We start from the raw sequence: 144179 nt of genomic DNA, 5'->3' as shown, positions 1-144179 counted from the left end.
GAAGTAGGAAATTTTAAAGGTAGCTCCATCTATATTGGCAGTTTGTCATTCACTTTCTTCTGTGTCTTGCAAAATGTCTGAGAGACTCTTTAATGAAGCAGGAACCCTGGAGGGCTGTTTCAACTTCTTTAGGCAACTTCAGCAGTCATTTTTCTGTGGGTCCTGCAAGACAAGTCAAGAAATTCAGGCAAGAGCAGTTTCTTGCTCAAATGGCTAGCAAACTCCACGAGAAGCCTCTTCTATTCCCATCATCCTCTTGAAGTAGATTGATGCTGCCAGGAGCAGACTTGTCTCATTGTCATAAGCTCTTAAAACATCTTTTTTTTTTAAACATTTTTTTTATTATTTCTTATGTATACAACATTCTGCCTCCATGTATGCCCACATACCAGAAGAGGGAGCCAGATCTCATTACAGATGGTTGTGAGCCACCATGTGGTTGCTGGGAATTGAACTCAGGACCTCTGGAAGAGCAGCCAGTGCTCTTAACCACTGAGCCATCTCTCCAGCCCCTAAAACATCTTAAATGACATATTCTAAAGGTCTCTGGAAGATTTGAGGAATACCTATCTAATTGAAATATAGCTCTATATATCTAGAAAACCTAACATGACTACAAACTTAACTACTATAGATGATTATCTATATTTTTAAAATATACATTGCACTTTAAATGTGCTGCACAAACACAATACCTTAATCAAGACCAGAAATATATATAACAAAATTGATCTTAAATTTGTATCAGTAAACCAAGATCCATACCAATGCAAATTTCTATAGCATATCCCCCTTCAAAATGTAAACAAACATTTATAAACAATATTTGGGAATTTGTACATAGTTATCTCCAAATTTCTTTCTACTTTTTGTTGGCGAAGTAATTTTTGGGGGTGTTCATGGCAACCTTTCAGGGGGGTCTTCATCCATCAAACTACTTTAGTCTGGAAAAAAATCCATAGGTTCTCATCCTCTGTAGAAACAAATATAGAATCTCTTTTCCAAGGCAACATATCCTTAGACCCAAATTTTGAAGTCAAGATACCTTTAAAGTATATATGTTAGTTTAACTTAGCAGCCAATACAATGAAATGTCTCTCTGTACTTAGTTCCTTCACAGTCAAAAAATTCAAAGAAAACACAATAATATACATAATCCAGACTCTGTATATATTTCATTTTTACGTGGCTTATTTTTCTCACTCTATTACTTTTTCTACAAGTTTCCTCTGTCTCTTTAAAGACTTTGTTTTATTTTTTAAAAAAACCAAATATACTTCTTTTTATAACTTTCTATACTCTTTTTCTTCTCTCTCCCAAGCCTATGTACATTTTAAAAACACACTGTGACCCATTTAGAGGTCTTTTTCATCTGAATTTGTCTTTATTGTGTATCTGTAATTCTTTTTTGACCAGAACCTCTTCTTAAAATGCTAAGTGGCATGGCTAGGACTACATCTGCTTTGCCTTTTGGCTCTGCCCAGTCTAACACGGCCCAGATGAGGTTCGTTCACTGCTTCTGAGACCACCAGGTGGGATCCATGCTCACCACCTCAACTCTAGTAACCAGTTGTCCCATGCTGCACAAAGTAACTAGTAGCATGCTTCCTACAAACCCCACTCAAGTGATCAACCTCCTGAAAGAGCCAGAGTTTTTGATGGCAGCATGGACCAGGAAGCCACCATTTCAAAACCATGCAGGTTTTCTTTTCTTCTACTACTGAATCAGGAAAATCTCTTTTAAAGGAATTCCGCTTCTGCTTGCTTCTAGCAAACAGAGCCCAATCAAGAAAATGCTGCTACCAAAAAGTCGTACTTAACTCTGTTCTTTTGTGTCTAGGATTCCTTTCCAAGTTTTCTCGGTTTTACATGAATTTAGTCAGTTCCTTGTTGGTGCACCAATTTGTTGAGGGAGACTGCTAGTTCATTTTCTGACCACCCTGACTCGAAATAATCACACAGAAATCATATTATTTGTAATACTGTTTGGCTGGTTGTAAAAGACAGTGTCTGATCTACACTCTATGGTTTGCATGCCAGGAACCAGGCTGGAGATTTAAAAACACATGCACACCAACAGACAGTGACATGGGGACATGGGTCATCCTTGATACAAGAATGCCACTTTTATTATGTTCAGGGGCAGCTTATAAGGGATCCTTAACTGATAGCCATGCCCCAGTTCTTGGGATTTTCAGCTGTTAAAGCCACTAGAATTCACTCCCCTGCCATCAAGGTCCCGTGCTCAGAGCAGCTGCAGGCACAGGTAATCTAGTTGTTTTGCTCAGTTCACTCCGGCAGGCAAAGGGTCTGAGGCAGGCAGAGAAAGTCAAGGGGCCAGGGGTCTGCAGCCCCCAACAGCCAATAACTTAAGCGTATTTCTGGCTAACTCTTATATCTTAAATTAATCCATTTGTATTAAACTATGTATCACCACTTGGCTGTGGCTTAACAGCAAGATTCCAAAGGACTTCCCACACCATTAGTGTCCCCCTCCATTGTGCTCCAACATTTTGGCTAGACTGGGAAGCTCCCATGATTGGCCTGGCAGGCAGCCTCTCAGTGCTGGGGTTCTAAGTGTGTGCCACAACATCTGGCTTTTCATGTGGGTGCTAGGGATTCAAACTCAGGTCCTCATGATAGGAAAGGAGAAATGTGCATGTATTTGTGCAAAGAGGTTTTGTGCATGATTTATACCTTTTTTCTACAGTGTATTACTATTTAGTATCAAAGGTTCTCTTTTATTTATTTGTTTATTGATTGATTAATTTGGTTTTTTGAAGCAGGTTTTCTCTGTGTAACTCTGGCTGTCCTAGAACTAGCTCTGCAGATCAGGTTGGCCTCAAACCCAGAGATCCACCTGCCTCTGCCTCCCAAGTGCTGGGACTAAGGGTGTGTGCCACCAAGTCCAGCTCTCTTTTATTTATTTTTAGTGTGAGGTTGTTTTTCATTTAGTTATAAATGTGTGTGTGTGTTCATGCACACACATGACATGAAACTTGTGTGAAGTTTTCCTCTGACCTCCATATGTGCACCAACATACATGTGCATGTAGGCACAGGTGAGCTTACAAACATATGCACAGCTACACAAATAAATAAAAATAAAACTTATATTGTACCCACACTGTATTATGTTAAAGGTAGGAAATTGGTCAAACTTAAATATTTACCTGTGGGAGAAAGAATTTATTATGGTAATTTGTTATATAGCCATAAGTGAAATATTAAAGGAAAAAATTATGAGAGTCTTTGAATAACATGATGGACTCCATGCCACATTTCCACCAGAGGTGGTCTGAGGAGGTCATGTTTTGTTTTGCTTTGTTTTTCCTGAAAGTTTGAATTGTGGTTGGAAATAAAAAATTCTTTTGTTTGACTTATTTTTATGCATATGATTCGTTTGCCTACTTGTATGTCTGTGTGCTGTGTGCATGCCTGGTGACCTCAGCAGCTAGAAAATCACACCAGGTTCCTTGGAATTGGAGTTATAGACAGTTGAGCTATCATATGGGTGGCGGAAAGAGGACAGCAAGTGCTCATAACTACCTAAGCCATCTCTTTAGCCCTTGGAAGCAAAAATATTTTGAATGTTTTTTAATTGACCCAGTTAAACAAGCTTCTACATATTTATGTGTACCATGCTGCATTTTTAATACCTCTCTGATCTGTATAATATTTAAATAAAATTATAGAGGCAAATTTTTACTGTACCTCACAAAATTGTCACAGCAGTGCAAGACATGGGGCAGGGAGATGATTGAATGCTTAAGAGCACTTGCTGCTCTCTGTAGAGGACCTGGCCTTGGTCGCTGACCGCCATATGGTGGCTCTAGACCATCTGTAAGTCTAGTTCCAGATGTGCGTGTAGGCACATCTAACTAAGACAGAAGTTGGCACCAGGCACTGAGGTATTGCTGTGATAGGCCTGACCACACTTTTGTTTGGAGGAATTTGGATTTGGAGATTTTATTTAAGCAGTGAAATGCTTTAAGCCTGTTTAATGGGCCATACTAGTAGGAGCTTAGAAGACAGTGGTGCTGAAGGTGACTTGAAATGTGGGGCCCTGGCTTAAGAGGCTCCAGAGAAGAATGTTAGCATGTGACTCAGAGACTGGTCTTTTGATATTTTGGTGAAGAATTGCTGCCTTTTGCCCTTGTTCAAAAAGTCTGCCTGAGACTAAGGTGAAGAGTTTTGAATTAATTTCATTGGCAAAGGAAATTTCCAAACAGCCAAATATGGACTCTTTCATGTGGTTATAGTGTTTCCTCTAATGAAGATCTATAAAGAAAAGGAGCAACCTGAGAAAGAAAAAATACAAAATGTACAATTTGGGGGACAGGAGGGGCACCAGGAAGCAGAATGGAACTAAGTCCTATGTTCAAGGAGATAAAAAGAAAAAAGAAAAGCTTGATGTTACGTGGGAAAAGACCCCATCTGGAAAAGTTTCCAACTTGTGAAAAGGAATTAAGGAAAAGCTCAGAGTCAGATGGTGGTGCACACCTGTAACCCCAGCACCGAGAAGGCAGAGGCTGGTGAATCTAAATTCAAGGCTGGCCTGATCTACGGAGCCAAGTTTAGGTAGTGAAGGAAAACATCAAAACAGAAAGCTGATGAAGATGTAATTGAACAAGGGGCTATGTTCTAGCCCAAGCAAGCAGCAGAACTTGGTTTTGGCCTCATGTTTTTGGCTTTAGAGTCAAGGATAGAAGAAAGGTGTTTTGGAATCTCCCTCTGTGACTAAAGAAAGCTACTGAAGCCAGGAATGTGTCAGGGGTGTCCCTGAATAGAGACCTAGAGAGGACATGGTGTGAAGCTGTGAAGGTGAAGCCTGGATTACCTTGGGAACCCCAAGATGTTGGAGATGCCTGAGTCATGTGATCCTGCCGAGTAAAGCTGATAACAGGGAGTGGAATCAGCCCAGGAGAAAGAAGAGTGTTGCAGTCAACAAAGCTGAAAGGATTTGGAGATCTGAAAAAGATGTTGACATCAGACATTGAGATGCAGAGTTTGGAGTTTGCCCATCTTGTTTTTGATCTTGCTTGGGACCAGAATTTCCTCACTAGGCTCCATTTTTGAACAGTACTGCACATCCTGGAAAAAATGCTATTATATGTTGGAAGTATATGATCTAAAATGCTATTATATGTTGGAAGTATATGATCTAAAATGCTATTATATGTTGGAAGTATATGATCTAAAAATGCTATTATATGTTGGAAGTATATGATCTAAAAATGCTATTATATGTTGGAAGTATATGATCTAAAATGCTATTATATGTTGGAAGTATATGATCTAAAAATGCTATTATATGTTGGTAGTATATGATCTAAAAATGCTATTATATGTTGGAAGTATATGATCTAAAATGCTATTATATGTTGGTAGTATATGATCTAAAAATGCTATTATATGTTGGTAGTATATGATCTAAAAATGCTATTAAATGTTGGAAGTATATGATCTAAAATGCTATTATATGTTGGAAGTATATGATCTAAAATGCTATTATATGTTGGAAGTATATGATCTAAAATGCTATTATATGTTGGAAGTATATGATCTGCCTTTTGATGTTACAGGGGATTACAGTTAAGGGATTGTATGAATCTCAGAAGAGACTTTCAACTTTGGATTTTTAAACAAGTTTGAGATTGTTATAGACTATGGGGACTTTTAAAGTTGTACTGAATGTCTCTCTGCATTATGGCTACAAGTCCATGGGGGCCAGGGAGTGGAGTGTGGTGGTTTCAATAGGAACAGCCACCAAACACTCATGTGAGCATCACTATTCGGAGGTGTAGCCTTGGTAGGGGAAGTGTGCCGCTGTACAGACAGGCTGCGAGTTCTTAGACGCTCCAGCTATGCTCAGGGTGGCACAGTCTTTTTCTGTTGCCTGTGGATCAGGATGTAGAGCTCTCGGCTCCTTCTCCAGCACCATGTCTGCCTGCATGCCACCATGCTTCCTGCCATAGTGATAGTGGATTGAACCTCTGAAACTGTAAGCAAGACACCCCAATTAAATGTTTTCCTTTATAAGAATTGCTGTGGCCATGATGTCTCTTTATGGCAATAGAAACCTAATAAAATACCTCCCTTCCCCCTTTTTGAGACAAGAACCTCTGTAGACCTGGCTGGCCTGGAACTTCTATGGAGATCATGCTGGCCCCTAACTCATAGAGACCCATCTGCCTCTGTCTCCCCAGTTATGAGATTAAAGGTTTCCTCCACTGTACCTGCCTACCTTAGATAGGAAACCAGTAACAGATCAAAGTAATATTTTACCAAAGTGGTGCAACCTGGCGAACTAATGAGGTGATTGGGATTATTTCCAGGAGCGTGGGTCACTCACGGGAGCAGGATGACCCGTGGGCGGCTGAATCACTGAAACACCTGCTCAAGTACATGAGCACTTACGACAGCTGCAACATTGGAGCTCTGAGCAAGCCCTGCAGGCAGCTTGGCCAGCATCTCCTCCCCAAGTCCTTGCTGGCTCAGTCTACAGCCTTGGAGAAGGACCTTGTGAATCTTACAAGTTTCTGCTTTCCCAGACAGACGTCTGTTTACCCCGAGTCAACACTGCAGGATGGAATGCTTCAGCTAAGAGGAAATGGACACATAATCCGTCTGGCTCAAACAAAGGCCCCGTGAGCTATTATACGACCTCGCTCTTTTCTGGACGTGTGTGGTGTGTGCGGTTCCCCCACCCTCGTGGTCTTCTAGAGTTCCAGGACTTTATTAAAGCTTTTAAAAACCCTCACTGGCTTGTTCACTCTCCATTTTTTGACAGCCTATAATTAACCCCATCCTTTTACTATGTTACTGTGCCTGCAGGGTGTTTGAGAAATGAATGACCTCAGGGTATGCGCTTGGAAAAAGCAAACACCCAGTCAGGGGAAATGAAGACAGGGGGCAGAGAGGTATTTCGGGAAGGGATGTGGAAGTGCACCCTGGTTTTGCCTCCCTGGCTCCTAAGCCCCTGCTTCGCACACCACTGTGCTGAGATGCTGTGAGTCTCAAGGCCTCTCTGGAGCTCCAAAAGGCTGACCAGAACTGTAAAGTTAAAAATCTCACAAGGCTCATGTTTCCTGCTGAAATAAAATCAGCTTTTGAACAAAAGCAAGTATTTTACAGATTGTTGTAAAATGTTACTTTCCAGGGTTCTGAAAAGTCCTGGTTTGGGCATTTTTCCCCCCTTCTTTTCCTTGTTGCCTGTGTGGAGCCAACTTTTGGACATCCATATTCTTGTTCTCATGAAGACTTTTTTTTTCGTTTTTAAAGCTTTATTTTATTTTTCAATTGCGGTATAAGTGTGGGTACCCATACAGTCCAGGATCCCCTGGATCTGGAGTTACGGGATGTGAGCTACCTGATGTGGGTGCTGGGAACTGAGCTTAGGTCTTCTGCTATACCTGCCCTGTCTCCAGCACCTGGAAAAGCTTTGGATTAATGTTTATTACATTCCCGTTCTTCCCTGCTATTTATTTATTTAAGTAAATGAACTTCATACAATGGCTATGATACAGCTGGGTTTGTGGAAGCAGGAAGGATGCTGCCATAGTGAGCAGGACAGGACCAGGGATATGGCTGGATCAGTAGAATGCTTGTTTATATTAGCATTGAGTCCCCAGCAGTGCACAAACCTGCTGTGGTGGTTCATATCTGTAACCCCAGCACTCAGAAGATGGGGACAGGCTGGGCAGGGGTGGCACGTGCCTTTAACCCCAGCAATCAGGAGGCAGAGACAGGCAGATCTGTAAATTCAAGGCCAGAGCGAGTCCAAGGACAGGCTCCAAAAAGCTACACAGAAACCCTATCTCGAAAAACAAACAAAAAGGCAGAGCCAGAAGGTTCAGGAGTTCAAGGTCACCCTTGGCTCCACTGTGACTTAAGGAGCAGCTGCAGACAAATGGTTTGGGGACTTATGCATTTAAACTGCACAGGCAACCATGGTTCCTGGCATTCTAAGTTTGCAGCTGCTGCCATCTTGCAGGTCTATGGGCACTGCCTATCTACTTGCTTCTATCTGCTGTGCCCTGAGCTCTGTGGGCTACGATGGCTACTTTTCACAGCTATAGGAATGCCACCTGAGAGGTCCCGAGTCAGAGCCAGAAGGCCTGAGCCAACTTAGCACAAGGGCTGTGTTCCTGACACCCTAGAATCTTCCAGCCTGGACAGGCTTCCCTATATCCATTAAAGAGCAAGCTTGGTTCAAAAGAAAGAGGGGGAGGGAAAGGAGGGCGGGAGGAAGGGAGGGAGGGAGAGAATGAGTCATGGCCTATTTTGGAATCTGACTTTCATAAAGGGTTGGAAAACTATACCTGGCCACTCTTGTCAGACACTGTCTCTAGTCCACACAGATGCCTGTCTCCACTGGAGCTGCTCTTGCTACACAAAGATAACACTGCTTTCGATGTTGACACCATCGAGGCTCCGGGGCATCTCCGGCCTCACTATCACTTTACTCAAGGTCTGCTGGTGTCACACATCTGCATTCTGGTGTAAAGAAGTCTGGGAATGTAATTCTTACTTCTCTATATTGTGTGACTCGTGGTTTCTCACTAAAGCCCTGCGGTGGTCTGAAGAAAACTGACCCCCATAGGGCAATAGAGTAGCACTATCAGGAGGTGTGGCGGGGGTGGAGCGGGTGTGATATGGGTGTGGTGGGCGTGATGGGGTGGAGCAGGTGCCATGTGGATGGAGTGGGTGTGACAGGGATGGAGTGGGTGTGGCGGGGGTGGAGCGGGTGTGGTGGGTGTGACACGGGTGTGGTGGGGATGTGTTGGGTGTGGCACGGGCGGAGCGGGTGTGGTGGGTGTGACAGGGGTGGAGTGGGTGTGGCGGGGTGGAGCGGGTGTGGTGGGTGTGACACGGGTGTGGTGGGGATGTGGTGGGTGTGGCACGGGCGGAGCGGGTGTGGTGGGTGTGGCAGGGGTGGAGCGGGTGTGTCACGGGGAGTAGGTATCACACAGGTGGAGTGGGTGTGGCGTGGGTAGGGTGGGTTGGCATAGGTGGAGTAGGTGTGTCACGGGTGGAGCGGGTGTGTCACGGGGAGTAGGTATCACACAGGTGGAGTGGGTGTGGCGTGGGTAGGGTGGGTTGGCATAGGTGGAGTAGGTGTGTCACGGGTGGAGTGGGTGTGGCAGGGGTGGAGAAACTGTCACTATAGGGTAGGCTTTGAGGTCAGTTTTCTTCCTGTTGCCTGTGAATCCAGATGTAAACTCGTAGCTACCTCTCCAGCACCACGTCTGTCTCTATACTGCCATGCTTCCTGTTGGGATGGTAATGGACTACACCTCTGAATTGTAAGTCAGCCCCAGTTAAATTTAATGTTTTCCTTTTTAAGAGTTGTCGTGGTCTCCGGGTGGTGGTGGCGCACGCCTTTAATCCCAGCACTTGGGAGGCAGAGGCAGGCGGATCTCTGTGAGTTCGAGACCAGCCTGGTCTACAAGAGCTAGTTCCAGGACAGGCTCCAAAGCCACAGAGAAACCCTGTCTCGAAAAACCAAAAAAAAAAAAAAAAAAAAAAGAGTTGTCATGGTGTCTCTCACAGCAACAGAAACCCTAAGGCATCCTCCAAAATGAAAACTTCCCCTTTCCCATAAAACACATCACATACAATGTACATACAGTGTCACGAAGAGCTCATGAGAGAGAGATTCAGTGGGTATCAGACCCTTGCAGCCTCTCGAGCCCTCAGCATCGCACACAGAGGGCCAAGTTTCCAACATAGTAATGCTTTCAGAGAACTCAAGCCATATTCAAATTGCAGCCATACTATGGACTAGATGTTTATGTGATGGGTGATCTTGGTTGTCTACTACACCAGATTTAAAATGACCACGGAAACGCACTTCTAGGAAGATGTAAAGGGGGATACCCACCCAGAACATAGGTAGCACCAACCATGGCCTGGAGTCTTGGGCTGAATAAAGAGGAGAAAGGACGCTTTCTCTACAGATGAGTTCATCACCCTGGCAGCAGTGTGGCAAGATGCTTTGTTACCCAGTATGTGACTTCTCTGCCATGATGCACTGTACTTTCAAACCCTAACCTAAACCAAATTCTTCTTTTCAATTGTTTTAATCCCTCTCGTTTTAATTGTTTGTATAGGAAAGTATTATACATTTTTTCCCACTCCCCTTTCCCCTTCCACTCCCTTGCCCCTCATGCTCCCAATTTGCTCAGGAGATCTCATCTTTTTCCCCTTCCTAGGCAGATATTATTATTATTATTAGTGGCACACACCTTTAATCCCAGCACTTGGAAGGCAGATGCAGGTGGATCTCTGTGAGTCTGAGGCAAGACTGGTCTACAGAGCAAGTAGGATAGCTAGGGCCACACAGAGAGATCCTATCGCAAAAAAAAAAAAAAAAGTATTTTTGTGTGTGTGACTGCCTGTCTGGTATGCCTGTGTACCACATGTGTGTGCAGTACTCATGGAGGCCAGAAGGTGGAGTCAGATCCCTTGCAATTGGAATTAGTTGTGAGTCACCGGGTGGGTGCTGGGAACGAAACTCAGGTCCTCTGTAACAGTGGCAAGTGCTCTTAATACTGACCACTTCTTCTTGAAGCTGCTTTCGCCAGGTATTCGGGCACAGAACCGACTGAGAACAGTAACACACAGACAATGGGATGAACAACGGACTAGACCCATAACAAACCTGACCACGTGGGCTGTGGGCCTTTGGAACTGGCCTACAGAAGGAAAGCCGAAGCATTTAGAACTTCGGGCGAGGCAAGCTCTAGAATGGCAGAGAACTTACTGGGTTATTTTGCTGGGAGTTTGGAAGACCAGAACGCCGAGAGAAACACAGTGGAAGTTGGTTTCTGAGAGAACTGGGACTCACTTGGGTACCAAACTCACTATGACGAAGAGTCTGCTGCTTTCTGCGCATGTCCTGGAGTCTGACTGAGTCTGGATTCAAAGGGAACTAACTTCTTCAGTACAGGAAATGTCAAGACATTGCTAGTCCGTTTGCTTGTGAGACAGTCTTCTTAAGTTTCCCATGTTGGCCTGAACTTGAGACATGTGTCAGCCTTCGGCATAGCTGGGATAAGTGGAGTGTGCCCCGTGCCTGCCCCCGGATCTCTCAGGTGAGCCCCAGCGTCTGGTTAATTCTTTAGTGCTCTCACGGTTTTCTGTTATTTTGCTTTTCGATTTTAATATTCTGTTGGCAAAGAGTTGGAATTACCTAGACCACAGCTGTTAGAAGCAGAATCACATATATTCTCTTGAGAAATAATGATCTGAAGCCATTTGTATGTGTATACACCTCACTAAAGCCCTGTGGTGGTCTGAAGAAAACTGCCCCCATAGGGCAATAGAGTAGCACTATCAGGAGGTGTGGTACGGGCGGAGTGGGCAGGGCATACATACTCTTAAAAGAATATATCAGTCAATTCTAATGTATGCGAATGTGAATATGTAGTTCTAAACAAAATATTATCTTACGAGTAAATTCTGGGCTAATTCTGAGGACCTCTGACATTCTGAGAAAAAAGCCAACTTCTGAGAATAAACAGTTAAACTGTGACAGTTGTGCATTATATTATATTATTATTATTTTAGATAGGGTCTCATGTATCTCAAACTCGTGTGGCTGAGGATGACCTTGAACTTCTGATCACCTGCTTCACTTCCGGGAGTACCGAATTACAGCTATGAACCACCTCACCGTTTATGGGATGCTGGGAATCGAAGGAACCGCTCTACCAACTGAGTTACCTCTCCAGCCCAGACCACTGTTCTTTATCAAGTTATATTACCAGCGGGCATACTTTCCGGCAATTCTCAGCAATTCTATCTTCTGCCTGAGTCTCTATTCGCAGTTAGAAGCTTCCTCTTTGATATCCTTAAGGCAGAGAATGCTTTTATCAAGTGGTGAATATTTATTCTCCAGAAAAACTTAGGTGATTTTTTTTAGATATTTATTTAGTATGTATACAATATTCTGTCTGTGTGTATGCCGGCAGGCCAGAAGAGGGCACCAGACCTCATTAGAGATGGTTGTGAGCCACCGTGTGGTTGCTGGGAATTGAATTCAGTACCTTTGGAAGAGCTCTTAACGGCTGGCCATCTCTCCAGCCCTAGGTGATTTTAAAGTAGTAACCTGGAGGCTGTAGAGCTGCCTTTATCAGTCAAGTGCTCACCCCAAAGCATGAGGGCCCAAGTTTGTATCCTCAGTGCCAGTGTAAAAGCTGGGGCAGCAACTTCTGCCTTTCGCATAACACAACCTCAAACACAAAACCAAGCAAGACCCCCGGTGGTGCACGCCTTTCATCCCAGCACTCAGGTGACAGAGGCAAGGGGATCTGTGAGTTTGAGGCCAGCCTGGTCTACAGAGTGAATTCCAGGCTACACTGAGAAACCCTGAGTCAAACAGCACCCTTATACAAAAGTTTAAAAATCCTAGCCTGCTAATACCATGAATGTTGGCTGTGTGTGTCATTGGAAAGAAGATCTTAACCCATTAAAAAAAAAAAAGAGCAACATCACTGGAAATTTTATCATATCATGAAATCCTTCCAGGGACCCAGCACATTAAAACAATAATCTCATCTCCAGCAGAGAATTGGAAGTGGAATGAATCATTTGAATTCAATTTTTTTTTTTTTTTGAGACAGGGTCTCACCGGTGGTGTTGCTCTGCCTAGCCTTGAACTCCCTATAGAGACCAGGTTGGCCTTGCATTCAGAGATCCATCTGCCTTTGCCTCCTAAGTGCTGGGATTTAAGGTGGATGACACCATGCTGGGCTAATTTTAACTTTTAAGCAATATGTGTGTGCGTGTATGTCTGAGTGGAAGGTTTGTGGGTGTGATTGCTGGGTCTGGGGGTATCTGGTCCCCAGGAACTGAAGGTACAGGCAGTTGTGAGCTCCTGATGTGGGTTCTGGGAATCACACTGAGATTTTCTGCAATACAGTACATATTCTTTAAAAAAATGTTTTCGAGATTTATTTACACTTTGTGTATGGGTGATTTGCTTGCATGTATGTCTATGCAACACACACATGCAGTGTCTACAGAGGCACAGATGGTTTTGAGTCACCACATGGGCACTGGGAGTCAAACCCAGGTCCTCTGGATGAGTAGTCAGTCAGTCAGTGCTCTTAACCACAGAGTAGTTATTTGTCAGTACTGAATAAGAGGGTAAATTTAAAAAAAAAATCCTTTTTGCTAATTAATCCCTGTATCTCGGTGCCCCCAAAGAACAGGTCAATAGCAATTAAATAATTTTAATTAACAAAATTTTAAAAACTAACTAAAAAGGGAATAACTAGGTCACAGTGGAGTTACTACTTATGATAGACTCTAAGACTTTTGTGTACATACATTAACTATTGAAAAAAGGAACATGTATTCGACAAAATTGGGGGTGTCTTTATTTCCAAAGCCATTTAAATGCTAACTTAGAAGCTTATAAACACAGACACCCACTACTTGCTAGTGCTTAGTTATTCCTTTCCTAAGCCTTTGTCCTTATCCCGATGATGTGCTAAGTGTGTGTCCAAAGTCTTAGGAAGAATCAAATTTCTTGGCCTAACTTTCAGTATTTTATTAACTATGGCAGAAATGGTCATCAGTAGAACTAAAGATCTTGGCACTCAGGAGGCAGAGGCAGATGGATCTCTGAGTTCAAGGCCAGCTTGGTCTACAAAGGGAGTTCCGGGATGTCACACAGAAACCATCTTGGAAAACCAATCAACCAAACAAAACAATAAAAACCCCAGCATGTCAAAAGCATTGATTTTAATTGGCATGATACCTATCACCTCACAAAGTTCTGAAAGTTACCTATCTTTGGAACTCAAATCCATCACAAACTACTGGGAAATTGGGCTCAAACAAAATCTAATGCATGGGAAAAGAAGAATCAAGTGTTTTGGTGATGAAAAATTTGGAAATCATACCACTCAAACTTCTTTCACCAAGTTTATTTAAAAAACAAAACAAAAACACACAACACAAGCGAGCAAGAACCCTAGAGACAGGTGTGATAGTGCACACCTGTATACCAAGTAGTCAAGAGTCAAGGTCAGTCCGCGTTACACGGGACCAGTCTCAAAAATTTGGGGTTGTTGGAGAGATAGCTGAGTAGTTAAGAGCACTTGCTACAGCCAGGAAATAGTGATGATGGTGGTGACACATGCCTTTAATTCCAGTACTCCGCTGTGAGGCAGAGGTAGGTGGAGTTCTCAGTTCAAGACCAGCCTGGTCCACAAGGCTAGTCCCACAACAGTCATAGCTACGGAGAAACCATCTCAAAGATCAAAAACAACAAAAAGGTGCTGCAGAGAACCTGGGTTCAGTTCCTTGGCCCCAAAAGGTGGTTTACAAATGCTTGTAATTTTCATTCTAGAGGATCAGATGCCCTCTTCTGGCCTCCATGGGCACTACACACAGGTAGCGCAGACAAGCTTGAGGCAACACAACACACACAGAGACATGCACACACACACAACTTAAGTCAATTAGAGCCACTGTCACTATCCAAGGACAGACCTTTCATAGGAGCAAATAGCTGCTTCTATCCTGGGCTTCCATCAGAGAAGTGTCCACTGTAGCCAATTTACTTCTCTCACAGCCAAGGGTATTAAAGAACACTGACCAGTCCCAACGCCCAAGCAGTTCACAATTACTTCATCTGAAAACCCAGGCCAAGATATGCCTAATAGTTAAATAGGAGTTTGATAGGGCTGGTTTATAAATCAGCTAACTGCCCTGACTTGAAAACCATGGAGTTAATGAAGGGTGAGGACCTTTGGCAGGGTGGTCTCCTCTCTAAGCCACACTAACATGTGTTTGCACGCACTTGCACATGTGGTGTAGGAAGGTCTTCTATGTGTTGCTTTCATTGGTTAAATAGACTGCCTTGGCCTTTTCATAGGACAGCAGCTTAGATAGGCAGAGTAGACAGAATGCTGGAGAAAGAAGGCAGAGGCAGAGAGCCACCAGCCATGAAGCTGCCAGGTCAGATATGCGCAATCTTTCCCAGTAAACTACAACTCCCTGGTGACATACAGATTATTAGAAATGGGTTGAATCAAGATGTGAGATAGCCAAGAGGCTAGAACTAATGGGTCAGGCAATAATCTAATAAATACAATTTCCGTGTGGTTATTTTGGGTATAAACTAGCCGGGTGGCGGGGACACAGCCCGCCGCTCCTTTTACTACATGCATGTGTACCCAAGGAGGCCAGAGCCACCGAACAGAGTTACAGGCAAGTGTAAACTGATGTGGGTGCTGAACTCAGGTCCTTTTCAAGAGCAGCACTTGTTCTTAACAATTGAGTCACTGTTCCCATGACTCAAGACTTTTGCCTTTGAGAAACCACAATCTTGTATATATACTTTTTTTTTCCCCCTCTAAGACAGGGTTTCTCTGTAGCAGTCTTTGGACATTGCCCTAGAACTTCCTCTGTAGATCAGGCTGGCCTTGAACTCAGAGACCCACCCATCTCTGCCTTCTGAGCCTGTTGGGATTAAAAGTGTGCACCACCACATTTTTTATGTATTTTTGTGTGTGAGTACTCAATTGGCATGTATGCCTGCGTGCCAGAAGGATCAGATCTCATTATACATATGATACTGAGCTGTCTTATGGTTGCTGGGACTTGAACTCAAGGACCTCTAGAAGAGTCAGTGCTCCCAATAGCTGAGCAGTCTCTCCAGCCCGTCTTAACTTTTATAACAACGTAACCTCTATGTGGCCTTTTCTGTAAGTGTTTGAAAATATATTCCTAGAAAAATATGAATAAACCAGACTGGTCTTCAGAGCAAGTTTAAGGACAGGCTCCAAAACCATAGAGACACCAACTCAAAACATTGGGGAAAAAAAGTTCAGAGTATAGGTGATATTAGGCCAAGTTTGAGAGGAATTTTTCTTCACAATTAACATTTCTAAAGATTGCTCAATACCACAAGGGATCCATGTGTACACACATACACACCTTGTTGGGAAGGCTGCCACTGTTGTTTCCTCCCTTGCTGCACCGAGGGGGCAATTTTGGAGTCAGTTTTTCTCATGTGCTCCAGGTTGTAGGAACTGGTGCCTGTAGGGGCAAGGCCATTTTACCAGCCTGCCCGCTGCTTTCTGAGCTTAACAGTTTGGTTAGGATGGGGGAGAACATTAACGACCAAACACATTCTTACTCCTAAGAGTCTTAATAAACCATCTCAATGATCTTTGTTTTCTTCAAGCCATACATAAAGACTTAACTAAAATTTTATTTTAAAAAGACTTTATTTTGATCAGGGAAAAATGACAATCTCAATGTCAACTTGTCACCTAATTGTAAGTTTGAACTCACAGGTATTTCTTATTCTGGCACTGTACCTATTAACATAATGTGCTCTCCCTTCTATTGTCTTGGTTGCAATGATTCTTTTTAATAGCCCAACACTGGTACTTGGCCATAATAAAACAAGGCCAGTGCATTTTAACTTGATAGCCTAGCAAGTACAAATATCAGAACAAAGTTGTTGTAGGCATTTTAAAAAAGGTCATCAGTATAAAAAGCTTACACTGGTCTTCTAAGACCAAGCACTCTAAACTTGAACAAATCCAAAACCTAGAAGCGTCTGTGGAACCATGGAAACCCCTTTTCTAAGTCCAAGCATTCAATGGAAAACTCAAAGCTTGTATTACCTTAAAATCTTAAGTTTTTAATGCCCCAGAAGATAGACCATGACTCATCATCTTTTCCACTGCCCCTTTCCTCTGCCTCAACACAGAACTGCTTAAATCTACTTAGCTCATGCACTATGGTGGGATGGATACACCAGTGTTAGCTTTCCACTGCATCCAAACCTCAGGACAATCCCATACATCTGACGAGGCCCCTACTACCAGTGTGACAGCATCCTTCTCTTGCATTTCTTTATCTATAGTACTAAAACCCCAAGAACTATGGTGATCAGCTAAAGCTTTTTCTAGTAGAAAAGCCATTAACTCTTAAAGTCAGAGCCAACTATTATCATACACAATTTGTCAGATAAGAACAAAACAAGGATAGCCATTTAACAAGCTTTGTGCTAACAGGCTTTCATGGTGAGAGAAACCAGGGCTGTATGGATGCTCAGCTCAAAACAGCAAGGCCAGAGAGGCAGTCCTAGCCCAGCAAGGTGCTTCCCTTAGAAACAGTCTGAAAGCACAGCTCCCACTAGACAGAGTCAATCCCATAGACTGTAGTGTCAGTCTCCAGATACCCCGGGAAAACATCCAAAGGTATGGAATGAATCTCATTTAACAGAAACGAAGCCTTAGACTATAATCACAGAACACCTCTACAGAAACCAGGAACAAGGGGACACTAGGACCAGTCTCTTCCTGTGGGCCAATACCCCCTATAAAACAAGCTGTGCCTTAATTATTGCTTCTTTATAAATTTACATTTCCACAGAACTATGTAGTACCTGACGCAGAAAAACAATCACATAAGGAAGCATTTATTTGAGGTTTAACATGAATACAAACAAAAATTTGTGTAAACACAAATCCACATTGAGTCATAACACAGATAGCAAAGGACAAAGTAAAAACAAGAAACTAATCGGCAGCTATATACAGTTGGACACAGTCGTGTCATGTACACTAGAAAGTCTTTTACAAAATAATCATCTCAGGTCAACACAAGATCAAGCAATCTTCAATGTCGTCCTGTAAGATGGTTTCTTTACACCTCCTAAAACAAAAACAAAACAACCATTAGCTGTGTGCAACCCTCCCAAGTTTGCAAAGGTCCACTTTCATGAATTAAGTCCTCACTTTATTCTTTTCTTCAACAATTAAAGATCACATGCATGTTTATTGACAAAGTGTAGTTTGGGTGTTTGAAAAACTCACTGTGGAGTTCCCAAATGACATTAGGTGGATTCACTTTAGAACACAGGAATGTAATCTTTCCACAGTTAGAAGCCTAGCAGATGAAGGCCAACTAGAGGCATAGCTCTAGCTAGCCAAGTAGACTGCTATCAACCAATACAAATTTCAGGCAGGTTTAGAGTATTAACATGACAATGAATTGCTTTGTGCATATGATCTTTAACTTATATCCCAGATTTAAAAGTTCTTGTTTTGGTTTGTAGATTTCACTATTAGCTATAAAAAGAAAAAGCAAGCATTAAATCTTAAAGAATGGACACTTAAAATGAGGCTCCACAATTGAAATACAACACTAAACAGAAGACCAAAATGATTAAGCTGTAAAAAGGCATTTATGTACTTTAACTCCTGCAAAAAACCATTTAAGTTAAGTTTAGACACTTAATCTCCAAAAAGATTAAAAAGAAGCAAAGTCTGAAGTTTCCACTTTTAATCTTTACGCTGGTACATGAAGTTGGAAGAGACCATACCACAGGACAGCCTTTTCTGGTGTATGCCTTGCGCTCTGCCCGCAACGTGCGACCCCCAGAGATAGACGTGGTCAGGGTGACACACGGCCTGCAATGAAGTTCCCGCTGGCGGGTACAAACAAGGTATAATGTCAGAGTTAGAAGACAACATTCTTGTTTTCCTTAAGTTGTACCCATTTCAGTACTTTACCTGTTAATAGTTCTAAAAAAAGTTTAAACCTCCTGGTACACAAAGCAAACAGAAAAACTCTTAAGTTTTTCTGTAATTCTAAAAAAGGTGAGGTAAGACTTTAAAGTTAAAGATCTATAGACACTTTAGGCAAAACAGGCTCATAAAGCAATTACAAATTTACAATTTAGTAAAGACTACATATATTGTTTACTCTTTTCCATTTGTCTATTGATCTTTAAATGAAATCAGACATTGCCAATGTTTCCTCGTAAGCTCACACACCTGCTTTCTCCCAGGTCCTCCTCAGTAGGGCTGGTAATTGTTCTGGTGATTGCCACCCCCTCGGGATGCCTTGCCGTAAGTGCTCTGTTGACCTAGTTTGAAAGGATACATGTTTTACTAAGAAAGTTTCCTATAAAACCGCCCCTTAAACTATGCATGCTGAACATTAAAAATATCAAGCCACCTTAACAGCCAATAGAGTTATAATTGCACTTTAAATAGCCATCACTGTCTGTTACTTTCCTATGACTACACAATGTAACAACTTCAATTATCAATAGGAAACTCATACACACAAACAACTTCAGAATGGGAAAGTACTTCAAAACTGAATTTAATGCCACTGGTTTATAAAATTAAGTTAAGTATTCTTACCGCTGTAGTCTGCATATCCCTGTCCATATCCATAGTTCCCATAGTTATACCCAGTATAATCATATCCGCCATAGCCACTATAGTTTTGATCACCACCATAGGCACTATTATAATTTCCATATCCTTGATCATAATAGTTATTAAATCCTTGGTTCCAGTTTTGGCCCTGACCTGAAACAATGCACAATGATGGTTAGGAAACCACTTTGGACCCTCTCAATGCTAACACAACATGATGCATTCTGTCCCCTACACTGTACTTTAAAACAGAACACCCCCCCCACAAAACAGCCTTTACCATGTGGGTTCATCATAAAAGATTCAATCTAGCTGCCTTTTCTTATGGGCCAATTGCACCTAGCAGTTAACTGCCTCAGCTTAAAAATCAGTGTCCCCAAATTAAGTCTCACCTCTTCCACGTCCCCTAGCACCACCTCTTCCACCAGCCGTCCCACCTCGTCCACCTTTTTGTTGTTGCTGTTGCTGCCTGTATACCTCTTTGGGTTGTGCAACTTTGATTTCGCACTAAAAACAAACAGAATTTTTGCTTATGTTCTAAGCTCTGAACACAAAACCACTTTTCAAACAGGCTTTTCACATGCACACTTAATGTAATTCAATCCATTTACCTTCCCAGAACCTATTTGATGGTATCTGCTTTCTAACAATTTCTTTACTGGCTCTTCATCTGTATACGTGATAAAACAGAATCCTCTTCTTTCATTTGTTTTTGTATCCATGGGAAGCTCGATATTTTCTATCTGAAATCAGGTGCACATTCAAAACAAAACCAGCAGTTAAGGGAAGCGAATAGGTACTACAAGCTTCTCACGAACATCACAAGCCCATTCTACTGAGCATCACTTTCTAAAAAGTCGCTACATTCTTTTAAAGCATCCTCTACCCCAGAGTGGCGATAGGTTGGCTACACATCACTTTAAGCCTTGAGCTTTGGCTACACCAGGCTCCTACTACAGCACAGAAAGCAGCCGCTGTTAAGATGCAGTAACTAGAGCATTCAGTCCTATACTGTGAAATATTAATGACAACTACACAAAATTGACCAAGCACGAGTATTTCAAAAATACACCAGATAGATGCATGCAAACAAACAGCCCACCTCTCCAAAGGCTCCAAAATATTCTTTGATTTGTTCTTCTGAAGTATCTGGACTCAATCCACCCACAAAAACCTTTTTAGGGGGTTCTTTTCCCTTTAAAGCTTTGGCCCTTTTGGGGTCTATCAATTTGCCATCCAGTTTGTGTTCTTTCAGTTCCAAAACCTGGAAGACAAGTTAATTTGACAGGAGCTTAGAAGGCCGGAGCAATTTGAAGGAGACACTAAAGACACAGTGCAGACCACATCCCTACCTTATCCACACTAGCAGCATCTTTGAAAAGCACAAATCCAAATCCTCTCGATCTTCCAGTGACTGGATCTGTTTTAATTGTGCAGTCTACAACTTCCCCAAATCGAGACAAATACTCAGTCAGATCTTTCTTGCTTGTGTCCCAGCTCAAGCCTCCAATAAACATTTTACTAGAAATAAAGTTATTAAAAAAAAGACTTAATAGTAACTTCGAGATTACTTCAACCCTGTAATTAAACAGTAAAAAAAAAGTACAGGGTAACTTATTCACTAAGTGCAAGCAGTCTGTTTTGATTACAAACGCTAATAGGCCACAAAAACCTTGAGATCACTTGCTCGGACCAGCAGACAGGTTGCTTTCTACCGTGCAAACACAAAGCGCCAACGAAATTCCGTAGGGGTTCTGCTTCGATGACTTTGGGTTACAAAGTACAACTTCTACAACCGAATCCCCCACAACCTAAAGCGAACTTTTACCCACAGCTCTAGACTCAACTTGCTACCTAAAGAACTCCACGCATCAGTCAGCTACCGGCGCCCAGACCAAGTTGCCAAATCCTCCCCAGGAAAAGCCGCCCCGGCAGCAACACACAATGAAGAGGCGGTGGCAGCTGCGGCGTGCGGCGCACCGAGCCCGGCCCCTCCCCCGCGGCCCCACGCGGCGCCTGCGCACTCGGGACACCGGCGGCGCCGCCCTCCTCCCCCCCAACCCCTCCTCCCTTCCCCCACCCGCGGCGGGCCTCTCGAGTCACCCCGTCTTACTTTCCACTAGTGGGGAAGCTACTGGGGTCCAGCGGGCACGCGGAGAATCGACTCGGGGAAATAGTGGGGGCAGCGCGCGCAGCTCCAGAGGGACGAAGGGCGCGCGCGGGGCCCTGGGGGAGGGGAAGAGCGGAGCGTGCGGTACCCGTCATCCTGCTGATTCTTGCTCGCGTTGATCTTGGATCCCTCTGCGAACTCCTCTATGTTGCTGTACTCGTTCATGTCCTCCATGGTGGCGGAGCCGTCGGCGAGGGGTTGCTGGCGCGCAGTGCGGGTCCCGGCGGCAGCGGCGGCGGCGCGTTGTATGGAGCCGGATTTAAAATGGCGGCGGAAGAGATCCGGCCGCCGCCTGCGCCCTCCCTTTATAGCCGCCCCGCCCGCCAATCGGGAGGGCTGCTGGGCGGTGACGTGGCGCGGGCTCCGGCGCGCCCCCTGCCGGGAGGCGCTAGAAGCGAGCGAAGGGAGGAGCGGGGCGAGCTGCCGGGGCGCCCGCGGCCGCCAATGGGAGAGACTGCGGGAGGCGAGAGTCGCGGGAGCGGAGGGGAACAATGGCGGCGGCACATGGGAGAGCCGGGGCGGGACCTCCATCGCGGTGCTCCGGGTGAGGAGCGAGGTGGCGCTGGGGGTCGGGCTTTGCGGACAGGAGCGATCAGACGAGCGAGCCCGATGCGCAGCAAATCCCGGGCCGCGCCGTCGCAGGGCCACAGTCCCTCTTGCCTGCAGAGCCTTTTGTGTCGCGCGTCAGGTCCGGCCCACTCCCGTCCTGCGCCCTCAGTCCCCCAGTGCGGAGCCGCGGCGACGGCGGCGGCTGGGACCGCCTGGCTGCTCCGGGAAAAAGGCGGCGTGAACCCGAAGCTGCAGCGCGCTCGCCCGCCCTCCCGCCCGGCGCACGCGTGTTCTGTCCTCGCGCCGGACCCGCGACGACCCCCTGGGTGGTGGCGGCTGTTCCGCCGTCGCCGTGGGGCGGTGTCGCCTCTGAGGGGGGGGGGGTCTCGGCTGCAGGGTCGCCGCAGCCCGGGTCCGAGCGGCCTCCCCGGCTGGCTGTGGCCGCGGCGGAGGGCGGGGCCTGCTCGGATGACTGAAGCGGTGCCCAAGCGCACGCGGTGGGCGGGGAAGGGGTCAGGTGCGGGCCAAGGCAAGGGGACACTCACGTCCCCAGCGCGCCACTCCAGGGGCTCCCGTCTGCACGTGCCCCGGCCGTGCCACTCGCGCTGGCTCCACCAGGCTGCGGATGGCTCGCGCCCGCGCTCCGGGCTCCGGGCTCGGGGGTTCGCTTCTTTGTTCCCGCCCACGCGAGGCCCATTTTGACGGATCGCGTTCGCGGCTCGCCGGTGGCCAATCGGCGCACGCGCCCTGTTTTCCACGCCCCCTGGGGACCCCGGAGCACCGCCCCTCAGCCTGCTCACGTGGTCCGGGCCTGCGCTGCTCCTCTGCTCTTTGGGGTGCAGCACCTAGGGCGGCTTGCTCTGCCATCGCGGGTCCCCGGAGCCGGCCTCTGTGCTTTCTCGCTTCTAGTCGCTCGTCGCTGCCAGCGCTCCGACCGTTGCTGGGCGTCCCGGGGCGCAGGCGGCGCTCTCCCGTTTACCAGCGAGGCCGAGCCCGTGGTAGCATCCGGCAGGGAAATGGTTGTGGTTTCGGTGCCCGCCGAAGTCACAGTTATCCTGTTAGATATCGAAGGTACCACAACCCCGATTGCTTTCGTGAAGGTGAGGGGCGGAAGGGAGCGGCGGAGTTATTTGTGCCTAAAAGCGTCTGAAAAAGAAATTTTAAGTGTTGCGGATTTTGCCTGCGGGCTCGAGGAGACGTAATGTGGATTTGCGTCTCTGGAATGGGGAAGAGAGACGCTGCGGGGGTGCTTTTCCTCGCGCCACCATCTTCTGCCTTCCCTGTCCTTGCTTTTGGCTAGGAAGAGAAGGATAGGAAGAAGTGGAGGTGGTCTCAGCAAAGACTTGGGGGAAGGCAGGTTAGCTGGGAGGAGTTGGGATGACGGCAGCGTCCGTGGCCTGGCAGGTAGGTGTGTACCCCGTCGCCTGGTGCCTCAGCGTCCACCACGTGCTGGGTTGCAGCCTGGAGAGATAGTGGCCTTGGTTAGTGGTCTTTGAGGTTTAGGTCTTCCCAGTGCAAAAGATAGAAAGGAAAGTTTTTCCGGTGGCTCTGGTACCTTGGGATCATTGCTTTCCGCACCATGTCTCCTGTGCTGGTAAGTGACTGAGCTGTGTACATGCTTACTTCTCTTGACTTCCAGAACACTAGACTTAAATTCCATTCATTGTCCCTAGAAAACCACGCTTTGCTTTCTTCCACGTACTCAATTTAATCACCCGTATTAACTGCAGATGTTTATGTAGAATAGCTGAGATAGGATAGGGGAAATTTCTATCGTCTAGTAAATTGTGCAGCCTGTTTTAAGTTCTCTTTTGGTTGTTCACGTTTTACAATTACCCAATTTTCTGAGTGTAGATCATAATATTTGTACACAATTTTAGATTTCCAAATGTAACAGCTACCTTGTTTTTGTTTTTATTTTTATTTATTTTTGTAAGGCAGAGTCACTCCCTCAATTTATAACCCAGGTTGACCTCATCCTCCAGGCAATCCTGCCTCATCCTCCAGGGCTGAGATTATAGACAAGTGTCACCAAACCTGGCAGCTGTCTACTCCCTCCACCCCCACCCCCCAGAAGAGTTATGGTGCTTTGGACGCATAATGGAGGTCCAGAAAAAGTCCACTTGGCCGCCATTTCCCCGAGATTTTAATTACAGAAGAGAGCAGTGGGAAATTTCAAGACTGCGTAAATGCTGAAAAGTGCATCCGTTCTCATGTTATAGAACTAGCTGCTTTGTGGGGAGGGGGCGGGGGGGGGGGAGGCAGGCATAGGGGTTATAGGCTGTGTGAGTCCTCAGGAGGGCGGCTAGCACCAGGTAAGAAATGCTTAGAAAGTCTGAGGGACTAAGCTTTGGAACCCTCTGAAGAGAATGACCCAGTCACATCCGTCTCCAGCTTTTCAGCATGGAGCTGGGAGTTTAAAGGTGTTCTGTTAAAACATTGTTAGTCAGGTAGGTCTTGTTTCCTGCTGTTTACATATGAGATTTAAACTTGTCTTCAAAATTATGAAGATGTATGCGCTATCCGAATTTAATAAGGTTCCAAAAGGTTGCCTTGGATTCGAACCCATAAACTGTCATGATTAAAACCTCTTACTCTTGACTGGACGGGCTCATTGGTAGAAGCTTATCCAGCATGGTGTTAAAACAGCCAGACATTAGGTGTCTCAGGGGTTTTTTATTGCTGTGAAGAGACACCATGACTGTGGCAACTCTTACAAAGGAAAACATTTAATTGAGGGGGCTCGCTTGCAGTTTCATAGGTTCGGTTCATTATCATCAGAGCTTGGAGCATGACAGCATGCAGGCAGATGCATGCTGGAGGAATAGCTGAGAATCCGGCTTCTTGTAGGCAAAGGAAGTGGGCTGTCACACTGAGTGAAGCTTGAGCAAAGATACCTCAAAGCCCACCCCCACAGTGACCTACTTCCTCCAACAAGACCATACACACCTACTCCAACAAGGCCACACCTCCTAGTAGTGCTACTCCCATTCGGGGGCCATTTTCTTTCAAACCACCACACTAAGTATTGTGTTGAAGGTCTGTGATCCCATTACTAAGGAGGTAGGCACTGGAGAATTCCAAGGTCATCCTTAGCTAAAGAGCAAATTTGAGGCTAGTCTGGGCTGCATAAGACTCTGTTTTAAAAAAGAGCCACTCAATATTTCTGTTATTGCACCTAAAAATTTATTTCATGTGCAAAGACCACTTTGTCTTTTTTTCCCCCCTGTGGTGAAGTAATGAGCATTTCCTTGAGCCTTCTTTTAGCCTGTGAAGACAAACTAGCACCAGTCAGCAGTTTTCGTGGTTATCTTACTTGGGAAACCAGCTATCGCCGCTGAGCTTGGGGAAAATTCTCATTTGATAAAATGCTTGCTGTTTCATGCCTTTTCTCTCGTTGCATGTAAAAACAGTGTGATAGTATTAATCAGTACTGAATCATTACCTCAGAGGGAACTCCCACAAGGTTCGGTCCTTGTTTTCATGAAATGATGGTCCTGTTTTCATGCCGATCGGTGCACAGCCTTGTTTTATGTGTTTCCGTTTGCTGTAGTGTGTGTGTGTGTGTGTGTGTGTGTGTGTGTGTGTAGGGAGACTCATTAGTACTGCAGTATAGCCATGTGTGTTTTCTCCACACGGTACTTCATGGCTGCCTTGAGCTGGGGAAGCACTAACAGCACATGGACACTCGCTGCCATTTTTAAAGCACAGCCACCAATTACGTGATGAACGGCAAATTGTTTGAATTGTTTGCGTGGGAGCTTAAGTAGGCGTCCTTTGTTTCTCCTCCCGGTCAACTGGGCTGCGGGCATCTTATCCTTGGGAAACCTTAGCGGTCTTTGTTTGCTTTTTGTTTTTTTGTTTTTTTTTTTTGATATGATAACAAGCATGTGGAGAGTCTGAGGCAGGAGGATTGTGAGTTTTAGGGCAGCTTAGGGTGCATAGCGAGACTTTATCTCCAAAGACAAAAATTAAGTATTCCGTCTAATGTATAATTCCAGGAAAGGGCTCATGTAGATCGTGTGATTCAAGATTACAGTTTAGTGGTTCATTTTTTAGAATATTACCTTTTATGATATAGAACATGATCTATAATCTTTTAAAAAGATTTGACACTTGAATTTTTTATATTTGTTTTGTGTATGTGTATGTCTGAAGGTCGGAGGACAGCCTGTGGGAGTATGTTATCTCTTTCCACCATGTGGTTGTTAGGCTTGGGAGCAAGCACCTTTACCTGCTGAGCCATCCTGCTGGCCCAGGCTTTGCTTAGAAAAGATTGCGATGGCGAGGGTTATCAAAGCAGTGCTCAGGGCTGGAATTTGAACTTTGAGAATTAGATACTTGTTGGTTATGAACAAAAGAGGTTATGGTTAACCAAAATTCCCTCAGTTTTCAGTTCAAAATCTCTCAGAGCTGGGGAGATGGTGTAGTTAGCAAAGTATTGATCGCATGAACCTGAGGACCTGAGTTCTGACCTAGAACACATGTAAAAAGTAAAAAAAGCAAAACAATACCGAGCAAACAAAAGCTCACCAAATCTGGATCATTCCTGTAATTCCTGTGGACCCCAGGGCTCTGCTGGCCCGCCAGTCTCATCAACACAGCAAGCTCCAGATGGAGTCAGAGTTGCTGTCCCTAAGGTGAACAAGTGCTTGGCTTTGCTTTCTTGTCTCCAGAGGTACATCCACCCCCTCTTCCAAGCCCCTTGCTATTAATGTTCAGTTGGAATCCAGGGAGTTGGTGCTAGTGAGCTCTGCCACTTGACGGCCTGGATGACCTTACCTTGGTACTCGATTTGAGTAGCTTGTAATTGAGTTCTGGATATACTTTGGGACAACAGTAAACCCTCTTGGAACCTCAGCTTCTTCATCTAAATAGATGGATAGAATAAATGTGAGTTCTCTACACCCCCCTCCCCCTCATTAGAGTCTAGGAATCTGGGCCTGGCTGACACTCAGAAACTCACTGAGGATCTGACATTCTGTCTGCTGAGTTACTTTTAAAAACCTTACTCCACACCCACTGAGACAGTGGGGCTGATCTATTGGGAGCTCACCAAGGCCAGCTGGACTGTGACTGAAAAAGCATGGGATAAAACCGGACTCTCTGAACATGGCGGACAATGAGGGCTGATGAGAAGCCAAGGACAATGGCATGGGGTTTTGATCCTACTTCATGTTCTGGCTTTGTGGGAGCCTAGCCAGTTTGGATGTTCACCTTCCTAGACATGGATGGAGGGGGGAGGACCTTGGACTTTCCACAGGGCAGAGAACCCCGACTGCTCTTTGGACTGGAGAGGGAGGGGGAGAGGGGTGGGGGGAGGGGGAGAAGGGTGGGAGGAGGGGGAGGGAAATGGGAGGCTGGAGGAGGCGGAAACTTTTTTTTTCTTTTTCTCAATAAAAAATTTAAAAAAAAAAAAGATTGCCAGAGACGGCAAACCAAGAAAAAAGAAACCTTACTCCAGTTCTTAGCCGGTTGTAATGATCCCAGTTCCTAGCCGGTTGTAATGACCCCAGTTCCTAGCTGGTTGCAATGACCCCAGTTCCTAGCTGGTTGCAATGACCCCAGTTCCTAGCTGGTTGTAATGACCCCAGTTCCTAGCTGGTTGTAATGACCCCAGTTCCTAGCTGGTTGCAATGACCCCAGTTCCTAGCTGGTTGTAATGACCCCAGTTCCTAGCTGGTTGCAATGATCCCAGTTCCTAGCTGGTTGTAATAATTCTAGTTCCTAGCTGGTTATAATGATCCCAGTTCCTAGCTGGTTGTAATGACCCCAGTTCCTAGCTGGTTGTTATAATAACTTGTTGTGGTGACTCATAACTCATAAGCTAGGGTTTATCTTTTCTTTAGTTACAGTTAACCTCCAGAACAGAATTTATGAGTTGGGCCACTTTTATTTGGAGTGCAGATACCAGTTTTCAAAAGGGAACCCATTGTTTGGGTTCTGCCTCGCTCACCTCCCTGGGACAGGGATAGTTTGTGAGCCCTTCTGGCCCCCAGGGCACCGTGGCAATGTGCATCTCTTAGTTTCTGATCTTGTCCTCGAGAAAGATGTTTAGTCCTCAGTACTGTAACTGCTTGGAGGTTCTGGAGATAGTGTGGCCGTTCTGTGAAGCAATTCCCTTGTTAGAAGTGTCCAAAATAAGCTTGGGAGGCAGTTATTTTAGTCTGGTATGGAGGCACATCCCTGTTATCCTGGAGGCTGTGACAGGAAGATCATGAGTTGGAGAACGGTTTAGGCTCGACATTACTCCATACCTTTAAAAAATTAAAATTAAAAGGAAATTTTTAATTTAATTAATCCTTTCAATTAATCAAATTAAAAGAAAAATCACAGTAAGCGTAGAGCGCGTTTGCCAGTGAGCCCAGCAGAATAGGTGATGGGAGCCTCACTTCTCACCAGTAGAGCATGCCGAGATCATTGCCACAGGCTTGCTGGTTTCACTGGCATGTGTCCATACTGCAGAGACAGTGGTCAGATGATGAAGTTAGTAGATCTTAGGGAGCCATAGAATGTAATGGTATGAATTGTCTAATTCACATCCTCCAGCCACTCTGCGGGTGAATATTATGAATGAATATGCTGAGACTCAGAGGCTTGGGTTGAATCGCCCCTCCCATTCCCCTCCCTCCATCTGCTGGGTATGAAACTGTGTGTGGGCATGACAAATTAGCACGTTCTACCCACCCCCCGAGCTTTATCCTCAGCACACGGTACTATTTTTGAAGGGAGAAAAAGGGCAACATTATAATTTACGTATATGATAAAACTAAGTTGTTCTTGCATGGGTGGGTAGCTTTCTCCGAAGTCACAGGAACTCCTTGTCCTCTGTATGAAGCTGCCTTGAGACGACGCCTCCCATGTTAAAGGCAGCCTCATTCAGAGCGCTTGCCTTTACAGCCAGTGTTGCGCTGTCTCCCAATAAACACTTCTACCTGCTTTGAGCTAAGTGAATGCTTTACTTTTTTCTTTCTTCCTTTTTTCTTTTTTGGGTTTTCAAGACAAAGTTTCTCTGTCTAGCATTGCCTGTTCTGGAACTTGCTCTGTAGACCAGGCTGACCTCATATTTACAGAGATCTACCTGCCTCTACCTCCCAAATACTAAAGGTGTGCACCAACATCTTTACCAAACTCTTTAGCCATAGTTATGTATGACTAGCTACTCTTGGCTATTGCATTTATTTTCTCATAATTTCATTTAGGATAAATGGCTTCTAATTTGTTTTTATGGTGAGTAGCTTTTTAAAATATTACCAATAAGCCCTGTGTGGTTGCATGTGTCTATTATGCTAGCACTCAGGTTCTTGAGTTTCAGACCAACCTGGGCTAAGAGTCTGTCTCACACCTGACCAAAAAATACTTTTTAAATCTAAATTTATTGTTGACACAGGGCCTCACAAAGCTCAGGCTAGCCTCCAGCTTCCTCCATAGCCAAGGATGACCTGAAACTCCTGATTCTTTGGCCTTTACCCGAGCTCTGGGATTATAGGCATGTTGCTGTTACATGGATTGACTTTTTAAAAGTTAAACTTTATCAGTTTTGTGCTCTATTATAATTACATGTTTTGGGCTGGTGATATGCTTCACTGGGTAAAGGCATTTGCCTGCAATCCTCATGACCTGAGTTTATCCCCAGGGCCCATGAAGGAAAGAACAGACTCCTGACTGGTACACACATGTGTTGATGGAGGTTTCTGTTCCACCCAGTTCTACAGCCATTCAGTCCCAAAGAAACACACAGAGGCTTACATTAATCATAAACTAGTTGGCCTATTAGCTCAGGTTTCTTATTAACTCTTACATCCTACATTAACCCATAATTCTTGTCTGTATCAGTGACATGGGTTGTTACCTTTTATCAGCAAGGCATTCTCATCTTGCTTCCTCTGCATCTGGGTTACAACAGCAGACTCAACTTTTCCACTTCCCAGATCTCCTGGTCTGGTTGCTTGCTTCTACTTCCTGCTTAGTCACCCTGCTTATACTTTCTGCCTGGCTACTGGCCAAGCAGTGTTTTATTAAAACAAGTAACAGATCTTTACAAAGTACAGGACCATTGTCCCACAACATCCCCCCCACACACACCTTTTTCTTTTTATTTATTGTTTTGAGTCAGGGTATCTCTGTGTATCTTTGGCTGTCCTGGAACTCACTCTGTAGACCAGTCTGTTTTTGAACTCAGAGAGAGCTGCCTGCCTCTGCCTCCCAAGTGCTGGGATTAAAGGTGTGTACCACCATACTCAACTACTTGCTTTCTCTCTCTTTTTTTTAAAACAGACTTTATTTTTTTTCTTTTCTCTCCCAAGAGAAAATACATATTTTTTAAACACACTGTGACCGTTTAGAGGTTTTCTTCATCTTTTAATCTATCTTTACTGTAAATCTTTTTCTGACCACATGAGTCTTTAACTTGCTAAGCCATGTGGCTAGGATTAAAGCCGTGGCTTTGATGACTGGCTCCACCCCATTCCTTAGTTTTCTCAGAGTCTAGCTTCATGACAGAGGTACTGGTGGGAGCCATGTTTATTGCCAGAACTCTATGGAGTTTCAAGGTCCCTGCCACCACCTAGAAGCATGCTCTCAGCTATTCATAAAACACCATTTAAGTGTTTGCTGGCGGGTCCTCTTAACACAGCTCAAGGTTTTTGCAGTTAAAGCTGAGTCAGGAAGCCTGTCTTAAATGAGACGCACTTGCCTCTAGCAAACAGAGCCCACCCAAGAAAATACTGCTACCAAGAAGCTGTGCTTAACTGTTTTGTGTGTGTGTGTGTGTGTGTGTGTGTGTGTGTGTGTCTAGAATTACTTCCTAAACTCTCAGGTTTTAATGGATTTAGCTGTCCATGTTGGCACCATTTGTTGCCAGAGTTTCTGTCTGCCTGATCCCGCAGCCGTTCAGCCCCAATGAAACACACAGAGGTCTACATTAATTATAAACTGGTTGGCCTATTAGCTAAGACTTCTTATTAGCTAATTCTTTTATTTTTATTTTTTTTTGGATTTTCGAGACAGGGTTTCTCTGTAGCTTTTGGTTCCTGTCCTGGAACTAGCTTTTCTAGACCAGGCTGGCCTCGAACTCACAGAGATCCTCCTGCCTCTGCCTCCCGAGTGCTGGGATTAAAGGTGTGCGCCACCACCGCCCGGCTTATTAGCTAATTCTTACATCTTAAAGTAGCCCATGATTCTTGTCTGTGTTAGCCACATGACTTGGTACCTTTATCAGTGAGGCGTTCTCACCTTCTTCCTCTGTGCCTGGCTTCCTCTGTGATGACTGCTGACTCAGCCTTTCCACTTCCCAGAATTCTACTCTGGGTGCCCCACCTATACTTCCCGCCTGGCTACTGGCCGGTCAGCGTTTTATTAAAACAAGTGACCGATCTTTATAAAGTACAAGACCATTGTCACACAACACACATGCTGTGGAACACAGAATGCAGTATGGACGCTCACTTGTACTCCCAGTACCAGAGACCAGGTTAGGGAGGTGATCAGGAGAGTTGGAGCTCATTTCAGCCTGCACTAGAGTAGACCTTGGCCTAAAAAGAAAGATAGATGAAGTTATATCTTTCCAAAGTTTTTAGTTAGACTATATTAATTATAAAGTATGGGCTCATTATGATAGTTTCATACATGTATGTACTATGACCATACTCTCCATAACCCTTTCTTGCCATCTCCCTACGCTCGCTAAACCCCTGCCTCTTCTGACCAGTCCCCCTTCATTCATGACTTTTTTCTTTTTTTGGTGACCCACTGAGTGAGTTTAGTTGCCACAACACTGAAGAAAACACCCCATCTCCCCACCACCCACTCACTGGTGTAGAGCAGCAGGAGGAGGTGGAGCAAAGGTAGGGAGACCCACCCAGAGGGCACCCTACCAGAGCCGTTCTCCTTCCCTTTGTGTTTTATATTGCCCACAACAGGGTTTTACGTTTGGTATTGCGTTTTATTTCTTGCTTAGAAAATTGATTTGTTTTTAAGAACCACTAAGCCATTTCATTTCCCTTTTCCTTTGATCTTAGGGAGACAGTGGCCTCTCGGTATTGCCCGTGTTATCTTATGTTCTGGGTAAACAATTCTTGAGGTCTCAGCCTCTATCACTCGTCCTCTCTGGTTCCCCTGGAAGACTTTAACGGACTTTCTTTAAGTAGCTGCGCACTGTTCCTAGGAGGAATCTCTCGTCGCCCATCTTCTTCAAAGAGAACTTGAATAAATATTGCAGCCACTGTTTTATTTTTATTGATCCTGTGATGTTTTCATTAAAACAACCACAGCCATAAAGCACATCCATATTTTGACTTCTAAACATTTACGAGGCAGCTTCTACAGTTAGATCGTCAGAAACGTTGTCTTAATGGCTCCATGAGCTGTCATTGAGCTGCGTGGAATAATATAGATTGCTGTTTGCACGGTATCTCCGTCAGCACTTAGTGGAGTTAGTTAATCATAGTTCCCTGAAAAGCAAACACTCTCATAAAGATTTCCAGCCTCCCCTACCCCCAGAGATTAAACCTACCCTTGCACATGCCAGACAAGCACTTTGCCGCTCCGCTGTTGTCCTGCCCCTAACCTTTTGTTCTGTGTGCTGCTAAGACTAAATCCCTTATACGTCTGGTGCACTAAAAACACGTAGGTTTATTTGTAGGCTCCAGGGTTAACAGCATCATGGTTTTCATACTAGAATATTATGAAATTGCCAGCAAATGTGTTATAACTAAAATTAAAAGTTATGATCATTCTGGAATTACTTTTTAGGCCTGAACATTTCATTGGATTGTGTATTAAGCACTAGCTTTTTCAGTTTAATTTTCTTTTGAGATAGGTCTCTCTAAGTAGACCAGCCTGGCCTTGTTCTGGATGTCTGGTCCCCCTCCCCTGTTGGAATTAAAGGCATGTACCACCACACCTGGCTTCCGTTTCCTTCCTAAACTTTTTTTTATTACATATAGGTACTTTGCATGTTTGTATATGATTGAAGATACTTGTGAAGCCAGTTTTCTCCTCCCACCATATGGGTCCCAGGGTACTGGACTTGGTGGCAAGTGCCTTCACCCAGTGAGCCAGCCCCCCTTTTTTTGTTTTTTTTTTTAATGGTGTGTGTGTGTATATATAGGGGTGTGTGAGAGAGGGAGGGAGGGTATATGACTGGTGTGTGTGTGTGAACACGCTTACACATATGTCCATGGAGTCCAGAGGCATCAGATCTCGTGGAGCTGTAGTTATAGGTGGTCCAGCAGTCTAACGTGGATTCTGGGAATTGAACTCTGGACTTCTGGAAAGAATAATGTGTGTTGTTAACCCTGAGCCATTTTCCGGCTCCCATGTGTGCATACATACACATGGATGTATGGAGCACAGGGCCTCTTACACTTCAACTCTGTGTGTCCCCAGCCCCACTGCTAGCTTTAGAAGGCATGTTCTAGAGTGTTATATATGTGTAATGGTATATGGTGTAATTAATTATTGGCCATTTCCGTAAGCACCTTAAAGGCATTTTATGTTACATAGAAACCGAATATGTGTTCAAGAATGGATGAAATCTTCAGAATGCACTGTCTGTTTCTCTGCTGTGCAGTAGTACTTTCTCACCAAGTAGGACAGACAGAGAGCTAACACATGGCCACTAGATGATGCAAACATGCTGGGTGTCTTTCTTTTTACTCTGCCTTCTAGCTTCCTGTTTATCCCACCATGGGGTGGGAGGCTTTATAGGTAAGGATGGGGGCACGATGGATGAGAAGCTGGTTTAAATAGTCTCTAGCGTTTCAGGCTTTCTCCAAAAGTTTACAGTTGTCTCACACTTTGCACCTCTTCTCTGGGAGTTCTCCGAGAAGAGTGGCTGCAAACTTCTGACCCCACTATTTCCCCACTACACGCACACCTGCCCAGATTTCTAATACATACCCAGACCCTTGTTTTGGTTTTAAGGAAAATTATGCACACCAAGAAAACAGTTTTGTTCATATTGATCTATTAACTATTAGATATTCTAACTTTATTCCATGGCTGTTACTGGTAACTTCAGTTTTCTGCAGAGTACCCATGTGTATTTGTATGTGTATGTGAGTGTAGTGTGTGTGGGAGAGAAAGAGAGAGAGCGTAGTGTGTGTGTGGGAAAGTATAGTGTGTGTGTATGTGTATGCGTGTGTGTCCATTCGTTAGTGCAGTGGCTCAGAAGCTTTGGAGGGGCCCCATGAAGTGAGCAGGCAGTGTCACCTGCAGCACACTGGGTGTACTGGTCCTGGAGGTGGGATCGGGAAAGGTGTGCATTTGTTTCCATACATGATGGTAGTATGTGCTCACGCTGTGTGACCTGAAGGACCTGTTTTAATTACATAAGATATAAGAGAACTCATACATTATGGTAGCATGTGCTAATGCCATGTGACCTGGAAGACCCGTTCTAATTACATAAGACATAGAGAACCCATACATGATGGCAGCGTGTGCTGATGCCGTGTGACCTGGAGGACCTGTTCTAATTACATAAGACACAGTGATCCCACTTTGCCAGGAAGAGGATTGTATATTTTCAGGGCCTTCTGTGCACTCTGGTGTGGTATGGATATATTTGAAAACCTGTTATTTTTACACTGAGTAGACCAGGTGACTAGGCCTGAGAGCCTTTTCTGATCGCGGTGTATCTGTGTGGAAATTAGTTTGGATTAACGTCTAACCTCTAGTCCTACATAAGTATTTATCATATTGGAATTAACACTGAGCAGTAGAGGACTTTTCATTGTGTTATAGTTTTGGTTGTGAGCCCAGCCTTTAATGGCCGAGCCGTCTCTCCAGCCTGTTAATTATTACTATTATTATTGCTGTTTTGTTTCTGAGACAAGCTCTCATTGTGTAGCTCTGCCTGGCCTAGAACTCATAGAAGTCCATGCTCTACCACACCTGACGAAGGACTTTTCATTTTAAGGAGGAGCAGTAAACTTCAGTACTTTGTTCATATGAATATCAACATGAAAAATGTTTGTTTAGGGAAACATGTTAGAAGAGTGCATTTTCTTTTCTTTCTTTCTTTTTTTTTTGAGACCGAGTTTCTCTGTAGCTATGCCTGGAACTAGCTCTTGTAGACCAGGCTGGCCTTGAACTCACAGAGATGTGCTGGGATTAAAGGCGGTGCACCACCACTGCCTGGCAGAGGAGTGCATTTTCAAGCAATATTTTATCTATTAATAAACAATTTTAGTTACTTCTTCCCTGCTGGACCAACAGTGACAAAGTCCTGATGGGGAGGTGACAGGGAATGAGAAGATAGAGGGGGGAATATATATGTGTGTGTGTGTGTGTGTCTATAAATGCTGGGTTCTGGCCGTCTTGCACAAACTTTGTTTTATGTCAAGCAAGTTTATTAAAAAGTACAGCATCATATATACTGTTTGCAAGGGAAAAATGGACAAGGTCAGCAGAGAGCCAAATCATACAATGTGTCAGCAGAGAGCACAGGACGCCTCAGACTCAGCTGCCTTAGAACTGATAACCACAGCCAAGGAGGAAGAGGTGGGTCTTCAGAAGCCGCAACCTTGACTCCTCTGAGGCACTGGCTCCAGCCCTCAACCAGTCCTGCCAAGTCCACTCCTGTGTCAGGGCCTGGTATGCCCCAACATAGAAACTATTTTTCCTTAACGAGACACAATTCACACAGCCATCTCGGAAGGGCATCTCAGGCTTTATCCATCCTGAAGATCCACCCGCATTTATTATACCAAACACCTTTTATCCCCCAAGTAAGCCAAGGTGGATACCCATTAATATTCTCTTTCCAGGGGACGTGGGGCTACCGAAACACCTGCAACTTAAGTCACCAGCTTTGGAAACAACACCTCTCCCCAGGCGATCTACATTTTAACAGAGGAGAAGGAGCCATACATCCTGGCCTTTGTCAGGTGGCTAGCTTGTTTGGCAGGATTGCAGCTGCCTTGGAAATTAAGCATGGCCAGAGAGCCCGTCTGTAAACATTTTGTATGAAATATAGGCCCACAGCTCCTCTGAGGCGCTGGCTCCAGCCCTCAACCAGTCCTGCCAAATCCACTCCTGGACAAGGACACTGAGCCCTTTGTCCCTTTGTCTTTTCATTGGGGCCTCTGAAGAAGTCTTAGGTCGGTCCGACTCCCACACCATCTACCATTTCTCCTCTTCAGCTATCCCCCAACATTTGCCCTTCCTGACTATTTATCATCTTTCTCTCCTCTTTTGAAAATAATATCCCACAGGGTCCATGTAGTGCTGCTCATGTGCCCATGTACTGGAGCAGCGTGTCCTCGGTAGCTTTGTCAACTTGACATCACCTAGAGTCATCAGGGAAGAAGCCCTTTATCATTGCTTAGACCAGATTGGCCTGAGGGGGACTATCTTGATTATTGATTGATTGGGGGTGGGGTCCAGCTCTCTGGACAGCACCATCCTTGGCAGTGACCCTGGACTGTATAAGAAGCTAGCAAAGCAGTCTTCTTCCAGAGCTTTGCTTCATGCTCCTGCTTGAGCTCCTGTCCTCACTTCCCCTATGGCTGTCTTAGTTAAGGTTTCCCTTGTATGATGAAACACCATGACCAAAAGCAAGCTGGAGAGGAAAGGGTTTATTTGTCTTCAAAAGGAAGTCACAACAGAAGCTCAAGCAGGGCAGGAACTTGGAGGCAGGAGCTGATGTAGAGGGCGTGGAAAATGCTGCTTACTGGCTTGCTCAACTTGCTTTCTTATAGAACCCACCATCACCAGCGCAGGGATGGCAACACCCATAATGGGCTGGGACCTCCCCCATAAAAATACCCTACAGACTTGCTTGCTGCTGAACCTTATGGAGGGAGGCATTTCTTTAACTGAGGTTCCCTCCTCTTTGATGACTCTAGATTACCTCAAGTTGACATAAAACTAGCCAACACAATGGTGGACTGAGACCTGAACATAAAAGCCAAATAAATCCTTCCTCCCGGGCTGGAGAGATGGCTCAGTGGCTAAGAGCACTGGCTGCTCTTCCAGAGGTCCCGAGTTCAATTCCCATCACCCACATGGTGGCTCACAACTCTCTTTAATGAGATCTGGTGCCCTCTTCTGGTCCTCAGGCATACATGCAGGCAGAACACTATACATAATAAAAAATAAAGTCTTTTAAAAAAAATTCTTCCTCCCTTAAGTTGGTCTTTGTCAAAATGTTTTATCACAGCAACAGAAATTGGAACAGTGGGCAGTTGGGGGAGGCTGCTTTTTCATTTCCCGGCTGCCTAGAGTCCCAAAATAATCACACATAAATCTATATTAATTGTAGTACTGTTTTGGGGGCCAGCCCCAACAAAAATACCTTTCTCCAGAGTGGAGGTATGGAAATTTAGGAATATAGTAAAATGTACAAAGACGCGAACAAAAATAATAAAATACAGAAACCTATAGGACAGGATCAGTAGGGAACTTTTCAGTGGTTGCCAGTGTTTAATTTCCAACTGGTTAATATACCCCAACAGCAAAAGGTAGGAGTAAAACAAAAGACTGCATTGACATACCAATTGAAAGTCACAGAGTACATTCATCACACTCACTCCCTAGACTCACCCTAGACCAAACCACTCCCTGGGTAGAATCCCAAGTGATTTCTTTAAAGGTCTGTCCTATCCCTTTAAGAGACAATATCAACATCTTAGTGTTCTGTGAAGGTACTTTGACTTTTCAGGTTCCGTAGAAGTTCCCAGAACACTCAAGGGTTTTGAGTTAATAGTTTTAGAATTTTTGTTTGGTTCTGTTACCATTTTCCTTCGGTTTCTTTTCTATGCCAAAATGAGAGCATGTGAGCTGGGTGTGGTAGCCTGTGCCTATAGTACCTGTAGTACTATAGTGCCTATAGTACCAGTACTCACTAGGTCAAGGCACATACGGGAGTTCTAGGCTAGCCTGGACAACATAGCAAACTTAGGTAGCAAAATACCGCCCCCCACAAACTCTGTGTATTTCTTATTTTTGTAGAATTTATTAAACTAAAGTACCATTTAGCCAGGCATGGTGTTGTATACCTATAATCTGGGAGGCTGAGGCATAAGGATTGCAAATGTGAGGCCAGTCTAGGCCCAATAGTGAGCCCCATCTCAAGAAGGCGAGTTTTTAATGAACAGAATGAATTTAATCAGGCTTGTTGAATTTAACTCATTATAGAGTCTCACTTAAAATATAAGATCTCTGCAGTATGGATATACCGCACATGGGTTCTGCACTCAAGGTTGGATTTCTTCCGAAGACTGGCTGCACCACCTCATCCTGAACCTGCACGGTGCCCACTGTACTTGGCTGGTTCCCCCACTGCACTGCAGGAAAACCTTTGCACCTGCAGCTCCTTGAGCTCGTTGGCAGTGGGGGCTGGGCCTTCTCTTTGTAACCCACTTCTCCACTCCCTACTGAAGCATTACCATATCTTGATAATAGTAGACGATTGAAAGAAGCTGCTACATGTGCCGTAATATAATTTGAAGAGATACATGTATGTTTAGACATGTTAACTAAAGAGGATCCAAGAGTTATTAGTGTATCAGTAGAGCTTCTGCTTAGCAGGCTAAGGGCTCGGGGTTCAGTCCTCTGCACCAAACAATACTTTAAAAACTAAGTCATTTATGTGGTGTTTTGCTTGCATGCATGTCTGTGCACTACATGCTGGCAAGTTCTCTGGGAGGACAGAAGAGGGTGTGGGGTCCCTCGGGTCTTTGTTACAGTTGGTTGTGAGACCGATGTGGATTCGGGAATCAAATCCGGGTCCTCTGCAAGAGCCAGTTCTTAACTGTGGAGCCATCTCTTTAGCCTAGCCCCCAAATAAATAACATTTTGATCAATGAGAGATTATAGTCTCAGTGCATGAGTTACTGACATATTATTTGTTAATGAATTGCTTTGCATATAATTTTGTCTTCTGTTTGGTTTTTTAGTTTTGTTTTTGTTTTGTTTTGTTTTTTCGAGACAGGGTTTCTCTGTGGTTTTGGAGCCTGTCCTGGAACTAGCTCTTGTAGACCAGGCTGGTCTCGAACTCACAGAGATCCGCCTGCCTCTGCCTCCCGAGTGCTGGGATTAAAGGCGTGCGCCACCACCGCCCGGCTGGTTTTTTAGTTTTTTGAGACAGGGTCTCGCATTGTACACCATACTGGCCTGGAACTCACTCACTGTATGTCTGAGGTTAGCTCACTCTGGGGCCGTTCCTCCTGTCTCAGTCTCCCAAGTGTGTACTCACAAGTGCAGGGCCTCACGCCTGCTGCATGTCCGTAGAGTGCTCTCTAGGAATCCGAACCAAGAAAGCCACCTCCTCTCCTACATTGTCATGTCTTACCGTCCAGCAGATGTCTGAGTCGGCCTCAGGATGGAGAGGGTTATTGGTTAAAGGCACCTGCTGCTCTTGCTAAGGACCCACATTCCGTTCCCAGCATCCACATGGTAGCTCGCAACGTCTTAACTCTAGTTCCAGAGCACCTGGTGTCCTCTGGGCATACGTACAAAGGGCCACACCCATACGCATAAAATAAAAATGAATAATAAAAAACAAAACAAAAATAAAGCAAGCAAACAGAAAGAATTTATGGTCTAACATGTAGTCTGAGAGTTAGCAGATTTGCATAAATAGCTGGGGAACTTGGTCTTTCTGGGCTACATGGTCTCAGCTCTGCCATTGTGGCCCCCAAATAGCCGGAGACTGTAAGTAAATGACTGTGGTTGAATTTCAATAAAACTTGATAAATGGAAGCAGGACCAGCTTGCCAGTTACTGCTCTGGTGTCCTTGTTTTACTCTCCTTGTGTCCCACTGGGAGACCCACAGCAGCGATTTCCGTTCAGATTCCACTGCTGAAGTTGTTAGATGAGATTATAAAACACAGCTTACATGGTACAATTTAAAGAATAACATTCTTTTTCTTCCTGTCGTACCTTTTTCCCCAGGACACCTTATTTCCGTACATCAAAGAGAATGTCAAGGAGTACCTGCAGACACACTGGGACGAGGAGGAGTGTCAGCAGGATGTCAGCCTGCTGAGGAAACAGGTCAGGACCCCTCTTCCACATCCCAGAGTCTCAGAGTGGAGGGAACACGCTGTGAGCGCTGTCAGTCAGCGCCCTGGATGCTGAGGGGTGGAAGCTGCAGGGCCTTGTGGGCCTAGCCATCCACAGCATGTCATAAAGCAAGCGAGTCATAGCAACTCGTCTGCGGAGTTGCTTCTCTCAGAGGCTGTTTATAAACTTGGGCCTTTCTGGTAGAGTCCAAGAGGTTTGGTAGAGTCATCACATCTCATCGATGTCACCAGGTGACAGCACCTTGTCACTTTCTTCTGTCCTACCTCATGGCATGAAACTACCCCCTAACGGGCTCACAGGTCCCCACACCGTGCCTCTCTGCCGGACTTCTCAACCAGACTGCGCTCTGTCGCTCCAGTCAGTCTGTGTACTTTTTCCTTCCACATGGTGTGCTGGCGTCAGTGGCAAAGATCTTCATGGTGTGTGGCCCTCACCAGCCGTTTTCCTACACTGGATTGTGGAATGCTCTCTAAAAAACAGGTCTTTTATTTATGGTGAGAAGTTAGGTTTAGAAATAATTGTAACATCCATTGAATCATGCAGTGTTTGGGTTTGCTGAGTTTTCTGGATAATGTGAGGTCAGTGTGAAATAATCCCCTTCATCTTTTTATTGTCTCAAAAATGTTCCATACATACATATTTCATGTTCAGATAATGCATTACATTGTTACAGAGTCCTTGTATATGCATTTCTTTTAATTATGTGTATGTGTGTGCGTGCGTGCATGCATGCATCTATATACACACATGCCATGGTTCACTTGTGGAGGTCAGAGCACAAATTGAGAGAGTCATTTCTCTCCTTTTGATCATGTGGGTCCCCCAGAGATTGAACTCAGGTCATCAGGCTTAGTGGCAAGTGCTTTTTACCTAGTGATCCATATTTGCCAGATCATTCCTTTAAGAATAATTTTTAACAGTTCTCAGGATAATTGATAGAGAAAACTGATCTGCCTGGTTTTGCTCTATCTTTTTAAATATAACTACGCATGGGTATGTGTGTGTGTGCAAGCATATGTGTGTAAGACTCTTTAAATATATGCATGAACAGAGTTGATTTGTTTCTGATTTAAAGGCTGAAGAAGATGCGCACCTGGATGGCGCTGTTCCGATCCCCGTGGCGTCTGGAAATGCAGTGGATGATCTCCAGCGGATGATCCAGGCCGTGGTGGACAACGTGTACTGGCAGATGTCTCATGACCGGAAGACCACGGCGCTCAAACAGCTGCAGGGTCACATGTGGAAGGCAGCTTTCGCAGCGGGCCGCATGAAGGCAGAGTATGTGCTCTAACGCTAAACCATTTCCCAGGCCTCAGATCCACAGCTCCCCCCTCCCCGCCCCCCCCCTTCCTCTTTCTCCCGCGTAAAGTTGCTAGGTGTGATAATACACCTTTAAATCCTAGCACTTAGGCAGAGGCATGAAGCACAAATTCTAATTGTTCTTAATAAAAATTCAGAGTCAGCTATCAGGGGGTGAAAGCTGAAGGATCAGAGAAGCAGAGTGGCCAGCCACTAGAGTTTTTACAACCCTACCAATGCTCAGACCATAGGGGCGATCCTGTCCTCAGACTGCACTGAGCTCCTGTCTCCTCCCACCTTATATTCTTCTCCACCCGATCATATCACTCCTGTCTCCACCTCCCTACTGCTGGGATTGAAGGTGTGGGATCTCAAGTGCTGGGATCACCTTTGTGTGAGCTCTATTTCTCTTTTAGACAGATTCAATCTTGTGTAGCCCAGGGTGGCCTTGAACTCACAGAGATCCCTCTGCCCCTGTCCCCCAAGTCCTGGGATTAAAGGTGTGTGCCACCGTCCCCTGGCCTCTAGCTCTGCACTCTGATCTTCAGGCAAGCCTGATCGGTTAAAACACAGAGTCAGGCAGGTTCTGGGCATGGCAAACCAAGGCTACATAGAGAGACCCTGTCTCAAGAAAGGTCAGATTGATGTTGCTCTCATTGTAGCTAATGAGTTGTTTTCTTTCCCTCTGGAAGCTGTGTCCCCCAGATCTGTGCTTTTGTGGGAGGTGAAAGACTTTGGTTCTGTTTATTAATTCAGCTGGTGTGGTGTTGGGAGCTGGCCTTCCTGAGCCTTCTGTGGGCTAGCCAGGTCACAGCTACCCTGTGGCAGGCCCATAGCGACACCAGTGACAACACTCGATGACAGCACTGGGGGTCACTTCTCCAGCCGTCATGCTTTTTGCTGCTGAGAGAAGCGAGAGGGCTCAGCAGTCGGCTGGGCAGTTACCAGTCCTGGGAGACCCAGTGCCCACTCTGACTGCCATGGGCACATACATACATTGTGCATGCAAAACAGTCAAACACATAAAATAATAAACATCAGAAAGAGAGAGAAGTAAGCCTGTGAAACCGTGTTACTTTGAGTTAGTCCCTGGCACTGTTACCTCCTCTGCTCTTTGAGCACCTTCATAATCTCAGAGTCTGTTTCTTCTCCTGCCGAGCGTTGTATTGCTGAGACTGAACAACAAATGGTAACAGTTGTAGACCTGTGAGATGGCTTAGTGAGCAAGGGTTCTTGCTGCCAAGGCTGACACCCTGAGTTCAGTCCCTGGAGCCACACTGTGGAAGGAGATGAATGACTTCTGCAGGTTAACCTTTGACCTTGATATGTGTGCTATGGCATGTGCCGGTGTGTGCAGGTATATGTCTGCACTTGCATGTACATGCACACAGAGACACACACAGTTGGTACAAATATTAAAGATAGGGTCTCATCATATGTATATCCTAGGCCTGGACTTGCAGTCTAGCCAGCAGAGCTTCACCCTGGGATTTTCCTGCACCGGCCTTCTCAGGGCTGGAATTTATGGTGTGCTTCCACACCCAGCTGACCCGAGAGGGTCTTTTTAAAGGATTTTAGTCAGTTGCTTTATGTAAATCCTCAGGTTGAAGGCCATTTTCAGCTGCCTGTTTTTTTGTTTGTTTTTTGTATTTTTTATATTTTGTTTTGTTAAATGAGAGGTCTGTGTCTGCGACAAGATCTGCCTATTAAAGGAAGCATTGCTGTCCCAGGGTGTGACCTTACATATGTGCAGGAAGTACTCTTACATATGTGCGGGATGGGGAGGAAAGCATTTTCATGGCTTCTCAAAGAACAGTGAAGGTAAATAAGTCTGTTCTTACAAATTGCATCAATTAAGCAATAATATTGTTCATGGTGTTTATATTTAGCTCCTTGAGAATGAAAACATAGTCACTTTCTTAACTTTATTATTTATTTATGTAAGTTTTTGGCCTTACACACTTACGTCTGTAAGTACATCACACACATGCCTGGTGCCCGTGGAGGTCAGAAGAAGGCATTGGATTCCCTAGAACAGAGTTACAGGCGTTTGCGAGCCTCCATGTGGGTGCTGGGAGAGGAACACTAAGTGCTCGTGCATCTGAGCTGTGTCTGCCCATTTCTTTCTTATTTCATCTCTTCATACTTTTCTATTGTCAAGTGCTATCCTCTCCACGAAACTTGTTGCTTCTACTCTGTGATCCTGGAACTCAGTGACCTGTGTCTTAGGACCACAGGAGTTTCCTGTCTCGTGGAGCGGCTTCTCAGGTTACCCCAGGGCAGAGAGGCATAGCAACTGCGTATCCTCTGATTTTCACCTGGCTCCATGGTGTTTCTGCTTTCTAATTAGCTGCTTTCCCTCCAGGTTCTTCGCAGATGTGGTCCCAGCAGTCAGAAGGTGGAGAGAGGCTGGAATGAAGGTGTACATCTATTCTTCAGGGAGTGTGGAGGCTCAGAAGCTGCTCTTTGGGCATTCCACAGAAGGGGATATCCTTGAGGTCGGTTACTTGGTGTTCCAATTTGTTTGCTGTCGCTGTGTTGAATACCATGACCAAAGCCACCTGGGGAGGGTTTATTTGACTTACACTTTCTCATAAAGTCATTTGGGGAGTTAGGGTAGGAACTCAAGCAGGAAGCTGGAGGTGGGCACTGATGCAGAGACCACAAATGAGGGCTGCTCTATTGGTTTGCTCAGCTTGTTTGTTCACGCATCTGAGGGCCACCTGCGCAAGGGTGGTACCACGCACTAATCAAGAAAATGCTCCTCAGATAAGCCCAGAGGCTAATCTGATGGAGAAAATCCCTTAATTGAGGTTTTGTTTTTTTATTTTCTTCAAAGATGACTCTAGTTGGTATCGAATTGACAAACTAACAAGCACCCTTGGATTTTTTTTGTTTTGCTACTGTCAAAACATGAAATATCGACTAGTGAAAAGCATCTACTGAGTAAGCTCCATCGGCAGCTAGACAGGAAAAAGATGTGGGAAACTGAAGGTACCTTGAGTGGAGGGGTGAATGACCTGGGCCAGCAGGTCATCCATCAGTGACAGGTTCCTTAGAAGTGAGTAGGGGGATGAGAAAATGGGATGCTGGGAAAGTTTGGGGTCAGGAGGTCCTGCACAAGCTGATGGTTCACACGGCAAGCGCATCTTACATATAGCTTGCAAGGGGGAAAATGGGGCAGTGCTGGTTGGACGTTAATCAAGCACACTGTACAAGGGGACACAGGATGTCTTAGATGTGCCAGGGACTGAGCACAGCCGCCTTGGGACTGATAACTCCAGTCTCGTGGGAAAGTCAAGTTTCCAGGAACAGAGACCACAACTCCTCTGAGGCCCTGCTTAGAGCCCCAGATTGGACCTTGCCTATCTGCCCCTGAGGGAAGACCGAACTAGGTTCCTTTTGTTCTTTTACCAGGGCCTCTGAGAGAGCCTGGCTCTGCACGGCTTTCTGCAGGTGAACTGTTTCATGTAGTAGCAGCTTTTGAAATAGAAGCCTCTTAAATTTTTCTTGCGCAAGATCACCAGAAGTTTGTTTAAACGTGGGTTCTGGGGCTGGGGCACCTCAGCTGGTAAGTGCTGCTGTGCACGCCGGAGGACCTGAGTTTCACTCCAGCACCATGTAGACGCCAAGCTTCACGGCACACACTTTTTGTAGTAATAGGAGCGCGGGGCTGCGTCCCCAGCACCCCGGCCGCCTGCTAGCTTATGCCTCCAAATAATTACACGGACACTGTATTCTTTTAAGCACTGCTTGGCCCATTAGCTTTAGCCCTTACTGGCTAATTCTCATATCCCGATCAACCCATCTCTAATAATCTGTGTAGCATCAGTCTTACCGGGAAAGATTCTAGCCTACATCCATCCTGGGTCTGAGCTTCATGCGTCTGCCTCAGAGAGCAGAGCTATGCCTCTGCCCGGGAGAGGGGAGCATGGCGTCTCTGCTCCAAAGAGCAGAGCTGTTGAGTCTGAGCTCACTTCCTCTTCCTCCCAGCATTCTGTTCTGCTTACCCCACCCACCTATGTTTTAACATATGAGGCCAAGCAGTTTCTTTATTATAATTAACCAATGACTTTCTGGAGGGCAGTTGCTGAGGTGTAACCACCAAGGTTTCTAGGGAGGTGCTCTGCCACTCAGCTGTGCCACCATCTCTAAAATTAATATTTTCTGGGCCCATCCTCGGTATATAGGGTACAGGTTTTTTTTTTTTTTTTGGATAATGGCATATTCTAATTTCAGTATATGTTCTTTTTTATAGTAGATATAAAACCAGTAATGAGATCTTTTGATCAGCGGTGGCTATTTTCCAAATACAGACAGAAACTTTCTGTCCAGTGAGATGGGCAGTTAGGTCGGCTTGCGTATGGCACAATAATTACCTACTGATTTCAGTAGTGAAAGTCTCATTCTCCAGTTACCACGTGAGGCAAATAGAGGAAATAAGTATGCAAAATCGGTCTCAACTCTTTTAATAGTCAACAAACCAATCAAGCAACCCTGGGGCCTGTGAGATGGCTCAGCAGGTGGATGTGCTTGCCTGGCAAGCCTGACGATCTGAATTCAATTCCTGGAACCCATTTTAAAAAGCCAGACATGGTAGCAGCCTTTGTTATCCCAGCTTTTACGGTGCGCTCGGAAGGAGACAGGGACCACCCAGAAGCCAGTCTAGACTGTGTAGCATACAGAAGCTACAAGAGAGACCCTGGCCTCTCAAGTCCCGGTCCTCATACCTTAGGATTACCTTTTTGTTTTTGATTGTTAAACCTGTTTTTAGTTGGCAAAAGACATTCAGACAGTTGAAGCTGAACCTATTAAATATAAACTTACTTTAATTACTATTGGTTAAATTAGCAAGCATTTTAGTTATGTTTAAGACCTCAAGGGTAGTGTTCAAAGATGTGTTAACTAAAAATTAGAAATGAAGCTGGGTGTGGCTGTGCTTACTAGTAATCCTAGCACTTGGGAATGTTGAGGTGCTCAGGTTCAAGGCCAGCCTTGGCTTCAGTGATGAAAGTTTCTTGAAAGCAGAGTAATAACTAGGGTTCTGGCTAGAGATATCTTTTCACGCTTTGGTTTTTGAGGCAGGGTCTGGGTGTGAATCCCTGGCTGGCCTGGATTGTGCTGTGTGACTCTGGCTGGCCTTGGTAGTGAACCTCCTGCTGGCCTAGAACCGCTGTGATGACAGGCAGGTACCAAAACACGCGACTAGACATCTTTTCCTTCTAGGATCAGAGGGTACTGTCCACAACCTTCTTTTTGTTGTTGTTATTTTTTGTTTTTGTTTTATGAGACTGGGTTTCTCTGTATAACTGCCCTGGCCGTCTTGGAACTCACTCTGTAGATCATGCTGACCTCGAACTCAGAGATCTACCCACCTCTGCCTCCCGAGTACTGGGATTAAAGGCGTGTGCCATCACCGCCCAGACACAACCTTCTTTTTCATCTGGAGCAAAACCCATTCCAAGAAGTAGTTTGAATAGAAACAGTGTTACAGGGCATGCATATTTAAAGGATTTGGGGCATAAAACAATGCCAATGACAACCAAATGAAGCATAGGTTGAACTAGTAGATTTCTTCCAAGTATTTATTTCCATAAACCTTTATGGAATGACGCCTCCGTGACTGGCATGCAGTTCAGAAGGCAGTGAGTGGGCGTGGTTCGCACGTGTAGTGTTTGTGTACTGAGTAGTCCTCCCGTTCTCTCCAGCTTATTGACGGCCACTTCGATACCAAGATTGGACACAAAGTGGAGAGCGAGAGTTACCGGAAGATTGCAGATAGCATCGGGTGTTTAACCAGCAACATCTTGTTTCTCACAGACGTGACTTTAGGTAAGGAACCGGCTGCTCGGTACGTAGTAGTGAGGGAAGCAGCTTGGCGGGAGCAGAGGTTTGGTTTTCTCATGGTTGCTGTGTCAACTCACACAGTCAAAGATCAGGAAGCACAGGAGACCAAAGCAGGTCTGGACCGAACCCTCTCCTGCCTACGCCACCTTTTTCCTGAAGGTCCCACAACCTCCCCGATCTTAGCAACACCTGATGGAGACCAAGTGATGCCAGAGCTGTGGGGAGCAGATCACCATCCCGGTAGAGCAGCTCTCTCATATGTGGATGTCCGCATCATCCTATGGAAGGGTTCAGAGCTAAGAGTGCTTGCTGTGCAGTCATGAGATCCTGAATTCAGTTCCCCAGGAGCAATATAACCAAGTATGGCATTGAGTCAGGCTGACAGTTGAAAAGTTATGAGCCTACCACTTGCTTAGCTCAGTCTTTATATCTGAAGACTGGGACAGAGGTAATGGTGTAAGTTATTTTGAGTTGTTGGGAACTGTGTGAGAACAGGAGCTGCATGAAGATAGGAATCCTATTTGTTCACACGTCTCTCGTCCAACTGTGGCTCCTAGCACACAGTAGATGCTTTTACAGATGGTAGCTTTTGTCTTTTGCATAAAGATAAAATGGAGAGATGAATGTAAGCCACAGTGTATTAGAGATATCCACTGTAGCACCTAGCCTTCCTGAGCTAATATGACAGGTCTTGTTTTTCCTCCCTGCCGCCCAGCACCACCCTAGTCCCTGATCATAAGGTCCCCGCAGTCTAAGGAGGGTAAACAGTAATAAGCTCAGCCATGTCCCAGTGAGCATAGTGGGTGAGGCACACGCAGCTGCTGTAATACAGGGATGGTGACCCTGGATGTGTCCTGTTGAGTGGAATTTTGAAGAGCAGGAATTTGTCAGGCAGAAAAGATGTGGAATCTAGGCAGGGGCATGACATGCATGCTGGGGCCTGAGGTGAGAGTGTGTTCTTTGGGCCGGTTAGATCATAGGTCGCCTTTGTTCTCTGTCTACTTCATTGGTGTTAGACCCTACAGCTTGCCCTTTGAGAAACAGCTCAGCTGTCTGGGGCTAATATGTAGGACTGGATAGAGAGCGTGGGCCAGAGCAGGCCTGTTACGTTCGTCAGTCATAGTACAGGATGAGCCGTGTTCTCTGTCGTCATGTGCAGTCAGGTGCTTTCTAGCATAGAATTAACATATATGTAAAGAATGATACAAATGCCTCAAGGTGTCCGTCTTTCAGCTGCAAGAAAAGCCAGGGCCCAACTCACTTCTTGATCTCTCTCCAGCGACTTGGCTCGTCTCAGGCGTCAGGTTTGCTGCATCTCACCTGTCACCTGTCCTTTGCTTCTCGCAGAGGCCAGTGCTGCTGAGGAAGCAGATGTGCATGTCGCTGTGGTGGTGAGACCCGGCAACGCGGGACTAACAGATGATGAGAAAACATACTACAACCTCATCACGTCCTTCAGCGAGCTCTACCTGCCGTCAACATAGAGCGGGTTCTGAGGAAGACCAAACTGTCCCCCTAATGTCTAGCTTTATTCTAATTGTAAAAGTAACTTACTTGTGTGTACACACAGACATATGCAAGTGTATATACATGTCTGTGTGCTCAGATCAATTTCCATGGCACATGTGTGAGCAAAGTAGTCAGTTCTGTGAGAACCAAATTCATGTAAAGATGCTTTATGTGTGGACCATAACTCTAACTCTTACCAAGGCCAGAGTGTATTTGATAGAAGAAAATCAAATGTGTGATATTTATCAAATTGTTTATTAAAATGGAAAGCTAGTTTTGAGAAATTATTATCCAGAGACCTTGTTATTTTAAAAACTGGAAGTGCTTCACAGGCATTCGTAAGAGGAATCCCTGACTCTGCCTTGTGAACTTGAATCAGACTGCTGCACTCAGACTCACGAGACAGAGCCATTGGTTCTCAGACTCGTTTCCCCGCGTGCACAAGACAGGGCCATTGGTTCTCAGACTCGCTTCCCGCGTGCACGAGACAGCCATTGGTTCTCAGACTCGCTTCCCGCCTGCACGAGACAGGGCCATTGGTTCTCAGACTCGCTTCCCGCCTGCACGAGACAGGGCCATTGGTTCTGTTCAGACTCGCTTCCCGCGTGCACGAGACAGAGCCATTGGTTCTCAGACTCGCTTCCCGCGTGCACGAGACAGAGCCATTGGTTCTGTTCAGACTCGCTTCCCGCGTGCACGAGACAGGGCCATTGGTGCTGCTCAGACTCGCTTCCCGCGTGCACGAGACAGAGCCATTGGTGCTGCTCAGACTCGCTTCCCACTTGCACGAGACAGGGCCATTGGTTCTGTTCAGACTCGCTTCCCACTTGCACGAGACAGAGCCATTGGTGCTGCTCAGACTCGCTTCCTGCGTACACGAGACAGAGCCATTGGTGCTGCTCAGAGAAGGGAAATTGGTTTTGGTCAGTCAGGTGTCAGATGGTGCTAGGCAGCATGTCCACCTCTAGAGCAGTGTTCGTGGAGCAGCTGAGGTGACGAAGGCTCCGCTCCCCCTGCCAGTGTTAGCACCGTTTTATAGTTGCCTTCTTATGTCTTAGCATAGCTTGAATATATGTTAATGACTATTTTTAAAATGTTTTATTGAAACCAGTGTAACACCACGAAGAACTCTAATGTGTAATATTTCCTCTGAAATGGATGTGCTAGATGTACATTTTATGACAGCATTGTTTATCCCAATGCTCTCCTGACAGGGTTTCATGTCCGTGTCCTGGAATTAATTAATAAAGGCATTTCCCTCTTTCAGTTTCATATGGATTGTGGAGTGTATGTCATGCTGCCAGACGCAGAAAGGAAAGTAAGCCTGGAGCAGCAGAACAGCTGGACTTCTAGTTTCTGCACTCAGTGTGTGATACACGTGTCTCTTTTAACAGGCTATAAATGAAAATCATTACCTAGCTTCAACTTGTATTTAATTCCGGCAGTAAGCATTCATGTATGAGTGGATGTTGTAGCAGGCCGCTTGTTGGTCCCAGCTAGCTTAGACCCACAATAATCACATAGGAACTGTATTAATTAAAACACTGCCTGGCCCATTAACTCTAGCTTCTCATTGGCTAACTCTTACATCTTAATTTAACCCATCTCCGTTAATCTGTGTATCGCCACATGACAGTGGCTTACCGGCAAAGTTTTGGCATGTCTGACTCTGGGGGCAGATCCATGGTGTCTCCCCCCTCTGCCTTCCATCTCCCAGCATTCCTTTTGGTTTTTCCCACCTAGCTCTGTTCCCCTACAGCTCTGCTATAGGCCCAAAGCAGTTCCTTTATTAACCAATGAAAGCAACACATAGACAGAAGGACCTCCTACACCAAGTGAAGGTTCTTGGAACTTTGATAACCGTGTTTTTTTTCTTTTTAATTTTTTTTTTTAACTTTTTTGTGTAAGTTTGTGTGTAGTGTGAATGTGTGTTTGATACGAATGTGAGTATGATGTCAATGTGTGGTGTGAATGTATGTGGTGTGTGTGGTGTGAATGTGTGTGTGGTGTGAAAGTGTATATGAGTTTGTATGTGGTGTGAACTGAGTGTGTGAGGCAGGACAGTGTGATAGTTGGTTCTCTCTTGTCATCTGGGGTCCTGGGTATTGAATTTAGGTCATGAGTCTTGGTGGCAGAAACCTTTACCCACCAAGCCATCTCATTTTTTGTTTTTTTTTTTTTTTTTTGTTTTTTGTTTTTTTCGAGACAGGGTTTCTCTGTGGTTTTGGAGTCTGTCCTGGAACTAGCTTTTGTAGACCAGGCTGGTCTCGAACTCACAGAGATCCGCCTGCCTCTGCCTCCCAAGTGCTGGGATTAAAGGTGTGCGCCACCACCGCCCGGCTCATTTTTTGTTTTTTGAGACAGGATTTTTCTGTGTCGCTTTGGCTGTCTTTGGACCTCTTTTGTAGACCAGGTTGGCTGGACTCAGAGATTTGCCTGCCTCTTCCTCATTATTGCTGGGATTAAAGGCGTGTACCACCACCACTGCCCAGCAGTATCTCATTTTTTTAAGCTATGTAAGAACATGCTTGAAGGAAACAGTTATTTTTCTAATTAATCAAGAAAATCCTGGAAGAATAATTTTGGAGATGCATTGAATAAGGGGGAAAGTCTTGCAAATATGAGGGGGGAAGGGAATAGAAAAAAATGTTATGTTGATGATTCAGATTTTGTGTCAGACTAGAAAATAGAATCAAATTCATGTAAGCCATAGAAATGGGACTAATTTGTAAATGATGATAAAACCATAAACTAATGAAAGGGACGGTTGTGCATATTTGTAGACAAGGTCATGGGCAGAAGGCAGAACGGGTTATTGTTTAATAGCAGTGTCTTAGGGTTTCTGCTGTGAAGAGACACCATGACCACAGCAACTCTTATAAAAGAAATATTTAATTGGGGTGGCTTATAGTTCAGGGGTTCAGTCCATTGTTACCATGGTAGGACATAGTGGTGTGCAGGCATGGTGCTGGAGAGGCAGCTGAGAATTTTACACAGTGCCACCCCTTTGGGGGCCCTTTTCTTTCAAACTACAACATTCCATTCCCCGGCCCCCAAAGGCATGTAGCCACATCATAATGCAAAAATGATTCAGCCTAACTTCGAAAGTCCCCATATAGTCTATAACAGTCCCAAACTTATTAAAAGTCTAAAGTTCAAAATCTCTTCTGAGATTCATGCAATCTCTTAACTCTAATCCCCTATAAAATCAAAATAAAAAAGCAGATCACATACTTCCTACATATAGTGGCACAGGATACGCATTAGCATTCCAGAAGGGAAGGGAGCATGGTGAGGAAATACTGGACCTAATAAGACTGAAAGCCAGCTGGGCAAACTTTAAACTCTGCGTCTCCATGTCTGATGTCAAAACGCTCTTCAGATCTCCAGCTCCTTTCAACTTTGTGGGGTGCAACACACTTCTTTCTCTTCAGCTGGTTCCATTCCTTGTTAGCAGCTCTCCTTGGCAGGATGCCATGGCTCTACCGTCTCCAACATCTTGGGGTCTCTAAGGCAACCCAGGTTTCACCTTCACAGCTTCACACAATGACCGCCTAGGTCTCCATTCAGGGACACCCTGACATGTGCCTGGCCTCAATGGCTTTCTTTAGTTAACTCCTTTCTTCTATTCTTGACTCTAAGGCCAGAACCATGTGGCCAAAGTTCCCAAGTTCTGCTGCTTGCTGGGACTGGAACGTGGCCCCCTTGTTCAGTGACGTCTCCACCAGCTTTCTGTTTTTCTAGTTTCCTTCGCTGTCTAAGCTTGGCCTTTCTGGAACTTGCTCTGTAGACCAGGCTGGCTTCAAACTCAGAGGTTTGCCAGCATCTACCTCCTGAGTGCGGTTAAAGGCATGCAGCACCGCACCTGTCCCTAAGCTTTTCTTTAATTCCTTTTCCAGAGTTGGAAACTTAGTTGTCTTGGAGGTCACCACTAACTCTATTCTACTGTCTCCTTGAACACAGGTCTTAACTCTATTCTGCTTCCTGCTGCTCTTTTTCCTCCTCAAATTGTTCTAACATCTTGTATTTTTTTCTTGCTCAGCTTGCTCCTTTTCTTTATAAATCTTCATTAGAATTACCGCTAGTAACCACACAGCAGAGTCTATACTAGACTGGGCTGTTTTGAAATTTCTTCTGTCAACAGAATTAATCCAAATCTCTTCACTTTAGCCTCAGGCAGAGCCTTCAGACTAGGTCAAAAAGCAGTCACTTCCTTCACCAAATTATCATAAGAATGATCTCCAGACCACATATTATTATTCTCTGAAACCTCTTGAGCAGCCCCCCCCCCCCAGTTCAAGCCATTCCTACTAGTATGTCCCATTAAACAGTGCAAAAACCATTCCACTGCTTTCCTAACCCAAAGTACCAAAGTCCAAATTCCTCCAAACAAAAGTCTTTGGTACCAACTTCTGTTTTAGGGTTTCTATTACTGTGAGGAGACACCATGACCTTGGCAACTCATATAGAGGAAATCATTTAATTGGGTGGCTTAACAGTTCAGAGGTTCCGTCCATTATCGTCATAGCTGGGCATGGCAGCCTTCAGGCAGACGTGGTGCTGAGCATTCTACGTGTTGCTCAGGCAACAGGATGTGAACTGTCTCACTGGGTGTAGCTTGAGCTTATATGAGACATCACAGCCCGCCTCCATAGTGATTCTTCTCCAATAAGGCCACACTTCCTACTAGTGCTACTCCCGTTGGTGGTCATTTTCTTTTAGACCACCACAAGCAGTAATTAGAAAAGTAAGGAATTGAGAGAAAGAGCCCCGTGTAGTGGTATATCGGGAACCAACTCTCAAAGAGAACCTTTAATCCCAGCTGAGGTTGGAGGATCTCTGAGTTCCAGGCCAGCTTGGTCTATATACCCATGAGTTCCAGGACATTCAAGACTGCATAGAGTTTCAAACAAACAAACAAAACCCCAACCAACCAAACAAGAAGCCCCTATCTTTAAGGTGCTGGAGGTTGCCCAGTGGTTAAGATACTGGATGCACCTGCAAAGGACCAGGATTTGGTTCCCAGCACCTACATGGTGACTCACAACCATATAACTTCAGTCCTAGGGGTCTGGTGCCTCTTCATGTACCAAATGCACATGTGGTCCATACATGCAGGCAGGATACTTATACATGTAAAATAAAATAGTTTCCCGCCCTGGTACAAGGGACTCTGGAAACGGTGGGTTTTTATGTCTGCCTGGACAGATATACTTTGTTCTGTGTTTTAGGGAGAGAAGTCTCAAAAGCCGATTATCTAAATCAGAAAATCTGGAGTGGAAAGGTTTGCTATTTATGTTGGCCTTGTTTGCTGAACGTGACTCATGTTTAGGGAAGGCTGACAGCCTTGGCCTTACTGCTAATATGGGTGCAGAACAGGCTCTTCCCAGCAGGTGGTGCTGTTCCCTCACAGACCTGATCAAACGGCTTGCTTCTCATCATCAGTCGGAGCAGGGAGGGAGAGGGGAGATGAATGAACAGTTCATTTCTCTTTAAAAGCCAATATCATGGTTTACAAGAACAGAGTAGTTGGGCAAACTTTTGGCAATAATGCAAACTATAACCCGTCCGCTAATTCCTCTTCCCCCTCTTGTATCTAATACATTTAAAAAAGAACAACTTAATTTTTGAGTAGACAGGTTCTAGCAGCACTGCTTAAAAGGGCTTGCTTTCATATGTCTCTCATTGCTATCAGAGAAAAATATTAAATATAATATGTCCCATAATAATTTGCTATAGTACCACTTGGGCCTTTGTGTCAAAATTATACTATCTTAAGTAATATTCAACAATTATTTGCAGAGCCTAGCCTGGTGGTTTTCATCTATAATCCCTGAAGGTAGAGGCCTGGTGTGGGAGGTCCTTTTGTATATGTGTTGCTTTTATTGGTTAATGAATAAAGAAGCTGCTTGGGCATATAGCAAGGCAGAATAGAGCTAGGTGGGGAAACTAAATGAATGTTGGGAGGAAGAAGGCGGAGTCAGAGAGACACCATGTAGCTGCTGAAGGAGAAATGTTGTATTGTGAGAGACGGGGCTGCTTCCCGCCACCCGGCTAGCTTGACCCGAAATAATTACACGGAAACTGTATTCTTTTAAACATTGCTTGGCCCATTAGTTTTAACCTCTTATTGGCTAGCTCTTACATATTGATCTAACCCATTTTCTAATAATCTGTGTAACACCACGAACTGGCTTACCAGGAAAGATCTTAACCTGCGTCTGTCTGGAGTGGGAGGATCATGGCGACTGCCTGACTTGGCTTCTTTCTCCCAGCATTCTGTCTGTCTCTAATTTTCTGTCCTATCAGAGCCAAGGCAGTCTCTTTATTTAACCAATGAAATTAACACAAAACAGAAGACTCTCCCCCATCAGAGAAAGACGCCCGCTGGAACCTTGCCAGTAGGCCACAGCCTCATGGTAATACACAGAATAATAGAAATGGGTTAGGATGTAAGAGCTAGCTAGAAATACACTTAAGCTATTAGCCTAACAGTATTGTAATTAACATGGTTTGTGTGTGGTTATTTTGGGTCTAGGCTGCCAGGAAACGAACAAGCAGCCTCTTAACAGAAGCCAGCGTGGTTTGTATAGGGAGTTCCAGGCTAGTAGCCAGGGCTACATGGATCCTGTGTCAAAACAACAAAATCTATAGTTCTTGCTAATTGAATAACGAGTAAAAGCTACCCTCAAGTTTCACTCACATTCTGTCAAGATAAGAGTCCTGAGTTTGCTGCCACGGACATTCTCCCTACGGTCGGAACACAGACACTCTTAGAGGTGTGAGAAAACTAAACAAAGTCAACACAGAATAAAGTGGAGGTGGAGCTGGGAATCAAATCAAGAAAGGTTAGATACAGAAGGAGGAAAGAACATTACCTGCAGATTAAATGTAGAGATTTCAACATAGCTCTGCCTGGACCAGGGGATTAGGAGTTCAGTGGCTGGATCCCATTAGGCATGCAGAAACCTGATCATTAGGTCTTAGGAGCCTAGTAAAACATTTAGACCATAATCTAGATGCTGGAGAATTCGGGAACTATTTGATGGAGAATGGATTGGGGTACGGCCTACGAGCAGAGAGTTTGAAGCAGCAAGCACTTAGGTATCTTAAATGATTTAGTATTTGTGTGTGTAAGGGGGGTGGAGGCTGGAAGATGGCATCAGAGCCCCAGAGACTGGAGTGACAGGTAATTGTGGGTCGTCTGATGTCGGCACTGGGATCTACACTTAGGTGCTCTCCAAGAGCAGCAGATGGTCTCTGCTCCATCTCTCCAGCCCCTGCTTAGGTATTGTTGATCACAAAGGAATTTGAAACAAGGTGTAAGGCTTTACACAAACCAATGGAAGGCTTAGAAGAGGGGTAACTGGGGGAACTACCCCAGGAAACTCCACTGTAGTGACATCAGGAGGCTTGCCACGGAGGTCACAGCTGCTCCCCCGTGAAGCTGGCCAGGCGACACTTGTGTTTAAGTGACCTTGCTTGCCCACACCAACAGCGATAGGAAGATTGCACTACCACATTTAATTGAGTAATTCCACCCCAGAGCCACATGTGGGTATGTCTGGGGAATATTTTCAGCTTCTAGCTCCTCTAATCATGTTATTTGCTGATTTCAGTATCAGAGACTGTTGCAATGAAGGGCTAGCTGTGGCTGGCTTCGGAGTGGTAACAGTGGAAATGTGGACACATCAGGGGTGTTGTAGAGGTGTCGATAGCTACGCGTGATTGACAGGACTTGAAAGGGCAACTGCTAGGTTCTTGGCTTGAGTCGCTGGACAGACAGTGACTTACTGTGGAGTGGAAAGCCGATGCAGACAGGGATCACCAAAAGCGGTGAGATACGAACCCAGAGCCCGGCCTGAACACGGAGCAGACCGAGGCTGAGGCCAACTGGCAGGGAAGTGCTGTTAAATCATGTTGTTTGGTTTGGGAAAGACCTCTCTATGGAGAAGAGTCAGAGAACCCTGAAGTTCCAACATTTGAGCTCAAGCCACGGAAGGAAGCAAGCCAAGCAAATAAGGAAGAGGGTACATACAAGGCCCAACAGTGATGCAAGCAAGGGTCTCCCTGCATTTTAATCACACACACACACACACACACACACACACACACACACACACACACACACACACAGAGTGTCCTGTGTCTTCGTGGTAGCACACCAGTCATAGTTGGTTAGGGGGTCTATCTTCATTTTAATTACACACAGAGACACATACTTTCTAAGTAAGCTTGCATTCTGAGTTACTAGGGACAAGACTTTCGGTGTATCTCAGAGAGGCAGGGAAGAGGGACACACAGAAGCCCCTATCAGCCAAGAAAGCACCAGGACTGCTCAAAGCCCTAGTTCACCGAGGCATCTTATTTTCCATCTTTCCTAACAAGCTTTTTGGCTAAGCCTGTTGTTTGCCCAGCTGTTACTTATTTCACATAACCGTGGTTAACCTTTAACTGTTTCAGCTGCCTGGAAACTGGCAGAGTTCCAAGTTAGGGGAGGTTAAAGTCAGTCCCTTTGAGCCATTCTAAGGAATCATCCGACTGGTTGCTACGGTGCCCTGCCAGAATTGTTTTTTTAACTCATATGTTGAGTTCTAATCCAACATGGCCACATTTTGGGGTGGGTATTTAGGAGGTCATTAGATTAGTGGAGCTAAGGATGGTAGCCTGTGTCTGTAATCCCAGGACTCTAGAGATTGAGGCAGGAAGATCTGAACATGAGTTCCAGGCTAGCAGGGATGGATAGTAGGATTCTGTCTCAATAATTGAAGAAAGAAAAGTATACAAATAGATAAATAAATGTCATCAGGATAAGGCCCTAATCCAATAGGGGAGACAGGAGAGTGCTAGGTTTCATCTTAGTCCTGTGTCTACCATGTGAGGACGCAGTGAAAAATTAGAACCTATAAGCAGAAAAGCCTTCACCCAAACCCCTAGCCACTGAGCCAGTGTCCTGCCTCAGGGCTCTACTGTGGAAGTTGTGTTGACTCTAGCTCTTTTGTCAAATGCTGGGGTTGGCACATTTGCTCTGGAGAAGCCAGCTACCATGCTGTGTGGGAACCCAGATTCACACGGCATGCAGAGGAATGCACGTTGAGGAACAGAGGCTCCAAGTAGATAGTCAGCCCTAGCTCCCAGCCATAAGAATAAGTCAGCACTCCACTGCTTCCAGCCTCTGCCTTCCAAGTCATCCAGCTGAGACCCCGGGTACCACGGAGCAGAGATGTCCCAGCTGTGCCCTCAGGTGCGAGTATGGAATCTGGGAGTCGAATACATGGTTCTATGCTGCTGCGTCTTGAGACAGCGTGTCCGACAGTCACAGTAGCTAGAACGGTCATCAAGTGGATCAGTGTTAGTAAGCAGTGGCCCAGGCAGGCCACAGTGTGCACGTAGGAGCATCAGGAATACCCCATCTTCTGCCCCAGCAGTGGCTTTGCTCTTCTGGGATGTTGCAGTTGTTCCTGGCTCTACAGTCATGCAGGCTTGAAACCACGAGGGGTCTGACCTGCCTTCACCCTTCTCGTACAGACAGTCAGACACAGCCAGTGCCCTTTCCACAGCATCTCTTGTTTTTTCCATTCCCATGAACCTTTGCATTCAATCCCCTACGTTATAAATACAACACCCTACAGAAGGACTACCGTTGGCAGGTGTGCATTCAGGTTCCTCATTGATTAAAGGGCAGTGCTTGTTGGACATGGTGGTGCATGCCTATAGTATCAGTACTCAGGAGGAGGAGGAGGCTGCATATCATGGTGGTGCATGCCTATAGTACCAGTACTCAGGAGGAGGAGGCTGCATATCATGGTGGTGCATGCCTATAGTACCAGTACTCAGGAGGAGGAGGAGGCTGCATATCATGGTGGTGCATGCCTATAGTACCAGTACTCAGGAGGAGGAGGCTGCATATCATGGTGGTGCATGCCTATAGTACCAGTACTCAGGAGGAGGAGGCTACATATCAAGCTGGGGGCTATCCTGGGCTGTACAGGACCCCATCTTTAAAAACAAACAGACAACCCCAGAGCAAGGAATGATGATGTTTATAAACAGGAAGCACACTGTATTTTGAGAAAGCCGCTACCAGGGCAACAGAAAAATTGGATTCTTGGCTGCTCTGAAGCACAGTGGTGGCTACAGTGAGTCACTGTATCTGTGTTTAGTCAGAACCCTGCTTTCCAGCTCCTACCTACCTGGGCTAGAAATCTAAGTCTGGCTTACAAAAGTCTAGAGGTGGTAAGTAGTACTCTCTTACTGGAAAATGAGCTCCTCAGCCTTGCTTCCTGCAGAAATACTGGTGGGATAGTGTTTCTTTATTCTTATCCACACACTTGTAAGGACTCTATTTGAGCAGCTAGACCAAGAAAAAAATAATAAAATAAAATAAAAAAGCTGACGCAAAGAGTCAGATTGGCTCTTTGGTTTAAAAACATGGAATACACTGAGTTTTCCTCAGCCAGGAACAGTTATCCTCAGTGTTCCACAGGAAGCCACACGAGAGGACACCAGTCCTATCTAGAGCTTGGGAATGTGGCCTGTAGTCATTGCACACATTATAAAACATAAGACTTTTTATAACAGCATGTGCTGCTGAAGACAGAAAGCTGCCTGCTGGGATGAGCAAGGGGACAACAGCGTCCTCCGAGAGCTCACGACAGTGACATGGCTTCTTATGTGCTTTGAGCACGAAGTGGCTTGTGGCAGACTAAAATCCCAAGAAGACAGGGAGAGGAGAGGAGTTGTGTGTAAGTTGTGGGCTCTCTCTTGTTTTAGGTTATTTTTTATCTCTGTGTGTGTGTGTGCGCGCATGCACATGTGTTCTTGTGGATACAAATGCATGCACATGCAGAAGATGGAAGACAAACCTAGATGCCAGCCCTTGGCTTCCACCTGGCTTCAAATGCGCTCTCATTGTTCACTACTGCATATGCCTTGCTAGTTGACCTGCAGGCTTCCATGGCTCCCCATCTCTGCTTTCCGTCTCCAGATAGCAATAACCTCTATTAGCGGGACATGCTATCCATGCTTGCACATGCTTACTCAGTGGGCCACTTCTCCAGTCTGATTTTTAAGGGGACAGTCTTGCTGTGTAGGTCAGGATCACCTAGAATTTACAATCCTCCTTTCTCAGCTCCTAAGCGCTGGGATCACAGATACAGTTTTATTTTAGATAAATGTATGGATCACTTAACTCTGTGCCAGGAAGTAGTCTAGGTGCTAAGTGCATGGTGGACAAAAATCTTTGCCCTCCTAGAATTTGCAGTTCAGGAGAGAAATGCTAGACAATGACAAACCGTGCCAATGTTATATATTATAATTATTTTTTAAACTTAGGAATGTTTTGCCTGCATGCATGTCTGGACACTGTGTTATGAGCCCACAGAGGTAGAAGATGGCATTGGGTCCCTTGGAAGTGGGGTTACAGACAGTTGTGAGCCACCATGTGGGTGTGGGGAAATAAACCCAGGTCTTCTGAAAGAGCAAACAACGTTCTTAACCACTGGGCCAACTCTCCAGCCCCACAATTTATAATTTATGTGCATTGGTGTGAAGGTGTCAGATCCCCTGGAACTGGATCTTCAGACAGTTGTGAGCTGCCATGTGGGTGCTGGAAATTGAACCCGGGTCCTCTGGAAGAGCAAACAATGTTCTTAACCACTGAGCCAACTCTCCAGCCCCATGAATTATAATTTAAACCAACCACAGGGGTCGTACCTTATTAAATTTTTATTTACCTTGTGCGTGTGTCCTGGCATTTATGTGGAGGTCTGAGAAAAAGAGTTAAAGGTTTAGAACCATGTTTGGGGCCTGCGGGGCTTTGTAGTGGTTTGAGATTTCAGTCTGAGTACACGGGGAACAATGGAATGCTCTCAGGGGAGTGGGGGAAATGAGCAACCTTAGCTTTTAAGAAAGATGACTTCGTTGTATTAAGAGCAGGTTGAAGGGAACATAATGGAAGCAGAGAGACCAGGGCTTTGTTGTTTTGAAACTTCAGGAGGGATGGTTGATAGTGACAGTAGAGATTCATGGTCAACTTTAAAGCTAGGGTCTCATGTAGACCAGGCTGGCCTTGAATTTCTTTTCTTCTATTTTCCCTCCATGATCTCACTATGTAGCCCTGGTCATCCTGGAACTCACTAGGTTGACTTTGAATTCGCAGAGATCTGCCCATCTCTGTCTCCTAAGAGTTGGAATGAAAGGCGTGCTTGGCTTGTAGTCAACTTTGAAGGTAGCACTGCTAGGATTTCCCCACAGTTGTGCAAACAGACATAAGAGAGAAAAGAGATCCCTGTAAACATCTGGAAGACAGACATCTTTAACTTACATGGGACAGCTGTGTGAAGGGTAGGCTTAAAGGCCTACGATCAGGGGTTAAAACTGAGATGCCTTACGGTGGAGATGCCATTAATTAGTAGTTAACAGACAACCAATCAGGGTGGAGATCTGGGCTGGACAACTCGGAAGAGTCAATATGTGGTAATACTTAAATCTTTCTCTTCTCCTTGTTTGAGATAGGGACCTTACAATGCAGTTCAGTCCAGAATGGAACCCAGCCGTCCTGCCTCTGCCTCCTTAGTGCTGGGATTACAGGTGTGGCCCATCACATACTGTTGGCCTTTTCTCCTTCAAAAGGCTCAGTTGAACCATCAAAATCAGTATGTCTGGAACTTAGTTCCCTGACCTCCAGGGCTTCCCATTCTACATGTAGATTCCCCAATTATGGTTTCCTATGTGGGTGCTGTGACTCAAACATTGATCTCCCCTTTTATTTGTGAGATAGCTTTAAAATTTTTTTTTTTTGTTTTTTCGAGACAGGGTTTCTCTGTGGCTTTTGGTTCCTGTCCTGGAACTAGCTCTTGTAGACCAGGCTGGTCTCGAACTCACAGAGATCCGCCTGCCTCTGCCTCCCGAGTGCTGGGATTAAAGGCGTGCGCCACCACCGCCCGGCTAAAAAATTTTTTTAATGAAAAAAGATTTGGAAGATCTCCTCCCAATCCCATGTCCCTTACTAGCTACCTCTGTTGTTTTTGGATGGAAATATATATAGTTTAAAAGCTGATATCCACATGTAAGAGAAAACAGTGTTGATCATTTTGGGTCTAGATTACCTCACTCAGGATGACGATTTCTAGCTCCATCTATTTGCTGCAGATTTTAAAATTTCATTTTTCTTAACAGTTGAAAGGAGGGTGATATGGGGTAGTGTTATAAAGAGATTAAAGGTAATCTAGAATAGGGTTAAATGGGAGAGGAGGGCAGTGTAAAGGAAGGGATATGGGAGGGACAACTACCCTAAAGGCCTTTTGAAAAGTCATATGAAACTTACTATTGTAGAAGCTTCCTAATATGTGTGTGTATGTATGTGTATACGTATATATATATATATATATATAAAACTATATATATAAAACTATCTATATATCTCTCTCTACATATATGGAATTTAATTGGAGTCACCATATAATGGGGTAGCCCTTATGCCACCAGTGAAACATCCAGTGCCGAGAATAGGTTATATCTTGTTGAGTTGTTGACCAAAGGTTTCCCACTGCTCCCCCTACCCCCAACATCAGAGGCTATTGCCAAGGGTATTGGTTACTTTCTAGAACTTGAGGTAAGGCCACATTGCTGAAGACATACATGACTTCTGTCACTGAACATGGAGAAATCCAGCTGATGCCCAACTAGAAGCTTCATTCCTATTGACAAGTGTTCAAGGTGCTAAGAGGTGCTTTGCTCCATACCAGAGAAGAGTAGGCATAAATATCACCTAGCTACAAACTCTGTGACCTAAGACAAAGAAGTACTTCCAGATATACTGGTGCAATAGCGCAGATGTTACGGGAGTCACCAGCCACTTTTGATTGGTTCCAGGACAGGGAACACTGTGAAAGTAGCCAAGAACTGAGGCTAGATAGGTCGTGAGCCTGGGGAAAACCTGCTACTATGATTCTGCTAAAGAAACAGCAATAAAATGAATCCTAATGACATCGCTATGCCCATTACTCATATCCTCAACCCTCATCAGAGCTTCTTGCAGTAGATGGCAATTAACAGAGACCCACAACTGCACAGTGTGCAGAGAAAGAGAGGAGTGTGGAGTGCTTAGGACTACACAGGATTTCTTTATCAAACACCTGCTCCTTAAGGCTCAGAGATCTGTGCAGAAGCGGAGGCAGAAAGACTGCAAGTACCAGAGGTGATGGATGCTACAGGGAAACTGTTTTCTAGGCAGACAGGAACTCAAAGAGACAATGCTAGCACACACAAGGCCCACATGGGTTCAAACCAGACAAAATCCCAGCACTGAGAAGGAAAATGGACACACAATTCCAAACCTTACCAAGAAGTTATTCCTGCTTGGAAACAGGAAACCCGTTTTCTGGAATGGAGTCACTGGGTACATCAGCCACTCTCTAGGGCAGGTCCATGATCAGGAGCAGCTGGCTAACATAATAAAAAAAAAACCCATGTTCTTTTGTGAGCTTTCTGGTTTTTGTTGTATTTTTTTGTGTTATTGCTTGTTTTCTTTTTCGTTTGCTTCGATTTTAGCTTTTTGTTGAGAGAGAGAGAGAGAGAGAGAGAAACTGGATGGGTATGGAGGTTGAGAAAATCTAGGAGAAGTTGGGGAGCGGAAAGAATATAAAATTTTATTGTATGTAAACATTTTCTCAAATAAGATGTTTAGCTTTTGTCTCTATTCCTGGCATGGAATTTCTAACATCCACAGAATATTAACAGCAATGTTTTATTTGTAATGTACCCCTTTTAGCATACCAGAGTTCATGCTGCTGAGGTAACTTCAGGATGAGGGCTGGTTACCTCAACTACCAAGTGCTTAGAACTCTAGCCCACCCACTTCCAGGAGGTGGAAGGGCGGTTGGGGGATAGAGACCTATCAGCCCTCCCTGCTCCTGAACCATGAACTGCAGATGGCTTCCAGGCTGAGGGACACTGTGGGGAGCCAGGAGAGTGGAATGCTCTGAGGGCAGGCAGCCCCTGGCCCTCCTTTCCTCACGCACCTCTTCCGTTTGCCTGATCCCAAATTGTATCCTTCACAGTATAACAGCGGACGTAAAGACAGTGTTCTGCATACTATTACCAGCCAACCTGGCTATGGAGACACACACCCATGAAGAACTGTTAGCGGAACAGACAAGGAAGTCACAATTTTGCAAAAAACAACTTTATTTAGTGGCCAGATCCCAGTGAGTAACGCCAGACTTTGCTAGATTCTGCTAAGATGTGCAGTTACATATACTCCTAAGACATCAGACGAGCGGGTCACCAAAAGCTGTTTAAAATAAAACCGTGTTTGTTCTTTGATAAAAAATCTTTAAAATATAAAAAAGAAAGAAAAAGAAAGCCCAAAGCAGTTTTAAACTGAGACGTCACCCTGTACTATTTACAGTAAGAACACTTACTGCCTTTTCGATGAGAACACTCTGCTGGGGGAGGGGGCTCACATTCACTGCCGAGGGAGTCTCGCCCTGTTTCTCTTCTCCTTCCTCACTTGAGACGGCTTCCGTTCCCAGTCACTCAGCTTCGAATCTCTTTGATACGCCTTACCTCCACTCGGAAACAACCTATTCAGTGGCCGCTTACTCAGACCTACTGTGTGCCAGGCACTGTGCTTTGGGCTGCAGATTTAGGTGAACCAACATTTGAGCCCCTCTGTGGGAAGCTATGCTTTGGATTGAATTTACAAAATTCTTCACATTATATTCCGGGGTATCCCAGGCCCTGTGAATTTTGGGATTTCTGGAGACAGTGCACTTGGTCAGGGTCATGGTGGTGTCTCTTATGCATTTGGCACACTGTTGGCACAGGGATCTAGGATGACCCTGAAGTCTCATCCTAGATCACTTCTGAACTTGTAGGCGAGACACCCGTGTTCAGCATTGTGGTTCTGTTTGTACCAGTGTGGTTTGGGGGAGGACAATGTTTTAATTAGCTTCTATAAATTCCAAATTTGAAAAGGCCTCAGACCCTGAACTATAAAATTTGGGCAACACGTCTATGTGAAAGTCTCCCCACTGGCTGGGATATGCAGCAAGAATTCCAACCTTCTGTCTTTCCTAAAGCTCACAGGCACCCTCATACCTCACCACCCCCATCCCCACCCCTGTGCAGATTTCTTTGTGCTCCTTTGAGAATTCTCCCCCTCTCCCCCTTTTTTGCTTCAAACATAAACTGAAACCAAAACAATGTTCATGATTTTGGTTCACATCTTTGTTCATGAGGCCTACAGACACCATGAGGGTTGTATTTAAAAAAAAGAAAAAAAGAAAAGGCGGGCTACAAACCCAAAATTGTGCAGGACACAGCGTGGAAGCAAAAACTAAACTGTGCCCTCTGGACTGTACCCGTGCCTCGCAGCCTATCCCTGCGAACATTCAGAGTTGGAGATCTTTCTCAGGCAGAGTGAGCCAAGTCCAAATGGCGGGGGTGGGCCCCTCCCGCGCATGTTCTCTGCATCCATGCTCCTTTCACTGGATCCACAAAGCCGAGTGCTGAACGGTGGTGAAGTCAGCCTGGCGGCAAAGCTCTGCCCACGCCTTCCTCAGGCCACAGTCACAGCTTCAGTGGGGTGTGCATCCCTACAGACGCTGCGCGGGTGTCCACAACTCCGGAGCCCAGGCTCACTCCAGGCCCTTCGGACCTGAAGGCGACTTCGGGAGTTGGCATCATTCTTATGGTACATCCGGTCAGCCGTCCTCTGCTGGAGGAAGATGCCAGGTTCGAAACGTGACGAAGATGAGAGGAGCAAGGCATACTGGGAGGGTGGGACGGGAGGCAATCATGCACAAGCTTCCGGCTCGGTCGTGCATATTTTTTTTTTCAGTGTGACAGCGTGTATTTCCACACATCAGGGCTTGTGCTTGTTCACGAAAGAAATAACCCGCCCTGAAAAGCTCTTTCGGCAAATGTGGCCACGAATATGTGTCCGCAGGTGTGAAACGTGTCATGAGGTGATGTGTCAAAGTCTTGGGAGTGTATCCTCCTGGCCCCTCCTCTGTGGTCACACCCACCGCATCCCCCAAGGACAAACTGATGGGTTACACCTGGTCGGTCTGATATTCAGAAGCTTCTGACAGGCTCTCCGAGAAGCTCAGGAAATTCTCCTGGTACTCAGAGCACACGATCTCATACCGGTAGTGTCGGAACTCCACGGCCAGGGTGCCGAAGTACGTCAGGAAGCACATAACGAGGCCCCACTGGACCCGGGCTGCAAACATGTGTATGTCTTGGGCCATGAGGATGAAGTCTGGGGAGCAGCCGTCAAGGAAGGTAACCAGACATCATTCTCCCCATCCCGGGCAAAGCTGGTAGCCAGAGCCACGCTCAAAAGTAACGTGGCAGGTGGAGCTGAGAGCTGGTGTTTGCATGCGTTATTAAATGTTATTGATCTATGCCGTGCTGGGCTTCTTCTTCTTTTTTATTGATATTTATTGAGCTCTACATTTTTCTCTGCTCCCCTCCCTGCCTCTCCCCTCTGCCCTTCAGACCTCCCCCAAGGTCCCCATGTCCCAATTTACTCAGGAGATCTTGCCTTTTTCTCCTTTCTACTTCCCATGTAGATTAGATCTATGTAAGTCTCTCTTAGTGTCTGCATTGTTGTCTAAATTCTCTGGGATTGTGGTTTGTAGACTGGTTTTCTTTGCTTTATGTTTAAAAACCACCTATGCGTGAGTACATGTGATAATTGTCTCTCTGGGTCTGGGTTACCTCACTCAAAATAATGTTTTCTAGCTTCATCCATTTTTCTGAAAAATTCAAGATGTCATTATTTTTTTTCTGCTGTGTAGTACTCCATTGTAAATGTACCACATTAAAATATGGAACGCTTCACGAATTTGCGTGTCATCCTTGCGCAGGGGCCATGCTAATCTCTGTATCGTTCCAATTTTAGTCTGTGTGCTGCCGAAGCTAGCACAGCTGGGCTTATTTCTAGATGCCTTCACAGAAAATCCCTAACCCTCCAGCAATCCTATCATCACTGACAGTTTTAGAGGCTAAGTAGGCAGGTTGCCTGAGGCCATTCTCACTCAGGTATGAATTGGTGGGTTTGCACAAACACCTGGGCCATGCCTCAACCACTCTGCACCCGCCTGATTAAACGTGAGTATAAAACAGACTGCCGCCCTGCTGAGCATTGCAGACCACAGCTATTCCATACAACAGCCTCCGCTTTGCAAGGCTAACAACGTGACCCCCTCGGCTCTTCTTTTAGGCAGTACCGTATAGGCTAGTCTCATTCCTGGTGACACGCTAAAACCTGTGTGACCAGATGAAGAGAAGCAGCTTAAAAAGGCTTAGTGAGTTGTTATGCCTGTAACCCCAGCTCTTGTCACCTCATCTACACCATGAGTGGTGTGTGCCTGTAACCCCAGCTCTTGTCACCTCATCTACACTGTGAGTGGTGTGTGCCTGTAACCCCAGCTCTTGTCACCTCATCTATACAGTGAGTGGTGTGTGCCTGTAACCCCAGCTCTTGTCACCTCATCTACACAATGAGTGGTGTGTGCCTGTAACCCCAGCTCTTGTCACCTCATCTACACTGTGAGTGGTGTGTGCCTGTAACCCCAGTACTTGGTGGGGGGGGTTGGAGGCAGGAGAACCCAAGGTTCATGGATAACATCTATACAGTGAACTTGAGGTCATCCTGTCTCAAAACAAAAAGGTTCACAAAAGCAGGACGGGACAAAAGGACTAGAAAGGGGGTTAATATGACCAAAATACATTATATATACACGAAATGCCATAATGAAGCCTAATTTTTTTAATTTTAAAATTAAATTGATTAATTTTATCTTACACGTGAAGAAGTATGCATCTTACATGGTACATGTGCACCATGTCACGGTCAGAAGAGGGTGATGTAGCCCCAGGAACTGGAATTATGAATGGTTGTGAGCCACCAACATGCATTCTGGGAATTGGACCCAGGTCATCTGCAAGAGCAGCCAGTGCCTTCACCACTGCGTCATCTTTCGGGCTCCACGAAGCTCATTATTATATTCAGCCAGCACCCACATGATGGCTCAGATCCATCCATAATTTTAGTACCAGGGGATGACTCTTCCTGATCTTCGAGGGAACCAGGCACAAACGTGGTACACACAGAAGTTGGCAAAACAGTCACACAATTAAAAAATAAATAGAAAAACTTTTAAAAAGCAAAAGAATGACAAATGCTAATAAAAATCATGGTGGTTCCATTCCTAAAAATATATAAACCTATAGAAAAGAAATATATGTATGCAATACATAAGTGTGCATGCACATACATGTGATTGTGTGTGTGGAAGCCTAGGAGCTGAGAAAAGAGCAGGAAGTCCATAGCATATTCTAGTTAGCTATGAAAAGTCTGAGAACCAAAAACATTTAGAAAAATGAGATACGTCCCTAGACATATCTGAGAACTTATGTCTGTGCTCTATCTTTAAATTACAGACCTATACTCTCCAGGGACTTTAAGAGAGTAAAAGGACAGGTGGAGCTGTGTCAGGCATCTTTGGTCTCTTGACTGAGCCTAGACCCAGGAAACCCAGATAACTAGCTACAACACGATCGGAAACATTAGCTGTCAGCCCGAGAGTCACTGCAAGTCAGGGCACATTCTAACCGAGGGTAGAAAATATTACCAGGGCCGTGATAGCTCGCTGGGGAGATGGTGGCTTTGATTTATTTGATCATATTTTATCAGGTCGCTACAATCTTTGTGATCCTGGACAAATTAACCCACCCCTGAATCTCCACCCATGATTAGAACAATCAATACATTCCAAGTGCTTAGGCTGATGGTTAGACACAGGAAATGCTCAACAAACACTGCTGGCTACTATAACCGAGGTGTGCAAGTGTTAGCTGTGTTTGATCACCTAAGAATCATGACCCCCTCTTCCGGTTTCTGAGGAGAGCCTGTGTGAGTAAACACAGGTGCTACAGGGTGTAGATGAGGCCTGAGCCATTCTTCCCAATTTGCTAGGTATAAATCGGTTGATTTTGCTTTTCATCTGCTGTCTGCACTGGGTGACTGACGTGTGCGGTGGGGTGGGGTGGTGGCTGGAATGAGAAATGCCAACCCTAGGCTCTTGTATTGGAGAACTCCATCCCCAGTTGGTGGCTCTGTTTGGGAAGCTTATGGAGCCCTCAGGAGACGGAGACTTGCTGCAGGAAGTATGTTGCTGAGTGCAGGCTTTGGGGAGCTACAGCATTGCCCGCTTCTGTTCTCTCTTTGTTTCTTGTGTGTGGATGAAGACGTGAGCAGCCAGCTTCCTGCTCCAACCATCATGCTTTTCCTGTCTGTGGCCATGCTTTTCCCGCCATGATGGACCGTAACCCTCAGACTCCGTAAGCTAACAAACCCTGTCATCTTCTAAGCTGCTCCTGGTCAGGGCATTTTATCACAGCAACAGAGAAGTGACCAGCACAGGTGGGAACTGGCAACTTCTCCCGGACCAGGTTCCTGTGGTGTCATTGAGCCCCACGCCAGCTAGCAGGCTCTTTGGGACTTGTCTGGGCTTTAAGGGAGTAAGGCCTTTCCCTTCTGCTTGTTATGAGCAGGTGAGTGGACTATAGGGTGTGGATGGAGTCTGAGCCATTCTTCCCTGGTTTACTAGGAGTAAAAGCTGGTTTTCACCCAGCTCTTCTTTGTCTGTTCTCCATTGGTTCAAACTCCAAGAGAAGAAAAGGAAATGAACATCAGTTCAAAGCCTCACATACTTATTCAAGAAAACCACTCACTGTAGGTGGTCTAGTCCCTGAAACTGTTCTCCAGGAACATTCATAATCCTGAAACATACAGACATGTCTTTTGACATTCATGTTAAGGCTAGTAAATGCCCCAACTCTAATAGGAGTTAAAGTCATAGATGAATTTTTTTTTAAGATGACAAAAAAACCCAGTACACGTTTTTTGGACTTTCTGTGCCATGGTTTCATAAATGGAATATTATATGACTAGAGACAGAATTAAGACACTTTTCCCATAGGCCAAAGTAATCTTCAGACACCAGAATCTGCCTTAGTTTTAGTTCTTTGTCTCTCTTTGGCTTAAAAATCTGATCTTAATGTTTTTTAAAATTAATTTTAACTTACTTTTATTTTTGAGACAGGGTTTGATGTAGTCCAATGTGGTCTTGAACTCACTATGTAGCCAAGGATGATATTTTAACCTCCCAATTCTCTTGCCTTTACCTCCCAGATTCTGGGATTACGTCTATAGTCCACCGTATCTATTCGTTTTTCTTTATTCATCCTTAAAACACTTACAAGTATGTATGTGCACCCCTAGTGTGCCCAGTACCTGAGGAGGCTAGAAAAGAATGTTGGATCCTCTCTACCTGGAGTTACAGATAGTTGTGAGCCACCATGCGGGTGCTGGGAATCAAAGTCCCACTGTCTGCAAGAGCAGCAAGTGTTCTTGACCACTGAGCCACGTCTTTAGCTCCTGGCTATTCATTTTTAAAGTGATGGCTTCATTAGGGCATTTCGGTCTGATTCTCTTTGATCTGACAGTTTTCCCACACCCCAGGAAGGGTCATAATCTCGTCTTCATCATATAAAACTTACCTGAGTCCTACTGTCCCTGGCAATGAGCCCTCAAAGGATACACAGGACTACACAGAGCGTGATCACAGCCGACAGAACAACTCGAGGAATCCCAACTCTCCGGCCTTCATTCTTGATGTTGACCTTGAGTGTCAAGGCGGCCTGGATCCAGCAGGTCAGTGTGCCAAACCCAAAGGTCAGGGACGTCCCCACATTATGGATTTCTTCATCGTTTGTGAGCTAGGGAACAGAGGAGCTATGTGGAGACTCATTCTGAAACTGTGTGGACGGACGAAAAGTATAGCGGAAAGATGAGGGAAGACAGCGAGAAACTACACCTTTTCATCTCCACTGACTCCTTGGGTCTACTCTCAAATGGCGAAAATCTACAGAGGGGGCAAAGAAACAGTTTTCCCGGAACTTAAAAACATTTGTTTAGAAAACCCTGCAAGAGTCAGGGATCTATTTCCTGAATTTGTTTGCCAGAAAAAGATTTTAAGGAAAGGAAATGAAAGAGCAGGAAATTACATGAAAAGGGAAATGTCAAGTTTCTATGGGCACACACCCCAGACGCAGTGTTCCGAGCTGAGGGAAGGAAGCTTGGGATGCTGCTGTGTGCTTACTGAGAATCGCCAGTTCTGGCACGGGAAGATTTGATGGGCACACCGTGATACCCCTGGGGACAACTGGCCTGTCCGTGGAACTCAACCTACTCGCTGTTGATAGGAATTCCCTGGGTCTTGTTTTCCTATAAAGAAAACTGCAAAAGCTCTGAGTGTCAGCCAGAGTCCCAGGCCATGAAGAACTGGGTCTGAAGAGCCACACTCATGGCTTCCGCAGAGTTGGAAGACGGAGGCTCTTGCTATTGCAGTTAGTTGTGAGAACTGTGAATATTCCCCGAGTCATTACCTAGCTGTTTTATAAAAGGCGCCTATCACTAAAAACTCCTTCTGAAATCATCTGCATTTTAACTGCGCACACACAAAAGTGAGACCTGCTGAAGAGACAGGTGGGTGGCCGTGTTGCTGTAGTGCTGTATCAAATCAATACACTTTCCCTTATAACTTTTCTGTTGTTTTTGGTTGCAGCCCCCATCCACTGCTAGGAAGACACTTTCTCATAATTCAAAAGGTATATTTTCAAATTTTATTTAAAACAATGACTTCTTGGGCTGGAGAGATGGCTCAGAGGTTAAGAGCACTGGCTGCTCTTCCCAAGGTCCTGAGTTCAATTCCCAGCAACCACATGGTGGCTCACAACCATCTGTAATGAGATCTGGCACCCTCTTCTGGCCTGCAGGCAGATACACAGACAGAATATTGTATACATAATAAATAAATATTTAAAAAATAAAAATAAATAAATAAAACAATGACTTCTCAAGCTAAATTTCACATCCAGGGACTCAATCTCTCATATCAAATGCAACCCATTTCATTTATCATCAACATTTTACCTGCTTTTAAGATAGGTAATACCGTAGTCATAGGGTTCAAACTTTTATAAATTAATAAAGAGGGGCAGCGATGGAAGCGATTCTCATCCCATCCTCCAGGGGGCTGATTATCGCACTCACGGACAGGACACTCCGGGTCTTCATATCGAGTGTTACCATTTATAGCTTTACATTTGGTCATTCTCCAAAGACCACCCACTTCTGGGATTCTCCTAGGACTTTAGGGGGAAGCATGTACTTCCTATTCCTCAGCGCTCAGAGCCCTGGTGCAGCGGACGGGATTTACTTTCAGCTGTGCCTACATGCGCAGCCCAGGCAGGCAGCGCAGGATGCCCACCACCATGATCTCAGCAGCAATCTCAGTGGACATGCTCTTGCTGAGTCATCATCCTAGGCAGTACGCTCTAAGGACGCAGCTTTCGGGCTATCCAGCTTGATCTGGAATGGAAATGCCAAACAACTCACAATGCAAAACATGTTTGCTACCGTGTGCCAAGGTGAAGTCGTGAGGAATAGACGGTCCTGGTTTCATGAATCAGCAAGAGCGAGGGTTAGAGAGAGACGTAGAAAAGCCACGAGTGTGTTTTGGTAAGAGCACGACTAAGCCTTCACTAGAATGCAGAGGGTCTGGAGTGCCTGTGGCATTTGGGGTTCATTCGGCAGATGGGGGAGGGTCGGACCTATCTCTTTGTTTGCTCATGGGAAGTTTGTAGCAGGGAAGGGTGGACCACAGTGTGCAGTGAACAGAGGCAGGGAAATCATCCAACTATCGAAATAGATGAAGCTGTTCAGAACAAGAGGAAGATGAGGTATTGGCAAAGCAAACCACTCTTCCGGGTGTGCTCCTGGGCTTCTGAGTTCTAGGAGGATGGACCAGGGATTCTGGAGAGGTTCTGGGCTGTCCCTCTCAACTCTCATAGACACTTGTTATTCCGATGTGTGTGCTTTCATCCAAGACGGATAGTCAGTGTTTAATTATCAAGAGGCAGTGATCTTAGTAATTTTCTAGAAGAGCGTACTGGGATACGATTTATGATGAAGAAGAGCGTGAAACACTCTGTAAAGACATCCTTTTAGGAGATTCACGGCTGCTCTAAGATAACTCCCCGGTCGTCATGTCATCTGCATCAGCAGTTAGCACTCACGCGTCTGACGGGAACAGGCGTGGCGACCCTGGGGATAACGGATGTGGAATCAAAGTGCAAAGTGTTTGTTTCTGAGTTCACGCAGAATTCTACGGGTCACACGGAGCCGGTACCCTAGGCTGCAAGAACTTAGAAGTGGAAAATCTTACCAGCATGAGAGGAAGCGAAAAAGCCAAAGGAAGTACCTGGAAGTTACCAAGCAAGGTCATTCCAAAGGAAGCCAGACACAGCGCCACCAATCCACTGATATTCAGCCATGGGTTTAAAACCTTTGGTTTCAGCTGGATGAAGCGCAGAACAGCTACCACGAGGGCTAGGAATAAGACAAATCTTAAAATTAAAGAATGTACTAGATTAAGGCAGAAGTGTAAAACCATAATGTACAAATACATATATATATATAATAAATGAATAAATAAATAAAGACCCATTTAAAATCTTTTCTGAGACAAGGACTTGCTATGTAGCCTAGAAACTCGGTATGTAGTCCAGGCTGGGCAGGAACTCAGTATGTAGTCCAGGTTCAAACTCAGGATCCTCCTCCCTTAGCCTCCTGAATGCTGGGATTACAGACATGAGCCGCCATGTGTGGCTCTCAGAGATCATCTTTAATCTCACCACAGAAAAGTTTTCTTCATTTTTTTGATTTTTTTGAGACTATAATTATATCAATTTCTCTTTCCCTTTCCTCCCCGCAAATCCTCCCATATACACATACATACTATCTCCCAAACTCATGGCTTCCTTTGTTCATTAATTGCTGTCAGACATATAGATGTATGCACATGTACACAATATACCTATAAGGGAATGCAATAATGACTACCTGTGACTATTTTGATACTATATTTCAGCAGGAAAGACAAAATTCCCCTATTCATATAGCAATTATTTTCTTTTTTTTTTTTCTTTTTTTTCTTTTTTTTTTTTTTTAATATTTATTTATTTATTGTGTATACCATATTCTGCCTGCATATATGCTTGCAGGCCAGAAGAGGGCACCAGATCTCATTACAGATGGTTGTGAACCACCATGTGGTTGCTGGGAACCGAACTCAGGACCTCTGGAAGAGCAGTCATCGCCCTTAACCACTGAGCCATCTCTCCAGCTCCTTCATATAGCAATTAAATTGGAAATTATTGCCGGGCGGTGGTGGCGCACGCCTTTAATCCCAGCACTCGGGAGGCAGAGGCAGGTGGATCTCTGTGAGTTCGAGACCAGCCTGGTCTACAAGAGCTAGTTCCAGGACAGGCTCCAAAACTACAGAGAAACCCTGTCTCGAAAAACAAAAAAAAAAAAATTGGAAATTATTTACTAAGGGTTTAACCTTGACGCCAGACCTTTGTCTCTCTAGCCATTAATACAGAAAAGCCATCCACATGATTGCATTACGCTGGTTGCTAGATTTCACTGTGCCAAGCTCTGAGGTCCTCCGACCAATGGGAATAAAACATGATTCACATCTGGATTCTGCAATCAAAATGTGGATAACCCATGATTTACAAAACTGCAAATTATTCATCCTGATATAACTTTTGGTACACGTCCCAGCCAAGGTCTATGGCTGATCAGAGAATAACTGCGTTGACAAGAGTTCTCCAGCCAGTATCCCTGGAGTCACACTGGAGGTCTGTTAACCACAACTGTATCCTGTGGGATAAGGAAGAAGCATGACGCTGTATTTGCTTGTAGGCCGTGAACCGGAGAAGGAAGCTGGGAGAGCACTAACTACAGGGGAGCTAATAAAGAAAGTCTGATATGAGGACCGAGGGGCTCAGCACAGGACCCCATGGGGACACTTGCTAATCAACACCATGTGAAGCCCCCCGCAGGAGGACAGAACACAAACAGCGCATTTGATCTCTTTAAAAGACAACTAGCAGAAAGCAGTTCCCTGGGAACTCTCTGCTGGGCACTTAAATTTGTGGGACATACTGTTCTAGAACTTTAGCCCACACTCAGACCCCAGTATGGCTTCTCCCACGGACCCACCTGACAGTGTCTCTCCCTGGGAGGACTTGAGTTGCTTCGGGCACGATGCATGTCTTGCCACTGGAAGCAGTGTCTTCCTGTTTGGGGTATGGGTGAGAAGCCACTTTCTTACAGACAGAAGCCTACTTGACTGTAATAACTTCACCCAGTTCCGACAGTATATTCCAAACACGAAGCTTTGCCCTTTACACCCGCCAACTCTATATTACTCAGGCGAGACAGACTCTCCCTTTAAAAGAGGCTCATTAGAAACCTGGAACTAACGAGGCTTTGGCTTTATCAGAATTTATGAACTGAATTTGCCTCCAGGCAAATTATCAAATTTTCACCAAATAGTGTTTAAATTATAACTTCATAAAAGTAATTTCTAGGAATATGACCATTTCAGAATCATCTTTATATTGTATATGTTGATGTTTCCTCAGCACAGGACCAATAGATCCACTTAAAACTTTAAAAGATTATTATTTTTATGTGTTTTGCCTGCATATATGTCTGTGTACCACACATTTATAGTACCTGCAGTGGTCAGAAGAGGGAGTCAGACTCCCTAGGACTGGATGGTTGTGAGTCATGTGGTTGCTGGGACTTGAACCCTGGTCCTCAGGAAGAGGAACCAGTGCTCTTAACAGCTGAGCCTTTCTCCAGCCCCTAATAGATTAATAGATACACTTTTAAGTTTCATTAAAGAAAATTTCAATTTGGGGCCAGTGAGATGGCTTGGTAAAGACACTTGCCACCAAGCCTGTCGACCTGAGTTCAATCCCAGGACCCACATCATAGGAGAAAACCAACTTTTAAGTGTTTTCTTCTGGGGCTGGAGGTCCTGAGTTCAATTCCCAGCAACCACATGGTGGGTGGCTCACAACCATCTGTCATGAGATCTGATGCCTTCTTCTGGCCTGCAGGCATACGAGCAGAACACTGTATATGTGATAAACAAATTGTTTTTAAAGAGTTGTCCTCTGACTACCACACACATTGTGACATGTCACCTCCCCTGACACAGACCCCTCAGTAAGATGTAGTAAGTTTAGATTTGTATTAGCAGTTTTAGAAGAAGAACTTTTGTGTTTGGGTTTTTGGGTTTTTTTTTTTTTTTTTTTTTTTTTTTTTTGTTCGTTGGTGTTTTTCAAGACAAGGTTTCTCTCTGTAACAGCTCTGGCTGTCCTGGAACTCACTGACTCACTGTGTAGATCAGGCTGGCCTCAAACTCACAGAGATCCGCCTGCCTCTGCCTCCCGAGTGCTGGAATTAAGGGCGTGCACCACCACCACTGGGTTAGAAAAAAACTTTAAAATCTAGCCCTCTGCTATTTTTGTCTATGTAAGGTTTTTTTTTTTGTTGTTGTTGTTTTTATCTGGGTGTCCCCTGTCTGATCTTCTATATTTTGAAAGGAACACAGATAGAACACTGCTGACTTTTTTTTAAATTAATTATTTATTAAAGATTTCTGCCTCCTCTCTGCCACCGCCTCCCATTTCCCTCCCCCTTCCCTGGTGAAGTCCCCCTCCCCATTCAGACCAAAGAGCAATCAGGGTTCCCTGCCCTGTGGGAAGTCCAAGGACGACCCACCTCCGTCCAGGTCTAGTAAGGTGAGCATCCAAACTGCCTAGGCTCCCACAAAGCCAGTACGTGCAGTAGGATCAGAAACCCATTGCCATTGTTCTTGAGTTGTCAGTAGTCCTCATTGTCCACTATGTTCAGCGAGTCGGGTTTTATCCCATGCTTTTTCAGAACCACTGCTGACTTTTAACAATGAAATGTTTAAGATGTGATTCCAGTTTTCAAGTCAGAAACTGAGCAGCGTCTCCCCATCCCAGTCCTAAGCTGGTACCCGGCCAACTTCTATTTTTTTTTCTAGTTTTACTGTATGTGCATCAATGATTCCTATTTATGGCTGCGGTAAAGCAAGCCAGCCAGGGAGTTTTGGCTGCAGGAGGGAGGCAGCCACGTTAGGTGACTGAAACCACTTAGCTATTAGCTTCGCCCTCACACCCTCTCCAGGGCAGGGGAAAACATTCCTTTCAGCACCTTTGTCTTAGGTCCCTCCCCCCAGAGGAGAGGAAAGCGTGCATTTAGGACGAAGAATGTAGCTAATTCTGTGAAGAAAATAACCGAGCATTTAATCTTTGATTAGTCTGTCAAAAAGATAAAAGATCTTTGCTAACTAATTTTAATAAACGCCACACGAACTCCGTTTTAGATTATAAATTACACTCTATACGACTGTCAAAAACAGGGACTCCTAAGCAGAGAAGGCTATTTTCAGAGGCAGTTGGAGAGCGTGAAGTGATAGCCTGAGGTCTACCAGGGACCGGCCTGGGGAGAAGAAAGCGCCCGCCATATATAGCAATAATCTTTAGTGAGCAATGGATTCTTTGCCACTCCCAGAGTTGATAAATAGGTAATTGCTGCTTTGCTCTCATTGAACACTAATCTTAATCAGTTTTGTGTCTACCAGATGGCATCAAACATGATGAAAGATAATAGAGACTGAGCGCTGGCTGCTGCGGTACCTTCCAGCAAAAGCCGGTAAAAGCTTAATTGCTTCTTGGTGGAGCAGGGAGCGCTAGAGAATGAGACGATGATGAATGTCACCTGGAAGAGGGGCTCCGCTCGCGCTGCCTGTGTCTGCAAGCGCTTTTATAATTAGTTAATCACAGGCTGTGATGATGTAAGTTGGGAAGTGTGCAAACTGGCTGTTTTTAGATGCTAAACCAAAGACTACTGGGAGATAGCAATTTGTCCATAGACTACGAAGGAAACAACGTGGAGCTTCCAATATGCTCGCTGGTTTCCTTAAAGCCCCATGGAGGACAGTCTGCAACGGCGTTCGCGTGAAGGCAGACTCCTGTGTGCTGTGATCAAAAGAGGCAGTGTTTAGAGGGCTCTCTGTCATGGCTCTGGAGTGGAAATCACAGCTGTTAATGTCCGTGTTGGGCCCTAGAGGATTCCCGACGCAGAGTTTGTCAGCCTGTGGGCCCCTGTGCCGGGACTGCAGAGCGTCTGGGAAAGGCCCCAGCCCTGCAATTCAAGTTCGCTCTTGTCTGTTAACTGCAAGGATTTGTTAGTAGCCACTTAGGCATGGTGGCTACTAACAAATGAATGTGCTTACCGGGTCATTTATTTACATGCTTATTTGTAGGCAGAGGATTTCTATGTAGCCCAGGCTGGCCTGGAACTCACTATGTAGCTTAGTTCAGGCTGACCTTGAATTCAGATATCCATCTGCCTCTTCTGATTTCTGGGTTTAAAGGCGCGAGCCACCACGCCTGGCTTGGGGGTTTTTAGAGGAGCAGGTGTTAAAAGAAGGGTAAAGAAGTGTAAAGCTCGTAGTTATAAGACTGGGAAGATGAACGCTAGCCACACACTCTGCTTGCTGCTGAGTGCTGTGTCCTTAGACACTGTGACCACCTGAGACACAAAAACCCTTGTGGTCAAGGGCAGGAAGGAATGCCCTTTGACCTAGAGACCCAGCATCATGACCTTCTGGTGGTTGTGGGGCAGACACTTCCTGGTTAGGAGACACCTCGGCAGGAAAGGCATTGACAAAAACACATTTAGCTCCAGGGCAAAACTTTGTGAACTTCAGGGAAGTCCTCTTCGGAGTCTCCCAGAGTGTTCTTCGTGTTTCTCGTGGTTTGAGATTTTTGGACCAACCAAGACTCTACCCATGTTGCATCCTGGGCTAACAATCTTCCAGTGAGTTTGCTAAGTCTTCCCTTCCCTAAAGTAAACATTTTCTCAAAGTACACATGGGGCTGGGGAGATGGCACAGCAGTTAAGTGCACTTGCTGTTCTCGCAGAAGACCTGATTTGATTCCCAACACCCGTGCTGTGGCTCACTAATGTCCGAAACGCCAGTTCCAGGGCATCTGACGCCTCCTTCTGACATCCATAAGTTCCAGGGCATCTGACACCTCCTTCTGACATCCATAAGTTCCAGGGCATCTGACACCTCCTTCTGACTTCCATAAGTTCCAGGGCATCTGACACCTCCTTCTGACATCCATAAGTTCCAGGGCATCTGACACCTCCTTCTGACATCCATAAGTTCCAGGGCATCTGATACCTCCTTCTGACATCCATAAGTTCCAGGGCATCTGACACCTCCTTCTGACATCCATAAGTTCCAGGGCATCTGACACCTCCTTCTGACATCCATAAGTTCCAGGGCATCTGACACCTCCTTCTGACATCCATAAGTTCCAGGGCATCTGACGCCTCCTTCTGACTTCCATAAGTTCCAGGGCATCTGACACCTCCTTCTGACTTCCATAAGTTCCAGGGCATCTGACACCTCCTTCTGACATCCATAAGTTCCAGGGCATCTGACACCTCCTTCTGACATCCATAAGTTCCAGGGCATCTGACACCTCCTTCTGACATCCATAAGTTCCAGGGCATCTGATACCTCCTTCTGACATCCATAAGTTCCAGGGCATCTGACGCCTCCTTCTGACATCCATAAGTTCCAGGGCATCTGATACCTCCTTCTGACTTCCATAAGTTCCAGGGCATCTGACACCTCCTTCTGACATCCATAAGTTCCAGGGCATCTGACGCCTCCTTCTGACTTCCATAAGTTCCAGGGCATCTGACACCTCCTTCTGACATCCATAAGTTCCAGGGCATCTGACACCTCCTTCTGACATCCATAAGTTCCAAGGCATCTGACACCTCCTTCTGACTTCCATAAGTTCCAGGGCATCTGACGCCTCCTTCTGACTTCCATAAAGTTCCAGGCATGCAAGTGGTACACATACATGCATGTAGGCAAAAGTCATATGCATAAAATACAATAGATAAATATTTTTCTTCTTTTTCTTTTCTTTTCTTTTCTTTCTTTCTTTTCTTTTCTTTTCTTTTTTTTTGAGGCAGGGTTTTTCTGTGTATCCCTGGCTGTTCTGGAACTCACCAGGCTGTCTACAGAACCCCACCTGTCTCTGCCTTCCAAGTGCTGGGATTAAAGGCATGCATCACCATACCTGGCTAAAATAAATAAAAATAAAAAAAATGAATACATGGCTCTAACCCAATGCTTGTGAGATGCAGGCAGGAGGATCAGGAGCTTAAAGCCATCATTACATAGTTAATTCAAGGCTAGCCTGGGCTAAATTAGATCCTATTTCAAGAAGAAGGATGAGGAGAGGGGAGGAATAATAATATAATACACATGAGGCTGGGGATGGGGTTCAATTGGTTGAATGCTTGCCTACCATGCCCAAAGCTCTGGATTTGATCTCCAGAACCATAGAAACTGGGCATGGTGGTGCGGGCCTGCAATTCCAGAACTCGGAAGGTAGAAGCAGGAAGTTGGAAGTTTAAGATCATCCTGGGCTACATAGTAAGCATTAGGCCAATCTGGGTTTCATAAAACTGTATCTCAATGTGTATGTGTGGAGGCAAACAGCAGGTATGAGTAGGAAATTGTTTGGGACGGAGAGGCAAAGCTCTACATGTAAATGAACTATGTGGACACAGGGGATAAGGACGCCCAAAGCCGACACTTTCTTTGCAGTGCCATCTATCTGTATCTTTTGCTAGGAATGAAAGTCTCACTGTGCAAAAAAAAAAAAAAAATCCTTCAAAAAACCGGCATTGTTGTGCTGTTCCTGGTCCTCTCCCGACAGCATGCCAGCAATGACAGACAGCTGACAAGATGCTTAGAAGGCCTGGCTTGGTGGAAAATGGTATACAAAGTAGATTCAGCAAGAGAAAAGAGCATGGCTGGTTCCCACCATCTCCAGAGGACTGGCAGGGCTCAGAAAGTACCTGCAGATCCTGGGGGACAGGACGTTGGGCCTCAAAGAAATGGTACTTTTTCTTAAACCTACTTTTCCACACAGCGGCTTGATATGTATGTGGGCACACAGGAGGACATCATCCTAGGGTCAGTGTTAACAGAGATATGCACCACAGAGCCTACCTACTTTCCCATGACCGTGGAGTATTACTTTAACTAGGCGAAGGTGTGTTTGTTTCGGCTGCATTTGTTTAATGATGTAAAGATGGGCTGCTGTTTTACCTTGCCTGCCTAAGGCACCTGATTGGTCTAGGAAAAAGCTGAATGGCCAATAGCTAGGCAGTAACAGGAAAAGTGGGGCAGGCAGGCAGAGAGAATAAGTAGGAGGACTCTAGGCTCAAGAGAACAAGAGGGAGAGAGGAGAACAAGGGAAAGAGACAGCAGCCACCAGACAGACATGGAGTAAGACATACAGGATGAGAGAAAGGTGAAAAGCCCCAAGGCAAAATGTAGATGAGGAGAAACAGGTTAAATTAAATTATAAGAGCTGGTGGGACAAGCCTAAGATAAGGCTGAGCATTCATAACTAATAGTAAGTCTCCCTGTCATGATTTGGGGGCTGTTTGGCTGCTCAAGAGAAAGCCTGCTACATCCATCTTTGCCAGGGAAGGAATAAATAAGGCGTCCTCTTTATAGAGCATCCTAGTACCATCTCAGCAAGATTTCACATGTAAAATATATTATCTCACACAGCAGAAGAAATAAAGTTCTGAGTATGAAGAACCAGATAAAGATGGCAAAGGGAAGAGGGCTGGGGAGGAGACAGGGGATGCAGAAGGATTTATGGTGGCGAAGTGTCATTACTACAAAAACGTGCCTTCAGCATCCTGACACTACATGATACTCAATGGTCAGCCGGGTCCCCCATCGTTCTGGTGTGGCTTCAGGAGGATTTAACACAGAAATGGAGCAGAGCCCATAAAGCACCGTTCCTGCCCGTCTTACCTAGGAAGGCGGCCATGTTCATTACTTGGCTGAACACACAACTGGCGGGAGGATCATCGCCTGCAAAACTGGAGAAAGACGTAGCCTTAGCGGTTGGCTGTTCAAATCGGTAGCGTCATGCATCTGACATGCACTTTCCTCAAACTCAACAGGTCAGGAAGAATCAGAGTTACCTAATGTACGGAGCATGCTTCACGCCAGATTTCCTAGGTAACAAGAAACACAGAGGCACAGGTTAAGGCAAAGTCACTGCTGACTCTATGACGGAGCAGTGATTTCTCTAGATGTAATCTTTACCTTGAGGCTGAATTTAATGGCAAAATTTTGTCATCTTCCACGGCTATAAAATACCTAGCAAGAAAGAATGACCAGTTTATAAAACAACACAATTTAAAACACCCCCCAAGAATTAATATTTCTCATTTTAATTGAGTTAACTATCTAATTTATTTATATCATGGGTAGATGTCATAGCCATTATTTTCTAAGAAACGCTCATTAGCTAGGCATGTTTGAACACATACAACTGTATTTCCAATATTTGGGATAGGGAAACAGTAGGATCAGGAATTCAATACCATCCTCGGCTACACAAGGAGAGGAAGACCAGCCTGGGCTACGTGAGACTCCCTCTCAAAACACTGAACTAACCAACCAACCAACCAACAAACAGACAGAAAAAGATCTTTAACTACATTTATCTTTCTTTTTGGGACAGGATCCCATTATAGCACTGGTTGGCCTGGAATTTGTTATGTAGCTCAGGCTGGCCTAAAACCTATCATTCTCTTATTTCAGCTTTCCAAGTGCTGGGGTTACAGCTGTGTATCAGCACAACCGTGACAACTGCAATTCTTTACCCATAGATCACTGGTGCTTTAAAGCTCAAATGCCATGGTCATCAGGCCCTGGAGATGTGGCTCAGCAGGGAAGAGCACATGCTGCTCTTCCAGAGGACCTGAGTTCAGTTCTCAGCAGCACCCATGTCAGGTAGCTCACAACTCCTGTGACTTCAGCTCTGGGGGAATCTGATGCCTCTAGGTTGCACACGCATCTACACTTAGCTGCACACACCCACACAGAGACATAAGCATCCTTAAATTCCTTAGAAGAATTCATGTTCAAACAGTGACAATTATAATCTGAAAACTGGGGGCAAGGGATGAACATCACAGCTTTCATAAAATTTCTCAGGCATATATGACTACCATTTTTCCTTTTCTGTCTTCTTCCCCTCTCCTGGCCATCAAGCCTGTGGTGGTTTGAATGAGAACGGATACTTAGTCCCCAGTTGGTGAAACAGCCTGGGAAGGATTAGAAGGTGCGGTGTTGTTGAGGGAGGTGCCTCTGAGATGTGACCTTTGAGGGTCAAAGGACTCAGACGTTCCCAGTTAGCTCTCTCTACTTCCTCCTGACAGATCAAGACGTGAGCTCCCAGCTGCTCCAGCCTCCAGACTCTAACCCTCTGAAGCCAGAAGGCCCCAATAAAATGGTTTCCTGTGTAAGCTGCCTTGGCTATGGTGTTTCATCACTGACCTACACCACAGGCCAGTGAAACCATTCTTCGTGAGTTTTCTTAAGACAGTACGGATTGAAATCAGCAACTATGGGACCTTGCTTTTGGTAGCAAGCCAGGCCTTCCAGTGTAGAGACACCTATTTTATAAACACCTTAGAGTTTGTCACGAGTTGGTTGCAAACAGAGCCCACAGCGCATTGACTGGTGTCAAATGAGAAAAGTTTGTAAATATGAACTCATGCAACCAGCTTTGAAAACATTCGTTACATGGAACAAGCCAGCCATCCTGGAACAGGCTTCACCTGCCTACACAGTGCGACTCTGCCTGAAAACAAAGAACAGCTTCACGAGAAGAACAAATGGCTGTGTAGTGGCACAAGCCTGTAATTTCAGTGTGCAGGGGTGGGAGGATGGTTGCAAGTTCAAGGCCAGCCTACTCTACATAGCAAAACCTTCTGTTAAAGAAGGATGGGGTGGGGATCTTCATTACCTATTTTAAATAATTTATTATTCAACTTTGTTATTTTACTTTAAGTAATAAAGGATGAGAAAAATTGACAACTTTAGTAAGGTTGAATTAATACACACATATTTTTTTACTTTAGAAAAACTATTTGATATATATACATACATACATATATATACATACATATATATGACATTTAGAAATACATCTATACAAATATGTCCTAGTACCCAAACCTGGATTTTCTCGATATCACACGTGACTCTTACATTGCTAACGAAAGCGTACTCACACTATCCACAAGCCAGCTGAAGTAAACACAGTAAACACGAGAGGTAGAAACAGCCACACGCTGCATTTCTTCCCATCCATGCCTGCACCACTGCAATCAAATGAACAGGCATTAATAGTGAAGGCAAGAATCCACAGGACTCTTTCAAGATGGAAAGTCCAACCGAGAACAACAACAGCAAAGAAACCCACGATTTTATAAAACCACGATTCAAGTCTGTTATTACTGTCATCTTCTTAGCAGGAAAATCCCAAGGTTAAAATAGGTCACCATTGTCTGGTACTAGCATAAAGATTCCTAATCGCAGCTATGACCCAATGGGAGGGCTTTCATGAAAATGTTCAGCTTCACACATGCAGTGATATGTTCAAAGTATTTTGAGACAAAGTATTTTGAGATGCGGAGTATAGAAGTCCAGAGCAAGTATTAATATAAACAGCCCGATGGATCTGACATGTAGCTAAGGCTAGAGAAAAGAGTGTTAGAAACAAATAGGTACGAAATAAACTAGCAGTTCACGGGGGAAACGCCAGATGCTTTGCAAATCTGAACTTCACTGGTAGCAAGTTATTGAGCGGTTCCAGTGGGTTCTCAAGATGAACAAGGCTTTCGGTTAGCGCCAACCAGCACAGTGGAGAAATGACAGACATTGTGTTTGGGTGACTTAGCTTCACTTCCCGTGACTGTGACAAACTGCCCTGACAAAAACACTAGGGGACAGAAGGTTTGCTTTAGCTCACGGTTCCAGCTGACTGTTCACCATTATGGAGAAGTCACAGCAGCAAGAGAGAACGGATCACACACATTCCGCTTAGGAGCAGAGAGAACGAACTAGCATGCACACTAATGTCAGCTTGTCCTCCCTCCCTTCCATTCCGTCCAGGGCCCAATCAAATGGTGCTGGCCACATTCAGGGTGGCTCCTCCCACCTCCACGGACCCAGCTAAGAACGGCTCACAGCCTGGTCTCAGGCCAGCATAGTTCAGACGACTCCCCACAGATACCCCATTCCAGGCGATTCTACATTGTGCCCATTTGACAGCAACACACTAGCCACCACAGGGATGCCACATTTTTAAAGGTGGTGCAGGTCTTTATTGATGGTGGGGTGTTAGGATAGGATAATTATTGAAACATTTATTACATGTTTCTTGCTTGATATTGTTTATGCTGGTTGTAATTCTAATTTTTATGCCTGATATTTGTTCTTATTGTATATAACTTTGTATTAGGCTTAGAACTTTCTTTTTTTGTTTGTTTGTTTGTTTTTTTTTTGTTTTTCGAGACAGGGTTTCTCTGTGGCTTTGGAGCCTGTCCTGGAACTAGCTCTGTAGACCAGGCTGGTCTCGAACTCACAGAGATCCGCCTGCCTCTGCCTCCCGAGGGCTGGGATTAAAGGCGTGCGCCACCATCGCCCGGCTAGAACTAGGTGCTGTAGGAATTCCTACTGCCAGTAGCCTTTAAGTTACCCACCCACTTGGGCATGACCTCTTACACTATATTTGCTGATGTAAAGCGCATGTCCAGCCTCTTTTCCGGCTGTGGGATTTGATTGCTGTTCCCCATTCCAGCAGAGGGCTGTGATCTGTGAGCCTACCCCTAAATAAATAACCCTCTATTATACTCAGTTCTGAGCTCATGTGGGATATTTTTTTTAAGCATCCTTCTTCAGTGATGGGGAACCTGGAAGGGGAGGTCTCTGTAAAGTCAGAGCCCCCAAACCTTACAAACTGGGGTAGTTACAGGGTGTGGAGAATGAGGGTGAAAGCCCCGCTCCTTTTGGCTCAAGATTGGCTGTTTCGAGGAGTGACAACAGAATGTGAGTAGTAAATGAAAGATTCCATTGGGCGGTGGTGGCGCACGCCTTTCATCCCAGCACTCTGGAGGCAGAGGCAGGTGGATCTCTAAGTTAGAGCCCAGCCTGGTCTACAGAGTGAGTTCCAGGATATCCAAGGCTACACAGAATCAGGGAAAGAATTCTAGGTGACCAACAAAACCCATCCCTTATGGAGAGCCAACATTAAGGGTCTTCAGGGGTGGTGTGGAGCTTGTGTGACTTGCTTAGGTTTTCCAGTTTCCCTCTATCTTCTGGAAAGCATCTGCCGTCTTAAGCCCCAAGCATAAGTCCATCTTTACTAAAAGCATTTCGATTCCTACATCTTTCCAACATCCCTTTCCCTCCTACTTACTGATTCCCCTTTATTTTTTTCTTAAGACCATGAGACAGTAACAAGTTAATTTATCATATTAAAAGAGAGTTGAATCCCAACTACACATATAGCATAATCCAATAAGTTAATATTACCTGTCTTCATACTGTTACTACGAAACTTTCTAAATTCTCAGAAAGTCCCAGGAAACACAGGACAATGAAAAGCCTTTTATGTTTCTCATAGTCTGAAGACAGGTCTGCCATCACAGTGCTTTTGGTTGGGAAGAGCCCAAGGAGCAGATAGAGAGGTAAGAAGAAGACGCAAACACCTTCCGATGGATGTTTACAACACCCAGCAGAAATTGGCTATGGAAGCCCTGTTAAACGGTGGTGGCAGAGTCAGGAAGATTCTCCTTAGCCATTCTCTACAGGTGTCTTAGGCTATGAGATCCAGCAGCCTTCTAGTTGCTCTCAAAGGCACAATGCTTCCACTTTGCATTTTAAGCGGTTTTGTTCTATTTTCAACCTGTTCCAGAGTCAAGGAGCAGCTTGACCCAAGGCAGGAGAGTCTGAAGGACGCTTTGAGATCAGCCGTCTTGAGTCTGAAGTGAGAGGATTACTCTTAGCTCTCTAGTCAGTTCCTTGGTGAACTCAAACAGCACAGACAATCTACCAAGATGGCACAAAAAACATTCACCATGCTTGCAGGGGATGGCTGATAAAATCAGAATACCAACCTGCAAACACACAGTGAGAAACAGAACAGTCAAAGGAGCCAATGCATTGGCTCCTCTGCTAGGACTATGGGAAATCAGAGGTACACAAAAAGAGTTAAGAAGCCACCTCCAGGAACATGGCAACAAGCTGGCTGGCTGCCATCATTTCCTTGGAAGATGCAGTAGGACAGAAATGCCATGGACAGACCAGGATGTGAACGACGTCGCCAGCCACTAGCAACACGATCTCTGGTGGGCTATCCCACCTCTTACACCTTAGTTTAACTAAGAGCAATTTCTGCTTTATAGGGTCGTGTTGCAGACCATCAATGGTGCAGGCTAAGAGCCTTGTATACAATCCTGTTCTAGAAGTGCTGTAACTGGACTGACTGAGCAGACGAATCCATGTGTTGGGACCGGGCTCCTATCTGCAGAGCACAACTCGGAAAAACAAGACTTTCTTCTCCAAGTAGCACGTATTCTAGAAAGGCACAGATAGCTTTTCTGGTAATGTTTTCCTTCAAATGACTTTCCAAAAAAAAAAAAATCTTAACCACTTAATGTTTAGTCTGCCTTCCTGTGGCTTTATCTGTTTTTAGTGATGGGATATGCTCTTGGTGATTTCTACATGTGGTACAGGGGAGTGCCAACGTGTGCACACACACGCAAAGGCCACAGGCTGACGCCCGTGTCTTCCTGTGTTGCTCTCCACCTTATTTTTGGAGACAGGGCTTCTCCCTGAACCCGAGGTCACTATTTCAGCTGGACTGCTGAAATAGTCTAGTTCTGGATCCGCTGGTCTCTGAGCCCTCACCCCACTTCTGTGCTGGACTGCTGAAATAGTCTAGCTCTGGATCTGCCCGTCTCTGTGCCCTCACCCCACTCCTGTGCTGGGGTCGGGAGAGTTTTCCCAGGCTTGGATTTTCACCCGGGTGTTGGGGATCCAAACCCAGGTCCCTATGTTGTATGGCAAGCACTTTAGCTATGGAGCCGTCTCCTTAGCTCTTTCCATTCTGTTTTTTGTTATTGTTACTGTTATTGTTCGGGTTTTTGTTGGTTTGGTTTGAAGCAGGGTGGCCCTAACACAACCTTCCTGGCTGAACCTCCCAAAGGCTGGGCTCTCAGGTCTCCCTCCCCATGCAGGGCATGTTTTTTTATTTTTTCATTGTGTTAGTTGTTTGTTTTGCTTTAGAAAAACCTAATGTGACCAAGGCTTCTAAACCATTTTTATTTTTTACTGGTTTAACTCTCCTAGGACAACTTATGTCCAAGTTATGGAAAAAGTTCTCTATATTCCGCCTGAGGTTAGGTGAAAATTGCCCTTTCTTAGCATGAAGAGATGCTTTGGGAGATGTCTATGCACGACTGTATTACTAGCTTGCAGCAGAACTACCCTGGTGCATCTTCCAAAGGATTTCACAAAGACTATGCATTCCTTCCCTTTAAAGATGATTGCAAATTCACTTCACTGTAAGGAATGACACAGTGCAACCCTGTCCAGTCATCATGCCTTCTCCCCACCGGCAATCCCCGGCATACCAATGTCTACCATCGTCAACTAGTAACTGATCTTACCATGACCCCTCACCTCTATCCATCATGCTCCAGAAATCCCCATGCCTAGTTCAGGGCTTACAGGTACACATGACCACATCTGGCTTCTCCAGGAGTGCTGGGGACCAAACTCAGGCCCTCACACTTGAGCAGCCAAGCACTCTTCCCCACGGACACATCTTCTGCCTCACCTGTTTGTCTGAGGCAGGCTCACGGATAGCCTAGGCGGGCCTCAAACTCACAAGAGGGCTGAGGATGGCCCTAAACTCCCTTCCCCCTCCTGCCCCTCTCAAGAGCTGGGGCTTAGGAATGTGCCACACATCCCTGTGGCTCACTTAGAACGTTACTTGCAAAGCAAGAAATTCTGCTTTTCACAAAATCTAACCTGCCCAGTTCTCTTTTTATAGGTCCCCCTTTTAAACTGTCAAACCTAGGAACTTCTCAATTATCTCTTGATCTCAGATTCCCCCCCAAGTCCTTTTTACTAAAGGTTTATGGTTTTATACTGAAATCTCTGATCTGTTTTTTTTCTTTTAAAACTGTGAGTCTCAACTGTTTCATTGAATGTTGTTAGATCCTCAACAGTTTATAAATTACTGTGATAAGACTTGAGAAACATGTATGAGCTAAGTCAGATGAAGTCACAGAAAAAGATTCTTACACCGAAGGACATAAATCAGACACACAGTAGAACCCACCATGCTATGTTCTTCTGGTAGCTAACAGGTATGCTTAAGACCAGAGTGGTGTGTGTGTGGTGTGTGTGTGTGTGGTGTGTGTGTGGTATGTGTGTGTGGCATGTGTATGGTATGTGTGTATGTGGGTGTGAGTGGTGTGTGTGGTGTATGTGGTGTGTGTATGTGGTATGTGTGTGTGTATGGTTATGTGGGGGGTGGGGGGTATATGTGTATATGGTATGTGTGTGTGTGGTGCATGTGTGTATGGTGTGTGTGTATTGCATGGAGGGGGAATGTAGTAATATGGGCGGCGGGGCTGCGTCCCCAACACCCCAGCCGCCTGCCCGGCTAGCTTTACCCGAAATAATTACACGGACACTGTATTCTTTTAATCACTGCTTGGCTCATTTCTATCTAGCCTCTTCTAGGCTAACTCTCGCACCTGGACTAGCCCATTTCTTATCATCTGTGTAGCACTGGTCTTACCGGGAAGATTCTTGCCTAAGTCCAGCCTGGGTCGGAGCTTCATCACGTGCGTCTGCCTGGGAGCTGGGAGCATGGCGTCTCTCTGAGGCATCTGCTCTGGAGAGGAGAGCTGTCGAGTCTGAGCTCACTTCCTCTTCCTCCCAGCATTTTGTTCTGTTTACTCCTCCCACCTATCTTCTAACCAATGAAATGGGCCAAGGCAGTTCCTTTATTAGCCAATGACCTTCCTCCATCAGGGGAAAGTCCCCTTACTTACTCCATCTCCCTACTCACCCTTCCTTTGCAAAGACCTTGTTAGTTGTCAGGACCCTCTAGAGACCAGAAGACTACAAGAAAAAGCTCAAGACCAACTTCTGGCTTTACTGACCTGTCAGCATCCCACATGACAAATCATGTTTTCAGTTCTGCCTCCGTGGTACACCTTGTTACACACACACCTCTTTTGTCCCGGAGAATCTACAGGTCCTCTTTTGGTTCACACTCAGCTTATAACGTGACCAGAGAATTTCCATAGATAAACAAGCGGTGTGCTCTGGTCTTGGTGTTGGAGTTCTGTGGGGCCCAGAAGATGATGGGGACCGCCTGTGCTACTTGGGACCAAGGGCCAGTTCAGGAAACAAACTTGACTAAGAACCTCAGAGAGGAAGTGCAGTAACGGACCTGATAAACCAACTCCCGCAGCTTTGCCCCAGTGGTGTCTAAGAATGAAGTCCCTGTTGACCTCAAACATCTGCTTCAGCTCCCCCAGTGCCGAGCTATTGACATGGGCCACTGTGTCTAGCTGTGATTGTGACTTTACAAAGTTCCCCTTGAATTTGAGCGAATTAGTTTGGATAGGGTCTTAGGTAACAAGTGCCTGGGGGCACAGAATACACATTTTGGTAGCATTTAGCTTTCTACACATGGTAGCATCCTCAGAATTGAAATAAAGTCTGAGAGGTGGCTCTCTGCTTTCCATCCTTCCTGAACACAAACTGCTTCATTGCTCCACTAGACGACATCACCAAGGCTGGAGAAATGGCTTAGCTGGAAAAGGCACTTGCTGTGCAAACCCGGAAACCTGAATTGAATCCCTGGAACTCAGAGGCAGAAAGGAGAGAATCAGCTTCACAAAACTGTCCTCTGACCTTCACAAACGTGCCATGCTACAACCTACATATATGTTGCATGCATGTGCACATACACATATTAATAGTAAATAACTATTTTTAAATAAAAAGAAAATTTCACTCGTTTACTGGTAGGATACGCTGGCTGGTTTTGTGTTAACTTGACACAAGCTAGAGCCATCAGAGAGGAAGGAGCCTCAGTTGAAGAAATGCCTCCTTAAGATCCTACTTAAGGCATTTTCTCAGTTAGTGATTAACAGGGAAGGATGCAGCCCATTGTAGGTGGTGCCAGCCCTGGGCTGGTGGTCCTGGGTGCTGTAAGAATTCAGACTGAGCAAGCCATGAGGAGCAAGTCAGTGGACAGTACCCTCCATGACCTCAGCATCAGCTCCTGCCTTCAGGATCCTGCCCTTACTGCTTTTAATGATGAACTGTTATATGGAACGTGTATTATATAACATATATTATATGCAGAATGGACCCTCCCCTCTCAAAGTTACTTTTGGTCATGGTGTTCAATCACAGCAAAAGTAACCCTAACTAAGACATAAGGGTAAGTTTCATTCTTCTCCTGAGCTAAATGAAGAAGCCTCTTCAAGGAAAGAGGAGATATTCCACATTCCTAGGAATTTTATTTAGGGCTGGAGAGAGGGCTCAGTGGCTTAGAGCACTGCTGTTTTTGCAGAGGACCCTAGTTCAATTCCCACCACCAATATGGTGGCTGATAACCATTTGTGACTCCAGCTCCAGGGGATCTCAAGCCTCTGTGGGCACAAGGCACATACATGGTGTGCACACACATGCAGGCAAAGCACTCGTACACAGAAAGTAAAATAATAAGTCTAAAAAAAGAACCTTATCCATGTATAATAAATACACTGTGATTCTTTTCATTCTCTGTGGTATTTACCCCGCTGATACTAATCTTCCATTGGTATTTCACAGTGAAAAACCAGGCATAAACGTTCCCCTGGCCCCAAAGAGCTGAGCATCACGGGAATGTGACCTAACGAGTCTTTGACAAAAGGAGGGTATGAGCCAAAATTGCATAAAAACCTTCTTGAAAGAATTCTGGCCCTCAGCTTTGGTTTGAAACGCTCCTCCAAATGGCATTATTTATCGAAATGACTTGCTAAGCTGTTACCCAGATGGCCACATGGCACAGAGTCAGCACTGCCAGCTCCGCACGTCTTGCCATGTGTTCTCTTCCAATCAACGTCATTCCGCGAGTGTGAGTGATGTACACGCTTACCCAATCTGTGCGCCAGGCAGGCTGCACAGCAAGGGGCGAGGTGGCGAAACCTCTGCTCCCTCTGCTCCTTCTGTGTTTCCAAAACTCTTGCTTTTCCCCAGAGGGAAAAACGAACCACAGATAAAGGATCGGGGGCATCTCCCACCGTCTGCATTTTGATGTGTTAGAAGTCTTCTGGCTTCAACAGACTGAGAGAAAAGTTAAACTCTCTTGAAAGCATGTATTCTACGCCCACATGAGCTTGTCCCCTAAGACCCCATGCACTTTAACTTGTCCAAAAAGGGGCACCTTATAAGTCAAAGTCACAACTAGATTCGGTGGCTCATGTCAATCAGCTCAGTACTTGGGAGGCTGAGGCAGTCTGAGACCAGCAAGGGTTTCATAAAGGGGCCCTATTTGAAAAAGCCAATGATAACAGTAATATTATTCATACTTTGTTATCAAGTGTCATGTAGCTCTTCCAGCACAAAGGAGGCTATCAAAACCTGGGAACATGGCACCCTGTGGTCAGTGCATCCCTTCGGACAAATCTTCCATCGTACCACATGATGGACAGACAAACTCCCACCTACAGATGGAAAGGGAAAGCCCCCTGGATCATCGTTGCTTGAGGCCCTTGAGACCACTCTGACTGGTGACTGACAAGCTGCAGAACTTAAGATAACACTTTCCAGCAGCGGAAAGTGTCTGCCTGTAAGAGAGAAGGTTTGTCTGGCCTGAACCAGCAGGAGGAGGCAGTGTGGCTAATCCGCGAGGTACCGGAGTTCAGAGTTCCAGCTCGGCTACTACTGGTCGTTATGTGACATTGGCTAGGCTTGCTCTGTGCCTCCACCTCTTCATGGAACCGACCTCCCCACATTTCTAAAACAACTGGAAACACAGTGAAAGCACACCTCCTGCCCGGTCACCAGAACTGCTAGCTGTCGTCACGTGCGGTGAATTAGCATTTCTGGTCGGGACAAACCTTGTCCCGTGAGATTATTGCCGTCGACCCCTGAGATTATTCCACCTGGCACCATGTAGTCAGTGTGTGTAAGCATGTTACCATGACGATGAGATCATCAAATGACACCCGTCTCAGGATGTGTCTCTGCGGCTAAGTGACACATGACCGTGAGCTCCGCTGCAAGCACCACTTGAGGTCTTTGCTTATCTTTTTTCACTTGGAAGTTTTTCAGGAGATGAGCCCCTTGCCACGGCGATTTTTCATATACTCGCAGGGCCAGCTGGTGTGGAGCACAAAAGATGAATGAGCCACCCACTAATGGCCAGGACCGTCACTGTGTCTATGAACCAGGAGCCTCCTGGGAGCCTCTGCCAGGCGCGTCATGAGCAAATGTGGAAATCCATTGGCGATCACAGGTGAGAACGACAGGGATTGTTTGTTTTTCTATAATTTTGATAGACTCTGAGATGCAAAGCAGCATGAGGAAAAGGAGCCAACTATTAAGTCACCAGTCCTGACATAAAAGTTGTTTTTACTGCATCCTAAGTTTTGGATACCACAAGAGTTAGGTGACCTGGTGTCGCCTTCAGAGTCTATGATGACTTGTCTTGACCAGCAGCATAAACAGCATCATTAAATCCACAAGGTCAGGCTCCACCACAAAATAATGTTTTTAAGGATGCTGGCAAAAAAAAAAAAAGAAACATGCGCATAGTGAAGGCTTTCTATAAAATGTTGCCTTTCCCCAAATATGATGATCCCTAGACAGAAACAGCAGTGGTTGTTTCTCTCCTCCATTTTCTTGATTTCTAGCTTCACCCAGCAGATGACGACAGGGCCCTCCTAGACTCATGGCCCGGAGGATTATTTTTCTCAGAAATAGATGCAGCTCATTGTGCCAACACCTCCAAAGGAGAACCCCCAACTTCCCTTTCACTAGCACAGGGATTGAATACGACCTCAGAGTCTCCATGCCACAGCCTCTCACAATTCGGTTATATGTTTAAGAATATGTCTCCAAGAATTAAGAAGTTCCTTTGCAACTATAACCATGATTCCAACATTTTCCCACATGTCTATTAAATACCAAATCAATGTTTTCAAAATGTCAGCTGACTTCTGTTTACAGTACATTAAAGTTCTGAATATACATAAAAAAAAAAAAGAATGAGAACAGACACTGCCCATATGTGGAGGATATAACTTCTGATTTTCTTAGTCAAGAGAAGTACCATTTTATTTGGGACAGCAATGTGCTTCGCCCAAGGATACCATATATGTCATGGTTGGTTAGGCCCAATAGCTACCTCGTTTTCCTTTGACGATACCGTTCCAGACTCCCTTGAACCTAGCCACTGACATGCAAAAGGAAGTCTGCTGGGTGGCAGATGGGAAGGGGCTGCATCTCAATAGGGAAAACCCTTTCTACATATGCTCCTTCTTTCTTACTTGGGAGAGTGTAGTAAAAACACAGCAGCTGGAGCCATGGCATCCATCTTGTAACCACGAGACAACATATATGAGGACCCAAGGCACCACATTGAGGACAGCTGAATAGAAGGTGAAAAGAATGTGGCCTTTGTGAAAGCACCGAACTTCCAACTCCACTGCTCTGCAAACATAGTGAAAGTCAACCAGGAGTCCTCATTACAGGTTGGTACAGCACCAAACTCTCTCCACCCATCTCCCGCTGTAATGGGGCAAGTGACCTGTACTAGAAGGAGTTTCTCTTGCCAGTGGGGCTTTGTGAGGAAATTCCCTCTCTCCAAAAAATGCTGAAGCCATCCACGACAGTGGGGCAAGGGTCCTAATTTCTAAAGACAAATACCAAAGTATTTAGACACCAAGTGTCACCCAATAAAATTGACTTAAAATTGTTCAACAGAGAAATAAAAAAGCTAGGAATAGGGTGTGATAGCCGCATGGCTCTGTGACTTAGTAGCCGCCTTTGAACGGTACGCTTCACAACGCTGGACAGATGGCTCAGTGGTTAGGAGCGCTGCGGATGCTCTTCCAGAGAACCCGAGTTTAGTTCCCGGCACCCACATCAGGCAGTTTACAATTCTAGGAGATCTGACTCCCCTGCAGCAGATCATGTACACACCGACATGCACGAACACACTCGTGTTCCTGATCCTGACACAAATCTCTGCCTCTGGACCTGTAAGCCAAAAATAAACACTTCTCTAAATTGTTCCTGGTCATAAAATTTTATCACAGCAGAGACAAGGACACAAACCACAGGAGTAAAACCAGGCACACTATGTGTAATCCAATACTTAAAGCAACAGACATTACATCAGCCAAAGACAGAAACAACCCAAGCGCCAATCAGTGGATGAAAAGAGTGGTACTTTACATACAATGAAACATTGTTTAGCTTTAAAAAGGAAAAACAAGCAAGCAACAACAAAACAAGCATGGTAGCTCACACTACAATCCCAGCACTCAGGAGGGTTGTCACAAGAGCAAGGCCAGTTCAAACAGGAAATTCTGACAAATGCCATACCATGAACAATGTTGTATGATTTCACTTATGAGGTAGCAAGGTGGAACCAACAGAGACAGTGGAGCGGAGAGAAAGCAGGTGCTAGCTGTCAGGCCATGAATACAGTGTTTCCATTCGAAAGTAACAGTTTCTGGGTAACACACTGTCCTTTCCACCCAGGGCAGATGCAATTGTTTTATATATAGTATCGTGTGTATAACGTGTGAGTGCACACATGCACAGACACCATGGCATTTGTGGAGTCTCTCCTGCTGTTATATGAGTTCTGGGGATCCAAGTTAAGCTGACAGGCTGCACAGAAAGCCCTTTTACTCAGCGAGCCTAGAGGTAGTTCTTAGAAGTCTAACAAACTGTAAACTAAATGCCAAGTTACCCACCGTCTACACTCAGGCTTACACCCCAGTTACAATGGTGGAACGGTGTAGGAAGTGGAGATTTGCTGGGAGGCAGGGGAGTTGGCTGTGGCAGAGATTGCCCGCTGTCTATGGATGTCAGCTTCCTGCTTCTTCCGCTCTGTTAGGAGAACAGGTAGGCATACAGCTGCCTCGGCTGTACGTGGTATGGCTACATGATTAATTCCTTACCAATGGGGGACAAACAAGAGGGATTTCTCATGTATCTCCTCTGACCTAAGGCGATGGTCACCAATGCACTGATGCTATGTTGCAGATGGCCGCGCTGTTATCAACCCCTCCTCTCCGACTGATTCGGAACCTCCATCCCCTATACTATATAAAATAAAAAGTCCTCCTGTTTCAAAGCCATCGTGTCATTGGATTATTATTGCAGCTGTAGGATCTTTTATGGTAGCAATACGCTCAGATACACTTGGAGCTGAAGTCCAAACTCTCATCAAATGGCAGAGTCACCTTGTTCATGACCTACCTGGAAAGTTCTATCATTCGTAGGTGATGCTAACATAGCCTTGCCTGGGGATTAGGTGACATCCAAGAGATTGGAGTGACTAGGCAGTTTCCTCATGTCTGTGGTAGAACTGAGGCCAGGGAATGACTCCCTGAGCTAACAATGTCTAATTTTTTTATATACGCACTTTTTTTCAGTTTGTTTTTCCCTAGAGAGAGATGCCCAGGCTAGCCTCAAACTTGCCACATAGTCAAGGTGACCTTGAACCCTGATCATCCTGCCTTCACCTCCCAAGTCCTGAGATTACGGGCACACACCACCACATCTGGTTTATGTGGTGCTGGGGATTAAAGGAAGGTCCATATTAGACAAGCACTCATCGAGAGGAGCCCTCAGTCCTGTTCTCACAAAGATCTCATAAACACACGGATCCTTTCCCTACTGTCAAATATTTTCTGCATCAAGATGCACTCAAGACCCCTCTGAGACAGGGGGAAGACTGAGTTTCATCACTGACGTAATTTGTAGATGGTGAGGTGATGTAATTTGTAGATGGTGGGGTGATGTAATTTGTAGATGGTAAGGTGATGTAATCTGTAGATGGTGGGGTGATGTAATTTGTAGATGGTGAGGTGATGTAATTTGTAGATGGTGAGGTGATGTAATTTGTAGATGGTAAGGTGATGTAATCTGTAGATGGTGGGGTGATGTAATTTGTAGATGGTGGGGTGATGTAATTTGTAGATGGTGGGGTGATGTAATTTGTAGATGGTGGGGTGATGTAATTTGTAGATGGTGGGGTGATGTAATTTGTAGATGGTGGTGATGTAATTTGTAGATGGTGGGGTGATGTAATTTGTAGATGGTGGGTGATGTAATTTGTAGATGGTAAGGTGATGTAATTTGTAGATGGTGGGGTGATGTAATTTGTAGATGGTGAGGTGATGTAATTTGTAGATGGTGGGGTGATGTAATTTGTAGATGTGGGGTGATGTAATTTGTGGATTGGGAGGTGATGTAATTTGTAGATGGTGGGGTGATGTAATTTGTAGATGGTGGGGTGATGTAATTTGTAGATGGTGGGGTGATGTAATTTGTAGATGGTAAGGTGATGTAATTTGTAGATGGTGGGGTGATGTAATTTGTAGATGGTAAGGTGATGTAATCTGTAGATGGTGGGGTAATGTAATTTGTAGATGGTGAGGTGATGTAATTTGTAGATGGTGGGGTGATGTAATTTGTAGATGGTGGGGTGATGTAATTTGTAGATGGTAAGGTGATGTAATCTGTAGATGGTGGGGTGATGATGTAATCTGTAGGTGGTGGGGTGATGTAATTTGTAGATGGTGGGGTGATGTAATTTGTAGATGGTGGGGTGATGTAATTTGTAGATGGTGAGGTGATGTAATTTGTAGATGGTGGGGTGATGTAATTTGTAGATGTGGGGTGATGTAATTTGTGGATTGGGAGGTGATGTAATTTGTAGATGGTGGGGTGATGTAATTTGTGGATTGGGAGGTGATGTAATTTGTAGATGGTGGGGTGATGTAATTTGTAGATGGTGGGGTGATGTAATTTGTAGATGGTGGGGTGATGTAATTTGTAGATGGTAAGGTGATGTAATTTGTAGATGGTGGGGTGATGTAATTTGTAGATGGTAAGGTGATGTAATCTGTAGATGGTGGGGTAATGTAATTTGTAGATGGTGAGGTGATGTAATTTGTAGATGGTGGGGTGATGTAATTTGTAGATGGTGGGGTGATGTAATTTGTAGATGGTAAGGTGATGTAATCTGTAGATGGTGGGGTGATGATGTAATCTGTAGGTGGTGGGGTGATGTAATTTGTAGATGGTGGGGTGATGTAATTTGTAGATGTGGGGTGATGTAATTTGTGGATTGGGAGGTGATGTAATTTGTAGATGGTGGGGTGATGTAATTTGTAGATGGTGGGGTGATGTAATTTGTAGATGGTGGGGTGATGTAATTTGTGGATTGGGAGGTGATATAATTTGTAGATGTGGGGTGATGTAATTTGTGGGTTGGGAGGTGATGTAATTTGTAGATGGTGGGGTGATGTAATTTGTAGATGGTGGGGTGATGTAGTTTGTAGATGGTGGGGTGATGTAATTTGTGGATTGGGAGGTGATATAATTTGTAGATGTGGGGTGATGTAATTTGTGGGTTGGGAGGTGATGTAATTTGTAGATGGTGGGGTGATGTAATCTGTAGATGGTGGGGTGATGTAATTTGTAGATGGTGGGGTGATGTAGTTTGTAGATGGTGAGGCTATGGATCTTGTCATCATAGGTAGGGTTTCTATGGCTGTGAAGAGGCACCATGACCACAGCAACTCTTACAAAGGAAAAACATTTAATTGGGGTGGCTTACAGGTTCAGAGGTTTAGTCCATTATCAACATGATGGGACATGGTGTCGTGCAGACAGACACAGTGCCAGAGAAGTAGCTGAGAGTCCCTACATTTTGAGTCACAGGCAACAGGAAGTGGTCTGACTCACTGGGCATTGCTTGAGCATGTAAGAGACCTCAAAGCTCGCCTCCACAGTGACACACTTCCTCCAACAAGGCCACACCTCTCATTAGTGCCATTACCTTTGGGGGCCATTTTCTTTCAAACCACCACACTCCATTGCCTGGCCTCCAAAGGCTTGAAGCTATATCATAATGCAAAAATGCATTCAATCCAACTTCAAAAGTCCCCATAGTATAACAGACTCAAACTTACTTAAAAGTCTAAAGTTTGAAGTCTCTTCTGAGATTCATGCAGATTTTATACCAAAATAGATTCTTAACTGCAATCTGCTATAAAACCAAAATCAAAAAGCAGATCACATATTTCCAACACATAATGGCACAGGATGTATATTATTATTCCAAAACACAGGGAGGGGAGCATTGTAGCATGAATTCTAATTGTTGTCAATAAATAAATAAAAACCTGGAGTCAGATATTAGGAGGCGAAAGCTGAGAGATCAAAGAAGCAGAGCAGCCAGCCACTAGAGAGACCTTTTCCTCTACCAATGCTCAGACCAAAGGGGCGATCCTGTCCTCAGACTGTGTCCTCAGACTTTATCCTCAGACTGCAACTGCCTCCACCAAACCTCAGACTGCAGTGAGCTCTTGTGTCTTCCCTCCGTATATTCCTCTCCTCATCTAGCCATATCCCTTTCTGTCTACACCTCCCTAGTGCTCCTATTAAAGGCGTGGGACTCCCGAGTACTGGGATTAAAGGTGTGAGACATTACCCCCTGGCCTCTAGTGTCTTAGTTCAGCACTCTGATGTCCAGGCAATCTCTATTTGATAAAACACAAGCGAAATATCACTACAGAGCACAATGGGGAAATACTGGATCAAAGCAAGAGCAAACACTCGCTGGGCAAACTCCAAACTCTGCATCTCCATGTCTGATGACAAAACACTCTTCAGATCTCCAGCTCCACTCAGCTTTGTTGACGGCAGCATGCTTCTTTCTCCTGAGCTGGTTCCACTCCCTGTCAGCAGCTCCACTCGGCAGTCGTCTCTCTGCTGTGGCATCGCCAATATCTTGGGGTCTCCAAGGCAATCCGGGCTTCACATTCACAGCTTCATGCAGTGGCCTCTTTGGGTCTCCATTCAGTGACACCCATGACACATGCCTGGCCTCAGCAGATTTCCTTAGCTGTGGACGCAAATACCATAACTCCCTTCTTCCATCCTTGACTCTAAAGCCAGAACCTTGTGGCCAAAGCTGCCAAGCTCTGCTACTTGCTGGGGCTGGAACATGGCCCTGTTCTTCTTCAATTGCATCTTCACCAGCTTTCTGGTTTCCATGGTTTTCTTCACTGCCTAAGCTTAGCTGTTCTGGAACTTGTTCTGTAGACCAGGCTGGCCTCAAACTCAGGCAACCTCTGCCTCTGGAGCACCGGAATTAAAGGCGTGTGCCATCATGCCCAGCTCTAAGCTTTTCTTTAATCCCTTTTAATAAATTGGAAACTTGACTGGGTGGGATCTTGCCCTGAGGTCACCACTCCCTGAGTTCCATTTCTTAACCCGTTTATCTCCTTGCACACAGGATTAGTTCTATTCTACTTTCTTGTGCCCCTTTCACAATCTGTACATTTTGTGTTTTTATTTGCTCAGCTCCCCCTTTTCATTATAAATCTTCATCAGAGTCAACACTAGCAACCACACAACAGAGTCTGTACTAGGCTGTTTTGAGATTTCCGCTGCCAATGGAACCAGTTTACAGTTTCAGAAGTTTAGTTCATTATCCCTATGGTAGGACATGGCAGCATGCAGGCAGACATGGTGCTGGAGAAGGAGCTGAGAGTCTCTGCATCTTAACTCACAGGCAGCAGGAAGTGGTCTGACTCACTGGGCATGGCTTGAACATACATGAGACCTCAAAGCCTGCTTCCACAGTGACACACTTCCTCCAGCAGGGAAACATCTCCCTTTGGGGACCATTTCCTTTCAAACAAGCACAGATCAAGATTATTTTCTGGGCAGTCATCACCTAGCTGTCCTTTCACGACTCAAGACGTAAGTTCTTTCCAGCACCTTGTCTACTTCTCCAGGAAGGTGGGTCATATATCGACATCCGCCTCCACTCCTAGGCAAAGGCTGGTGGGTGGAGACCATCTCCTGTGGCACACGTGTGGGCAGCAAGCTCCTCCCTTTGCCCCTTATGTGATTTAATTGCCTGGTTTCTCAATGGGGAGTACTCAAGAGCCTCTCTCATCCTGTTGCTTGCCTACGCTGTTTTCCCTCCTCACTAGAGACTGCATAGTTCACCCTTATAGCAGGGCTACAGAATCTGGTAGCATACCAAGAACAGGCTGAGAGACTGAGTATTTCTTAGGAATCCCACACGAGGGACCAGCAACATAGCTCAGTAAGTAAACAGGCTTTGGTACAAGCTTGATGACTAAGCCTACCTCTACAGCGGAAGAACTGGCTCCTCTAAGCTTTCTTCCGACATCTGTACGGTCGCAGGCGTGTACATGCACACGGTGCTAAGTGACATTTAAAACTAACTTAAAAGGACTGCTTATCACGGGCTTGCTCAGTGGTAGCATATGCAAGACCTGGGTCCCAGCACAAGAGTGGGCGTGAAAAAAATCTCATCCAATTATTGGGTAATACATTTTCCTTTCGATAAGAACAATTCGCAGAACATTAACTGTATATTCAAATAAGCTGGGTTCCCCCTAATATTTGCAGTTGTTCCTTGTCTAGGATAAATGAAGGTGAATTCACTGACTATGGGTATGTAACCATTAGAACTCTCAGTGTGTTAGAACAGTGCTGTTGTATAAGGGGAAAGTTGCTTCAGTTCTGAGCAGCTGCCTTAGCTTTCTGGAAAGAAATGGCGGTGAGGAATAGTGACTTGACCTAGTGCCTGGGGGACAAAGTTAAGGGGGATCGCCATGATCGCAGATCCCGGTCAGCTGGGGTGACATAGTGAGATCTTGTCCAAAACAAAAACAAATGGTTACATAGACAGAGCATATCAAACCAAAGAGCTTGCACGCAGCAAAGGAAACAGCCAACAGAGTGAAGACATGATCCCAGAATGGGAGAAAATCTCTGTAAATTACACATCTGAACAAGGGTCAGATCCAGAATAACCTAATATAGCCCAGTCGACTTAATAGACTTAATATCCAGAATAGCAAAGGAGAACCAGTCCCATCAAGACAGGCCATAGATCTAAAGAGATACGCCTCAAAATGATGTAGCAATAGCTACCAGGTGAATGAGAAAGCATTCCAGTAATCATCACAGAAATGCAAATCAGAATTACAGCGGAGTCCCAGCTCCACCTCACTCCAGTGAGGATTCCTGTTGTGCAACAGGCACAAGATAAATGTGGAGAAAGGGGGATCCGTGCACTTGTGAGGATGCTAGTTAGCAGCCATTCTGCAAAAATAGTATGGGAATTTCTTTAAAAATCAAACCACACGACCCAAAGATATTACTCCTTCTAAAGGAAAGGAAGCAAGCATGCCTAGCCGATCCTGCATTCCCATGGCTACTGTAGAACTAGTCACAATATCTAAGACATGGAAACAACCTACCTGTCTATCATCTGATATAAAGATGCAGAAAATGTACATTCGGCAGGGAATACTATTCAGAATTGTAAGTCTGTAATTTGTGAAGACCATCATATTAGATGGAATGCCAGGCTCAGAAAGACAAATACCACATGATCTTATCACACGTGGAATCGAAAACAGCTGATCGCATAGAAATAAGGAGTGGACTGGTGGCTGCCCGAGACCGGGTGGGGGCTAGGAGCAGGCAGGAAGTTACAGTCAGAGAAGCGAGGTTGCAGCGTGGTTCAGACGGGGACATATGGAGCTCGACTGGACCGGAGCTCGATTTTTCCTCCAAACACAATTGGAGGAAAACATGTCAATGTAATGATGTCTAACCATACTCTGCTGTACTCATAGACTGGTGCCCACCTCGATTGTCCTCAGAAAGGCTTCATCCAGCAACTGATGGAAACAGATGCAGAGACTCACAGCCAAACATTAGGTGGGCCGTGGGGAACCCTGTGGAAGAGGGGGAGGAAGGATTGTAGGAGCCAGAGGGGTCAAGAACATTACAAGAATAACCACAGATTAGCTAACCTGGGTTCACAGGGTCTGAACGGACAGCCTGGGAGCCTGCACAGGACTGACCTAGTCCCTCTACATATATGTGACAGTTGGGTAGCTTGGCCTACTTGTGGGACTCTTAGCAGTGGGAGCAGGGGCTTTCTGCAGCACGATTAATAATAATCCAGAGATGGAAATTGGGGTTCAATGTGAAGGTCAGAAAATCAAAACAGCCAGTCACTAGCTCTTACCTCTGCCTCAGTCCGAAATGGCGATCCTGCCTCCAGGAATCTCAGAATGAGACTGTGTGTGAGAGCTGTCTCCTCCCATCTTACAATGTCTCTCTAGTGCTGGGATCAAAGGCATGAACCACTACTGCCCAGTTTTTATGGCAAACTAGTGTGGCTACTGGGATTAAAGGTGTGTGTTACCACTGCCTGGTCTGTAAGGCTGATCAGTGTGGCTGTTTTACTCTCTGATCTTCAGGCAAGCTTTATTTACTAAAATACAAATGAAATACCATTACATCTGCCTCTAATGCTTTAGCTGGTTTGGGGGGACCTATTTCTCATACTGAGTCACCTTGCCCAGCCTTAATACAAGGGGAGGTTCTTGGTCCTACCTCGACTGATATGTCATGTTTTCCTGGGAGGCCTGACTCTTTCTGAACAGAAATGGAGGAGGGGTGAATGGTGGGGGGCGGAAGGGGGGAAGGGAAAGAGAGGGGAGGAAAGAGGGGAAACTGCTGTAGGTATGTAAAATAAATAAATACATTTAATTAATAACAAAAAGCCAGAAGGATTCTGAGTTGTACCATAAATAAGTAACAGCTGTCTGAGACATTCTTAATCTGGTCCAAACATCACGCCACACACACAGGTGGCAAAGCATCTTTCCATGGTTTCATGTAGCAGTTTACATGTTTGTTTGGTTTTTTAGCAGAAAAAAAAAAGCAGCTCATCTACTAGGCCTTACCTGATGAAGGCATCCTCCAGGCTATCATTCTGAGGTTGATTTTAACCCTTCACCTGCTGGCCTAGGTGTGGTTTTCTACACAGAGTTAACGCCCAAGAAAAGAATTCTCACAACAACTAGTCCTGCCTTGTCAACATGCTGCCCGCTTTGCTATTCTGGCCACGGATTCACCAAAGCGTGCAGCTTCTAGAGAGTGAGGGGTTTAGACCTTGGGTGGACTGGGGGACGGGGTGGGGGTCCTGCTGCCGTCAGGAGAGTGAGGGGTTTAGACCTTGGGTGGACTGGGGGATGGGGGTGGGGGTCCTGCTGCCGTCAGCTCTGCCGCTTTGCTTCCTTGTGTGTACACTGAGGACAGGGACCTCACGCCCTCATAATTTTGGTCTTAGCGTCACCTGAACTTGTGGATTACATACACACAGAAGTAAAAACTGGAAAATGAGAAATAAAAATCCCTGATAATTAACTATAAATATTTCCACATGTGCCCTCGTAGACCTTCCCAGGATGTAACTCTATAATGTCCTTTATCTGCATGTGTTAGAGCTGGTGGCCTTGCCCCTCCTCAGTGATAGTGGTTCTCAGCCTCAATGGCTCAGGTCATCCTGGAGACCTCAATCTTTGTGAATCCCTAGATTCGGGAAATCCTAAGGTTCCCGCCTAAACACTGCTCTCCACAGCAGTCGGGAAGATACCTTTAAAACATGCCAGGCTCCACTCCTGCCAGGCATAAGGGTTCAAATCCCCATATCTTTGGTCTTTGCCTACAGCCCCCCATTCCCCACCCTGGGAGGGGGCTTCAGACCCTGGTCTCCTTACACTGGTTGCTTGGTGAGGGTTTGAGAGCCCTGCCTTGTTCCTCTAAGATGTGCTTGCTTCTAATGTGAAACATGGCTGCTCCCTTGCCCTGTCTCAGAGCCCTTTGCCCTGTCCCCGCCCCCTTGCTCTGCCCCCGCCCCCTTTGCCCTGTCCCCGCCCCCTTTGCCCTGTCCCCGCCCCCTTGCCCATCTCAGCTCTCTTCTCTACTCCAACCCCCTTGCCGTGCCCCAAGACTTTGCAAAATGAAGATGCCCTTGGAACGCTTTTCCTGACATTCTACTTAAAAGCACTCCCATTCCTCGACCCCAGAATTTCCTTTGGCAGCCTGATGCCCTCTCCTCCAGAGAATCCTGTCCTATATTTAACCTGTTTATTCTATTCATGAGTTTTCTTTTTATCGCTAAATGGAAGCTCCATCAGGGTGGGAATTAAAAGAATCAGTCTATATTTGAATTCTTTGACTAACGAATTTAGACTCACTCATCCTCTGCCACTTCCCACGCCACCTCTAACTTAAACCTTTTCATTCCCAACCAGTCCAAGGGCAGGAATTTTTGTCTCTTAGTCTATATTTTATTGACAGTTTCAGAAAAAGCCTACACCCATAGACATTTGATGGAGAATACAGGAAAGATGCCGTGCTGGGCATGGGAAACAGGAGATTCTAAAAAGCAAGATGAGGGGCTGGAGGGGTAGCCCAGCAGCTAAGAGCACTGGCTGCTCTTCCAGAGGACCTGGGTTAGTTTAGGCTCAGTAAAGAGGGAGAAATTACCGCGTTGAAAGGATCTGTGGACTGTTGTAAAATATGTGTGTAAATGAGTACAGCCAGGGCTAATCAATACAGAAATGGAGTACTAAGGCCAGAGGGACTGTATTGTTTTTCAAGTCTAGTTCAATCATTTCCACCATTCAAGTGGCCACAAACCAGAAAAATCTAATTAGAGATGGAGAGAGGGGAGGATGAGGATCAAAATCTATAGGAGATAAAGATTTATGAAGCCCTGGAGGTAATCAAGATGAAGAAAGTGATTTAGAACAGCCCCTTAATTAAAGGACAACATTCCTCTCTTTGTTTTTCATTGTTTAACAAACACAGGGAGATGCCCAGCCCATTTTCTCAGGCAGCACTATGTCTAACAGCTTCTGAATACGGTTTTAAAACGGCAACCACAGATGTGGATGATCACAGGCCATCTTTTCCACGGCTAACAACTCAGTGACAAGGTGGCCACCCACTTCCTGAGCAGACAGGGTGGTAGTGGCTCCAGCCACTGAGCTACACGCTCGTCCGAGGGCCTGGCACAGCAGGCACTGAACAAAAATGCAAATGAAAGACTTTTTACAAGAAAACTCAGGGACACTTTTGGGGTTGGACTCTGGAAATTAAATTTGAGTCCAAAGGAACCACAAAAATAAGTAAAGGAGAGTTCTGATAACGGAAAGGCCACCTACCGAAATGGCCTGCCAGCCACACAGTCTTTGCAATCAACCTTCCCGGAAAGCATTTCCTGGGAAAATAATAGCCATAAAAGTAAAAGGCACAGCCACGACGATAACGAATTATTGGCAATGGTTTTGCCAATCGCTTTACATGGAGTCCATTCATCATATTTTAACTGTGATGCACAGACCAGCTTTACGGGAGACCACGATGGCCTGGGCTTTAGGGCTTTGCTCAGGGCTGTGCAGCTTGGAAGTGGTGGAGCTGGTCCAAGCTCCTGGACTCTTACCAGTACACTCTACTAAACTTTATTGCCCTTTGTTATGTGCAACACTCGCCAGAAACTCTCGGTTAACTCTAATGCTTAGATGATGAGCTAATCAGTTAAAATGAGAAACTTCTCTTCCATTCCTCACTGATAACCATTTCACAGCCCATCCTCCTGGTAAGACTGAACACAATTTTGTCTTTCATTGGTTACTAACGTCATCCGGGAGGAGCAGTTTTGGCTCCCAGGGATGTCTTTCCCATGTAGTTCTCACTCACTGCTCACTGCCAGCTAACCCGTGAAGGGTTTCTCTCATTACCTAGTCCATATTGAATCTTGTTTGTTTGCATCGCTTTTGAAAAGGAGAAAATCACTCGAATCTCTGATCTTTTGCTTCAGTGACGAAGCCTCTGGTAGTATGGCATTTCAAAATCAGACATATGGCTTTCGTGGTGGCTCCAGGTCAGTTTGACTTGCCTCATCTGAATTAGGTTCCTCAGAATTCCCTTCTTTATGTTTCTGGTAAAGGTGGAGGTCAAGGAACATCCACACAGGAGATCTGGAGGACAAGATGAAGCAGCGACAGCTGGAACAATATTAAAAAATAACTGTGAAATGATTTCTAAATGCAAACCATTTGGCTTTTATGCTTGGAATGTTGGGCATGTGTTTTGTAGCTAACACATCATTGTGTGTCTGCTGGCATCCCTCTTTTGACACAGAACAGCTGTTGGATCTGCAACTACTCCCCTTCCTCTGGACCTTCTGCAGCTTCTCTAACAGTTACACCAGAAATGAGCTTATCTTTATAGTGGATGGCACCCTAGTCTCTCTAGCTGTTCCCTCACAGCATCGAAGTTGGAGGCAGGAAGGACCAACCCAGTCCCAGCATCCTGTGGTTCCTCCTCACGCCCTTGAGCTCTGGGATGTGCTTGTGGGATTCACTTTTCCTTTGCTATCCCTCTGTGCCTCCTTTACATTCATGTTTCCTTTCTCAAGTGTCTTCCAAGTGGGAGTCAAGCCCCTGCCTCAGAGGAAAAGACAATAGACTTACACACTAGCACAAACATCTCCATGATTCTGTGGGTTCTGACGTCTGTAACCCTAACACACGTGAGTGTAGAGACTCACATAGGCTCTGACATTGTAATCTATCACACGTGTGTGAAGAGACTGTAGGTTCTGACATCTGTAACATACCACACATGTGTGCAGACTCATGTGGTCTGCTTCTTTCTTTGAATCTCGACTGACAACAGACAGACAAGAGGGTTAGAAGCCTGAATTCTATGAAACTTTGCCCTGTGCATGGCAAGATCTTTGTCATATTCATACTCAGAGGACGGCTTCAGGAAACGACGGAAGAGTGTGGAGGGAAAGAAAAGGGATCCTGGGGGCAGAAAGCAGAAAGATAATCTGTGATAATGTGATATTTGTCTGTTTGGTGCCAGGACCATGCCTGGTGCTGGAAATACGAACATCGATAACAAACTTAGATCATATAATCTAAGGGGAAGGAGGACTCCTACAGAGCTAGCTGTAATAGAATAAGTGCTGTATAATTGGTATGGATAAAATGCTGTGGGGACATGGAGAGGAAGTCATCAATTTTGTCTGGAAGAGTCAGTAAGAGCTCTGCAGATAGATAGGGTACTGATGCTTCACCATGGAGAATAGACAGGTACCACTGATGCTTCACCATGGAGAATAGACAGGTACCACTGATGCTTCACCATGGAGAATAGATAGATACCATGGATGCTGCACCATGGAGAATAGATAGGAACCATGGATGCCGCACCATGGAGAATAGATAGGTACCATGGATGCTGCACCATGAAGAATAGATAGGAACCACGGATGCTGCACCATGGAGAATAGATAGATACCATGGATGCGGCATCATGGAGAATAGATAGGAACCACTGATGCTGAACCATGGAGAATAGATAGGTACCATGGATGCTGCACCATGAAGAATAGATAGGAACCACGGATGCTTCACCATGGAGAATAGATAGATACCATGGATGCTGCACCATGGAGAATAGATAGGAACCATGGATGCTGCACCATGGAGAATAGATAGGAACCACGGATGCTTCACCATGGAGAATAGATAGATACCATGGATGCTGCACCATGGAGAATAGATAGGAACCATGGATGCTGCACCATGGAGAATAGATAGGAACCACGGATGCTGCACCATGGAGAATAGATAGATACCATGGATGCTGCACCATGGAGAATAGATAGGAACCATGGATGCTGCACCATGGAGAATAGATAGATACCATGGATGCTGCACCATGGAGAATAGATAGGAACCATGGATGCTGCACCATGGAGAATAGATAGGAACCATGGATGCTGCACCATGGAGAATAGATAGGAACCACGGATGCTGCACCATGGAGAATAGATAGATACCATGGATGCGGCATCATGGAGAATAGATAGGAACCACTGATGCTGAACCATGGAGAATAGATAGGTACCATGGATGCTGCACCATGAAGAATAGATAGGAACCACGGATGCTTCACCATGGAGAATAGATAGATACCATGGATGCTGCACCATGGAGAATAGATAGGAACCATGGATGCTGCACCATGGAGAATAGATAGGAACCACGGATGCTGCACCATGGAGAATAGATAGATACCATGGATGCTGCACCATGGAGAATAGATAGGAACCATGGATGCTGCACCATGGAGAATAGATAGGAACCATGGATGCTGCACCATGGAGAATAGATAGGAACCACGGATGCTGCACCATGGAGAATAGATAGAAACCATGGATGCTGCACCATGGAGAATAGATAGGAACCATGGATGCTGCACCATGGAGAATAGATAGGAACCACGGATGCTGCACCATGGAGAATAGATAGATACCATGGATGCTGCACCATGGAGAATAGATAGGAACCACTGATGCTGCACCATGGAGAATAGATAGGAACCACTGATGCTGAACCATGGAGAATAGATAGGAACCACTGATGCTGAACCATGGAGTAACAGGCTTAGCAGTTAGCAGGCATCTAATAAAAATGAACCTGCAGGTGAGAATGCTTGTAGACTTGCAAATCTTTCTAAATTTGCCAAGCAGGTTGGATGATACAGCCCAGGCTACTTGTAAGATAAATTAGTGGCCACAGTATTTTCTTTACCATAAAGGAAGGGAGAGAAGAACTTAGCATTCTCATTGTTCATCTAGAAAAAGACAGACAAACAAGGAAATGAGGAAGGTGCTAACAATAAAGCTAAAGCAACAAATAATGAATTTTTTAAATGAACAAAAGTGGAGGGGTAGGGTTTCCCCATCTTCCTTAGTCTCGCCTTGGATTCCTGGGTCCAAGAGATTCATCTGCCTTTGATGTATTATTCTCTACAACCATTTATAGAATGGTTGATTTCAATGTAAAAAAATGCCAGAATATGGAAAAATATGGTAAGGTATCCAAAATTTTTTGAAGTAGGACTATTTCTGATGCTCTAAATCAGTAAGTTTATTTCTAAAAACAAAACACTATAGACCGATTTTATTTCCAAATAAAGATGATAAAGTCATGCTCATAGTTTTAAACTGGTGCAGTTTTATATTCCCCTGTCTTGGCCACTTGCAAAACTAATTTCATTAAAGAAAAAAGAAGAATAGAAGGAACATAAGTCAGGCTTTTGGATGTCTGCCTCAAAAGTCTCCAACACAAGATGAAAGTGTACATGGCTATCAGGGTACAGAATAGGTGAGAAGTTGAACCCCTGATGTGTTCATCCTCACATCCCAAGTCTGTGGGCTGTCTTTGTATCAGCAACGAGTGTCTCAGAAGTCTCCACAGGATCGTCAGTGTCTTAGCTTTTACATCTAATCATTCCAGAATCTGAGCAGCTACATTGAGAACTGCACTTTCTGAGCCAAAACCAAAGGTATTTGTCTAAAGCAATAGGCAAGCCCTTTCTGTTTGAATTGTTTTATCAAACTGAATCCTTTAGGCTGCTCTTGAACCAAAATTGCTGTAGGCTTACCAGGCAATTGTGATCTTGAAGAAGAGTGTAGTCAAAGCCAGAAGACCTGCCTTATAATAAAATCCACGTGTGTGCTGTCACTACCCCCCCTCCCTACTTACCATCTATCTATTATTTTGTGGTACTGGAAACTAAATTCTGGTCGTAATCAATGTTCAGCAAGTACTATATCACTGAGTTATGTCCTGAGCTATCCATCTTGAAAGGATAAACATCTGTGAGATATTTTTCAAAGAACTTGGACCAGTCATGGCTGTGGATGTTCTTAAATTATTCTTGTTCTTGTAGGGAGGGCCTTGGACCTTCCCCAAAGCAATGTGCCTTACCCTCTCTGAGGAGTGGATGGGAGGTGGGGTGGAGGGGTAAGTGGAGGGAATGGGAGGAGGGGAGGGATTGGGAACTTAGATTACTATGTGTAATGAAAAAGATAGTTTATTTTCCTTTTTAAAAAAATTAAAAAAATTATTCCTGCTTTCAATCTCTTCTCTTTTTTTCTCTTCCCATCTCTTTTCTCTTTTCCCTCCTCCCTTCTTTCTCCTCTTCTTCCTCCTCCCCTTCCTCCCCCTTCTTCTTCCCCTTCTTCCTCCTCCCCTTCCTCCTCCTCCTCCTCTTCCTCTCCCTCTTGATAAAGCCCCAAATATCTCAGTCTAGCCTCAAACTTGTCTTATATTCAAGGATGAGCTTGAAATCATGACTCTTCTTATACCTCCACTTCCCAAGCACTGGACTTATAAAAAAGTATGCTCCCACCGTGCCTGGCTTATGCAGTGCTGGGGGCTGAACCCAGGGCTTCATACATGCTAGGCATGCACTGTATATATTGATTCATGTCCTTGGTCCCTATGTATGTTAAGGAAGCGAGCATCTAGAAACTACTTTAGCTATAAATCATCAATTTCTCACTGATACAAAGGCAGGAGGAATGCTTGTTAAATGGGCAGAGGATTTGCAGGAGTGGAGAGATAAGGAGCGGTGATGGGGTGAATATGAGCAAAATACAATAATATACATGTAAGAACAAGTAATGAAGAAAGTCACTATTTCCTATACTCACTAAAAATTAATTTTACAAGTATGAAGAAGGGCTAGAAAGAGGCTCAGAGGGTAAGAGAGCTTGCTGATAAGTGTGAGGCCCTGAGTTCTGATCTTCAGCGCCAGCATAAGGAGCAGTGTATGGCGGGACAAATCTGTACCCTCAGCAGTGGGGAGGGAGAAACAGCAGGATGATCATGGTGGAGGCAGAGGCAGGAGGATCATGGGGAGGCAGAGGCAGGAGGATCATGGGGGAGACAGAGACAGGAGGATCATGGGGGAGATAGAAAGAGGAGGATCATGGGGGAGACAGAGGCAGGAGGATCATGGGGGAGACAGAGGCAGGAGGATCATGGGGGAGACAGAGGCAGGAGGATCACGAGTGAGGCAGAGGCAGGGGGATCACGAGGGAGGCAGAGGCAGGGGGATCACGAGGGAGGCAGAGGCAGGATGATCATGGTGGAGGCAGAGACAGGAGGATCATGGGGGAGACAAAGGCAGGAGGATCACTAGACTTATTAGCTGCTGGCATAGCTTGCGGGAAGAGCACAAACAGATCCAATCCAAATTTAATGAGAGACTCCATTTCAAAGGAACAGGCACAGTGATAGAGGGGAAATACCCAGCATCTTCCTCTGACCTGCACACACACACACACACACACACACACACACACACACACACTATACACACACAGCCAACACACAGATCTGCACACACGTGTATACACACACATACACATAGAAAGGGAGACACACATACACAAAGGAAGAGAGAGACCTACACATGTGTGTATATATACACACACATACAATCTTTAAAAATTTATAAAGAAATGTCAATTATTACTGTCCTTAGGGCTGATGTGTATCTCCAGTGTTCTAGAAAGATTTCTTCTGGCTCCATATTCTCAGTGTGTGGCTTCCTAGAGTTGGAAGTCTCTCGATGGGTCATGGAGATGTGATCCATTCAGTTAAAGAAAGTAAATCAAGAGATCCCACCATTGCCAACAAATCTGTTTGTTTTAGAGGAGGCATCTACCTGGAGCCTTCACTCCTCAGCCACAGGCCCCTGGAAGCTGCTTTGTCTAAAGAGCATTGACTGCTCACGTGAACTATAAGGTAACCAATGGGCAGGGTGAAAGCCTGGCAACTCTGCCTTTGGTTTGTCTCTCTCTCCTCTGCTTTGGACCAGAATCCTGTCCGCTTCTCTCTGCATAGCTTACTTTTCCCCTTCCAAAGGTTAAGACAGGAGAAGTCGCTGTCCTAGGCTGGCTGTCGCTCTGTATTCCAGGAAGAGTAGAACCTTGGAGGAAGGACGGCTTCCCACCCTCCACTAACCCCACCACCATGTGACACAGTTGCCCAGAAGAGCAAGGCTGCACCCTGGAACAGGAGAGAGCATCACGTAGGAACCAGACTAGTCCCCTCAGGTGATGAAAGCAATTACAGATGAACAATTTATCAGACCATCTCCCGGGCCCAAAGCTGTGGCGACAACAGATGCTTCATTATGCTTATCTTCCCCCCGCCCCTGTTTTTCCTCAGGTTAAACCTAATGTTCTTGTCAGTACATTCAAAATGAACATGGAGGGGTCATTGGATCCTTCATTGTTCCTCTTCCCAGTGCCTATTTACTGAATCTTGTCTCTCTGCTTTTCAGCACCATTCTTTAGCTGACACATTGGAATGGGTGACCAAATCTAGCCAACCGGGGCAGCCGGAGCAAGGGCTTTCGCCGTAAAACCCTAGTTAAAAAGAGGGGAGAACAGGAGAGATGGCTTAGCAGTTAAAGGCCTTGAATGCCCTTTGAGAGGATTGGAGCTTGGTACCTGACTCCCACCTTTGCTCAGCTCACAACTGCACACAACTCCAGCTCCAGGGGAATGTGACACCCTCTTCTGGTGTCTGTGGGTATCACACTCACAGGCACATACCCACATACAGACACAAAAATAAAAGTAAAATAAATTGTAGTTGTGTATTAAAAAAGAGGAGAGGGTAGATGGGGTGGGGGGAAAGGCTATATTTAAAGCTATCTTCTTCTGAAGCATTATTTCAAATATGTGTATTAATGTTAATTTTTCTTGGAGACAAAAGAAATATGTGTGATCAGAAATATTCTGGTAGATAAGGAATTAAAATGTTTTTTTTTATTATTTTGTTTTTGTTTTTTTCTAAGGAGGCAGATTTCAAACGCTATACAAGAAACTATCCAAGCTGCTTGTAAAACATTTTCAAATGTTGGCCTCCATGGCTAGTGCTGGCCTCTCTGTAAGCAATAAAGAGGCACAGGCCACGTGAAGCTAATGGCAGAAGATGGACAGACACAGGGGCTTGACAGTGGCCACGGGGCTCAAAGGGGAGCTGATGACAGTATGGACAGTTAGCTTCCATTCCTTCCTACGTAAGACACACCTTGAGCTCCAAGTCACCTACAGCCACTCTAGGGGGACTCAGGCTGAATCAGATGATATGATGACAAACATTTCCTATCTGTTTTCATGCCCCAGACCCATGTCACCCCAGAGGAGAGCAATTCTGTACCCCTTGAATAAAACTACAAGGAGCAAAGGCCCTGGACATCAGTTCTTTTCTGTCCCCCAGCATGTTCCTCTTGTCCTGCAAGGTTCTCTCATAACTCTCTCCTTCTGTCCTCCTCCCTCCCTGCTCCCTACCCCCAACCCCCCCCCCCACTTGCCTGCCCTGCTTCTCTTTCTCTTTGACTCCAGTAAGCTACCCCAGAGTTCCCTTCTGAGTCCATTTGAAATTTATTATATTAATGACACCTGCAAAAGGGACACTGTGCCCACCCCTACCTTCCCGTGACAAAAGCGCATTAAGAAGTGTTGGGATGTCCAACATGGTGGTGCATACCTTCAACCCCAGCACTTAAGAGGCAGAAGCAGGCAGATCTCTGTAGGCAGAGACTGCTCATTTGTTCCCAGCTGCCCAGACCCAAAATAATCACACAGAAACTGCATTAATTAAAATACTGCCTTGCCAATCACTTAGGTGTATTGCTAGCTAGTTCTTATATCTTAAATTAACCCATCTCTATTAATCTGTGCATCACCTTGAGGTCATGGCCTACTGGCAATGTTCCATGGCCTCCCGTGGGCGTCTTTCTCCTTCAGCAGCTACATGGCATCTCTTCTGACTCTGCCCACTTTCTCCCAGCATTCAGTTTAGTTTTCCTGCCTAGCTCTGTTCTGCCCTGCTGTAGGCACAAGCAGCTTCTTTATTCATTAACCAATAAAAGCAACACATATACAGAAGGACCTCCCACATCAGATCTCCGAGAGTTTAAGGCCAGCCTGGTCTATATTGTTCTACACAGTGAGCTCCAGGTCACAGAGGGTTATACAGTGAGAACTGCCCTCTCCCCCTAAAAATAGACTGGGACTGATATAAAATCAATAGGCAGCGCCACTTCTGACTTACATACCATGGCAGTAATAGATGTAACACTGTAAAGAAGGTAAAAACTATTTGTTTGCAGGTGAAGGACTTCCGTCAACTGCACCTTCGTCTCCTCACCTGCAGAGGTGTAACTATTTGACAAAAGAGCTGGGCAAATTGGTTGGATACAAAGCATTTAAAAAATCAATACTTTCCTGTATATCAACAATAACAATTACAAGATGTAATAGGAAAAAGAATCCATTTACCGTGCACAGGCGTAGAGCATGGAGGACAAAGTTCTGGAAGATAATCAAGAGGAAAGGCAGCAAAAGGCTGCTCAGGTTGGACACGGCTTTCACAGTGGCATCTCCCTAAGAGGGGTTGAGGGAGGGCCACTTCAGAGTCACAGCGGGTGCCCCTCAGAATGCAGATTCCTGGGCCGCCTCCCAACTTCCGCAATGAGAAGGGAGGGAAGGACATTTTCAAAAAGTGTGTGTTAGGCCGGGTGTTACAGCATATAACTATAACCCCTGCAGTGGGGCGGCTGAGCAGAAAAAATATGAGTTAGAGTCAGCCTGGGCTACACAGCAATGTTTCTCCAAACAAAGCTGGAATAAAAACAAACTAACAAACAAAACCCCACCAAACCCTGAAAAAGCGGGGCATGTCTCGACACACGACACACCTCTGTGCAATGCTGGCACACGGCACACCTCTGTGCAATGCTGGCACACAACACACCTACTGTGCAATGCTAACACATGACATACCTACTGTGCAATGCTAACACACGACACACCTACTGTGCAATGCTAGCACACGACACATCTACTGTGCAATGCTAACACACGACACACCTACTGTGCAATGCTAGCACACGACACATCTACTGTGCAATGCTGGTACACAACACACCTACTGTGCAATGCTAACACACGACACACCTACTGTGCAGTGCTGGTACACGACACACCTACTGTGCAATGCTAGCACACGACACATCTACTGTGCAATGCTGGTACACAACACACCTACTGTGCAATGCTAACACACGACACACCTACTGTGCAATGCTGGTACACAACACACCTACTGTGCAATGCTAACACACGACACACCTACTGTGCAATGCTAGCACACGACACACCTACTGTGCAATGCTAGCACACGACACAGCTACTGTGCAATGCTGGTACACAACACACCTACTGTGCAATGCTAACACACGACACACCTACTGTGCAATGCTGGTACACAACACACCTACTGTGCAATGCTAACACACGACACACCTACTGTGCAATGCTAACACACGACACACCTACTGTGCAATGCTGGTACACAACACACCTACTGTGCAATGCTGGCACACAACACACCTACTGTGCAATGCTAACACACAACACACCTACTGTGCAATGCTAACACATGACACACCTACTGTGCAATGCTAGCACACGACACATCTACTGTGCAATGCTGGTACACAACACACCTACTGTGCAATGCTAGCACACGACACACCTACTGTGCAGTGCTGGCACACAACACACTTCTGTGCAATGCTAGCACACGACACACCTACTGTGCAGTGCTGGCACACAACACACTTCTGTGCAATGCTAGCACACAACACACCTACTGTGCAATGCTAGCACACGACACATCTACTGTGCAATGCTAGCACACGACACATCTACTGTGCAATGCTAGCACACGACACATCTACTGTGCAATGCTGGCACACAACACACCTACTGTGCAATGCTGGCACACAACACACTTCTGTGCAATGCTAGCACATGACACATCTACTGTGCAGTGCTAACACACGACACACCTACTGTGCAGTGCTAACACACCTGGGAATTAAGCTGCCACAACTTTCTTCACTCCGGTTTCATAAAAGGCTCATGAAGATCACTGTTCTCACACAGGTTAAAGATAAAGTGTATCATAAACTTCAGCGTTAAAAATAATGGTGTCCTGCACAGAAACCAACAAGTCAACAGAGCAGAAAACATAGCCCTAAGACAAACTCCTCCACTCGGCTGCAGAAGCAAAATGCTTCATGTCCATTATACCATCACCAGGAAACTGCTGCCCTTCGGCCCAACCAATTGGGAGAGTTCGCTTGGACCGGTCTGGCCACGGTGCATAGAAGCAATTTAGGTGTGCCGTGGGGAGGTCACAAGTACATCTCCGAGGGAGGATGCAAGCCAGAGGCCACCCAACTTCAGGTCCCACTGATGAAATGGTGCATGGTACCTATAAGGGTTTTCAGTTCAACCTACGGAAACGCAGGTACTGATCTGAACCCTGGCTGTTCCTCAAAGGGGCCATGCACAGCAAGGCTGGAGTGATGAGGAATGGGGGTTTTACATATTTAAAAATGTTCTGGGATGAAGCCCCACGAGCCTGGGTTCTCTCTCAGGTCAGCTGCAGCTGACATCTTGTGCCGGTTAACCCTTGCTTGGAGGGCTGCCCTGTGCATTGTGAGGTTTGTAGCTGCACCCCTTCTTCTGCCTGTTGGCTCCTTACCCACCCAACTCTAACAACAGAAATACTGATACTGCCCAATATCCCTAGGGCAGGGGAGGCAAAAAGCACCTCTCACTGAGAACAGGTGTTTTAAAGGAACCACGGATAAATACAGCAATCATTCAAATCATTCAATAAATGTGCTGGGAAAATAAAATTTCAAATTGAAACGATAATTATTCATTTAGATCCTGGTGTGCCAGTCAAACCAAAGTTTCCCTTGGAATAAGGTGATTGTCAAGTTGATGGCATGCCTATGGGGGAATTTTCTAGATTAGGTTAAGTGGGATGAGAAGACCTACCTGTAAGAGGGCAGCCTGACTCCACAGGATGGAGTCCCAGACTAAATAAAAGGAAGAAAGGGGGCTGTGCACGAGCGCTCATCTCCCTCAGTTTCCTGACTGATGACGCAATACAACGAGCTGCCCCCAGCCCCTGCCACCTGCCTTCTCTGCCGTGATGGACTGTGACCTGAAGCCAAATCAACCCCTTATCCCTCAGTCTGCTTCTTGCTGGGCATTTGGTGGCAGCAAAGGCAGGAACCTGGGGGACATCCTCAGCTCAGGGCTGCCTAGGGAAGCATTTTCATTCCTCCCTCTCTTTTAGATTGCCTTGTTTTCTTTTTGTGTGCGTGGGTGTTTTGCCTGCAGGTAGGTATGTGTATCCTGTGCACACAGGGAGGTCAGGAGAGTGTCGGAGCCCTAGGCACTGGAGGTTCAGGGAGTTGTCAGCCACTGTGGGTTCTGGGGAAAAAACCTGGGTCCTGCACAAGAGCAGGAAGTGCTCTTAACCAAGTTTTCTCTCCAGCCCTCAGAAAGTATTTTCTTTAATTTGAAATATAGGAAGAAATCACAAATGGATACCGATATTTTTGACCACCTAGACTAAATTTTTGGGAAAACTAAGAGGTAAGTGATAATCTGTGGGAATTCTTATAAGCAGCATGAAGAAGGCCGATGGTCTTTACACATAATGTCACAGGAATATAGCTACTGCACGGGGGAAATGAGTGAAAAAATGATGCAAAGAAAGATTTACGGGAGAAGAAAGAAATGCCCCGCTGTATGCAGGAATTTCTGCTGAACTCACCAAAGTTTTCGTTTTTTCTCTGTCCAAGAGGTAAAGACCTAAAACCAGATTCTTAATGCAAGGGCAAGTGTAGGTAAATGGGGGTGATCTATACCCTGATGACAAAAATGTCGGGCTCCAGACAGTCAAGGAATACAAGAGGCAATGGGATCGGGAGGCTTGAGAAATCTGTCCTCCAACACAAATCTGTGGTCGGGGTGAACCTGGCTGCCACGGAAAAGATATGTCCAGGTCTTCACCCCCATTTCCTGCGAGTGTGACTATCTGAAAAAGGGCCTTTGTGAGGTGGGTGCTGACAATCTTAAGAGGTCCTCAGAGATTCATGGTGCTGCTGGTGTCCTTGAGCAGCGAAGGGAGGACACAGACACAGATGACAGCCACAGAGAGCATTGATGGTGCCACACACCAGGGAGGCAAGAGAAACTAGTCCCTGGACTCTTTAGAGGGAGCAAGACTTTAAAGGGCCAGCATCTTAATTCTGGATTTCTGGCTTCCAGGGCTGCTGTTTGTGGAGACTTGCTGAGGCCTCTGGAAACAAACACACTAAAGAAATGGCAAGGGGTAGGAACAGAGGTTCATACTCAAGCCTGCATGTGTTGTAAACAGTAAAAAATCAGGGAAAACTTGAACGATAAAAGAATGAATACAGGGAGTAACTGGTTGACAAGATGTCTCAGTAGGAGAAGGTGTTTCCTGCCAAGTCCGATGGCCTGAGTTCGATCCCAGGACCCACCAAATAGGCAACTTCTGCAAACTGCCCTCACATCCCCCACAATAAATAAGTAAAAATATAATGTTTACATTTTAAAACTGGAAGGATTAAGTTATAATGAACCCATAGTATATAATACAGGCATTATAATGTGTCTTAAAAAAGAATCTAAAAATTCTTATAGTATATAGATAGAAAATTCAGAACATAAAAGTATGTGTACAATGTAATCCCCGAAGGTAACTGCATACAGTCTACCTGCTTACCGTTCTTATGAACAACATGGGGAAGAATCCAAATTGGATACAACACATGAAGTCAACAAAACACTAGCATATGCACACCTATTGTCCTACATGTTCAGGAGGCTACGGAGGGAGGATAAACTGAGCTCAGAAGTTCCAGGCTGATCTGGCAACACAGTCAGATTTAGTCTCAAAAAAACTCTCATAACCTAAAAGAGTTTATCCTGAGAAATATTTATATTGATATCATCAGCATAAAGCATTCATGAGTCGAAGGTGAGCTCCATGGATATTGAATGACATTTAATAAAACACTGCTCATCTCTTAGAAAATACATGGGCAAACTATGGTCAGAGGGCTCTATGATGTTCCTCCCTGCTTGCTCTTCCTATTTGCCAATAGCATTCATTAGGATGAGAAGAGAGCTTTCCCCATAAACAAAAACTAGAGTAAATTAATACTATTGTGTTTATTTCTATTGTTCTAGCAAGAGACAGAAATAAAAACATATGGAAATGGGATTATTAGCAAAAACCGTGAGACCAGAGAACAGACTGAAATATTAGTGAAGTTAAAGAAAATTTATATAGAAGGTCAGATAAAACACATAAATCCAAACATCTCAGAATCATACAGCAGAAATGGACAAATGTATAAAAGCACCCACCCTAAAATGTGGGGCCTATCTGCAGCAATTTTCAAATGTCTGTTATATTGTTACCGACTCGAGTATCAAGAATAGTAAATACCATGGATTTAGTATTCCAAGATAGGGAACAGGGTGCCTTGAATCCTGTCTGACTTTAGGAGATTTCTATCATCATGGAACATGCCAATTCATTTATTTTTAAGTAGATTACTGAATTGACCACAAATATTTGCATATGAATGTGGTCGTATAATTTACCTGAAAGCGTAAGCGTGAACGACAAACTTCTACTTCTTTCTCTGTACAAAGTTTGCCTGCGCAGCTCACTTAATCCTCACCCGAGTCAATCTCATATCCCCATTAGCTCACACTGGCCCTGCGGCTGTCTGCGGAGCTGTGTTTTCTTAGGGGAGGCGATGCGTCCTGCTCCTGCACATCTACAGGGTTCCTAATAGAAACTCCTCCTGATTCCAGTTACCCACTGGGAAAGAACAGGAGGAGAAAGGAGGAAAGGTGACACACACACTTAATGATACATGCTCAGCATACAGTAGCAGCAAAATTATACTCATTATGCCTTAAATTTGCTAAAATCAGTATTTGAGAGGATGTGTTAAATTAGTACAGAAAGATAAAATAACAGGCACAAATCAGACTAAATCAATGACAAGCCTGCAGTAAACCCCAAATCACTCTGTCTACACTCTCTGAATTCCCATTAGACACTTAAATGCTCACAGTGTTCTGGTTCTTATTCCTATAGTCCAGCTGTGGTGGTTTGAATGTAATTGGTCCCCATAAACTCTTACAGAGAGGCACTATTAGGAAGCATGGTTTGTTAAAGTAGGTGTGGCCTTGTTGGAGGAAGTATATCACTGTGGGAATGGGCTCTGAGATCTCCTTTGTTCAAACTTTGCTCAGTATGATACTGAGACCACTTCCTGTTGCCTGGGGGACCAAGATGTAGCTCCTTCTCTACCCTCACTTCCTTCTCCAGCACCACGTCTCCCTGCGAGCCACCATGTCCCACCATGATGATAGTGGACTAAATCTCTGAAACTGCAAGCCACCCCAATTAAATGTTTCCCTTTGTAAGAGTTGCCGTGGTCGTGGTGTCTCTTCACAGCAATAGAAACCCTAACTAAGATACTAGCTATGGGTTGACAGTAAAGAAATGTGTGTACACAGAATGGGCAAAGTCTCCCGGACTTAAAAGTACATATAACTAGACATGTTTCCTGTAACAGTACAGCCTTTGCCATATACTGCTATTTAAAAAATCTGTTTTGGTAGATGGAGATCTCTCTCTCTCTCTCTCTCTCTCTCTCTCTCTCTCTCTCTCTGTCTCTCTCTCTGTCTCTCTCTCTCTCTCTCTCTCTCTCTGTGTGTGTGTGTGTGTGTGTGTTAATATACTTACACATACTAACAAGTATTACTTTTTCTTCAAGGCTGAAATCATTTTGCTGTAAATGTGGTGTATTCATACAGTGCAGCATTTCGGTTATAAAAGAGGAGCTTCCCTCATCTGCGGCAGTGCGAGTAAGCCTTGGGAAATCACACTAAGTGAAGCCCTCATTTACGAGGACACAAGCCGAGTGCAATGTGCACACTTTACAGTCCCAGTGCCGGGGAGGCGGGGGCAGGAGGACCTTGAGTTCCTAGCCAGAAGGGCTCCACTCACTTAACCTCTTTTTCACAAAACAAAAAAAGGCACTGGTCTGGTTCTACTCTGAAGAAGTCCCCAAGGTTGTTGAGTCACACTAGGTTGGGGAAGAATTCACTTGGCGGAACTCTCTGAGCATTTGTTTTCGGTTCAGTTTGTGATCAATTGTTCACGCAAAGATGTGCTTCTACCAGCATCTCAGTGACAACAGAGCCCCCACTGTGGGGTCCACCTGCTTTATTTAATGTCAGAAAAGAATGAATGAATAGAATCTGCAAATGTGTGACCAATGGAAAGGCACTGATCAAGAAGAGAAGAGGTAGGAAGCCACACAAGAGACAAAATGTTAGGCATGAAGAGGCACTGCCTTTGGAGCAGACTGGAGGAGTGACTGTCTCAGAATTTCTGTGATAAAACACCATGAGCAAAAGCAGTTTGGAGAAAAGGGGGTTTGTTTCATTTCACGGCTGTCAGGCCACTCCCATCACTGAGGGAACTTAGGCCAGGAACTCGGGACAGGGACCTGGAGGCAGGAGCAGAAACAAAATCCTGGTGGAATGCCGCTTACTAGTTTGCTCCTCACGGCTTGCACAGACTTGCTTTCTAATACACTTCAGGACCACCTGCTGAGGGGTGGCCCCTACCCACAGTGGGCGGTCCTCCCTCATCAGTCATGAAAATCTCTACGAACTTTCCTGCAGGAAATCTTAGGAAGGGATTTTCTCAACTGAGAGTTCGTGCCTCTTCCCAATGACTCTGGCTTATGTCATGTTGACAAGGGGTCAGTTGCGTTGGCTAGTTTTTATACCAATGTTCTCTCCCAATATCCCATGCTTCTTCAGTATTATGCTATCTCAGGCTGTTTACATGTCTGCTGCTCCTGCACTGGGCACTTGCTTATCTCAAACATACAGTCACGGCAGAAATGTGTTCTGAAAGTATAATGTAAAGCCCTGGACATAAGAATCAGAAGAGGTTCCATGTTTCCTTCTTTGAAACTAATCTGTAATATGCAAATTGGCACTTTGACACTATGGGGTAAGTGAGTTCTTGTTGCTATGACAACCTGTTGGGCCTAGACTCTAACCTCAAAGATTTGTCACAGTCTTCATGATTAAGATAATATCAGCCCCATTAGCCTTCAGACGTTCATTTCTGGCCACTGGCCCATAGGCACACTCTGTAATGCCCCAAGGGGACACTGTGGTACACAGACTGCCTTGTCACCCTCTGATGCCACCTCGCCAGCCAAACTTGATGGGATCACATGAGAGTTTTTAATAAAAATGTGGTGCCTGTAAAGAGCCCCTCGCCCCGAGATTCTGATCTGATTGATCAAGGATGCAGCTTGATCATTAGCTTCTCAGATGCTTTTACCACGCAACCAGGCTAGGAACCTCTGCCCCTGGCTTGCCTGTCCCCCATCAAGCAGTGGCACTGTCTGAGGTAGCAGCTCATTAAGAACTCTATCATTTCAGCACATGCCCATGCCTGTCAATGGACAAGGGTCTCTCTGGACTACTTAATGGAAGGATGCTGCACTTTAGACAGCACAAGAAGGCAGGTCACATGCTAACTACATCTAAAGCCACATACGGCTGGTAGAATTAAGTTCATAAAAATCTATCCCACAACAGGCCCGACTGTAGATATCATTAGCTTTGGGGGCCGAATAGTCACTGACCCCGACACTCAACTCTTTGGTGGTATAGACGCAGTCTAGGCAATGTGGGGACAGATGAGTGGTTATGTCTAGTAAAACTTTATAGTATTTTGCTGGACTCTGCCATTAGATAGTCAAATGCCCTAAGATAAAACTAAATTGCCGACTATAACTTCTAAACACAGAGAGTACGGATTAATTGTAAGGTGAAGAGAAAGAGCACATTTGAAGGGGAAGTGAGTCTCAGGTATAGACCAGGAACCATGTTAAGACAGCCTGGATCACAGTATGTAAGAACTGTAAAACGGTCGTGGTCTGAGAGAGTAAAGAAGACTCCTCCTCCTCCTGTGGCGACTGGACTCCAAGAGATAAATCACATGACTTCCAAGGTGTTGTGTAGCTTTCAGACACCCTACAGGGAAACCATTGCCATCTAGAACACTTTTAATTTTCCACACAGAAAGAATGAGTTAAAATCTGTGTTATTAATAAGAAGGAAGTAACAGGGAGAAAAGGAGCCATCCTGAGAGGCTGGGCTGATGGCTCAGTCAACACAGTGCCTGCCACGCAAGTTGAGGACTTGAGTTCAGACCCTTGGCACCGCCATGCTACGACTCGGAGAGTGGAGACGGACAGATTCCTGCTGCCTGCTGTCTAGCCAGACTAATCTAAAGGTGAGTCTTGGGATCAATGAGAGACGTTTCAAAACTCAAAAGGAAGAACAACTGGAGGAGATACCTGACATTAAACTCTGGGACTGACATGCATGCATCATACACAATTGTATATCCCATTCCTTCCCTCAAACAGTCATTCTGAGCCTCTGAGCCAGGAACCATGCTACAGGCACCACTAGAGCTAGAAGCCACATCTCTGAACTCTGTTAATGGCTTTGCAAGCAGACATGACTTGGATAAGTGGCCTGGTCTTAACAGATCACAACGTGTCCCTATCTGGTCACAACTGGAGCTGTTCTGCAATTCAGTTAATGGAGAAATTTTCTCTTTAGGTCTACAAGCCTAGATGTGCAATCAAAATTATGTTATGAAATGGCAGCCCACTTCCCTCCATGTAAATCAATTTTTATGCCACATATAAGCTGAAATTAAAAGGGAGAAATACCAATCAAAATGTCATAGGGAAGATAATTGTCTTTTTAAAGATCAATTGCATTAGCCGCTAAAGTTACAAGGGATATAAACATAGTCCTTGCAGGCACTGTGCTGTCACTGATAAAAATGGTAAAAATTTAAAAATGTTAGAGCGTTGAAGTGGAGGGTGTGTGGGGATACAGTGTCACAAAAGGAAGCACTGTTACCCCTAGCTTAACATCCCGTTACTGCTCCATCTTCATGATTCTGCATACATCACTAAGTCTTGGCAGATCTGGAAGCTTTAACTTTTACTTCTGTTAGGAGCCCCAAGAGAGCTACATCACAGAAGAAGCCTCATTTTAATAAACTAACACCCAAGTTCAATTAAAACTAATACTTCTGCTTGTGTTGTTTTACAACAACGTCACCATTTTATTTATTGATTTCATGTGTGCACGTGTTTTGCCACGCGTATACAATGTCTGGTGTGCAGACAGAGGTCAGAAGAGGATGCCATAACCTAAACTGGAGTTACCCATGGTTGTGAGCCACCAGTGAGTCCTGGGAATCAAACTCAGGTCCTCTGTGAGAACAAGCACTCTAAACCCCCGGGTCATCTCCCCAGCCTCAGTGTCACCATTGCTTAACTATTCTATTCACTCACGAATTGACAAACAGTTTGCAAGACTCTAACCAACTAGTGTAGATTTCCAGCATTGCAACACCCATTTTAGCTATTTTAAGAAGCCACTTTTTAACATGTCTTAAAACTCCCAGCTAATGCCATTTAAAACATTTCCTTGTCAGCCGAATCATCACAAACGTGAAAGAATAGAATAAACCTAATCATAATCAAAACGTTTAATTTTGTCACATGCCTTAATCTCAACCTATGGGAAGAGGATCTGGGATTTTGGGTCATCTCCTGATGTTAACGTACAAAGAGATCAAGGGAAACAGAGGACGAGGGAATCTGAGGGAGAAGGGTGTGTGTGGAACTGGGAGGAGTGGTGGGGAGGGAAACTGAAGTCTCCATCTAATGTGTGGGAGAAGAGATATAGACATATATCTCAAAACAAGCCTGGGCTACATGATACTATACCCGAAAAAACACACAAAATGGGTTTTAAAAAGTAATATTCAATGAGGGGTTGGGGAAATGGCTCAGCCTCTTGCCCCCACACGTTGGATGAACGGTAGCTGTGTTCCTAAGCTCTGTTTGGAGATGCTTGCATTTACGTTAGTTATCATAGTCATTTACTACGAATGTTTCAGGGTGAGATGATGCCATTTCAACTGCAGGCTGATTTCCTCTACTGCTGCAGTTAAGAACGATTACTTCTCAGGCGTCGTCTATACGACTTGCAGTGTTTTCTCAAAAACAGTTCGTCAAGCTCGGTTCCACAGGCACAGTCGATGCCACCGTTCAGAGAAGCAGACAATTCTGTGGCCTTGAACAAAGTGAGTCATTTACAGATTTTTTAGCATGTTCGCCACAGCCTCTGGACTTTCAACAGAGGGAAACTAAGCTTGTTGGCAAGCTGTGGCTTCTCCTGTTCTACCCAGCACAGTCTCTGGTCACTTGTGTTTAGCCCTGTTCAAAAGGAAACCTGGAATCTGCTTCTAGATGACAGCGGAGCAGGGGGGAAAGATTTCCAGCCTCAGTCTGAAGACCTCCTAAGACACTGATTTTCATTTATGTTCTTATTTATATTAAACATTCTTTTTCCAGTTGTGGGGCTTGGGGTCAGACCCAGGACCTCTCCAGCACCAGGTAAGCCTGCACAACTGACTTAGCCGCCCAGCTGTTTTCCATTTACTGTCTGAGGACTACGCCAAGAGGCCCTCACAGGAAAGAAGTACTTTTGAAAAGAAAATGTTGGTGATTTTGCACAGCGGGGGACTTAGGAGACGGACCTGTTTCCTTAGAGTACTTGTCATTTGCTTGTTGCAAACCAGAATGCAGAAGTTAGGGGATGCAGGCAGGAAGAACACACTGCTGGAGATGTAATAGGTTGTCAGTCTCCAGGATGCTCAGATTTAGTAGGCACCAGGCCGCCTCTCCTCTTGAAGGGCATTAACCTTCCGAGACCACTGGCTGGCAGCAGTGAGGGCTTTCACCCTAGAACTGTAGTGATTTCCCTCTCCCCATCACACGCAGTCTCACGCAGAAAATCACTATATTTGCACGAGTGCCATGATGCACAGCGCCTGAGCGTCACAGGTCTGCAGATGTCCCGTCTATGTATGTGACGCTATCACATACGGGGCGTAGGGTGACCGACCTCGTGGACTGTCTGTCTCCAGCCTGATTGCTTCACTGCCAAATGAGACGTAGGTAGTGTGGGGAACAGAATTCCCTCATCAAAGGAAAACAGGATAACTCACGTAGGGCATGCTGCATGGAGTGCTTGGTAAGCACTGGTTATTGCTGGGGACCACATGTGTCTTCTCAAAGAGGGGTCACAAGATGAATTTCACAAGCAGGACTTTGCATCTGAGCCAGTACACACACACACACACACACACACACACACACACACACACACACACGACTGCAGATAATGAACATGCCTAAATCATGTTGAAGAGACGAACTGGGCTGTGCAGTGAAGGTTTAAATCTAGAGGTCCCATTTCTCCAGGGCTCAAGCCACATCTGCCTGCTTCCTTGTGGCCTGGCCATGGTTATACATGGAGGAAACAGAGGTTCCATAGAGGAATGTACAATGTACAGGCATCTTTCTGGTTCTGTTTCAGAAGGGAAATGCTGATTCACATCTAGAAATTGATTTTAAGACCCAAGATAAGCAGTTTGAAAATACTATGGTGTATGAAAACACTAACAAAGTTTTTTTTAAAAAAAGCTAAAAAGACATGCTACTTTATTTCAGAGACTTTGGCATGGTATTGGAACTATATGAAGCATTCATTAAATTTATTTGAGCATCTCCATCACCTTGTGGGATGGCCAGTGTCCTTCTAGACTGATAATATCTTCAAGTCAAAAATACCTTAGGGCTATTTTAACCTAATTCTAATAAATCCCAACACATTCAACAATCCCTAAATGACTGACTGAAAGATTGTCCCTCCCTCAGAGACTGGGACCCCGATGACTCTCAGCTCTCCCCTGCAGAGGGGCTCTTAGGCCTCTGGGTGAGGGTCACTCATTCAAGAAATGTGAGAAGCGAGGTCTTGTGAAATCATCTCATTATAAAGTGTGCTCTCTCCACCACCAAAATAACAGTTTTAATCAAAGCGAGTTAGTTTAAAAACGGAAGCCATCCAGTAGAAGCTGAATCAAATCCCACTTTACTAAAGATGATAGTAGGCGGTATTTTAAGTGGATTTGGTAAACCCCACAGGCGGTGTGGAGCAAGGGCGGGGGAGAGGTGTCTAGATTGAAGCCCCAGAGAAAGAAGCCAGATATGAAGGGCTGTCACATGAAGACTTCAGCCTTCAATTGTCCCCGGAGTAAGCTGTTTGTCGCTTTTCTCAGGGATGAGAGGAGAGGAACAGTCAGGCGGTTGCCCTCCTTTCTCTATACCTCTCCCCCTCGGCTTTAAACTTATCAAGTGCAGAAACCAACACTGAGAATGAATGAGATCCACAGTGTGCACAGAGCAAATGATGCTCCTGTGTGAGCACCCACCCACGTGCTCCTGCGTGAGCACCCACCCACGTGCTCCTGCGTGAGCACCCACCCACGTGCTCCTCCTGTGTGAGCACCCACCCACGTGCTCCTCCTGTGTGAGCACCCACCCACGTGCTCCTGCGTGAGCACCCACCCACGTGCTCCTCCTGCGTGAGCACCCACCCACGTGCTCCTCCTGCGTGAGCACCCACCCACGTGCTCCTGCGTGAGCACCCACCCACGTGCTCCTCCTGCGTGAGCACCCACCCAAGTGCTCCTGCGTGAGCACCCGCCCACGTGCTCCTGCGTGAGCACCCGCCCATGTGCTCCTCCTGTGTGAGCACCCGCCCACGTGCTCCTGTGTGAGCACCCGCCCATGTGCTCCTCCTGTGTGAGCACCCGCCCACGTGCTCCTGTGTGAGCACCCGCCCACGTGCTCCTGTGTGAGCACCCACCCACGTGCTCCTCCTGTGTGAGCACCCGCCCACGTGCTCCTCCTGTGTGAGCACCCGCCCACGTGCTCCTCCTGTGTGAGCACCCGCCCACGTGCTCCTCCTGTGTGAGCACCCGCCCACGTGCTCCTCCTGTGTGAGCACCCGCCCACGTGCTCCTCCTGTGTGAGCACCCGCCCACGTGATCCTCCTGTGTGAGCACCCGCCCACGTGCTCCTGCGTGAGCACCCGCCCACGTGCTCCTGCGTGAGCACCCGCCCATGTGCTCCTCCTGTGTGAGCACCCACCCACGTGCTCCTCCTGTGTGAGCACCCGCCCACGTGCTCCTCCTGTGTGAGCACCCACCCACGTGCTCCTGTGTGAGCACCCACCCACGTGCTCCTGTGTGAGCACCCGCCCACGTGCTCCTCCTGTGTGAGCACCCGCCCACGTGCTCCTCCTGTGTGAGCACCCGCCCACGTGCTGCTCCTGTGTGAGCACCCGCCCACGTGCTCCTCCTGTGTGAGCACCCACCCACGTGCTCCTCCTGTGTGAGCACCCGCCCACGTGCTCCTCCTGTGTGAGCACCCGCCCACGTGCTCCTCCTGTGTGAGCACCCGCCCATGTGCTCCTGTGTGAGCACCCACCCACGTGCTCCTGTGTGAGCACCCACTCAAATGCTCCTGTGTGAGCACCCACCCACGTGCTCCTGTGTGAGCTCCCACCCACGTGCTCCTGTGTGAGCTCCCACCCAAACACGGTGCCAACACCCAAAAGTGATGCTTATTTTTGTAACAGTCAGAGACAGGAATTTAAAAAGCCAACTGTTTTTAGAGTAGGAATGAACTCCAGCACAAATCCAAGTGCTTTTTCATAAGGCAGGATTCCCGAGTTAAATCTTAATCCCCGGCAGTATAATGCAAATTTCTACTTCTCCCTAATTAAGGGATAATTGTCATCAAAATGTATCTCTATCAGAAATGAGTGGTGGGAATTCAGAGTTGCACTACCTAATATGGTAGCCACTATCCCTACGTGGCAATTTAAATTAATTAAACTTAAATAAAATTTAAAATCTGTTCCACAATTGTACTGGCCACGTTTCAACAGCCACACGTGAATTGTGGTTATAAGACAGACTTAGAGAATATTCCCATCCGTGTGGAAAGTTATACTGGGTAGTACTTTTCTCGACAGGGTTATATATAAAAAGGAAACTGTTCATTTCTAACCCAGTAGGAGAGCTCCAAACCTTGCCTAATCTACTAGAGCTGGCATGACCCAGGGAACACCCAAAATTTCCCATCATCTCATATCGTTCCTATTGTCCTGTCTGAACTCTCTGTGTTTAGTATTTCCACTTTGGGCTGGGGAGACGGCTCAGCCTATAAAGTGCTTGGCAGGCAAGCCATGGGACCTGGGTTTGAATGCTCTAGTGCTCATGAAAAAGGCTGAGCATGGTGCTGGGTACCTACAACCCAAGCCAGGCTGACAGAAAGGGAGGTGGAGGTAGTAGACTTCTGAAGCTCATTGGTCCAGACAACCTGGCACAATCAAGGAGTTCCAAGTTTGGTGAGAAACTATCTCAAAAAACAACCGTGGCGCGAGATTAAGGAAAGACATGCAACATTGACCGCTGGCCTACACACACACACACACACACACGCATGTACGCACATGTGCATACCACACTCCTACCCAAGACCACACAACAGTATGATAATGATAGTCACGTGGGCCTGACAAGAGCCTCATTCCTACTAAGTCCTGAGGCCAACGTCACAGGTTCTTTTTAGGAAGAGGAAGACTGCCAGCCAGGTAGTGCATCATCTTCTCAGTATCGTTCTGCATAATTGGCCACTGAAACGATCCCAAAGGGCCAGATTACAGCAACATGCATTCCCTCTCTCAGGGCTCCAGACTGGCCACTGGACTACAGAGGTATTGGCCACGAGGAAAGAGTTTGGCAGTCACAAAGCAACACAGGTGAACACAGTCCTGCCAGGGGACGGCTGTGAGAGAGATGGCAGCAGGCTGGAGCAGAGACCAGCAGGAAGCATCATCACGTTCATGAAAAACGATGACCCTGCAAAACAAACCGCCCTCCTCACAAAGCGTCTGACGAGAAACACATGGATTAAGCAACTGCTATCAAGATATTATAATGCAAATTTAGACAAGCCAAAGAAGTGTCATTCAGCTAACTGCAGACTATAAACATGCATTTTTCAAATAGTTTATGTTTGCTCAATGTCAATTTACTACGTCCAGTTTCTGAGCTTCCAACTTGGGAGGCTTGCAAAACATTTAAGCAATTTATACATCAAGGACAAATCATGAAGATCCCCCTGCTCATGCCAGGAAGATTAAATTCACACTTCTAGTTCATTCAGAGAAGGCAGCTGCTAGGTGTGGCGGGGCACGCCTTTAATCCCAGTATTTAGGAGGCAGAGGCAGGTGGATCTCTGTGAGTTTGAGGCCAGCCTGGTCTACAGAGTAAGTTTCAGGAATCCAGCGCTACATAAGAGAGACTTTCTATGTGTGGGAGGAGACAGAGACAGAGAGAGAAAGATAGATGGGGGGGGGGCAGGGAAGGAGATAAAGACAACAGACACAGAGAGACAAGAGACAGAGAGAGAAAGATAGATGGGGGAGGGAAGGAGATAGAGACAGACAGACAGACACAGAGAGACAGAGACAGAGCGAGACACACGCATGGAGGGATGGAGAGACAGCTACAGTTAATGTTAGAAGTAAGGTTCTTTCTGGGACACATGTAAGAAAAAGTTAGGTATCTGGTGCATTAAAGTTGAGACTGTAAAATTACTCACTCTGCATTTATTACATGTGTGTGCCTAACGGTTCACCCTCAACATGGGAAACCTTAAGTGGGTCAGCTTATTACTGCTACCATGGCTTTATACATTCACATTCGCCTCCCTTTTTATTAACTGCAGCCCAGAATGGAGCTACAGTCCTGCATTATTAAAATCTGTCTTCGATTCAAGCAGAGAACTGGAGAAGCAGAAACTAATATTGCCCTTTCGGCTGTGTTACTGTAATAGATCTAAGAACTGCTTTATTCTGCCCTGCTTTTTCAATATGCCGGTGTATTTCGGTTCCTTAACAGGACCACACATACAGGAGGTCGGCGTGGGATCGCCCAGGGAGATCGGCTGGCTTCCATTCCACCTGGGCTGTGTTCTCACACTGGCAATCAGAACCCTGGCCCAGCCCTGAAAGACCTGGCCATAATAACCGCAACCGAAAGACCAGCAAAGTGCTTAGGGTATAATAAAGTGTCACGGGGGTAGGGGTGAATGGAGAGGGATGAACGGGGTGGGGTGGGGGGGGCGAAGGCACATGGGTTTCAACTGGGAAACCCCTTATTCTCCCTTGATTCATTTCAGGAGGGGAAAACCATTCACTCAGTGAAGGCTCTCTCCATAACCCGAGGCTGACGACTTTTTAAAATTATTATGACCACGGACAACCAGAGCTGCCTAGTGCCCGGCGACCGGCACCCCTGCCCACACTCAGTCCCAAATCCCCGATTCTTCCCAGGAACGCGCGCCCAGCGGGGCACCGCAAGTTAGCGCCCGGGGTCGGCTCAGCTCTGCCGCTTTCTCCCGGTCCCCACCCGGGAGCGGCCGCGGAGGTGGGACACCTGTCACCGGGCCGGGTGGGGGCCGCGGGCGGCACTGCGGCGGCGGGGAGCGGGACGGGCGAGCCGCGGAGCCGCACCGCCTGCCTCGGGCTCGGGAGCACACGCTCGGGGGCTGGGGAGGCAGTGCCACCGCCCGGGTGGTGTCTCCGCGGGGACCCGGAGCCGAACGGGCCGGGCAGCGGGGCTGAGGGACGGAGGAGGACGCCGCGCCTACCTGCTCCGGGCGGCAGCAGCTCGCGGGCCGTGACCTGCGGCGGCGGCGGTGGCGGCGGTGGTGGCGGCGGCGGCAGTCGCGGCGGGGAGGGCGCTTCCTTCAGGAAGAGGTGGGATCTGCCCGCCCGCCCCCTCCCGCCGCAGCGCGGCCGGTCCCCGACTTACTCCGGGGTCCCCGCTGCGGGGCCTCGGGTGGACGGCGGAGCCCCGCGGTCCCGGGTTCTACCTCCCCCAGTCCCCGGGTGCCTCCAGTCATCCGGGGCCGCGGCCGGGGGTGGACGGTCCAACAGCTTCCTTCCAAAGCCTAGGTAGACGCGTTTGCCTGGCGCTCCTCGCCCAACAAAAGGCAGAACGGAATCCGGGATCCTCCGCCTTCTGGTTATTTATTCCTGACCTGTTGTAACCTTCCTGCTGGCTCCTTTCTGTCCGCACACCTAGGGCTTTGCACACAGCAGCTAGGATTCATTCTCAGGCCCGCCAGCCCTGTGTAGTTCTCTGTCACCCGCTGCCCTCCCGTGGCTTTCTTTCGTCTTACTGAAGGGACACAGGGCCAACTTCTGACCCTGACAATGAACGGAGGACTTCAAGGCCGCGCTCCTACGGCCAGCTCGCTCATCTAAATCCCTTGTGTCCTGGCCTGGTGTCATAAAACTGTATTCATCAGCATTTTTGTGGCAGTCCCCACCCAGACCCCAACTTTTGTGGTCTCACTCTCACTGACCCCTAAGCACCATAGCCCAGTGCCATTTTAATCTCAGATTCATAGCTAACTTACTTTACTGGCCTGCTATATAAGGTAGGGTCCCCTAAGTCAACTTGCCACACCCATCTATTTAAAGCCATTGCCTCAGAGTACAAACTTGTAAGGTCTCTCCCCAATTCAACCTGTTCAAATTCTCCACCACTGGCTTATAGTTATCCACATACGTGTTGATTTCTGGTCACCGTTTTGTTCTGACGCTGGGCTGTTAGGTTTTTGAGGACTTGTGCATGACTTTCTGTTCAGCATACATTAAGGAATGGGGCTATTATTTCGTCAATTAAGGCAGCAAAGCAAAAGTTAATTCTGGCGTAGAGTCAATGGTGCTGGAGTTTTTCTGAAGACTTGTCTGTGGTTTCTTCAGACTCCTGTGAGTCCCCCAAAGTTAAATATTGCCTGAGGCCCACCATGAACCCCAGCTCTGAAAATTCTACCCCTACTCCCTGTCCCCTTGTTTGTTTGAGACAGAGGTAGCCTGTGTTGCCCAGGCCGACATGTTGACACCAGAGGGTCCTTCTGCAGGAGGCCATTAAGACTGCATTTTGATCACGAGTATATAGGATATGCATAAAAAAATCATTGATTCATGTTGCTCCTGGGGGTCATGACCATGGTGGGCTGGGGTGGGGAAAGTTATTCAAATGCTGATGGGTACATTTTTATGACTGCCTGACCAAGACGAGAGAGGAGAAGAGCAAGGTGGCCCTGGAGAGCAGGTTTTTAGCATCCTTGAGGTTTTCTCCCTCCTCAGTCTCCCAGGCATTGAGGTTTCAGGTGCTTCTGCCTCCTTTCTAAGTCGACTGGACAAGGACTCTGGCTAGACTTCTTCCCACTCATCTTCTAAAAACTGTTTGGTTTTGTGTATACTAGAGTGCCACTGTTTGGGTGTGTGCACTTGAGTGCCACTGTTCGGGTGTGTGCACTAGAGTGCCACTGTTCGGGTGTGTGCACTAGAGAGCCACTGTTCGGGTGTGTGCACTAGAGAGCCACTGTTCGGGTGTGTGCACTAGAGTGCCACTGTTCGGGTGTGTGCACTAGAGAGCCACTGTTCGGGTGTGTGCACTAGAGAGCCACTGTTCGGGTGTGTGCACTAGAGAGCCACTGTTCGGGTGTGTGCACTAGAGAGCCACTGTTCGGGTGTGTGCACTAGAGAGCCACTGTTCGGGTGTGTGCACTAGAGTGCCACTGTTCGGGTGTGTGCACTAGAGTGCCACTGTTCGGGTGTGTGCACTAGAGAGCCACTGTTCGGGTGTGTGCACTAGAGAGCCACTGTTCGGGTGTGTATACTAGAGTGCCACTGTTCGGGTGTGTGCACTAGAGTGCCACTGTTCGGGTGTGTGCACTAGAGAGCCACTGTTCGGGTGTGTGCACTAGAGTGCCACTGTTTGGGTGTGTGCACTAGAGTGCCACTGTTTGGGTGTGTGCACTAGAGAGCCACTGTTCGGGTGTGTGCACTAGAGAGCCACTGTTCGGGTGTGTGCACTAGAGAGCCACTGTTCGGGTGTGTATACTAGAGTGCCACTGTTCGGGTGTGTGCACTAGAGTGCCACTGTTCGGGTGTGTGCACTAGAGAGCCACTGTTCGGGTGTGTGCACTAGAGAGCCACTGTTCGGGTGTGTATACTAGAGTGCCACTGTTCGGGTGTGTGCACTAGAGAGCCACTGTTCGGGTGTGTGCACTAGAGAGCCACTGTTCGGGTGTGTGCACTAGAGAGCCACTGTTCGGGTGTGTGCACTAGAGTGCCACTGTTCGGGTGTGTGCACTAGAGAGCCACTGTTCGGGTGTGTGCACTAGAGTGCCACTGTTCGGGTGTGTGCACTAGAGAGCCACTGTTCGGGTGTGTGCACTAGAGTGCCGCTGTTCGGGTGTGTGCACTTGAGTGCAGCTGTTCGGGTGTGTGCACTAGAGAGCCACTGTTCGGGTGTGTGCACTAGAGTGCCGCTGTTCGGGTGTGTGCACTTGAGTGCAGCTGTTCGGGTGTGTGCACTAGAGAGCCACTGTTCGGGTGTGTGCACTAGAGTGCCACTGTTCGGGTGTGTGCACTAGAGTGCCACTGTTCGGGTGTGTGCACTAGAGAGCCACTGTTCGGGTGTGTGCACTAGAGTGCAGCTGTTCGGGTGTGTGCACTAGAGTGCCACTGTTCGGGTGTGTGCACTAGAGAGCCACTGTTCGGGTGTGTATACTAGAGTGCCACTGTTCGGGTGTGTGCACTAGAGTGCCACTGTTCGGGTGTGTGCACTAGAGAGCCGCTGTTCGGGTGTGTGCACTAGAGTGCCACTGTTCGGGTGTGTGCACTTGAGTGCAGCTGTTCGGGTGTGTGCACTAGAGAGCCACTGTTCGGGTGTGTGCACTAGAGAGCCACTGTTCGGGTGTGTGCACTTGAGTGCAGCTGTTCGGGTGTGTGCACTAGAGAGCCACTGTTCGGGTGTGTGCACTAGAGAGCCACTGTTCGGGTGTGTGCACTAGAGAGCCACTGTTCGGGTGTGTGCACTAGAGAGCCACTGTTCGGGTGTGTGCACTAGAGAGCCACTGTTCGGGTGTGTGCACTAGAGTGCCGCTGTTCGGGTGTGTGCACTAGAGAGCCGCTGTTCGGGTGTGTGCACTAGAGTGCCGCTGTTCGGGTGTGTGCACTAGAGAGCCACTGTTCGGGTGTGTGCACTAGAGAGCCGCTGTTCGGGTGTGTGCACTAGAGTGCCACTGTTCGGGTGTGTGCACTTGAGTGCCGCTGTTCGGGTGTGTGCACTTGAGTGCCACTGTTCGGGTGTGTATACTAGAGTGCCACTGTTCGGGTGTGTGCACTAGAGAGCCACTGTTCGGGTGTGTGCACTAGAGAGCCACTGTTCGGGTGTGTGCACTAGAGTGCCACTGTTCGGGTGTGTGCACTAGAGAGCCACTGTTCGGGTGTGTGCACTAGAGTGCCACTGTTCGGGTGTGTGCACTAGAGAGCCACTGTTCGGGTGTGTGCACTAGAGAGCCACTGTTCGGGTGTGTGCACTAGAGAGCCACTGTTCGGGTGTGTGCACTAGAGTGCAGCTGCCTTTGGAGCCCAGAGGCATCCGGCAAACCTCTGGGAGCTAGAGTTATGGATGGTTGTGAACCACCCCATGTGGGTGCCGGGGACTGAACTTGGGTTCTCTACTAGAACAGCACATACTCTTAACTACTAAGACTTCTCTCCAGTGCCTTTAATTTATTCTTCTGCGCGCGCGCGCACGCGCGCGCGTGTGTGTGTGTGTGTGTGTGTGTGGTGTCTGAGTGTGTGTGGTGTTTGAGACAAAGTCTCACACAACCTAGATTGGGCTAGGACTCTTATGTAGTAAGGCTGGCCTTGAACTCCTGCCTCCACCTCCTGAATGGTAGGATTCTGGCCAGCTTTGTTTTTGTCTTTGGAGAGGGTTTGTGTCGTGGTTACTATTCCTTGTCAATCCCAAAGAATCTAGAGTTACCTATGAGACCAACCTCTGGGCATGCCTGTGAGAGATTTCCTAGACTAGCTTATTCTCCAGATATGCCTGTAGGAAGTCTCTGGATTAAGTTGATTGACTGAACGTTGCTCCATTCCATGGGCTGGAGTCCTGAACCGAATAGAAGGAGAAAGAGTGAGCTGGGTACTATCATTCATCCCCTTCTATTTCCCAACCGCAGATGCAATGAAGCTGTCTAGCTCAAGCTCCTGCTCCTGCTGTCACAACTCCTCAGGTGATCTGCTCTACCCTGGAACCCTGAAACACAGTCAACCTTCTCTTCCTTAAGCTACTTTGTCTCCTATTTTGTTGCAACAAGGTGAAAAGTAACTACCAGCCCTGTTGTGTGGCTGATAGGGGCAAAAAACAGTTCACTAACCAGCTGAAACAAGGATTCTAAGTTGGGTTTGGTAAAACTGAGTTTTTCTTCGGGTTACTTACAGAGCAGGGGTGAGGAATTGCTTACAGGGGCAAGAACTACTCAAAGGCAGTTGCGTCACCAGCGTGGTCAACACAGACACTGCATTTTGATTGCAGTAGAAGACCCCAGGCTGCAATGGGAACCAGTGACCAGAAGCAAAACATGAAAACCTCCAGTTATACCCCATCTTCCTCACGTTACCTCCACAGTCATGAAATATTCTCAAAGTGAGGAGGGGACTGAGATGAGGGCTTAACTGAGAACCCTTCTCAGTTTGGTGGGCTTCCCTCTGATTGGTTTCTGCCTTACACTTATTTTTCATACCTACAGCTAACCAGTCAGGGCCTTCCTAAACCTACTAAAAGGCTCTAGACCCAGCCTCTTCGATGGCAAGCACTTTCTCTTTTTAAATGAACATTATTTAAAAAAAAACAAATACTTTCAAATAAACAAAAAGACCACATCAAAATTAACCAAATACAAACTCTATACATCTTAATAAACTTATATAGATCAGGATAGACATTCAAAATAAAGGCTGTATAGGTTCACATTAAAACTTACATTTTCATTATTGAATATATTTTATGCATTTATCCACCACCAAGGAGGAAATGTGGGTAATGGACAGGGGTTATGGAAGAGGATATAATTGTTTTTCTCCTTCTCACGCTGCCACGGAGTTCCTGGTTTTGGTGGTGGACATTTTCCAGTCTCCTGCTGCTGCATTGTGACCCATCTACAGCTTTCTTTTTCTCTTTGGCTTAAAAAACCCTTGTTCCGCTCACTCCTTTTGCTTTCTCATTCTTATTAGTCAGGAGACAAGAAGTAGGCAGAGAAGGAAGTCTGCAGCGACTCCCTGGACAGAGAGTGGGTTCCCCCCTGGACAGAGAGTGGATTCCCCCTTCCCAGCCATTGCTCTTTCTGGTTATTACATTGTTATTCCTTGGGGGCGGGGCCTGTGACTCTTGTTACCGCTTTCTCACAGTTGTAAGTTGTGTTTACTTTCGGACTCTTGTGAACTTCCCTGTCCCTCCAGCTTGTGAATCCAGTTAAGGCTTTCTCGGCTGTAAGTGTTGTTTACCTTCTGACTATGAACTTCCCTCTCCTTCCAGGAGTAGGAAATCACTCTCCCAGGGGCACACCCTGGGTTTTGCAGGCCACAGCTTGCAGTCCGCTTGCCTCAGCTTTCCCAGTATCTGGGATCATAAGCACATGTCATAAATGTGTGCCACCAGGACCGGATAAGACACAGGTGATTGTTTCTTTAGATTTATTTCTTTTATTGTATGTGCATGAGTATTTCGCCTGTATGCATGCCTGTATACCACATTAATGCCTGGTGCTCAAGAAAGTCAGAAGAGGGTGTTGGATCCCCCAGAAGTGGGGACGTGGATGATGGTGAGCCATTATGTGGGTGTTGAGAGGCGAACACCTGCCCTCCACAAGAGCAGCAAGTGCTCCTAACCGCGGAGCCACCTCTCCAGACCCAGGATGTTTCTGATGAAGAACCAGATGTAGTTTTTGACATGACTGTGAGGGGCACAGCCTTTTATGGAAATGAGGAAGCGTCCAATCTGTGAAAGTTCCTTCCTTGGTTCTTGGTAGAAGGGTAAAGTTCCTTCCTTGGTAGAAGAGTTGACAAAGCTGGGCCCATGTTTACTTTTGATTTCACTTAGGGCCCTGCCCACTTTTACTTTAGAAGCCAACTTGAGTCTGGAAAGATAGTAAGCTCAGGGCCAGTTATCAGCAGTCTTCACCACTGCCGCCTTCAGCTCCAAACTGTCCTTACAGATCAAGGCACAGAGTGAAGGGAATCCCGGTCCTGGCAGTGACAGTCTGGAGCGACATGTTAAAATGCTGGATACAGAGAAGAGCTCAGCACTAAAAGCAGAATCTATGCTCACGTGCCTTACTTCGGTTCTATGTTCTACAGTTCAAGAGAGCTGGAGACAAATTACAAGCTTGTCTGTGCTTTTCTATTCCTTTAATTGATATCCCACCCATTAAAAGTCTGTTGTCTGTTATGCACTTGGTATGGTCTTAGACATTAAATCCATATATGGCTAAGTCAGAGCATGGTAGCCCACAACTTAATAGCAGCATTCATAAGGTGAAAACAGGAGGATTGCAAGTTCAAGGCTAGCCTGGGCTCCATAGTAAGAGTTTATCTCAAAGATAAATAAATAGCTAGCTTCCGAGAGCCGATTATCTTTTAATTCTTGTAAGATTCATCTTGTACCTTCAAGTGACCTATTGGTGGGATTCTAAACCACTTCATGCTGTGAGGAAAAGGCCGAGCATAGAGTTAGAGATCAAGTGTGGCGGGAAGGAGGCTTTAGGCCTGTTTGCTGGTGCATGCTTACCACAGACTTTATCGGGACAATGGGGATCAGTATTCAGGGACATTATTCTGTAGGACCATGACAAGACATTGTGATTTTGGCACCATCTTGCTCTAGAGGCCTGCTGTCTGACCTCAGGCGACTTGCACAGCGGTTCATGCAACTGAGTAGGGGCACTGGATTTTCTGATGTAAGTGGTTCCTAGCAGAAGTCATGGCAGAACACTTAGAACTACAAAGGAACTCTATATTCTTGTGTATTTTCTTTCTCCAGGGCAGCCGGTTTGTTGTTGTTTACGATTCAAATCACTCCCCTTATTTATCGGAAACATCAGACTCGCACAGCTCATAAAGTCTCCGAGAGACTCTGGAAATTCAGGCTGTTGGTGAAATTGCAATGAATTCCATTATGATAAAAACCCCTGCATAACAAAACTGCCAGCTCTTCTCCGGCAGCTGGGAACTCAGCTACTGCACAAAGTTTCTGGGAATGCCATTTGATCTGCTTGTTAAAGAAAACCTTAGCTGGATATAATGACACACACTTGTAATCCTAGCACCTGGGAAGCTGAGGCAGGAGGATTGCCCACACTGTGAGGCTAGCCTGGACTATTTAAGATAACTTAGGTTCTCTGTCTTGAAAAAATGACCCTGTCCCACCAACAGCAACCAACGAAACAACAACAGAAGGAGGAGGAGGAGGAAGAAGAAGAGAAAGAAGAAAGAAAGGAAAAGGAAAAAGGAAGAAAAGGAAACCGAGGTTGTGCTAGGAGGAGGGTGGGATGCTCTTGGAGAGGACGCCAAGCAGAAGGCATCATTTTCCTCTCACTCTGCGAGGCTCCCTCGCTGATAATAGTTGTCAACACTCTAACCACACAGTGTGCTATCCTTCACCAGGCAGGATTCCGATTACCTTACGTATAGATGCTGGCAGGGCGGTTGAGGGAGGGTTTCTGTAGACATGGTTCCAAGGCTCCTTCGCACCCACAGTAGGGAAGCCAAGACAGTGTTTCTCTCTGGTGGGAGAGACTTCTCACACAGCCAAGTGGGTGTCCCTTGTACTCTAAGGAGCGCCACAGACTGCCAGACTGAGGTGTGGCTCAGGTTTGAAAAACCAAAACTGACCAAAAAAAAAAAAAAGCCTGCCTATGAATGGGAGGAACAGCAATTTAGTCCACAGATGTCAAGCCTGAGAGAGCACCAGGGGGTGGGACTGTGATCCCACTCAGTGACCGCCTAGAAAGGGCAAGCAACCTCAGCAGAACGAGGCAAGGGATTTATTTCTGCAGGTCCAGAACTGGAAGCCATCAGTGGGAGGGTAACGTGATCTTCCTGTACTAAAGGAAGAACTGGATGGTCAGCACCCACCCAATTGGCACTGGCGAAAAGCCAAGTTCTGACAAGCCTGTGAAAATAGCAGGAGAGTGTGGAAGCGTGGCTATGGGCAAAAGCATCCTACCTGCAAGCCCTCGGAAACCATTCCATTTCCTTAGCTTTCTTCTTCCACTTCTTCCTGGGGGAGCTGGCCAGCTTAGGAAGGGGAGAAGTGCCTACATTACCCCCTTTCCCACGGGAGGGGATTTTTGTTATTAGCCTGTACCAGATATATTAATTACTGAGATGTCTGCATTTTTGACTAATATAACCACAGACTCATTTAGTTCTTGAGAGTGGCCCCCAAAAGAAGAGGCCCTAATGCTTTCACTAATCAGGAGATAGGAAAGAGTTTACAGGCCAGCTCTGAACAGGGTCAGTGGGAAAGAATTTGACGGTTAATGAGTGTATCCATGTGGCTGGCTAAGTGCACCAGGCTTAAGGCATTCCGTATCAGACTGTGAGTCTCTAAGTTCACCCCTGGGTCTTTACCTGAATCCTAAGGAAGTGATATGCATCATGAAATCCCTTTTGGTGGCTGTATAATGATAATTTAGGATTTCCAACACAAATGTTGTAAGGATTTTGGATGAAAAGAACCGGACTCCTAAATGTAAGTTTTACTGTCTAATAAATACTGGTCCACAGAGGTCTCTTCATCTCTAATGGGCCCAGATTCGATGATTGTCAAGATCTCCATCAGTCAGAAAATTATATTTCAAAGAAGGCTACAGAAAACCATACATCAAGGGCCGATATTTCAGGCCCTACTCTGTCAGACTCGGCCCTCACATTGGTATAGTTCTCTCAGTGTTTCCAAAAATGGGGTTCTGACAAGGACAGCAGTGTCTTCCTTCAGAGGCAGACATGTGACTAGGGCTGATGTGATTGCCATGGTGACAGTCTCCACATTGTATGCCAGGCATCACCTGGGAATCCCCACACACTGTCCCATATTCCCCTGAGTGCGCATTGCTCTTGCTGCTCTGCTCCGGTGGGAGAGGCTGGGTTGCACAGCATTGACGACTGGCGTTCCTAGGGAGAGCCTCAGCCAAAGAATGGATTCCAGGCTGTGAAGTTCACTGTAGCTCCATAGGCCCTGTTTGCTAAGAGTCCGCTGCTGCTGCAAAGAACACATGCCAAGAAAGTGTGAAGGGTTTTCATTTCAATCAATGCTTTCTTTGGACCTTTTAGCTTCATGTGTTTCATTTATGTAAGGCATTCATTATTGACTTGCTTTTTTAAAAACCACTCTAAAGCAGAGAGCTAAAGATGAATAAGTTTATGGTGTGGTATTCGTTCCATCATAAATGGCTGCTTTTGAGGAATTTAACGAATTCTTATTCAGACTTTTTCAAAGTTCTAGCCAGGAGACATTTCAGTGGTAGGGTTTCATTTTCTACCTCTGTGTCCTGCTCCCCAAGTACTCCATCTCTATCTGCCCTGAGGCCTCACCAGCAACTAAAGGCCTGGCAGCGATCAAGTAGAAACCTCCTGAATCCTGCCAGGAGTCTGATGCGGGCTCTCCTTTCTGCCATTGGCTGCTAAGCAGTTTACATATCAGCTCTGGATGCAGTTTCACTGAAAATATTCTCACCTTCTCTCTACCCCAAATAACTTGTTCTTCCCTGCAGTCCTCCCTCCTTATGGTTCTTTCTGCCCTTTTCCACTTTTCGAAGATGAGGGCCCCGACTTTACATCCAAGCCTACCACTTGCTACTCTCCTCTCCCACTTCTCTCTTAGTGATTTCTTAATCTCCCCTCATCCAAAGACAAGATTCTTACATCCTCAGCTTACAAATCCATTTCCTCTGCTCTAAAACTGCCTTCCATACCCCCGGTGTGGCTCACACTCCTGTTTCATCTCTCCCCTTTCCTGCATGGGAAATTTCTCAAAAGTGCAGGTTTTGAGTGCTAGAAGTCTGAACTCCATCTCCTCTGGCGAAACACTCCCTGGAAGAGCCCCAGGGAACGACCTTGCAGGCACTGGGTCCTGCTGACTGCTGCTGGCCTCCTACCCCACCTTTCTGTTCTTCAAACTCACTGGCCAGTTATGCTTGGTTGTTGGTTGTGCACATCTGTAGTGCTAACGTTTGGGAGACTAACTCCGGAGCTTCACAAGTTTGAGACTGGGCTGGGCTACACAGTGCGCCTTTGCCTAAGAAAGAAAAAGAAGGGAAGAGAAAGGAAGGAAAAAAGTCTCACTGGTTCTTTCCCTCCTGTGCTATTCTGGGGGTCGCCTGAAGCTTTGCAGGGGTATTGGTGATCTGAGCTTGGGTCCTCACATTTGTGTGGCAAGCATTTACTTGCTGAGTCATCTTCCCGACATTCCCAGCCATCTTTTGATGACTCCTTGGATTGTTTCCATCTCTCGGTGAGTTGAATAATACTATTGTACGTAATAATGTTCATGTTCTTTTGTGGGTAGGTGTATTTATTTCTTTTAGGGACATGCTGTTTCTACAGTGATTCCACATTTAATTTCCAGAGAAACTGCCTATGTCTTTTCCAACATGGCTATACCATCTTACAATAGCACTAGGAATTATGAGAATTTTTAATTTCTCCACATCCTCACTAACACTTGTGATTGTCTATTAAAAAAAAACACACAGTCTATCCAAGCTGGAGAGATGGATCAATAGCTAAGAGCACCAGCTGCTTTTCCAGAGAACCCAGGTTCGGGACCTAGCACACCCACATGGTAGCTCACAACTGTCTATCACTCCAGGGGATCCACTGCCCTCTTCTGGCCTCCTTGGGCACCAGCCACACACGTAGTACATAGACAAACATGCAAACGAAACGTTCATACACATAAGTAAATTATCAAAAAATTAAAGCCCCATCCTATCCTAACAATTCAAATGTTGTCTCCTTGTGGTTTTATGTTTCTTTCCCGATGGTCATGACTATGAAAACCTTTTCACGTTGTTATTGGCCATATATCTTCTTGGGAGCTATCCTGATCTTGGCCCATTTTTAAATTGGGTTGCTTGACCATTAGATATTGAGTCGTGACAGTTCTGTGTGCTGGGCGCTAACTAGGTATGAGCTTTGCAAATGTTTCCTCCTGTGCCATCACCTGTCTTTTTATCCTCGCCCCAGCATCCTATGAAGCCAGCATCTTTAATTTTTATAAGTTCCTGTTGTCTACTTTTGTTTGTTGTTTCTGCTTTTGATGTCCTGTTTAAGATGACTTTGCCTAGCCCAAGGTTACAAAATATACTGCTATATTTTCTTCCAAGACTTTTATAGCTTAAGCTACTACATTTGAGTCTTTGCCTTATTTTATGCACGAGGAAGGGGTCCAACGTCATCTTTAGCATGCGGCTATCCAGCTGGCCCAGTGTCATTTGTTGAAAACACTATTTCCCACCCACTGAACATTCTTCGCACCCTTATTGAAAATCAATTGACTGCAAATGTAGGAGTTTATTTCTGGCCTCTTAATTCTCGCCCATCGATCCATGTGTCTACCTTATGTCAGTACCACACTGTCTTAATTACTGTGGCTGGGTTTGAAATCAGGATGTATGAATCTTCTGCTTTGGTTCGAATGT

General features: G+C 45.8%; 3 protein-coding genes and 1 non-coding gene across 15 annotated transcripts; 1 reads left to right on the top strand and 3 right to left on the bottom strand.

Moving 5' to 3' along the window:
* Positions 1-17418: 17418 nt before the first annotated feature.
* Hnrnpdl (heterogeneous nuclear ribonucleoprotein D like) lies at positions 17419-22060 on the bottom strand. 7 transcript variants are annotated; one of them, XR_012907259.1, is made up of 9 exons: positions 21466-22057; positions 20560-20728; positions 20310-20471; positions 19819-19950; positions 19600-19714; positions 19190-19360; positions 18815-18906; positions 18361-18465; positions 17419-17690 (listed from the first exon to the last, which is right to left on the bottom strand). XR_012907259.1 is itself a non-coding variant. In XM_075943422.1 (8 exons), exons 1-7 carry the CDS (start codon positions 21906-21908, stop codon positions 18836-18838), a joined length of 1263 nt encoding a protein of 420 aa, XP_075799537.1. In that variant the 5' UTR covers positions 21909-22057; the 3' UTR covers positions 17419-17690; positions 18815-18835. The 7 variants fall into 7 exon arrangements, 4 of the variants coding, with proteins under 4 accessions (XP_075799537.1, XP_075799540.1, XP_075799539.1 ...); XR_012907261.1 differs by having other exon boundaries at positions 17552-17690; positions 21321-21656; XR_012907260.1 differs by lacking the exon at positions 19190-19360 and having other exon boundaries at positions 21466-22060.
* A 659-nt stretch (positions 22061-22719) lies between these two features.
* Enoph1 (enolase-phosphatase 1) lies at positions 22720-49887 on the top strand. The gene is made up of 7 exons (XM_075943426.1): positions 22720-23026; positions 39829-39930; positions 41036-41238; positions 43625-43757; positions 46968-47091; positions 48454-49411; positions 49501-49887. Exons 1-6 carry the CDS (start codon positions 22943-22945, stop codon positions 48588-48590), a joined length of 783 nt encoding a protein of 260 aa, XP_075799541.1. The 5' UTR covers positions 22720-22942; the 3' UTR covers positions 48591-49411; positions 49501-49887.
* A 13899-nt stretch (positions 49888-63786) lies between these two features.
* Positions 63787-132797, bottom strand: Tmem150c (transmembrane protein 150C). Of its 6 annotated transcripts, none has more exons than XM_075942954.1 (8): positions 132419-132797; positions 83798-83887; positions 81819-81872; positions 81695-81727; positions 81522-81589; positions 72960-73087; positions 70236-70413; positions 63787-65884 (listed from the first exon to the last, which is right to left on the bottom strand). In XM_075942954.1, exons 2-8 carry the CDS (start codon positions 83875-83877, stop codon positions 65676-65678), a joined length of 750 nt encoding a protein of 249 aa, XP_075799069.1. In that variant the 5' UTR covers positions 83878-83887; positions 132419-132797; the 3' UTR covers positions 63787-65675. The 6 variants fall into 6 exon arrangements, with proteins under 6 accessions (XP_075799069.1, XP_075799068.1, XP_075799070.1 ...); XM_075942953.1 differs by having other exon boundaries at positions 132255-132796; XM_075942955.1 differs by having other exon boundaries at positions 132648-132793.
* On the bottom strand, positions 66450-66553 carry LOC142833246 (U6 spliceosomal RNA). The gene has a single exon (XR_012907375.1). It is a non-coding gene; the product is annotated as a U6 spliceosomal RNA (small nuclear RNA).
* Positions 132798-144179: the final 11382 nt, after the last annotated feature.

This window comes from Microtus pennsylvanicus, chromosome 12, assembly GCF_037038515.1.
Source record: "Microtus pennsylvanicus isolate mMicPen1 chromosome 12, mMicPen1.hap1, whole genome shotgun sequence".
Lineage (NCBI taxonomy): Eukaryota > Metazoa > Chordata > Mammalia > Rodentia > Cricetidae > Microtus > Microtus pennsylvanicus.
This window is presented reverse-complemented; position numbering and strand designations above follow the sequence as displayed.

Bases quoted from the DNA above. Each gene is read 5' to 3' on its own strand.
- Tmem150c (XM_075942954.1), bottom strand. From the start codon at position 83,877: ATGGATGGGAAGAAATGCAGCGTGTGGCTGTTTCTACCTCTCGTGTTT. The intron at 81,873-83,797 runs GTGAGTACGCTT...CTTTCTTGCTAG, and splicing joins TCAGCTGGCTTGTGGATAGT to GTATTTTATAGCCGTGGAAG. The intron at 70,414-72,959 runs GTACTTCCTTTG...TCTGTTCCCTAG, and splicing joins CCTTGCTTGGTAACTTCCAG to CTCACAAACGATGAAGAAAT.
- Hnrnpdl (XM_075943422.1), bottom strand. From the start codon at position 21,908: ATGGAGGTCCCGCCCCGGCTCTCCCATGTGCCGCCGCCATTGTTCCCC. The intron at 20,472-20,559 runs GTAGGGATGTGG...CTTGTCTTCCAG, and splicing joins ATGCTGCTAGTGTGGATAAG to GTTTTGGAACTGAAAGAACA. The intron at 18,907-19,189 runs GTAAGAATACTT...CTTTCAAACTAG, and splicing joins GGGATATGCAGACTACAGCG to GTCAACAGAGCACTTACGGC.
- Enoph1 (XM_075943426.1), top strand. From the start codon at position 22,943: ATGGTTGTGGTTTCGGTGCCCGCCGAAGTCACAGTTATCCTGTTAGAT. The intron at 23,027-39,828 runs GTGAGGGGCGGA...CTTTTTCCCCAG, and splicing joins CCCCGATTGCTTTCGTGAAG to GACACCTTATTTCCGTACAT. The intron at 47,092-48,453 runs GTAAGGAACCGG...TGCTTCTCGCAG, and splicing joins TCTCACAGACGTGACTTTAG to AGGCCAGTGCTGCTGAGGAA.